The sequence below is a fragment of the Triplophysa dalaica genome, chromosome 15 (genome assembly GCF_015846415.1).
Source record: "Triplophysa dalaica isolate WHDGS20190420 chromosome 15, ASM1584641v1, whole genome shotgun sequence".
Taxonomy (NCBI): Eukaryota; Metazoa; Chordata; class Actinopteri; order Cypriniformes; family Nemacheilidae; genus Triplophysa; species Triplophysa dalaica.
The window spans coordinates 2,638-110,310 of record NC_079556.1 but is presented as its reverse complement, the minus strand read 5'-3'; the positions used below and the strand labels follow the sequence as shown (position 1 = coordinate 110,310).

The 107,673-nt window shown below is 40.3% G+C and overlaps 3 protein-coding genes across 9 annotated transcripts; 2 read left to right on the top strand and 1 right to left on the bottom strand.

Moving 5' to 3' along the window:
• The first annotated feature begins 1,661 nt into the window (after positions 1-1,661).
• On the top strand, positions 1,662-19,656 carry LOC130436722 (putative E3 ubiquitin-protein ligase UBR7). 7 transcript variants are annotated; one of them, XM_056767656.1, is made up of 13 exons: positions 1,958-4,668; positions 5,725-5,838; positions 8,682-8,789; positions 13,014-13,147; positions 13,267-13,327; positions 13,405-13,500; positions 13,590-13,643; positions 13,721-13,826; positions 14,432-14,544; positions 14,973-15,134; positions 15,276-15,435; positions 18,637-18,698; positions 18,792-19,656. In XM_056767656.1, the coding sequence occupies exons 3-13, from the start codon at positions 8,751-8,753 to the stop codon at positions 18,882-18,884; spliced, it is 1,080 nt and encodes a 359-aa protein (XP_056623634.1). In that variant the 5' UTR covers positions 1,958-4,668; positions 5,725-5,838; positions 8,682-8,750; the 3' UTR covers positions 18,885-19,656. The 7 variants fall into 7 exon arrangements, with proteins under 7 accessions (XP_056623628.1, XP_056623631.1, XP_056623633.1 ...); XM_056767653.1 differs by lacking the exons at positions 1,958-4,668; positions 5,725-5,838 and adding an exon at positions 1,674-1,933; XM_056767655.1 differs by lacking the exons at positions 1,958-4,668; positions 5,725-5,838; positions 18,637-18,698; positions 18,792-19,656 and adding exons at positions 1,674-1,933; positions 15,554-15,689.
• Positions 19,657-20,566: 910 nt separating this feature from the next.
• Positions 20,567-58,948, top strand: LOC130436819 (protein unc-79 homolog). The gene is made up of 51 exons (XM_056767788.1): positions 20,567-20,687; positions 25,819-25,939; positions 27,421-27,734; positions 27,832-28,002; positions 30,005-30,100; positions 30,825-30,880; positions 31,038-31,167; positions 31,256-31,320; positions 34,407-34,495; positions 34,933-34,973; positions 35,570-35,598; positions 38,782-39,011; positions 39,243-39,414; positions 39,652-39,882; positions 39,965-40,155; positions 40,385-40,508; positions 41,100-41,240; positions 41,359-41,574; positions 43,170-43,397; positions 43,493-43,622; positions 44,677-44,756; positions 44,938-45,086; positions 45,305-45,462; positions 45,681-45,862; positions 45,943-46,144; positions 46,785-46,964; positions 47,264-47,332; positions 50,267-50,556; positions 50,623-50,805; positions 51,052-51,217; positions 51,297-51,446; positions 51,519-52,694; positions 53,191-53,292; positions 53,430-53,546; positions 53,621-53,723; positions 53,800-53,940; positions 54,018-54,056; positions 54,137-54,249; positions 54,338-54,423; positions 54,624-54,797; positions 54,913-54,981; positions 55,067-55,177; positions 56,425-56,529; positions 56,612-56,689; positions 56,782-56,871; positions 57,213-57,388; positions 57,471-57,654; positions 57,743-57,940; positions 58,056-58,133; positions 58,261-58,302; positions 58,428-58,948. Exons 1-51 carry the CDS (start codon positions 20,666-20,668, stop codon positions 58,614-58,616), a joined length of 7,977 nt encoding a protein of 2,658 aa, XP_056623766.1. The 5' UTR covers positions 20,567-20,665; the 3' UTR covers positions 58,617-58,948.
• Positions 58,949-61,508: 2,560 nt separating this feature from the next.
• LOC130436466 (proline-rich membrane anchor 1-like) lies at positions 61,509-66,989 on the bottom strand. The gene is made up of 4 exons (XM_056767117.1): positions 66,873-66,989; positions 66,338-66,458; positions 65,148-65,274; positions 61,509-61,644 (listed from the first exon to the last, which is right to left on the bottom strand). The coding sequence occupies exons 1-4, from the start codon at positions 66,930-66,932 to the stop codon at positions 61,635-61,637; spliced, it is 318 nt and encodes a 105-aa protein (XP_056623095.1). The 5' UTR covers positions 66,933-66,989; the 3' UTR covers positions 61,509-61,634.
• Positions 66,990-107,673: the final 40,684 nt, after the last annotated feature.

Here is a 107,673-nt window from a genome sequence, read left to right as displayed (position 1 = left end):
TGACGTGAAAAAAGTCTTGTTTCGAAACAAAATTAAGTTAACTTAAAAAAGAACATCCTCGAGCAAAAAAAATTTAACCTATAAAAGGTATGGTAAACCTTTTTAATACTTTTTTTTAAAATACATGTTTGGTATTGTCCTCCTGACGCAGAAAAACACATGAAACAAGCGCTATTTAACACTTTTTTATTATTAAACACTTACATGTCCATTATATAATTTTTTAAACCATGCATTCACATATTAGAAGGGAAAAATGACAATAGTATCAAATGAATATTGATATACATCATGAATTCGACAAAATAGAGCAATTTAAGTCTTCGAGTTTGCTTTGAAATAGGAGATATTGAGCATCGTTTCTGACCATTTCCATTTGTGTATATAAAATGTACGTAATATTATTAGATTTAATATTTTATAACCTTTCCTGTATCTCAGTGGTAAGAGCATTGCGTTAACAACGCAAGGTTGTGGGTTCGATCTATGGGATTGCAAATACCTATGTAAAATGTATAGGATAAAGCAATGTAAGTCGCTTTGGATAAAAGCGTCTGCTAAATGCCTAAAATGTAAATTTAGCATGAAAATGTGATTTCTATTAACATCTTTTTTTTAACATAATAGAAAATACCATCGCTTTTACTTTAAACGTATATTCGAGCCACTCGACATAAGACATTTTTTAATTACCGCACTTTGCAATGAATGGCGCGTTTCGCAGACCGATATTAAATTACGTGAAATACCGCGAGATTCGAAATCATAATCTCTCGCGGTACTTGGGTTTCTTATATCGATCGGTCTGCGCAAACGTAGTTTAGACTAGAAGTGATACAGCTACCTGCATTGGGCATGCACATTGCATACCACATAATTTTCGTCACTCTGAAAACGGTTGATTTATATTTAGTTATTATTGTAAGGTTAATTTATTCGAATTATATGGAGAGATTTTTCACCACTTCCGGCAGCAGCTGTATCACTTCTAGTAACAACAGCACAGCGCCGCCATGTTGTGCGTGTCGCTACCCGATCCGTCCCGGAAACACGATTTGTTCCGCGCATGCGCGAAAGTGCGTCTACTTGCGGTAATTCCCATTTTCACGACAGTCGACTCAATGCGTTCTAATTGGCGCCACTTCCTGTTATCTTAGATGTTTTACGACAGTCTGTTAGTGGTGATATTGGAGAGTACAAAAATGTTTGACAGCGCTATGGATTCGTTTGTGTTTTATGAACGCATTATAACCAAATGTGTAAATAAATGTAATAAATACATAAATAACTTTTTCTGTGTGTTTCTTAAATGCAGACATTTGTTAAAATATTAGAAAAGTAAGGTCAATGCCCTGTTCCTTAATCAGCAATTTAAGTAAATGAATAGATGTCTGATTGTGTGACTGAGAGAGGCTGGGTGGGAGGTTGAGATTCAGTGAATGACTAAAGAAAATAAGGAACAAATGTAAAAATAAATTGGATGAATTCTGAAAATCCTGCTTGTCAAGGGCAACCATGTAAGGATTTCAATAATCTAATTAGGGTATCAATTTGTGCCACATATTAACCTTGACATATTTTGCTAAAAAAAGGTTTTTAGAGAATCACTAATAAACATATTCATTATAAGTTTTATAGTGTTTCGAACAGAAGTAGACGGAGTTTCGCGCATGCGCGGAACAAATTGTGTTTCCGGGACTGATCGGGTAGCGACAGTGCGCTCTGCACACAGCGGAAGTGACGCGTTGCGGGGAGCAGGATACCTCTTTGCTCGTGCTGCAGCTTTGTTAAGTTGTTTTGTTGTGTCTGATCAGATATGAATCCGACTGCAGCGCGTGAGCTGTGTGTGATGGATCAGACTGCAGCGGATGAGCTGTATGAAGCGTTTGCTATGTTAGCCGGCAGTGACCCCGATAACTGCTCGTACACAAAGGTGAGTGAGTGAGTGAGTGAGTGAGTGAGTGAGTGAGTGAATGAATGAATGAATGAATGCAGGCCCACACACACAGACACACACACGCATGCATTCTTGCTTACGTGCTCTACGAGGACTCTCCATAGACGTGATGAATTTAGAGACCCTACAAACTGTAGATTATATTTCCCCATCGAACCTTTAGACCGAACGATCACATACAACTTTAGACATTTTTGTTTGAAATTAAATCCCATTTAGTATGGTTTAAGCGATATGGTTTACGAGGAAACGGGAACTGTCACATACATGATATTTGTGTTGTTATATACACATGATACACACATCAAGCGCGAGTGTGTCTGTGTGTGTCGTACACTTTTGTATAACAACATGGAATATACATCATACATATGGTTTATTATGGAGACAGTGTAAACACAGTCATGTCATGTGTGCTGCTAGAAGATTGCTGTTAATATTTTTGTGTCAGATGGTTCAGGTCTTTTGCCTTAAAATGAGCTACCAAAGATGAACATAATCAGTATTTATCACATAAACAGATGTGTGTGTACATATATATATATATATATATATATATGTTTGTTTATGTGATAAAAAGGTTTTTAAATTTCTTCTTCTCATTTACCATATAATAAAACTGCTCTACTGTAACAGCTCATTGGTTCGAGCATGACTCTAGTGAAGATTGCCCATAGTCAGAAACAAATATATAATGCAATGTAAGTTGCTTTGGAAAAAAGCGTGACTGCCAAATGCATCAATGTAAATGTAATATGAATAGAATAAAACATCAAAAACAACTATGCGTTAGCATTACCTTTAAGGGAAACCCAAAACTAAATTTCTCCATGTGTTACTGACCCTCAAGGCATCCTATTAGTATATGACTTGATTATTTCAGAATAATGCAGTGTGAGTTATGATACCATGTATCCTGGCTCGACAAAGCTGTAGAATGGGAGTGAATTGTGAAAAATGTAAAATTAAGATTCCGAACCTCCAAAAAGTTCATCCATTGGGCAAAAAACTGCTCCACTGGTCTCTGTGTCGGTTAATAAAGTCCTTCTGACTCGACTCTAGGTGTGTGTGTTTAAGAGGAATGTCTGTATTGACAACACTATTAACAATAATGTCTAGGTTACAACAACCATCTTGTTCTCGCTAGGGCTGTCACGATTATGACATTTGGCTGACGATTAATTGTCTTATAAATCATTGTGATTATGACGATTCGGGGCTCTAGAGGTCACACCGGTGTGACCAGCCGCTCTAAAAGTCTCTCTTTGATTACACAACAGACACACATTACGCCCATATCGTGGTCTAAACCAATCAGAGATAGTGAAGGGCGGACCCCCCTCTGATTGGCCGTGGTCCAGATATTCCTGCGCGTGTGTGAACCAGAGGTCGTGTAACAGAAAATTCTCTGACATTGACAGATTTTTTTTACCAGTGACGGAAATATCTGAAGGTCGTCCGACATTTTGGCATATCACAATGAGGCCAATTTGTAAATCCCAGTTTCCCTTCCGATATGCTCGCGAAGCGACCTGCGTGTTTTCATCTGTCATTGTTACTGACATAATGTTTTCATCAGATGACAGAGCTCTCAGTCTGCAGCACCGCTGCTCGATCGCAAAACATACAAGAGATGATCAAAAGTCCAGACACTGCACATGATAAACAACGTAAAACTTGCTTCACTCATTATTAGTTGTTTTCAATAATGTTTGTTAGTTTCCTTGTGTAGTGATAATGGCACCATTTTCCTTACTTTAGTTTTATTCAGTTTATTAAGTTCCGAGACGCAAGTACATCGTGATGACGTCACGAACATACTAATTGCCACCGTGCACCATAGTGACGGGTAATAATAGAATATGACAGATTTTCTACGAGCCTGTCAGTCAAAATGACGGACAATTAAAAGTGTAGCACAACCTATGGTGTGTACGTTTGAAAATGCGTGTGCTGCAGAGTGAATTTTATACCCCATTAAAATGCTATTGGTCATAGAAAAGCTTTAGTTTTTTCTCACTTGCAAGACTACAATCAAATTTGATTTCTGTTAATGACATTTTGGTAGGCTGGTTTAAACGGAATATAAGAGATCAGCGAATCATTTTAAACTTTGTCAACCACGTGGATGTGAATGAGTTTTGCTCATTTAGTAAGACTGGTTTATTTTGTTGACTATTTTGTGATGGAAGGTTAGTTGAGAATGACGAAAAGTTTGGACTACATTTGATTTCAAACAACTTTTCTGTTGTGTTGAATAAGGGTGTATTCAGATTCTACTCATTTGCTGCGGTCCGAAGTTGATTCTGTTGAACCCTGCTGCGTTTGTGTTGGTCTTACGTCACTCAAAATGTGCTCTGCGTATGACAGAAAACAGAACACAGATCAATATATTGTGTTTTTTTCATTGGTGCTATCGTGCAGCAGAGTGAATTACATTTGGGTTTACCACTTTCGCCTGAATAAAAAAACCTTGAATAACTCAAAATACATGAGTTGATATTAAGCGACTTAAAAAGCAGAACAATTTGGCGCATGTTTTACCCCTATAGTGGGCAATGGCTCCTTAATTGAGTTTTTTGTCTGGAGTCCTGAGTTGGAAGATTATTTTCAAGAGATGCCCGCTGGAGAGATAAGAAATGATGCAGAGAAGAAGAAACATCTTGAGCTGCATTTCTGTTTGAGTTCAAGTGGATGACAAAAGCTTGCTGGTAAGATGTCAAGTCGCACCAAAACTACATCCTCCATACTAACCTTTACTAGTATATTATACTGTACTCTACTATACTAAAATCCTTTAATGCTAGGCTAGTTGTGGCTGTTCATTTGCTAAGTGTAAGCTGTTATTGATGTTTACAGTGTCATCTTTGATCAGACAGGTGATTTTGTTAGTTCGTTTCAAACATTGATCAGACTGACTGGAGTTACCCGTGCATTCATTTTTTTTAATGCACACCTTCTGGCTAATCAGAATCCAGTATTTGAACAGACCTATTCTGTATGCTATATGCCCTATGCTCTGGGCCTGTTATACTATACTGTACCCTAGGGCTCGGCGATATATCCCACGATACTTATGCTCTCAGTTTCTCAATGAGTTATGGTAAAAAGCCGCCACACCCTAAAGCCAGAGGGCGCTCTTGTGCAGAAACTCTTAATATGGGAAACGGAAGAAGAACAATTAGTTCCAGGAAATGTCTGTGGTCATATTCTATGGCTGTTCTTTAAACCTTTTCAGGTATTTTCACGATAATAAAGTTGATTTATAGTAATGATGATAGACGAGTGTTGCTTTTTCAAATACACATTATTAATCGTTATAAATGATTCGATCTCGTAGTGATTTTAGATCGAGCAGAACTTCCTACTGTTCAAAGAGCTGTAGCTCACGGAAGAGCTGTGCAGAAAACCCAGAATCCATTTAGACCTGTATAATGAGCATGAATCGTCATTTATGTCGCCCAGCCCTACTGTACCCTTACACCCTGTCCTGTGTAGCATATCATACTCTATATTATACCATAGTGTTCTTCTTTCACTAGATTATGTTCATTTAAGTGCACTGCACCCATATACTGAACTATTCTCTGTTCCTTCACATCATAGTACTTACTATACTCTACTACTCTATTCTCCCTATGTGATATAGTTGTCTTTACTCCTAAATGTATCGTGCAGTAATATACTTCTAAAGTAGTGGCGATACCTTGTGCTACTTGTATTTGTTTATGCCTAATGTTTTTATTTGTATGTATTGATGCCTCTAGAGAAGATCATCTACACTGTAAGATTGTCAGATAATGGATGTGAATGGAAAGCTGCACCCAGAACAACATTAAAGAAGAAGAAACTACACAAGACTGTCACTCATACAAACACAAGTATGTTTCACGGAATAACTCCCATTATTGCAACATGGATCAAATAGGCTTTTGTTGAATCTAGAACATTGAATCGGATGAATCTTTATCATGTTTATTTTTGGGGTTATACCGTCATGGGTCAAGTAATGTTTGGCATATTGTTATATAATATCAAGGAAATGCAACTATAAGCCTCCTTGTTTGTTTCATTTTCTCTTGTTGCCGCACACGTTCATTCATGTATTGAATATAATGCACTGCTTACATACAATATTGTGATTGTTCTTTCTTACACTGTATGTACAGTAATTGATATGTATGGGTGTTAGCTAAGCTAACCTAACCGAGAAAAGAGGCGACTGTCAGTACATACTGTAGGCCTATACAGATCTCTGGGTCATCTGTCATTGAGTGTGTTTACATGCACAAAATATAAACGGATAGCTATAAAAAATCAGCTTGTGAACCTAAGTCTAGTCATTAACAATGATCAGAAGCTGTATTTTTATGTCTCTTCATGTGCGCAGTTCCTGCATATGCAATGGGCTAGTTATCCAAGATGGAGAAAAACTATAACACTACTTACTAGTTGCACAGGATGGCGCAGGTGAGCTTTTGCAACGCTAGGTTCAGCAAACTAAATTCCATTCGTGTAACACTAGATTTGCCGGAAAAATCCTCATTTTCCCACACAGTGTTATACAACCGGAAATGAGTCTGCCGACTCTGACGTCCCAAAAGTTCACCTGCACCATCTTGTGCAACTAGTAAGTAGTGTTATAGTTTTTAATTTTGCCGTTTCTACATCAACTGTATGATTTGAGAGCAGACTTTTAATGCGTTATTTGACTGTTGCTTCCAGTCGGGACTTTTACTATTGCGCTGTCAGACATGAGCACATAAACACAACAGAGAAAACTGGTAAAGGAGTTTGTTTACATGCTTCGCGAAATCATGCTAATAGGAAAAAATACCTCTGCCGAGTGGTTTCTGCCGTTTATGAGAAAAAAAAGTAAAGCGTTTCATACGTTCTCATTACTTGACTTGTTATCAGCTTATAAAGCATTGTGCATGTGAACACACTCATTGTGACTTTACTGGAGGATATCAATTTTTTACTGTAATGCTGCCTTCAAGTGCACCTGGAAAAGTCGGCCATTTGCTATTACAACATGCAAGAAAACAAAACAATGGAACAAAAACCCCTTTCCTGTGTACTTGACAGATAGTCAAGACGTGTTTTATTCTGTTTCCGTGATGTTTACATCAGTGATGTTTTTAAGTGGTGCATTTAAAATGTTCAAATCAAATAACTGAAGAAAGTGGTTTATTACAATTGAGAACAGATGTGGCCTGTACAACATCACAACTCTGTAAATAATTAAAAGAAACTGCTGTTGCCTACCATGGGTTTTGATTTCTAATGTTTGATGCGCAATGGAGTCTTCCCACCAAACCTGAGAATATGAAATCATCATCTTAAAGGCGTTACAAGAGCTCGTACTGCAGAATGTTAAATGTTAGTTTTTGAAAGGTTTCAAATTCACGCGTATCACGTTGTGCTTTTACATTGATCTGCCAAAACCAGTAAAAACACATGACGACAGCGCTGTGCAATTAACCCGAAAGTAATACTCAACTTTGGCCTCCAACCAAATCAAAAACGAAATAATTGAGACTGTTATTGTGCAACATGACACTTGTCAAGGATTCTCTCAAGAGTTATTAATCCACAGCCCGCTCCTTTCTTTGACATCACAGTGGTGACGTTTACATTCACTTTTAGGTTTAATTCACACTTTAAAAGTTTTGAAATACCAATTTTTTTATGTCGTATCAAAATCCGGTGAGTAATGACTTTAGATTATGGGGATCCCAGTGTTGGGCAGAATTATTGTAATTATGATTTCTGTTGTAAAGGAGCAGAGCTGCTGTATTATGAATGTCAGGCCTATACTTGGCCACTTTGTAAAGAGACACCATTTTAACCCTTTAAAAGCCCTTACTGGGTGTATATGTGTGTGTTTTGAGTCTGGCGAATGCAAATAATGTGTCTCTGCTGGTCATAGTGGTGCAGTGAATCATTTTCTACACATGATGTCATCATTTACACTGAGACAACATTTTCAAAAATGTGCACTTGGGTGTTTACATCCAGGAAACACGTCTGTGTAAACGTACTAGGTCAGGCACATGTAGGGACAGCAATGTCATGGAACAGAAAGTCACTGTCAACACCGTCCTTCATTTCCATGTCAAGGCCTGCTTCATTTGCACCTCAGCTGGAGAGTTCTGGTAAAGGAATGGGGTGAAGTGTTCGTGCTTAATACTTCTGCATCAGACCTAGCCCGTAGACAACACACCGGGTTTCACACACCGGTTTGTCCTTGACGATGACATCCTGTCGTCAGTCTCTATTGGGTTTTGCTTGAGTCAGCAAGACAAGAGCTGAAGAAACGGAGCTTGTTGTATGCGTTGATAGAGAGCCATGAGTTGAGTTGTTATGTTTAGAACACCACATAATTTATTTACATAATTCTTTGAGAAATGGGTATGAATAAACACCACGCCATCACATAGTTTTTTGACCCGAGGGAGGGGTTCAAGCACACCAATCACAGTGCTTGCGGTCGAGTTGAATAGACTCATTACATTTTTGAACAGGTGCACGTCAGGCTACGGCGTAGGTCCCAAGCAGAAGTAAAAATTGGGCTTTATACTCCACTGATCCTGAAGAGTATCATTACCGCAACACTTCTTCATTAAACTGTCAACGTCCTCATCATTTACTCTTACAATTATATCATGCGGTGTGTAGATGTGTCTTTTTATTGATCATTATGATTGATTGTCTTTCACAGACCGCCAGCAGTGCTACTGACATCACGACAGGAGAAAACTCTGCTCCTTCGTTCCGGTCACAGACTCCCATGAATGAAGCTACAGGTCAAAACCACTCGTCTCTACAGGTACATTCACCTTCATCTCTACATTCACCAAGAGTCTAGTCTCTGAGTTTTATGCTTGTAAGTTTGTCTGGTTAGGGTTATAACAACAAATTAAAGGATGTGGTTCCCTTTCAAAAAGGACAGCTACAAATGCAAACACGTGTGGTACAAATAAGAAACTTCTCAGTGACATCTTGTCGTAGAATATTTAGTGAGGATTTTAACCTTGACAGAGTTTTTCTGGGTGAATTGTTGCCTTATAACAGACATTTTCTATATAAACTTGTTTTAAACTAGACCACTGTGGCTGGACAGGAAGAATTGTTTTTTCTCTGAACTAGTTTTATTTTTTGCAAATGCTATAATGTTGTCGTTCATACTTTTGTGGACAGATTGTGACACAGAAACCAACTGAGATTTTTGTACCAAGACAGAGACAGACTGACCGACTAGTAATTTCTCGAGTACATGTGATTAATGTATTTGTGCTCAAAATGTTCATGATCAATTATGAAGTGACTGATAAATCTGAGGTCCCTCCACTTGCTTCTCTTTTACTTTAAGCTAAACAACTATCCAAAAGCCCCCCAAAATGTGTCATTGTTACAATTGTGTTATAATACAGAGAGAAGCAGTAAATGGCTCACAATTTTCACAATAGTTAAGTTATAAATTCTATATTTTTTTAGATGAAAGATCTTGAAGATTGTGATGATTATACGTCAGAGAGTTCAGATGAGTACACTCTGTATTCCACTTCTGAAAGTGACTGTGATGCTGTGAATGACGACGACGACTGTCACACAACAATATCAGACACAATACACGGCCCGACATCTGAAGTGTCCGACTCGGAAGAAGAACCCTGTTCTAGTCAAAACACAAAACATGGCGTGGTAGTCAGTGCATATCAGAAACGAGATGGCAGTCGAGTGTACAACAAGAGACATTACTGCTTGTACTGTTGTAAGCCTTACGCCAAGATGGCAAGGCATCTAGAAGGTGCGCATGCAAATAAATGCGATGTGGCCAAAGCTCTGAGCTATCCCAAGGGTTCCAAAGAGAGAAGAAAGCAGCTGGATCATATCCGTAACAGAGGAAACTATGCTCACAACGCCGCTGTTCTCAAATCAGGGAAGGGAGAACTGGTGCCATCTAAACGTCCATCCAAAGAAGCGCAGGGACAAGATTTCATGCACTGTGCATACTGTCAAGGGCTTTTTATAAGAAGAGTCCTGTGGAGACACATGCGCACATGTAGACTTCAACCTCCATCTGAATCGCCTAAACGAGGAAGACGACGTATTCAGTTCATGTGTGCGTACAAAGAGCCCCCTCCTTCAAACATGAGCAAACAACTGTGGGAAGTCATGAGTGCCATGAATTCTGACCCAATCACTGACGTCATAAAACATGACAAAGTCATCAAAGCTGTCGGACAGCACTTGTTAAACAAGGGCGGGATGTCGGACAAGAACAAACAGTACGTGCGACAGAAGATGAGAGAATTGGGAAGGCTGGTTTGCACCGCTAGGAGAGTCACCTCTTTGAAAGCATTGAAAGATTGCATTCATCCAAAGAACTACACAGAGACCGTCAAAGCTGTCAAGTATACGTGCGGCTACGACTGTGAAAGCGACAAGTTCACCATTCCATCGCTTGCAAACAAGCTTGGGAAGTCACTGGTGAAAGCAAGCCAACTGTTGAAAGCTCAGGGTTTGATCTCGAACAACAAACAGCTGGTCAAGAACACCATCCAGTTTCAAGAGGTCCACCGGGAAAAGTGGTACGACCTGATCTCCGCCACAGCGTTGCGAAACATGAGGGAAGCCAAGTGTGACGTGCCCACCCTCATGTCCTTTACCGAAGACGTCCAAAAACTGCACACGTATGTGGGTCAGATGCTGGACCGATGGTACGAGTCGCTCTCTGAAAATCCTTCGACCAAAGCCTGGAGAGAGCTGGCCAAAGTTTGTCTCGCGCAGGTGATTCTCTTGAACCGTCGCAGGGAAGGAGAGGTGGCCAGCGTGCTGTTGTCTGCGTTTTTATCAAGAGACACTTTCGATCCGTATGAAGACGTGGACTGGGCGCTATCGGAAGTGGAAAAAGTCCTCTGCAGACACTTGTCGAGGATTAGCGCCAGGGGTACGTGCGCTCGACCACTTCCCGTTCTTCTGACTCCAAAGATGCTGTGTGCTTTAGAGCTCCTCGTTAAGCAGAGAGAGGCTTGTGGGGTTCTGAAAGACAACACGTATGTGTTTGCCAGACCAGAAGCCATGACACATTTCCCCGGGTCACGCTGTCTCCGGGGATATGCCAAGGCGTGCGGTGCCACGCATCCCAAGTCGCTCACGTCTGTCAGACTGCGCAAACACGCCGCGACCCTGTCGACGGTTCTGAACATGACAAACTCAGAGATGGAGCAGCTGGCCAGCTTTCTTGGACACCACTTAAGAATCCATCGCGAGTTCTATCGACACCCCGAGAAGACGCAGCAACTTGCCAAGATGTGTAAAGTTCTCATGGCTCTGGAACAAGGCCGATTAGCTGAGTTCTACGGCAGGAGCTTCGATGAAATCACCATAAATCCTGATGGTGTGTTGTCTCTTACGTTTTCGTTTTGTTTCTTGGTACGTTAAGAACATTAATCACATTAATAAGCTAAACGTTGTCTAACTTCCACAGAACCAATTCTTGAATGGGATGAAAAGGACAGGAGCATACAGCCGGGACACGTTTGTATTGGTTTGTATTACTCTAGTGTTGGGTTAGGGTTGGGTTAGGAGATGGTGGTCTAGTGGGTTAAACCACTGAACTGGTAAATCAAAGGTTGCTGGTTCGATCCCAGCATCCACCACCAGTGTGTCCTTGAGCAAGACACTTTACTCCACGTTGCTCCAGGGGGATTGTCCCTGTAATAAGTGCACTGTAAGTCGCTTTGGATAAAAGCCAAATGACTAAATGTAAATGTAAATGTAGTGTCATGATGATCAGGTGCTTTAAACGAGATCTGGAACTGATCCTGGAAAAGGCAACACGTGCACGTCACTTCAAACGAGATAGATTTATGTCATGTCCTGTAAGTTTAGTAGGAACATTTCTGTTCATGCACGTATTAAAAGAAGTCATCAGATTTTCAAGCCGACACACAAATGTGTGTGCTAATAGCAAAGATGTCAGTGGTGTTTTTCCTCAGGGATGATTTCAGGTCAGGCGCAGACATGGGTGTTTGACTCCTATAATCTGTTTGTTTTCTCGACCCTTTAAGGTAAAACCACCGGGAAGAAAAACCCCTGGCAGCCCCCGGAGGTGCAGGCGGTGGAACGACACATGATGCACTTCATCACCTCATGTACTGTACCAGCCAAGAGTGACTGTGAGAAATGTTTGAGAGCTGAACCTGATGCTTTAAAGAATCGGGACTGGAAGAACCTGAAATTCTTCATATACAACCGCATCACAGCTTATAAAAGACGTTTGGAGTGCAAATAAGATCAAGACGACCAACTCTATGCTATGGCCCTGTTTCTACATGTTTCATGCACTTAACGCTGCGTCTAATGAAGTAAAAACCTGTCGGATACTGAGTGCATGTATTCTGAGGACAGTGCTTTTCATTCATCATTGAACAATCATTGCATTTGAAATAAGCTTCACACACGGTTTGGTTTTGTCTCAGTCAGCTGTTTTGATTTTTAACATACAAAATTGTTGAGTTCATTCTCTCGCTTCCAGCTGATTCTGTCTGGAAATTCAAACCTTGTACATTTGTATGGAGCCTAAGGTGAATCGATATATTGTTTTCCTCACTAAATAAAAGTCTCTACAAATGAACATCGAAAAATTCACTATTAGGAAACGGATTTCTGAGGTTTCAAGCGTTGTTATTTTTTATCTTCACTGAATCTGAATCTCTCTGATGTACACACAACTTTTCTTGTCATCTGCAGTGTGCATACTACACAACACAACTCAGACGACTACACTACCTTTAGTTAAGATGACCAACATTGAATAAATGTCAATGATCATTTACACCTTCCACTTCATTCAACTAGTGTGTACATCAGGCTTCTCTAGATTCTTGACAAGTCATCACTTTATTAGAATGGGTCGTCCCAACAAGAGACAATCACAAACTTGATCCCCCTTGGATAACGTGTGTGTGTGAGTGTGAGTGTGAGAGAGAGAGAGGTTATGTGTTCTTCAGCATGACTTGTTGTTTATAGTGTGTTGTGTTTGTAGGGTTACATGAAGAGACAGGCCGTGTTTGCATGTAACACGTGTGTAGGGCCTGACATGGAGCCTGCAGGTGTGTGTCTCGCCTGTGCCAACCACTGTCACGACGGTCACGACATCTCTGAGCTCTACACCAAAAGGTCTGTGAAATTTCTCCATTGACAGCTGTGATCATGGGTTGTGTAGAGCGATACAAACACATTGATCTGACAGGATGTTCTTCTCTACTTTACTGAATGACTTGTGTCTCTGATCACAGGAAGTTCCGCTGCGATTGTGGCAACCAGAAGTTCGACGGCTTCACATGCAGACTGCGTCCTGTGAGTGTTTTAAGATGGACGTAACGTAAGATGCCTTCAAAACCTCAATGTAAGGCTTTATCTTGTGTCGTTCAAAGGAGAAAGATGGAGTGAACGTCAAGAACATGTACAATCATAACTACTTTGGCCGTTATTGTTCATGTGACCGACCCTATCCAGATGAAGATGATCAGGTACTTCAGACGTTGACTATTCTTGATCATTTTGTGAAGAATGACATGATGAACTGATTTTCTTGTGTTTGTTTCTTGGCTCTTCTAAGGTGAATGAAGAAATGATTCAGTGTATCGTGTGTGAGGACTGGTATCACGCAAGGGTACATTTTCACCCCGATATCTTCTGGTGTATTGGTTTGGTTTGAAGAGCTGTTGTGATGTTTTGTCGATGTTGCAGCACCTGGACAATCCGACGGTGAACTGTGACGCTCTGATGGAGATGATTTGTGTCGGCTGTATGAATCGAGCGCCGTTCCTCTGGACTTACGCTGCTCACTTTGCAGGTTTGCAGTTGAAATTCTGGTTGTATGAAGTTTGCTGTAGATATGATGAACCCATCTTAAAGGGGTCATATCGCCTGAACACGTGTTGTTCTGTGTCATTGGTGTGTCATAAGTTGCCCATGCATGTATTAGACACCTAAATTTGCTTAAATGAAAGTGTGGGAACACAAGTTGCATTCTATGTAAAAGCGAATGCTCACCCAGACCTGCCTGAAACACCTCGTGTAATCACACCCCCTCTAATCTACGTCAGTTGGTGGTCTGATTTGACTAAGACCCCCCAAATGTATACGCAAATAATACCTGTGGTGTACCTGTCTGTACAATTGAAGAGGAACCTAATGTTCCGAATATGGTCAGAGGGGTTACATTTCCCTCACAAGCTTGCAGTATTCCACCTATTACATTCCACTGGTTAACTGACCAATCACAGCACACCTCACTTTCATGTATACACATTACATTACATCTTAAACAAACCATAATATTCATTTTAGCCGTGTCATATGACCCCTTTAATAGTTGTCTGCAGAAAGATATCATTGAGGTTTAGTTTCAGGGGTGAGTGAGATCTGCTCTAATTCATTGTGTTATGTGTCTTTTAGTTTCACCTTTGAATGAAGTTCAAGCCAAAGCTGCTCATGCAGGAGATGACAAATCCTCTTCATCCACAAGTTGTAGTGATGTGGCCTCAACAAGTTATCAGATGAATGAAACAGTAAGAAAGAGAGGTGTATGTGTGGATGATTGTTCTAAGATTGTACTGCAAATATTGAGCTTACAAACTGTCATGACACTAAAATATCCTGTGAAGCTGTGTAACCCTGGCAGCTAATGAGACTGCATTGACATCATATGATGATAATAAGAGTGTGAATTCGCCTGTGTTGATCACTAGAGATGAAGGCTCTTCTGTATAATGTAGAGCAGGTTATAACAATAACACCCATCAGACGGATGTCAAAGGTTGAAGTGTGAGTGGAACGCTTGACTGTTCTTTCAGCCGTTTGAAAGACTGATGCAGCGATACATTATCATCATCAATTCACCATGAGAGTTATGTTTCCCCTCATACTATTGAAAGAGTACACTGGTAAACGCAAAACAAGCTTTACATCGCTAAACATGTGTGACTCTCACCCGCAGATGAAGCACGAGTCTGAGACCACACGTCACCGACACAAGACAAACAGTGACAGATGCGTTTACAAAGAGCTGACTGTCAACGACATGAAGAAGACGACAGAAGCCGCTATCTTTTGGCCTTATCACTGGAGATCTGAACTGTGCACGTGTACCGGCTGTAAGGTTCGTCACAAACAAAAGCGTTCACGTGTATTAAGTGTTGTAAAGAAAGAATTTGTGTATGTATGAAGCGCTGAGAGAGAATGAACACACATCTGACACCAGTTAGTCTCTGTATATAACCACAACAATCCTTCATTTCAGCGGTTGTACGTAGAGACGGGCGTTCCGTTTCTGCTGGACGAGTCGGACACGTTGCTGGCGTACGAGAAGAAGGCTGAAACAGAATCTGTGATGTGTGACGATGTGCTGCTGTCCTGCATCTCTTCACTGGATCACACACAGCAGCTCGACATCATTTACCGTAAGTGTTAAATCATGCCTGTGTGTGTTCTCATCAGAGGAATGTTATTATATACAGTTGAAAGAAAAAGTATGTGAACCCTTTGGGCTTACTTCAGCACTGTTGCTACACTCCCTAGGCGTGGTCGTCCTGTAAAGATGACTGCAAGAGCACAGCGCAGAATGCTCAATGAGGTGAAGAAGAATCCTAGAGTGTCAGCTAAACACTTACAGAAATCTCTGGCACATGCTAACATTTTTGTTGACAAATCTACAATAAGGAAAACATTAAACAAGAATGGACTTCATGGGAGGACACCACGGAGGAAGCCACTGCTGTCCAAAAAAAACATTGCAGCACGTTTGAAGTTTGCAAAAGAGCACCTGGATGTTCCACAGCACTACTGGCAAAACATTCTGTGGACAGATGAAACCAAAATTGAGTTGTTTGGAAAGAACACACAACGCTATGTGTGGAGAACAAAAGGCACAGCACACCAACATCAAAACCTCATCCCAACTGTGAAATATGGTGGAGGGGGCATCATGGTTTGGGGCTGCTTTGCTGCCTCAGGCCCTGGACGGATTACTGTCATCGATGGAAAAATGAATTCCAAAGTTTATCAAGACATTTTGCAGGAAAACTTAAGACCATCTGTCGGCCAACTGAAGCTTAACAGAGGATGGACGATGCAACAGGACAACGACCCAAAGCATAGAAGTAAATCAACAACAGAATGGCTTCAACAGAAGAAAATACGCCTTCTGGAGTGGCCCAGTCAGAGTCCTGACCTCAACCCGATAGAGATGCTGTGGCATGACCTCAAGAGAGCGATTCACACCAGACATCCCAAGAATATTGCTGAACTGAAACACTTTTTTAAAGAGGAATGGTCCAAAATTTCTCCTGACCGTTGTGCAGGTCTGATCTGCAACTATAGGAAACGTTTGGTTGAGGTTATTGCTGCCAAAGGAGGGTCAACCAGTTATTAAACCCAAAGGTTCACATACTTTTTCCACCCTGCACTATGAATTTTTACATGTTGTGTTCACTAAAAACATGAAAACGTATAATGTTTGTGCTGTATTAGTTTAAGCAGAGTGTGTTTCTCTATTGTTGTGACTTAGATGAAGATCAGAACACATTTTATGACCAAAATTTATGAAGAAATCCAAGTAAGCCCAAAGGGTTCACATACTTTTTCTTTCAACTGTATATTCAGGGCTCTAGCACATGCAACCTTATTTTTCAATGGTGCATCTTAAAATTATTAGAGGTCGCACCGGTGCGACCAGCCGTTCGAAGGGAAAAAAGTCTCCGCAATTCTGAAAGTCTTCATGTGATTCATCAACAGACACACATTAGGCCCATATCGTGGTCTAAACCAATCAGAGATAGTGAAGGGCGGACACCCCCTCTGATTGGCCGTGGTCCAGATATTCCTGCACGTATGTGTACCAGAGGTCGCGTTAACTGAAAATTGTCGAAAATTCTGAAGGCCGTCCGTCATTTTGTCGGATCACAATGAGGGCAATTTGTAAATCCCCATTTCCCTTCAGCGTGATTTGCTCGTGAAGCGACCTGCGTGTTTTCATCCGTCATTGTTACGGACTAGACATATGATGCGTTCCGGGAAAACCCGTCAGATATCGCGCTGGGACGCGGGAAAGACAGTTCACCTATCCAAGTAAACCACAAAACATGAAGAATGATGGAGTATCAATGCACATTTCCCGCCAGTCCTGTGTAAACTATGTCACGCAAAATTATTTTACACCATGTTTTCGTGAGTTGACAGAGCTCCCAGTCTGCAGCACCGGGAGTAAGCAGCCGGACCGCGATTGCAAAACATACAAGAGATGATCAAAAGTCCAGACACTGCACATGATAAACAACGTAAAACGTGCTTCACTGCTTATTATTTGTTGTCCGTAATGTTTGTTAGTTCCCTTGTGTAGTGATAATGGCAGAGCTCTCGTTCTTTAAGTGTGCTGCACCCTTTTCCTTACTTTAGTTTTATTCAAATGGTTCGGTACAGTATTTTTATAGACTTCAACACTAGGATTTTTTTTATAAATTGTTAATACAGTAAGTCTCTCACCACTGTAAAGTGACTTTTATTTGTGATACTGGACTGTTGTGCTTTCAATTTCATCACTGAAATTTACTCCAAATTTCGTTCCTGAAAATCACAGCGCTTCAGTCGACCTCAGCCATAACTTTTGTTAAATACACAAGATATGAGCAAAATAAAAAGTGATTTGGAAAGGGCTTGAATATGCTATCAAAAACTGTAACGGCTTTATTGGGCATTCGGTTGTATCACAATACAACAAGTTCCGAGACGCCAGTACAGCGTGATGACGTCACGAACATACAAATTACAACCTAACGCCACCTTGAACCATAATGACGGGAAATAACAGATTATGACAGAATTTTTACGAGCATGTTAGTCAAAATGACGGACAAAAAAAACTGTAGCGCAACCTCTGGTGTACGTTTGAAAATGCGTGTGCTGCAGACAGAGAGGTGAGGAGACTAATGCTGTTAGTTAAACAGAGTGAATGTAGAAGGGGATGATGAGAGAAGATGAAAAGAACAATTCACAACTTTTTCGTGAATAATGTTAAAGTTAAAGGTTAAGGCCTCATTAAAGTTAAGGCCTGATCCTTCCGAAATCAGAAGCAATGCTCTGACACGGAGCCTTCAAGCCCTGGTCCATTTATCTTGAGATCTTTTAAGTTTAAATTTCACTTCGCTGAAGCAATTTAAGCTCCAACACTTTTTCAGTAAGTTACCTTTCTTGTAGATTTGTGCTTCAAATGAAGAACTTAATGTTAAACAGTTTGTAAGATAAACACTTACAAGTAAATTTTGCCTATGGTCATTAAAAAAAGTAAACTGGTTAAAGCAGGAAAATGTTAAATGCGTTAAATGCGATGCGGTCTAAAATTTGGGTGCACCTAACTTTTGTGCTGGTGCACCCAAGAAAAAAAGTAAGGTGCACCAGTGCAACCAGTGCAAAAAGTTAGTCTAAAGCCCTGATATTTATATGTTCGCTTTACACATGTATGTGTGTCAAATATATTTGTATTGGTGTTTTTCTGCACAGCTGCTTTGATACAATGTTAGCTAAAGAAATAAACTCAAATCTAATTGAAATGTGTGTGTGGTCATGTTTGTGAGCTGTTTCTCTCATTGTGTTTGTCATCCGCTCAGAGTATAATGACCTGAAGCAAGAACTCTGTGAGTTTCTTCACCAGTCGACTGAAGAGGGGAAGGTAAAGATGTCCGTACACCACGATCAGCCTGTGACTGACCGGAGAAATGTGACCCATCTGACAGCTTTTATCAATCACATCCTCTGCTTTTAGGACGTGACTCCTGACATCTGTCGAGAATTCCTGGAGGATTATCAGATGAGAAAGAGAAGACGCTTGAGTTCTGAAGGACATTACAGCAGCTGATGTTCTTCACACACCGCAGGACCTTCACCTCCACTCATTAATGTTCTTCAGTAACCTGTAGAGCTTGTGTGTGAGTGCGTGCGTGCGTGTGTGCGTCTGTGTGTTTGTGAATGTGTGTGTGTGTGTCTGTCTGTGTGTGTTGGCGTGCGTGTCACGCGCATGTGCGTGTGCGTCTGTGTGTTTGTGAATGTGTGTGTGTGTGTGTGTGCGCGTGCTTGTATCTGTGTGTGTGTGTGTCTGTTTGCGCGTGCGTGTGTGTCTGTGTGTGCATGTGCTTGTATCTGTGTGTGCGTGACTGTTTGCGTGTGCTCGTGCGTGTGCTCGTGCGTGTGCTCGTGCGTGTGCTCGTGCGTGTGCGTGTGCTCGTGCGTGTGCTCGTGCGTGTGCTCGTGCGTGTGCTCGTGCGTGTGCTCGTGCGTGTCTGTGTGCGTGCGTGTGCGTGTGTGTGTGTGTGTGTGTGTGTGTGTGTGTTTGCGCATGTGTGCGTGCATGTGGTGTTTGGTTTACAGACTCAATGCTGGAGAGGAAACACATGTTCTTGACATGTTACTGTACTCTTTCAGAACATTCTCTGAGGTCACTGAGACCTGTGCTCAGCATCACTTCTCTTCTGTCCCCTCAGTAACATATGAAGGTGTTCTTCACACTGTGTTTATCATCACTTCTGATAAATGAACAAATGAATAAACACAGAGGTAACCTCCTTGACCTAGTCTGTAAAATGTGCTGTTTTAAATACTAAATGCAGATATTAGATGGATGACGGAGATGAAGATTCACTTGCAGATCACTCCAGACATAGAACAGATATAAAAAGCTGTAACCTTCTTATAAAGTCGCACGTACTTTACGGCTTATCTGAATCTTTAAACCCTGTCTGTGAAATGGCGAGTAAAATGTCATAATCTAATGATGAGCCTTAAAGCACCAAAGAACTCATAACCAGAAGAACGACCAGCGCATTTTTGTATATATTGAGGTTTCAATACTCAATCAATAATTTGATCAAATCTTTTTTGAAATGGCATTGCCCAAACAATGTTCTTTAAGTGATGTTAGATGATTTATGTAGTAAATCACAAGAAAAGACCAGCTGGGTGGTTTTAGACTGGGCACATAGAAGAAAATTCATTTTATGATTTTATTTATACGTTTCAAACTATCAGATTATTGTATGATACAGGTTTGTTTACATCAGTCAATGGTGTATTGAACCACAGACTTTTGTAGCATTCTTACACCCAAAAACATTGTTAATATTCAAGTATTTCTTCCAGATTGATTGTTCTTATACTGCTGTTAGTTCTGAAAAGAGCCTAAATGTTTGTTTCATTCACAGATGTTTCAATATAGACCGTATGCAGAGATTTTTCTGAATTGAAACACATTTACACATTGATACAGTGTTTTTAAAATCATAAATAAGAAAAAAAACATTGAAATATAATAACCGTTCAGGGCAGGGCAGGTGTAATTTAAGTGTGAAGTAAATAAAGTCAATATTTATTTTGCTGGGTAGAGAATGACTCGACAGAGAACAAACCCTTGTGTTTGAAGACATTCGTGGAGCTTTAGATGTCAAATCATATCATAATCAAAGCTTTTGAAGTGATGAAGGTGTTGCGTGTATGATGTTGAGAGGTGATGAAGGTGTTCGCGGTCACGCGCGCGTGTGCTCAAGGCTCGTTCACTCAGCTCATTCCGTTTATTGCGCTGCCGCACGACACACAGACGACACACATCTCACACATTCAATCTATGAATCCTGGAGAAAAACCAACATGTCAACGAAAGCAGAGCAATGTAAGTGTCTTCGTGTTTGATTCTCATCTATGTACAATGTATTATAACATTATTATTATTATTATGAGCGCGCGACGGGAGCGGCTGTTAAAGCAACATGCTCTCTGGATGTGTGGATAAATACAGTATGTATACCGTTAGATACGGCAATTTTAAACCGGTTTAAGATGTTTAATGAGACCAGTTTCAGGAGGTATGAGAGGTCTTTCTCAAGGTCGTTTCTAGCTCGAGATCTTTTTTAAACGACCATCCTCTGCAGATCTCTCGTTAGTTTTACACATACATTCACACGGAAACGCAACATTATAATAAAACCCTGAATCTGTGTGATCTGTCACGATGTTTAATAGTGAAAATAATGTAATAATATTTCATATGATGGGCTTTGATAGGGGGCAGTAAAAACACATGTTATTAAAGATCATTCGACTAGAAGCGTCTTCCCGTTATTTTGCAGTATTAACAGACATTGACAGTAACGTTAACATGTTTTTCATGTGTTTATAATAACAGATGATATCCTATTGTGCACATTGTCATGGCACAATTTGGTCCGATCAGGTGTTTTATGAAACATGTTTATAGTTTCAATGAAAACAACTTAAAGGGATAGTTCACACAAAAAGAGAAATTCTGTTATAGTTTACACACCATACAATCTGTAGAGCTGCATGTCTTAGTTTTGATACAGAAAAAGATACGTGGAAGAATGCCTGTAACCAAACAGTTCTTGGACCCTATCGACTACCATAGTAGGACAAATGATAATGGTAGTCAAAAGGGCCCCGGAACTGTTTAGGCAGGGCTGTACAGTGTGATGATATATGTCACAAGTGCTATTTTACAAACTTTTCACAGTTTTTTAAAGTGAAGCTACACTGAATCTCAAGCGCAGTGTTGCCAGCTAGGATGGAAAAATTCCACCCATAAGGCTTAATAAAACCTGACCACTCCAACATAATCAGCCCAGTTTTAAACTGATAAAGTAACGTGATAGAATTGTATTTTAATGTCAATCAACGATGATAAGCACCATTTTATAGCCTTAAAATGAACTATGACTAGATGTAAATGTAATCAATCCAGGAAAATACAGTGGGTACGGAAAGTATTCAGACCCCCTTCAATTTTTCACTCTTCGTTATATTGCAGCAATTTGCTAAAATCATTTAAGTTCATTTTTTTCCTTATTAATGTACACACAGCAACCCATATTGACAGAAAAACACAGAATTGTTGACATTTTAGCAGATTTATTAAAAAAGAAAAACTGAAATATCACATGGTCCTAAGTATTCAGACCCTTTGCTCAGTATTTAGTAGAAGCACCCTTTTGATTTAAAACAGCCATGAGTCTTTTTTCACACCTGGATTTGGGGATCCTCTGCCATTCCTTCTTGCAGATCCTCTCCAGTTCTGTAAGGTTGGCTGGTAAACGTTGGTGGACAGCCATTTTTAGGTCTCTCCAGAGATGCTCAATTGGGTTTAAGTCAGGGCTCTGGCTGGGCCATTCAAAAACAGTCACGGAGTTGTTGTGAAGTCACTCCTTTGTTATTTTAACTGTGTGCTTAGAGTCATTGTCTTGTGGAAGGTAAACCTTCGGCCCAGTCTGAGGTCCTGAGCACTCTGGAGAAGGTTTTCGTCCAGGATATCCCTGTACTTGGCCGCAATCATCTTTCCCTCGATTGCAACCAGTCGTCCTGTCCCTGCAGCTGAAAAACACCCCACAGCATGATGCTGCCACCACCATGCTTCACTGTAGGGACTGTATTGGACAGGTGATGAGCAGTGCCTGGTTTTCTCTACACATACCGCTTAGAATTAAGGCCAAAAAGTTCTATCTTGGTCTCATCAGACCAGAGAATCTTATTTGTCACCATCTTGGAGTCCTTCAGGTGTTTTTTAGCAAACTCCACTCGGGATTTCATTTGTCTTGCACTGAGGTGAGGCTTCCGTCGGGCCACTGTGCCATAAAGCCCCGACTGGTGGAGGGCTGCAGTGATGGTTGACTTTCTACAACTTTCTCCCATCTCCCGAATGCATCTCTGGAGCTCAGCCACAGTGATCTATGGGCTTTCTTTACCTCTCTCACCAAGGCTCTTCTCCCCCGATAGCTCAGTTTGGCCGGACGGCCAGCTCTTGGAAGGGTCTGGTCGTCCCAAACGTCTTCCATTTAAGGATTATGGAGGCCACTGTGCTCTTAGGAACCTTAAGTGCAGGAGAATTTTTTGTAACCTTGGCAAGATCTGTGCCTTGCCACAATTCTGTCTCTGAGCTCTTCAGGCAGTTCCTTTGACCTCATGATTCTCATTTGCTCTAACATGCACTGTGAGCTGTGAATTCTGTTATAGTTATATTTACAAACTTTCAGAATCGTCCGTCTCCACATGTGTAATCCATGTTGTGAGATTATAGTTACTCTGCCTATCGAGCAACATAACAGCCATCACATGATTCAACTGTAGATTGATTGACAGGTGAGGTCTCCCTATCCCAGACCTGATTGGTTAAACTGAACCAATAAGGGCTGTGTTAAGGAATCATTTGTTTATGACTGCACTACACAATATTTTCAAACATTTTCATTTCATAAGCAACCCAAATTTTGCCCACCCACCCAATGCATTTTTTACGGTCTTTCAAAGGATTCCCAACTGGGCAGAAACCCGCCCAATCTGGCAACACTGCTCAAGCATCTTTGTGACGACCCGCCATAATAAAAGTCCAGATGATAAAGTAATGAACTCTTAAATGTATAAACTATGGTAGACACTATAGTTTACTCTTATATTTACTTTAGTAAGGTTCAAATATACTATGGTACACAATCAGTTAAATGTAGTAAATGCTATAGAATACTACAGTATTTTTATGGACAAGTGTATTTACTACTGTATAGTTGAGCATTGAAAATACAGCACTCAGGAAAAGGAAAAAACTAATATGGTAAAAACTTAAAATGATATGGCCGTAATTGATCCATTAGTATAATGTTTATGTCCTTTTTACCTGTTATATGTCTATTTATGTGATAACATGCACTTGTGTTTTTTTATATAATATTCTCAAAGGAGGGCAAACTATTCTTGGGTAACGCAAATATTTTGCAGAGGAACTTTTCTGGTTGTAAAAGTCTTGAGTGAACATTGTGTGGTGCGCTTGAGAATGCATGGGTTTTTCGGATGAAACAATTTAATTTTCAAAAACGAAATTTGTACAAATAATGGATAATGTTACATTGTTTTAGTGTGATAATAAAATAATGGGTTTTAGTTCTGTAGTTTGAATAATAGACTAAATTTACAAATTGGTTAAAAAAGTGGTGCATTTAAAGTCGGCATGAAATAAAAAATGGTTATTCTAACTGTTGTAAACAGTGGTGAAGTATTGATTATAAATGATCTATCCGTGTACATCATATTTTTAATTATTAATTTGCACTTGTAATCTTTAATGAAGAACATTAAGCTTCTCCCCTTCTGGAAACAACCTTTCTTCACTTATGGTCAGGAGGAATTGCATGAGGGCGGGGCTGCAGTGACTGACAGAATAAACAGAATGTCATTTTTTAAATGATGAGCGGTATTCTGCACTTTCCCCAAAAGGCCCAATAGCATCTGGCTGCAGAATTGCACTTGCACTCTCAGACATCTTTGGTTCCTCCAACGTCACTTGCAGTCGACACCTACCTGTGACGTCACATGCAAATCAACACAAATAAACCAGACAATTTATCAGAACTTCAACAAGGATTATATCTTTGTATCATTTTATTTTAACATTTAAATAAAGTATGACTAGCATATATATATATATATATATATATATATATATATATATATTTAAAATAAATGTTATATTATAATATAACGGCAAAGTATATCGTGTATATATCCAGAGTGAGGAATATGGCTCAGAAATTCACCTTGGACCTCTCACATCCAAGCCATCATCTCTTTACAATGCTTCTGTCTGGTTGATGCTACAGAGCACTGGGCACCAAAAAAACTGTATCAAAACACTGTCTTCCCTCAGGCCATCTACATCTTGAACAGTTAAATGTTTTTTAGCCACCGTGCAACTTAATAACTCTATAACCTGTGCAATAATAATTAAGTGCAATAATAATTATATCCTCCAGATAATAAACCATCTATTTTTTTATACAACTTTTTCTGTAAATGATATTTCATTCTGCTGTATATAGAATATACCTTGTACATACAATAGTCTATTCCTATTTTTTACTTGTACATATTTATTTGGGAAACAACAGCTTTTTTTAAATGGCCTTCCCAGTGTAGCTTTATTTTCCTCAGTGAGGTTGGTTTCAGGGCAGGGCATAAACTACAGATTTACAATGTGCAACATGATTCTTCACTGAGGCACCAGATTTTTTTTGTAAAGGTATTATTGAATGGTGCATATTCAAGAAGAAAACGATAAGGACAATATATACATACATTTTTTATTTGTTATCGTTAGTTAATAAAAACATACCTGTTTATTGTCTATATTAACTTAACAAATACAAATTTAAAATGTTATAATATTTTAGTAAATGTAAACGAAAATAAAAAAGAACAAATGCTGTAGAAGAACAGTTACATTTTTTTGTTAACTAACGAATCTTACTGAAACCCTTTGAATGTAACTTACGTCAGTAAGTTTATATCAAATCAACACCATCAAACACTTCCACAAACTTCTTTTCACCACAAATAATTAAACAGGGACAGTATGCTATCCAATGGTTTCAACGTATATATGCCATATAATTAGCTAGTTTAATTTATGTTTTAAAACGAGTGACGGACAGACAGAGTGATATTATGGTTGGCTAGTTCACCTATACAAACTCTTTGCATACATGGACAAGTTGATAGGCTGCAGCCAGACCCTTCTCAAAAGACCTCGCTCACTTGCATGCATGAATGACACATGCACAATCTCAAATGTGAACGGACACGGGTTTGTTAGAGGGAGAACTTAAGATACAAACTTTTTGGGGGTGAACTATTGCTGTGAAGTCATTGATGCACATGGATGTGTCCATTCACAAGTGTTTGCAACATGTGTTTTTACAGCATTGAGTGTTCATTGTGTGCCACTTTGCTTTTTGTTTGTTTAGTTGGCTCTAAGATTCGATACTTGCAAGAGTATCACAACCGTGTGCTTCACAATATATACCCAGTGCCATCGGGAACAGACATTGCAAATACTCTGAAATACTTTTCCCAAACCCTGCTCAGGTAAGTGCACGACACAGAAAACAGGTTAACCACAAAAACACTTTTCTCGTGAAGATTTTGAGCTAATTCTAAATAGAGTCGGATAATTTCATCTTTAAAGACGGCTGTAGTGAATATCATTCAGAGAATGTAAATAATACAGGTGAATGGGTCACATCCTGTCATGAGTTGTGTCAGATCTTTAAAAGCAATAGAAAACATAAATCTATGTTATTATCAGTTGACATGAACCCTATGAAAGAGCGCAGTTTTCTAGAGTTTTTTGAAACTTTAAATGTGTTTGTCTTAATGTCTTGAAGTGTTAAATAATTGAACACTCCTGTGAACAGTCCTGTGACTAGCGAATCATAATTTACACATTACATATGAAACAGGCTCACCACAGTGTCGTAAACATACTGTATAGATACGTTTATTCATAAACTTAATCCTTTGGAGAAAATGAGAAGATTTTAATGGGCTAGAAAAGGCCATTTGTCTACTTGTGTGTATTTGTGTGTGATTTGTGTTCTCTATTTGTGTGAATTTAACAAACTTTGAGAGAAAACATTGAGGGCAGGGAAGTAAAACAAAGAGACATGTTTGTGATATGTGTCGCAGAAGCAATCTCCTTTCATTCACCGTCAGTAAGAGAGTACGACCTTCAGATTAATCAGAAAGACCATTGTGTTTTATGTTACGCACATCAAAATCCAGTTGCTCCTCCTCCTTCAAAACACTGCTGTTTTCAAGAAAGAAAAGACACCCATCCCTCCACAAACATGAGACATTGCTTTTGAAACCAGTCTATTCCTTTTCCATTACAATTCTCCCGTACCAGTTTGCCGTAGACTAGAAGGGAAATCCATATGCCTGTCGAATGCCATTTCCCCCGAAATGATACTGAGACAGTATCATAATGTATTGACATACAGACATTTCTTTTTTCTGGTGCAATAAACATGTGTTGTGATCAGGGAGCTTTTAGTCGAACCTCACATACATGTTTATTCTTGGCTAAAGCATGTTTCCGAAGTGTCATCTCTGTATCGTCCTCAAAATAAATATCTCTGACAGCCCCTCCATTGCTCAGTGTTTGCCACCAGGCTCTTTGGCCTGCTGTGTGATTGGCCGGCGCCGCTGGCCCCCCTGTGGATTGGGGGCGAGAAGGGGGCAGCGTGTGCCTCAAAGCATTGCTCTTCTGCAGGAGTATGGGGCTGCCACTGAAAACATGCCATTTTTTATAGTTTTGCTCCTTGTCACCAGATACGCATGAGATGCAGTGATCGTCTGTTTCGTGTGCTGAAAATTGAGTCTGACAACGTCCAAACAAACCAAAAGCACTGAGACAAGGCACTGCATCCTATGTGTGCAATATCTGGCTTTGGTTCTTTTCTACTTACACTGTCTCTGTAGAGCCATTTCAATGTAATGTGCTGTTTCTTTGTGTCTTTGTTGTCTCTTTTTTTCCCCTGTTCCCCCCCACCCTTCCCTCGGAGCAGCGTCCTGTCCCGTACAGGCAGGAAGGAGAGCCAGGAAGCTTCCAATTTGGCCGTGCCCATGACCATGTGTCTTTTTCCTGTGCCATTCCCACTCACCCCATCTCTAAGACCACAAGTCAGTTCCATCAACCCTACAGTTACTCGATCCCTCCTTTACAGCGTTCTGCGGGACGCCCCGGCCGACCGGGGTGCTGCCCCCCAGCAGAGTCGGGAGGTTCAGCTCTCAGAATATCCCTCATTGGACTATCAGGGCCTCTATGCCACCCTCGTCACCTTGCTTGACCTGGTGCCCATGCTGCAGCATGGTCAACACGGTGAGTCCACAGCCGCCTGCTGTCCTTGCTCCTCCACGCTGTCGGTCAGGCTGCATTCCTCTTCTTTGTGTGACTGTTTGTCCTTCTTCTCTATCAGATCTGGGACAGGCCATATTTTACACTACAACCTGCCTTCTGCCTTTCCTCAGTGATGATATTCTCAGTACTTTGCCCTACACCATGATCTCTACTTTAGCCACCTTCCCTCCGTTCCTGCACAAAGATATCATCGAGTACCTGAGCACATCCTTCATCCCCATGGCCATACGTGAGTAAAGTCTTCTGTATTCCAAAGACAAGATGAATTGCCTCATGATGGTTTGGTTGTGCTTTATTTGACTGACTTTATTTACGAGTATTACCAACTATAGGGTTATGAATGGAACCTCTGTTAACTGATGGAGGGAACGAAACGCTGTGTTGATTAAGTTCATTCCTGGGACACATTCATCTCTGATTTTTATATTACAGTGGAATATACTTAAGTCTCTCAGCCCTTAAAGCAGTGGGATTAGTGTTGTTGCAACATCCCTAACCATCAAACAATGATGGAGAACATTGTAGCTGAGGTCATCCCTTTCTATCACTCACTAGACATTGTCTCTAGGGATGTCCCGATCACATTTGTTGTGCCCCTGATCCGATCCGAGTCATTTAGCGATGTTTATATTTTCCTAGTGTCTCAGGTATATTAAGGTTATTCAAATATTAACATTTAACAGTTCAGCTAACTCCTGCATTATACTAAAACTGATAGCCTAACATTTTATAGCAAACATGAATGACAGGATTTAGCAAAAGTAACGACATTCCCAACCCAGAAGGCTAGCCTCACCTCCCCCTTCTGCTGTCCAAAGGTTCTCAGAGCATCAGCTTGCTCTCCATATACAAGTGCATGGTGCAAACTGGACACAGTGATAGCAAGGTTGGGTTTTCCTCCCTGAGAAGGAGCCTGTGCTGAAGTGGTCCCAAATGCATCAGCCGGATTGGAACCATCACCACAGAGGATACCATATGCCCCATTTTCAGTGGAATCACCTGTCTGTACCTGAGAGAAGTCAGGCAGTTCAGCATTTACTATACCTCTATTGATATGACTGTTCCTTAAAGCCAAACTGCAGAAATGGTCATTGATGAGGAAGAATCTTGTGGTAAAGGTATGCATTCTTCAGATCACTGGCCACGAACCAACTCTACTGTCGCTGTGATCTTTGGATGTGCTTCTGTATTAACATCTTGAAGAGCAGTCTGTGCACGCTCTTGTTCAGCACTTGCAGATCCAGAATCAGTTGCAACTCACTTTCTTTCTTGGAAACAAATAAGTAGGGACAGTTAAACCCACTCAGCATCTTGTCCAGAGGGATGGGCTCTATCGCTCCCTTAGTTAGAAGGGTGTCTTTGTCTCATTCTGAGGTGCAAAGAACGCCACCAAACCTGCATTTGTGATTGACTTTATTGTTCCTGCAGAGGGTGCCACATGGCTTTCTGAAGCAGGGGTTGCCGCACTTATTGCGGAGGACACCAACCCAGCCTTCTCTGAGGGCCCACCGTGAGGTGAGGTAGTATAGAAAGCAGTCCACTCTCTGTATCTGTACTCTCCTGACTGTAGGCCACCAGAGGAAGTAGGCTGCATAGTTGGCTGCCTTGATCTTGAATAAAAATGTTGCTTGAAGAGGGAAAAGACCCAGGGATCAGAAACAGCTTTGCTGATGTTTCTAGGTACCGAAGCCCCAAAAGGCGATGTAGAATGTGGACAAACCTGCACAATGGTCATGGCATTCTGAGGCAGCCCGGCCTGCCTTGTAGAAAGCCCTCATTGGAAGGGTTACATATCCCTTACATTAGAGGGTAGTCTGGGGTAAAAAGACTGCATGTATGGGCAGTGAAAGGTGCGATCCACGACTTTGCCCACTTGTCATTCCCCTCTGGGAGAAAAAGTCCTGGGGCTTCATATCACGGTCTGAACCCAGAAACCATTGAGCCACAGATGCTTAAAGCATTGGCAGGCTAATCCCACTAGCCAAATGTCATTGGCCTTTTATATAAAGATCAGACATGGTTGGGCTTCTGAATGAGATAACATCTAATGTCACGACAGCGACACAATCATGAGTTAACGACGCATAGTTACAATCAGCATTAACTTGACAGCACTGTTTATACTGTAGAATTCTCTTTTTAGTTTTAGGTGAAATGTGGTTTTTAAGAAAAGTGGTGAGAGGTACTAATGTATGTCTGGTGAAATATGCAAATGAGTTTTGTGTGTCCAGTGGGTTCAACTCGAAGAGAGGGTGGCGTTCCAGCATACATCAATCTGTCTGCATCCTCCATGCTGATGATCGCCATGCAGTACACTTCAAATCCAGGTGTGTATGGAAGCATCAGGCTCTAATGTTCACTGACTTCTCATGTATGATATCACTAGCTTTTGTCTAGTACAGAGGTGTTTATCGACTAGAATCTGAGGTTGAGCTAGACTTTTTCATTATCTGTCATTTTGACGGACAGGCTTGTTAAAAGTCTGTCATAATCGATTATTACGCGTCACTATGGTGCAAGTTGACGTTCCTTTATGAATAAGTGCATGTTGGTGACGTCGCTCTGTACTTGCGTTTACTCACCCGAAAACGTAGTGTTTTTTAATACAAATGAAAGCCCAATAAAGCCTGTTGTCCTTTACTTTTTTACACAAAGTCATTTACCTATTATGGGGCGGTTTCCCAGACAAGGATTAGCTTAAACCAGGACTAGGCCTCAGTTAAATTATGATCATTACGTTTTTTTCAAAAACATACTTTACAAAACAACATTACTGTGTGCATCTTGAGACAAAACATTCGCACTGATATATATATATTTTAAGATATGTCTGTACAGGTTGTTTTCAATCACGACATCTCTCACATTTAAATTAGTTTGAGACTAGGCTGAAACCCTTCGCAAAAACAATCTCTCTAACCCTGTCATTTAAGTCGTTTGGACTTGCTCATGTATGAGTGAAATATTTGCCGGAGACATTGTGAATATGGCTGTTGAGTGTGGAGACTTCTGCTTAATGAATAAATGTATATAAATGTTTTATTGTTTCAGTTTACCACTGTCAGCTTCTGGAGTGTCTGATGAAATACAAACAAGAAGTGTGGAAGGTACTTATTTTCTCTTAAGGAAGAACTTAAACTGAATGTTTTATTACTTGTATATGCTGTGCAGCACTTTGGTCGATGGACTGTTGTTTGATAGTGCTTTACTAAATGCTAACTAAAGTCATTCATGCTAATTGTTACATCACTGTGTTTTTAAAAGGATCTCCTGTATGTCATATCTTATGGGCCATCACAAGTCAAACCTCCCACTGTTCAAATGCTCTTTCATTATTGGCCCAACCTGAAGCCTCCAGGTGCCATCAGTGAGTACAGAGGACTTCAGTACACGGGTGAGTGAGTGACACACACTTAGACTTCAGTTGTCTCCTCATCAAATTCACACACTTATTATTATTATGATTATTTGTGTTTGTTCAGCCTGGAACCCTATTCACTGTCAACACATTGAGTGCCAGAACTCCATTAACAAACCTGCTGTAAAGGTACTGTATCTCTTCACCTCCTTGTGTGTTGCTTTCTTTGTTGTTTTTGTGTGTGTTGCTTTCTTTGTGTGTTGCTTTCTTTGTTGTTTTTGTGTGTTGCTTTCTTTGTTTTTTGTGGGTGTTGCTTTCTTAGTTTTTTTTGTGTGTATAGCTTTCTTAGTTTTTTGTGTGTGTTGCTTTCTTAGTTTTTGTGTGTTGTTTTCTTATTTATTTTGTGTGTGTTGCTTTCTAAGTTTTTTGTGTGTGTTGCTTTCTTAGTTTTGTGTGTGTTGCTCTCTTAGTTTTTTTGTGTGTGTTCCTTTCTTAGTTTTTTGTGTGTTGCTTTCTTAGTTTTTGTGTGTTGCTTTCTTAGTTTTTGTGTGTTGCTTTCTTATTTATTTTGTGTGTGTTGCTTTCTTAGTTTTTGTGTGTTGCTTTCTAAGTTTTTGTGTGTTGCTTTCTAAGTTTTTTTGTGTGTGTTGCTTTCTTAGTTTTTTGTGTGTGTTGCTTTCTTAGTTTTTGTGTGTGGTGCTTTTTTAGTTTTTTTGTGTGTGTTGCTTTCTTAGTTTTTTGTGTGTTGCTTTCTGAGTTTTTTTGTGTGTGTTGCTTTCTTAGTTTTTTGTGTGTTGCTTTCTTAGTTTTTGTGTGTTGCTTTCTTAGTTTTTGTGTGTTGCTTTCTTAGTTTTTTTTGTGTGTGTGTTGCTTTTATAGTTTTTTTGTGTGTGTTGCTTTCTTAGTTTTTTGTGTGTTGCTTTCTTAGTTTTTGTGTGTTGCTTTCTTAGTTTTTGTGTGTTGCTTTCTTAGTTTTTTTTGTGTGTGTGTTGCTTTTATAGTTTTTTTGTGTGTGTTGCTTTCTTAGTTTTTTTGTGTTGCTTTCATAGTTTTTTGTGTGTGTTGCTTTCTTAGTTTTTGTGTGTTGCTTTCTTAGTTTTTTTGTGTGTGTTGCTTTCTTAGTTTTTGTGTGTTGCTTTCTTAGTTTTTGTGTGTTGCTTTCTTGTTTTTTTGTGTGTGTTGCTTTCTTAGTTTTTGTGTGTTGCTTTTCTTAGTTTTTTGTGTGTGTTGCTTTCTTAGTTTTTGTGTGTTGCTTTCTTAGCTTTTTTGTGTTTGTTGCTTTCTTGGTTTTTTGTGTGTGCTGCTTTCTTAGTTTTTTTGTGTGTGTTGCTTTCTTAGTTTTTGTGTGTGTGTTGCTTTCTTAGTTTTTTTGTGTGTGTTGCTTTCTTAGTTTTTTTGTGTGTGTTGCTTTCTTAGTTTTTGTGTGTTGCTTTCTTAGTTTTTTTGTGTTTGTTGCTTTCTTAGTTTTTTGTGTGTGTTGCTTTCTTAGTTTTTTTGTGTGTGTTGCTTTCTTAGTTTTTTTGTGTGTGTTGCTTTCTTAGTTTTTGTGTGTTGCTTTCTTGGTTTTTTTGTGTGTGTTGCTTTCTTAGTTTTTTGTGTGTGTTGCTTTCTTAGTTTTTTTGTGTGTGTTGCTTTCTTGGTTTTTTTGTGTGTGTTGCTTTCTTAGTTTTTTTGTGTGTGTTGCTTTCTTAGTTTTTTTGTGTGTGTTGCTTTCTTAGTTTTTTGTGTGTTGCTTTCTTAGTTTTTTTGTGTGTGTTGCTTTCTTAGTTTTTGTGTGTTGCTTTCTTAGTTTTTTTGTGTGTGTTGCTTTCTTAGTTTTTGTGTGATGCTTTCTTAGTTTTTTTGTGTGTGTTGCTTTCTTAGTTTTTTTGTGTGTGTTGCTTTCTTAGTTTTTGTGTGTTGCTTTCTTGGTTTTTTGTGTGTGTTGCTTTCTTAGTTTTTGTGTGTTGCTTTTCTTAGTTTTTTGTGTGTGTTGCTTTCTTAGTTTTTGTATGTTGCTTTCTTAGTTTTTTTGTGTTTGTTGCGTTCTTGGTTTTTTGTGTGTGCTGCTTTCTTAGTTTTTTTGTGTGTGTTGCTTTCTTAGTTTTTTTGTGTGTGTTGCTTTCTTAGTTTTTTTGTGTGTGTTGCTTTCTTAGTTTTTTGTGTGTTGCTTTCTTAGTTTTTTTGTGTGTGTTGCTTTCTTAGTTTTTGTGTGTTGCTTTCTTAGTTTTTTTGTGTGTGTTGCTTTCTTAGCTTTTTGTGTGTGTTGCTTTCTTAGTTTTTTGTGTGTGTTGCTTTCTTAGTTTTTTGTGTGTGTTGCTTTCTTAGTTTTTTTTTGTGTGTTGCTTTCTTAGTTTTTGTGTGTTGCTTTCTGATGTTCTTTTGTGTGTGTTGCTTTCTTAGTTTTTTGTGTGTGTTGCTTTCTTAGTTTTTTGTGTGTGTTGCTTTCTTAGTTTTTTGTGTGTGTTGCTTTCTTAGTTTTTTGTGTGTGTTGCTTTCTTAGTTTTTTTTTGTGTGTTGCTTTCTTAGTTTTTGTGTGTTGCTTTCTTAGTTTTTTTTGTGTGTGTTGCTTTCTTGGTTTTTTTTGTGTGTTGCTTTCTTAGTTTTTGTGTGTTGCTTTCTGATGTTTTTTTGTGTGTGTTGCTTTCTTGGTTTTTTGTGTGTTGCTTTCTTAGTGTTTTTGTGTGTGTTGCTTTCTTAGTTTTTTGTGTGTGTTGCTTTCTTAGTTTTTGTGTGTTGCTTTCTGATGTTTTTTTTGTGTGTGTTGCTTTCTTGGTTTTTGTGTGTTGCTTTCTTAGTTTTTTTGTGTGTGTTGCTTTCTTAGTTTTTTGTGTGTGTTGCTTTCTTAGTTTTTTGTGTGTGTTGCTTTCTTAGTTTTTTTTTGTGTGTTGCTTTCTTAGTTTTTGTGTGTTGCTTTCTGATGTTTATTTGTGTGTGTTGCTTTCTTGGTTTTTGTGTGTTGCTTTCTTAGTGTTTTTGTGTGCTTTGTGTGCTAAACACAATAAGATCTAATTCCTAAAATCACTTCCTTACATGAATTCTTTCAAGATCACAAGACATCCACAAGACATCTAATATGATCTGATCTTTAATAAAGTCTGTTCAGATTTTTAAAGTCTTGTAGTGTATTCCAGCCATTAAAGACGTATCACAAAACATGATTGTATATATATATATATTAACCCTTTATTAATAGGGAGATATTTAAGTGTTTTTTCACAGAAGTGAATGCTTGTCTCAGGTGTATTTTGTAGCACTTGTATGAGTGTGACCCTGTATCTCTTGTGTGTGTTCAGATGTGTATCGATCCAACGCTCTCGGTCGCTCTGGGTGACAAACCGCCTCCTCTATACATCTGTGAAGAATGCAGTCAGAGGTTAGCTGGGTACGTGTCTCTACATCAAATCAAACAGAGAGTTTGTTAGCCGGTTAGATTATGGCAGCAGCAGTGGTGGCGTTTAGTAAACCTCTGAAACTCTTTATTAACGTCTTTCTTTCTCTTGGATGTTATCTACTGACATGCGAATAGAATAATAAACGCTTTGAAATGGTTCATCTTTCACTATGAACAAACAACCAACATAAGTAGTACAATATGTAGTACTGGGTTACTTTCCAACCATTTCTCAGTAATAATAACTCTGTGTCTGAGCACCTTTAACTAAACTGAATTCACTTCAAAATAATCTCATCTTTTAGCACACAATGATAAACACCACTGCTGTCGCTGTTATTCTGCCAGCTGCTGGGGAAATAACAGCATTAAAACCATTAGGCTGATGAAATCAATGTGTGTGTGTGTGTGTGTGTGTTGTTTCACAGTGATCATGCCGAGTGGCTTGTCGATGTGCTTTTACCACAAGGTCAGTGGAACACATCCTCATCATGTCTGAATATCAGAACGACACACAAACATGCAGACGTCATTAAACACAAAATCAATAACATTGCCTTAGAACCAAGCTGTAACCCAATTTACATTTGAGTGTGAATCAGGATTATAAAAACTGGATTCACTTTATTACTGCATCTGTCAGAGAGCTTCAGTTCTGATGAGTCGCTTTCTCAAACATGCTGTCAATCCCACAATCCACCTCACAACACTTAACACAAAACATACACAAAACTACAATTGTTCTTTTAAGAGTGATGTGCTGTAAATAAATGACTTGTGTTCAAGTGAGATATCAACACGTAGTAACAAGAGACAGTTGTTGTGTCTGAGATAATGTTGTGTTTTTTATAAATAATCATGTGTAATATATATATAAGATTGTACATTAGCTGCTCTGTGAATATACAGTAGTGTTTATTGTTGTAGAGTCTGAGAGAGAGAGAGATGTGAGGCCAAATACAACTCCTATAATGATCAAGTTTCATTGTTCTTCCAAAGACTGACATGCTACTTTGTTTGTTGTGTCATACTTTAACAAAACCTCACATCACTTGATTTTCACAGCTGAAATTTCTGCTATATGTCAGAAGAAGGTAAGATTGGTGTGAGGAAACTCCCTCGTGTTATTGTGTTGGTGTGTGTTTGCCCATGTGTGTTTGTTCATCTCAGAAGTGATTGGATATCAGTGACCTGTCACTCCCATCTGAGCTTCAGCAGCGATCGCTGTCATGATATGATTTTATTCTTGTGTCTGTGCATGAAACTTTCACGTCTCCATCAGTATCTGGAAACACTCTCAATGTCTTTGGTTTCCCCTCATCGATGCTTCTAGTTGATTCTCAAAACACAGAATTGACTAGAAGCGACTAGATTAGATTCTTCAACTAGATTCTCAAAACACTGTCCTGTGCTGGTTTGCAAAATGAACAAGCACAGGACAGAAAATACAAGGGCATTAAATAAGGAAGTAAATCAAGCAGGGAACAGGTAAGGGGCATGAAACCATAACAAGATAATTAGGTAACGAGAGGGCGGGGACATACCTTAACCCTAACCCTAACGAGACCAGAGAAAAACACACATTTCGTCAGGACCGATAATGTCTTTCTCTCCACACAAAACACATCATACTGTCATGATCCTGCCCCAAGACTAGAAAACCTTACAAGACGTGGCAGAACCATGACACCAGAGTGGGTCGATCTGAACACGTCACACTTGCGAACGCTCTAAATCTTCTTCTCTGGTTTAGTGTTTAGTGATTTTCTGGTTTAGTGATCACATTCTGATCTGTTGTGTATACTAAATCATTTTCAGTCGTTTAGCGGTTTGGTGTGTGCACAGATATTTCATGAGACGACACCGTGAAAAGGAAAAACACAACTGGATAGGGAAAGCTCATGTGGATGTGACCTCAGAAGTGAAGATTAGAATAACCCTGATGTAAACAGCTCAGTGTGTGTTTCTGATGTTCTGTTCTGCTCGTATGATGACTTCTAGTTCTTCAACAAGCAAACAAACAAACCGGCTCAGCCAACCTAAAGAATTGTTTTAAATAATATGTAAATTGGATGAACTTGTGCTGTGTTTGTTTTGCTCTGTGCCTGTGGTCACATTTACATTTATATATATATACATTTATATTTACGCATTTGGCAGACGCTTTTATCCAAAGCAACTAGCAGGGAAAATAACTTTTGACACATCAGCATTTTTATCAGTAAGGTGATTTCTAAGTGGGCTATTGACTCAAAATTTCCAGCAGATGTAGCCATCAAGCCAAATATTGAATTCATACAAAGAAAGCAGAACATTTAAGTATACAAGTTCAGTCATAATAAAGTCCAGTCGCAATAAAGTGAAATGACACAGGGAATAAGTATTGAACACACTTTATTTAATACTTTGTAGAAAAGCCTTTGTTGGTGATTACAGCTTCTAGACGCCTCTTGTATGGAGAGACCAGTCGTCTGCATTGCTCGGGAGTGATTCTGGCCCATTCTTCCACACAAATGGTCTTTAAATCTTGAAGGTTCCTTGGGGCTCTTTTATGAACTTTGATCTTCAGTTCTCTCCAAAGATTTTCTATGGGATTTAGGTCAGGTGATTGACTGGGCCATTCAAGCAGCTTGATTTTCTTTCTTTGAAACCACTTCATTGTGTCCTTGGCCTTGTGTTTGGGACCATTGTCTTGCTGAAATGTCCACCCTCTTTTCATTTTCAGCTTTCTGGTAGATGGCAGCAGATTTTTATCCAGAATGTCCTGGTACATTTCTCCATTCATCCTGCCTTCAATAATATGAAGTCTGCCAGTACCCCTTGCTGAAATATCCACCCCCAAACTTAACTGTTGGTATGGTGTTCTTGGGGTGGTGGGCAGTGCCAATTCTTATCCAAACATGGTGTGTAGAATGACTGCCAAAAAGTTCAATTTTGCTTTCATCTGACCATACTATAGTCTCCCAATAATCCACATGCTTCTCCAAATGCTCTTTCGCAAACTTTAACCGAGCCTCAACATGCTTTTTGTTCAGCAATGGTTCTTGGCTCTTGGAGAACTCTCCGGATTATTCTTTGGACTCCTCGGACAGGGATCTTACGTGGAATACCTGATCGTGGCCGGTTAATGGTGAACTAATGCTTTATCCAGCTCCGGATAATGGCCTCCACAGTGCTCGCAGGAACATTCAGCATTCTGGAAATGCGCCTATAACCATTCCAATCAAAATACTTTTCAATGATAAGATTACGAAGATCTACAGAGAGTTCTTTGCTTTTACCCATCATGAAGTCTTTCCTGTGTGCCTCCTAGTTAAACAGAAACCTTTATAGGCCATCAATTAGGACTAAAGCAGCTGATATCAATTAGTACTGATAGGGGGCAGGGTTTCTCTCTCAATACTGACAGATTTCAGGTGATCTCATGGCTTTATATGTCATTTTGCACCTAGTTACCTTCATGTGTTCAATACTTATTCCCTGTGTTTTTCACTTTATTTATTATGACTGAACTTGTATACTTAACTGTTCTGATTTATTTGTACATATTCAATATTTGGCTTGATGGCTGCATCTGGTGGAAATTTTGTGTCAATAGCCCACTTAGAAATCCCCTTACTGATAAAAATGCTGATGTGTCAAATACTTATTTTCCCCGCTTGTACATTGCATTATCCTATACATTTATACTTAGGTATGTGCAATCCCCTGGGATCAAACACACAACCTTGAGTTGTCAATGCAATGCTCTTACTGCTGAGCTACAGGAAAACTTAATTAATATTATAACGCAAGTTTAGCATTAAAAATACAAACAAATTGTTTAATCCAATTTAAAACAAATTCTGTGTAAGATGGGTTGGGGTCTCCCTATCTCTCTGATCCAACTAAATCTAAATGTGTTTGTCATCTGAACAGCTGGTGCTCCAGCTCTCTGACGTTCACTGATCAGATGATTCTCTTTCTTCTCTTTCTCTTCACTGAACTGTAAACATGGCCCTTCTGCATATTCAAATAGTTTTCTTGAAAATACCATGTTTGAGGTGTTTAGCAGAGCTAAGGCAGTCTTACGATATTTTGCCTGAAATAAAAGTGAGTTTGAGAATCTTTCTCTTCATAATTCGAACATATTTCAATCAAAGTCTTTCTTCTGCTTCTCACGTGTGTTTGCTGTCATTTATCATCTCTGACTCACGTCACGATCAGCGCTTCACTCATCCTTCGCTTTTATTCATTTATCAAATGTCTCTCTTTCTCTCTCTGGGTCTGTGGGACAGAATTGCAGCTCTCATGTCCGGCGGGCCGTCGTCACCTGCTTCTCAGCTGGCTGCTGTGGTCGCCATGGCAACCGGCCTGTGCGCTATTGCAAACGTTGCCATGTCAACCACCACAGCAGTGAGGTGGGGGCATCAGCAGAGACTCATCTGTACCAGACGTCTCCCCCGCCCATCAACACAAGAGAGTGTGGAGCAGAGGAGCTGGTGTGCACTGTGGAGGCTGTGATCAGGTACTGATACCTCACTGCACTCTCACGCATCAACTCATCAATAATCAACTCAAGAGTGATCGATTGTAAACTGATCGATCATCAATTCAAAACCGATTGATCATCAACTTAATCATCAGATGGTAGACTCATTTGACAGAAGCGTGTGTTGATGTGATCTCAGGAATGTTTCACAGTATGCGTGTTGTCAGTACAGATGTAGATCCATCAGTTGAATGTGTGTCACTACAGTCTGTTGAAAGAGGCTGAGATCCACGCAGAACAGCGAGAGTTTGAGCTGAACAGACGTCGTCAGATGGGCTTGTCTACATCCCATCATTCCCTTGACAACCTGGAGTTTGACAACAAAGAGGATGACCAGCACGACCAGAGATTACTCAGTCAGTTTGGCATCTGGTTTCTGGTGAGCAGCTTCATGAACATAAACTCCTGATGGAGGGAGAATGTTTCTCTCTCTGTCAAGTTACCGTCCAAAGTTTTTCATGTTGTCTTTTCATTCGTTCAATATCAATGAAGCCAGATTTTGTGCTGTGAGCTCAGATGTCAAAAGTGCACACTCTAGTAAAACAACACAAGTTTTAAATAGAAGAAGATTTCTAGGACTGAATGAACTAACTATCCCTCATGACGGCTTCCTCAGGTGAGTCTGTGTACGCCCAGTGAGAACACGCCCACAGAGAGTCTGGCGCGGTTGGTCAGCATGGTCTTCCAGTGGTTTCACTCCACGGCTTACATGATGGACGATGAGGTGGGCAGTCTGGTGGAGAAACTCAAACCTCAGTTTGTCACCAAGTGGTTGAAGACGGTTTGTGACGTGCGCTTCGATGTCATGGTCATGTGTCTGCTACCCAAACCGGTTGAGTTTGCCAGAGTGAGTAAAAAGACATGTTACAACCATTGACACGCTCCGTGTGTTGTCTTTGTGTTCTGACTCTATGTGTGTGTGTGTGTAGGTGGGGGGTTACTGGGATAAGTCCTGCACTACAGTAACACAACTGAAGGAAGGATTGAACCGCATTCTGTGTTTGATTCCTTATAACGTCATCAGTCAGCCGCTGTGGGAGTGTTTCATGCCCGAGTGGTTAGAGGCCATCCGCACGGAGGTACCCGACCATCAGCTGAAGGAGTTCAGAGAGGTTCTAAGGTGATCTTTGTGGTCATTGCTCATCGCTATGACACCTGCTTTAAACACATGTGTGTTCTGGTGAAGAGATTTACATTAATGATCTTAGATCTCGTGTGTGTGTGTGTGTGATTCCTGTTATTGTTTCTAAACTCGAAGGCTTGATCATCTTATTTAGATCAACTATTCAGATTTGATGTTTGTGACCTTCAGTTTGTGATTTGTGGGTTTGTGTCGATTCTCTTTGCAGTAAAATGTTTGACATAGAATTGTGTCCGCTGCCCTTTTCCATGGAGGAGATGTTTGGATTTATCAGCTGCAGATTCACTGGATATCCAGCGTCTGTACAAGAACAAGCTCTGCTCTGGCTTCACGTGAGGGCGCACACACATACACACACTCTCTCACACACACACACTCACACACACACACACACACACACACACACACACACACACACACACACACACACACACACACACACACACACACACACTCACACACACACACACTCACACAAACACACACACACACTCACACACACACACACACACACACTCTCACACACACACACACACACACACACACTCACACACACACACTCTCTCACACACACACACTCTCACACACACACACACACACACTCTCTCACACACACACACGCACTCACACACACACTCTCTCACACACACACACTCACACACACACACACTCTCTCTCACACACACACACACACACACACTCTCTCACACACACACACACACACACACACTCACACTCACACACACACACACACACACACACTCACTCATTCACTCACTCACTCACTCACTCACTCACTCACACACACACACACTGACACACACACACACACACATAAACAGAGAGACATGCACAAACACGCACATAAACACAGACACAGTGGAACCGGTGTCAACATGATTGTTGTGTGTGTTGTTATGCAGGTTCTGTCTCAGCTGGATATCGTGGTTCCTCTGCAGTTGCTCATTAGCATGTTTTCTGATGGTGTTAACTCACTAAAGGAACTGGCCAATCAGAGAAAGGCACGGGCTACAGACAGTTCTGGACATGCAGGACCCAGGAGGGTAAGACACAGGCTCAAGCTCGACATGCAAACATTTGAACGGATGAACTACTGTTGTCATGGCAAACTACTGCCGATGGTCTCTTGTGATGAAGCTCACATGTGTTGTGTTACTGCAGGTGAGTGTTGTGTCAGACCCCGGCAGAAGAGGGCAGCACAATAATCTGAGTCCGTTTCCCAGTCCCTTCCGTAGTCCCTTCCGCAGTCCTCTACACTGCAGTCCATTTAAGAATCTGGGTCACGCGGCGGGGAACTGCGCTCTGGATCTGGACTGTGACGATGACGAGATTAACCTGAGCTGTTTCATTCTCATGTTCGATCTCATCCTCAAACAGGTGAACGTTTTTAGGGTTGACTTTTTAAAAAGATCTCAAGCAGCAGTTTTTATTGTGTTGCCAGGCAACCACTGCATCGGCTGTCCTGTCAGTCAAGGATTATTGCGTGAGCGCTCCAGCTGCTGTTAACTGTCATATTATCAGACCCCAAACGTACAAGCAGAGGGCGCTTGATCTAACCCTTCTCACTTCACCCGCTTCAGCCAACACAAGTTTATCCTTCATCATTGCAGATTTCCAGACGCTTCAAGCGACTGGAAAGTTCCATCACCTCCCTTCATGCGATTGGACAGTTGAAAAAAAAACGTGCATGACATCAAGTGTTTTTCTGCTCGGTTGATTTTTTACAACTTAAGGAGGTTAGAGCATAAAACCACGAGACACAGCAGGCCCGGTGCGCATAAACAACACGCAACACGCTCTCTGCCAACACAAAGCAGTTGCAGAAAGGTGCCTCTCACTGCATAAAGTGCCTTCTGTGTGATCCAGGCATAAGTAATTACATAATCCAGGAGATATATCCAGCTGTAGAGCCGCGGTTTCAGAACCACAGCTACAGAACGCAAGTTAGGGGTTTAGTAATCGACAACCGGATAAGCATGGCACATGTTAACTTAACATTTTATTTGCTAAATATTAAAATTGAGCGTTTGTGGGATTGTTTTTCTTGAAAAGTAATGATAAAATGGGCCTACGAGTGAATTGTAATTGTTAATTTAATTATTTGTTGTGTAATGTTTGATTGTTTCTTTTAAAACCATGCTGTTTGCTTTTATATATAACCTGTTATATTTGAATTCAAAGTCTGAAGCGCATACAAAAGACTTAAAAGCGGATGCAACGAGACCTGTTTTCAGTGTCTGCACGTGACATAAAGCCTATTACACAAGATTAATGTTTTATCAAGCATTTCTACTCTCCTGTTATGTATTACTATAACTTATGCACGTACAAACTAAAAAGTGGCCTTATTTAAAGTATGAAGGTTAGCGTTTTACAAAAGCAAATCCCAAGCTCCGCCCCTCTGTTCTGTGGCTGCTATTCTGAGACTGCTGGAGGAGATGCGGTTCTGCAGCTGGATGCTATTGTAATCCATCAGGCTGTGCCTGAGCTCTTTAGTCACATTAGTTTCTTATGCTAAAGGATCATTATTGTTGTTATCCACAAATGTATTTTATAAAAAAAGGCTGAAAGAATACTAAAGCACTTTATTGTTTCTAATCAGATGCCCATTACATTTCATTTACATTTATTCATTTGGTAGACGCTTACTTACATTGTATTATGCCATACATTTATACATAGGTATGTGCAATCCCCTGGGATCGAACCCACAACCTTGTGGTGTTAAAGCAATGCTCATACCACTGAGCTACGGGGAAGCTACATTAAACACAATGAGAGCAAGAATGTTATCAAGAACTTTTAAATGACAATAAGGGTTTTTACAGATTCTTACACACGGTGTAATGGTGGTCTAATACAATGTAAATGGAAAAGAGCGGATGAATATCAATAAAGTTATGATGTCATCATCCTGAGATCTGACACCAGCACTGTGTATATCAGTGATGTGTTTGTGTGTTGTTGTGCAGATGGAGCTGCAGGATGACGGAGTGTTGTTGGGTTTGGAGGGCAGCGTGGGTAGGGACACGGTGTCCATTATAAACAGTGTGTTACAGGCGCCGTGGGGGGGGTCTCACACCTGTCAGAAAGAGGAGAAACCCATGGAGTGTAACCTGTGTCAGTCCAGCATCCTGTGTTATCAGCTGGCATGTGATCTGCTGCAGAGATTGACACCACGTCAACAGATACGATTGGTGGTGAGACACCACACACACTCTCGCACACACACACACACACACACACACACGCGCACACACACACTGATGGGATCTGAACATTGTTTTCTGCACAGGAACCGTCCGAGTGTCTGGAAGAGAGTTTGGTTTTTCCTCAAGCGGAGTTCACTCTGAGATCAGACAATGGAGGATCTGAAGAAGACACAGAAAACCCTAACAGTCCTGATCCTTCACCTGAAATCCCACGTATGTGCTCATGATGACATCACAAACCTGCACCCAAACAAACAACATGTCATTGCATAAATTACTTCTTTATGGTATCAAGAGCTTTTGTTTACCCCGCTGCCAAAAATGTAAAATAATATTTTAAATGAGGAGGGAATTTTGTTATTTTCTCCTGTAAAGCTGCTTTGGAACAATACATATTGTGAAGAGCACTATATAAATAAATGTAATTGATATAAATAAATAAATTGAATAGAGGCCGATCATTGTAACAATTATTATCGCTGTCATTTCTGTTTAATTATGCGGTAGATTGTGTGCAGTAATCTAAAGCGTTACTAGTCATCCAATGTACTCCGCCAATTTGGATAGCTGGAGGAATCATCCGATCTTGATGAGATATATATCTGAGTATCATTTGCAGAACAGTGGAAGACATAACCCAATACTCCAGACAACAATCTCATGATCGGGAGAAGGTTCAAAACACTTGTGTAGATTACTATGGGCATTTTATTGTTACTGCACACACGATGGAAATGTTTCTGCTTTGTTTTATTTTAAATCAGGTGTATTGCATACGGTCAATCTCAGCTCATTTAAATCATGTCAGTGTTTTTAAAAGGAATGTAACCCAATACATGACTTTGGTACAGCTGGGGTTCCCAAATGTTTTCTTTTTCATTACCCACCAGTTTTGGTAAAAGAAAAGAAAAAAGTGAACAACAGCCATTGATTCTCATGTTTTATAACCGTGTGTGTGATAGCTGCGTGTAAACTGCAGTAGTTTGGAAAACATGAGGTGTATGTTAACGCTAACCTTCTCCCAAAAGATTGTGTAGCACACCCCTTACTTTCAAACAAAGGGTTAGATAGACTATTTGTTACTTTAGTATTCACTATATACAGCTGCTCACACCTGTATGATTATCATCACCGCCTGAAACACTCTTCTGTTGTTAGATATCGGCCACTATTATCCCTGACTAACCCATTCTGTGTTTGTAATCCTCATCTTCAACATGTCATCAGTGCTTTTATTCTTTCTCATCATGATTTTTCTTCTTGACAGCATTGAGAAACAGTCTGGACAGAAAGTTCTCCTACCTTCAGCTACCAGCTTCTCTTAAACTGCTCTACACCATACTGGAGGTAATACAAATACACACATGCACACACTCAAACACATACACACACACACACACACACACACAACCACACTCACTCACTCACACACGCACGCTCGCACGCACGCACGCACATACACACACATTCACTCACACACAGAAAGTCTTGTGTTCTGTTTTCACATAGAGTGTGTGTTTTGTTACAGGAGATGACTAAGTTTGAGGAGCCAGACATTCTGTTCAACATGTTGAGCTGTCTGAAGATTCTGTGTTTACATGGTGAATGTCTGATTCGCGCCAGAAAAGATCACCCCACATTTCTGTCTTACATACAGGAGAAAATGCTCATTCCCAGGTCTGAGTTACAGTCTTCTTTCATTATAATAACAGCAACTCTCTCTCTCTCTTTATATAGTTTATGATACATTTATTTATCAAATAACATAGATGAACAGAATCAAAGTGTAAATGAATGATGTAAATGGACATGTGTGTTGTGGAGCAAGTGCCAGTAACACAGAGTCTCTCTCACTCTCTCTCTCTCTCTCTCTCTGTGTGTGTGTGTGTATTCAGTTTGTGGTGTATGTTAAAGTCAGAGGTTTGTCAGCTGGCGTCTCTGGCCGTCCCTCAGCTCCTGCACGCTCTCTCTCTCTCTCATGGTGCTGATATCTTCTGGAGGTTGGTGGACAGCAGCTTCAACAGCAAAGACTGGAAGATTCGCTTTCAAGCAGGTCAGATCACAAATTGACATCCCCTCCCCTGTGTGTTGCTGCGGTTACCAGTCAGGCTCTCATGGTGATCTGAATGAAAAGTGTTCATGTGTGGTGATGTTTTGGTGTAACACTCCAGCATCACCGTGACAACACACCAGAAGCATCATCCATGTCAGTTAACATCAGTTTCCATGTTGTATGTTAAAAGAGTGTTAAAGAAGTGTTGTGTGTTTCAGTGGAGCGAGTGGCGGTCCTGTGCCGGTTTCTGGACATCGGTTCAGTTACGAAGAGTCATGTGTTGAAATATTCTCTGGCCCACGCCTTCTGCTGTTTTCTGGCCAGTATCGAGGACGTGAACCCCGCTGTGGCAACCAGAGCTCGACTTCTATTGGACACCATCAAACGTCCGTCACTGCAGGTGAGGAAACATCACCAGAACCCTGTCCTCATATCCCATCACCTGACACGGCTCACACGCTAGTGTTTGTCTTCCTCCAGGGTCTGTGTCTGTGTCTGGATTTTCAGTTTGATACGGTGGTCAGAGACCGGCCCATCATCCTCAGCAAACTGCTGCTGCTTCATTCTCTCAAACATGAGATTCCTGCTCTCAGCTGGGAGTTCTTCGTCAATCGATTCGAGACGCTCTCGCTGGAGGCTCAACTCCATCTCGACTGCAATAAAGACTTTCCTTTCCCTACAAGTGAGTGTAGCACCTTGTTTCTCAGTGTGTGTAAAACCTGAAAAATTAGTCAGATGGGTTGAAAAATCCTTGAAAAAGGAAATCATGTTTATTTGAACACAAGAATGCAGAAAGGTTTGTATAAAGGGTTTGCTTTAAGAGTAGAGTAACTGTCTCTCTATGTGTGTGTGTGTGTGTGTGTGTGTCTGCGTGTGTGTGTGTGTGTGTGTGTCTCTCTAGTTGTCTGTGTGTGTTTCTCTCTATGTGTGTGTGTGTGTGTGTGTCTCTGTGTGTGTGTGTGTGTGTGTGTGTGTGTCTGTGTGTGTGTGTGTGTGTGTCTCTCTATGTGTCTGTGTGTGTTTCTCTCTATGTGTGTGTGTGTGTGTGTGTGTGTCTCTGTGTGTGTGTGTGTGTCTGTGTGTGTGTGTGTCTCTCTATGTGTCTGTTTCTCTCTATGTGTGTGTGTGTGTGTGTGTGTGTGTGTCTCTCTCTAGTTGTCTGTGTGTGTTTCTCTCTATGTGTGTGTGTGTGTGTGTGTCTCTATGTGTGTGTGTGTGTGTGTGTGTGTGTGTGTGTGTGTCTGTGTGTGTGTGTGTGTGTGTGTGTGAAGCATCCACTTTGTATCTCAATCTATGGATCATTTCTGTATTTTCTCTATAAGCCATCACTGCTGTGAGGACAAATGTGGGTAACCTCAGTGATGCGGCTCTGTGGAAGATCAGACGCGCTCGCTTTGCTCGTAATCGTCAGAAGAGCGTCCGATCTTTACGGGACAGCGTCAAGGGTCCTTCTGAGTCCAAGAGGACGCTGTCTCTCCCTGAAACGCTCTGTAATAAACTGTGTGAGTGTTCTCTTGTCTTTATTTATTGTCTGTGTGTCTTATACACATTGATAGAAATGCTGGAGATTCATACCAATGACTTAAAACCACAAACACAAAAATCAAACAATATTTATGTATGAATATATGCATCTGGAGGCTGTTATATGAATAAAAGAAAGAGATCCTTAACATTTTAAAAGGGAACTATTCCAGATATGTATATACATCTAAAGTAATGTCGGACTTTATAGACCTGTGTAATAAGAAGCTGCCAAACTAAATAAGAGTTTTGTGTCTTGTTTTGTCTCGGCCTTTAGCTCTCAGACTTACAAGACAAGAGCAGTCAGCACCCACCCTGGGAAATATGCTTGAGAAAGTCCTTACAGGTAAAACACACCCATCAGATAATCTGATTCACTCACTCACTCATCCATCACTCTCTCGCTCTCTCACTCACCCACTTACTCTCGGCCACTAATTCAATCTCTCACTCTCTCACTCACTCTTGCTAACTCACCCACTCTCTCTCTCTCTCTCGCTCACTAATTCACTCTTGCTCACTCACCCACTCACTCTCGCACACTAATTCACTCTCTCACTCACACACCCACTCTCTCTCACTCACCCACTCTCTCACTCTCGCTCACTAACTCTCTCACTCACCCACTCACTCTCTCACTCTCGCACACTAATTCAATCTCTCACCCACTCACTCACTCTCGCTCACTAACTCACTCACTCACCCACTCACTCTCTCTCTCTCTCGCTCACTAATTCAGTCTCTCACTCTCGCTCACTCACTCTCGCACACTAATTCGCTCTCTCACCCACTCATTCACTCTCGCTCTCTCACTCACCCACTCTCTCTCTCTCTCTCTCTCTCTCTCTCTCTCTCTCACTCACTCACTCACTCTCACTCACTCACTCTCCCACTCACTCACTCACTCACTCACTCTCTCTCTCTCTCTCTCTCTCTCGCTCACTAATTCACACTCTCGCTCACTAATTCACACTCTCGCTCACTCACTCTCGCACACTAATTCGCTCTCTCACCCACTCACTCACTCTCGCTCTCTCACTCACCCACTCTCTCTCTCTCTCTCACTCACTCACTCACCCACCCACTCACTCACTCACTCACTCACTCACTCTCTCTCTCTCTCTCTCTCGCTCACTAATTCACACTCTCGCTCACTCTCGCACACTAATTCTCTCTCTCACCCACTCATTCACTCTCGCTCTCTCACTCACCCACTCTCTCTCTCTCTCTCACTCACTCTCGCTCACTAACTCACTCACTCACTCACCCACTCACTCACTCCACTCACTCACTCTCTCTCTCTCTCTCTCTCTCTCGCTCACTAATTCACACTCTCGCTCACTCACTCTCGCACACTAATTCGCTCTCTCACCCACTCATTCACTCTCGCTCTCTCACTCACCCACTCTCTCTCTCTCACTCACTCACTCACTCACCCACTCACCCACTCACTCACTCACTCTCTCTCTCTCTCTCTCTCTCTCTCTCTCTCGCTCACTAATTCACACTCTCGCTCACTCACTCTCGCACACTAATTCGCTCTCTCACCCACTCATTCACTCTCTCTCTCTCTCTCTCTCTCTCACTCACTCACTCCCCCACTCACTCTCTCTCTCTCGCTCACTAATTCACACTCACTCTCTCTCTCTCTCGCTCACTAATTCAGTCTCTCGCTCACTCACTCTCGCACACTAATTCGCTCTCTCACCCACTCATTCACTCTCGCTCTCTCACTCACCCACTCTCTCTCCCTCTCTCTCACTCACTCACTCACTCTCGCTCACTAACTCACTCACTCACCCACTCACTCACTCACTCACTCTCTCTCGCTCACTAATTCACACTCTCGCTCACTCTCGCACACTAATTCGCTCTCTCACCCACTCATTCACTCTCGCTCTCTCACTCACTCACCCACTCTCTCTCTCTCTCTCTCTCTCTCTCTCTCACTCACTCACTCACCCACTCTCTCTCTCTCTCTCTCACTCTCTCACTCACCCACTCTCTCTCTCCCTCTCACTCACTCACTCACTCACTCACTCACTCACTCTCGCTCACTAACTCACCACTCACTCACTCACTCACTCACTCACTCACTCACTCACTCTCTCTCTCTCTCGCTCACTAATTCACACTCTCGCTCACTCTCGCACACTAATTCGCTCTCTCACCCACTCATTCACTCTCGCTCTCTCACTCACCCACTCTCTCTCTCTCTCTCTCTCACTCACTCACTCACCCACTCTCTCTCTCTCACTCTCTCACTCACCCACTCTCTCTCTCTCTCTCTCTCTCACTCACTCACTCACCCACTCTCTCTCTCTCTCTCTCACTCTCTCACTCACCCACTCTCTCTCTCCCTCTCACTCACTCTCGCTCACTCACTCACTCACTCACTCACTCTCTCTCTCTCTCTCTCTCTCTCTCTCTCTCGCTCACTAATTCACACTCTCGCTCACTCACTCTCGCACACTAATTCGCTCTCTCACCCACTCATTCACTCTCTCTCTCTCTCTCTCTCTCTCTCTCTCACTCACTCACTCACTCACCCACTCACTCTCTCTCTCTCGCTCACTAATTCACACTCACTCTCTCTCTCTCTCGCTCACTAATTCAGTCTCTCACTCTCGCTCACTCACTCTCGCACACTAATTCGCTCTCTCACACACTCATTCACTCTCGCTCTCTCACTCACCCACTCTCTCTCCCTCTCTCTCACTCACTCACTCACTCACTCACTCACTCTCGCTCACTAACTAACTCACTCACTCACCCACTCACTCACTCACTCACTCACTCACTCTCTCTCTCGCTCACTAATTCACACTCTCGCTCACTCTCGCACACTAATTCGCTCTCTCACCCACTCATTCACTCTCGCTCTCTCACTCACTCACCCACTCTCTCTCTCTCTCTCTCTCTCTCTCTCTCTCTCACTCACTCACTCACCCACTCTCTCTCTCTCTCACTCTCTCACTCACCCACTCTCTCTCTCCCTCTCTCTCACTCACTCACTCACTCTCGCTCACTAACTCACTCACCCACTCACTCACTCACTCACTCACTCTCTCTCTCTCTCTCTCGCTCACTAATTCACACTCTCGCTCACTCACTCTCGCACACTAATTCGCTCTCTCACCCACTCATTCACTCTCTCTCTCTCTCTCTCTCTCTCTCTCTCTCACTCACTCACCCACTCACTCACTCACTCCCTCCCTCCCTCCCTCCCTCCCTCCCTCACTCACTCACTCACTAACTCACTGTGTGTGTAAATGTGCAGATGAGAGCACTTCTCCAGAGGACGACTCCATCATTAAAGATCTGATGGCAGAAGATGCAGGTATAGACCATCAGACCGTCCATCAGCTCATCATGGTGTTGATGAAGTTCATGGCGAAAGACAGAAGCAGCGCAGAGGCGGACATCGGCAGCGCCAAAGCCTTCAACACGGTCAAGAGGCATCTGTACGTGCTGCTGGGATACGATCAGCAGATGGGATGTTTCATGATCACCCCTCAGAAAATGCGCTCCTCCACCTGCTTCAACGCTTTCATTGCAGGAATCTCTCAGGTGAGAAGTGATGGTGTCGACAGTGTTTGTGTGAATCGCAAGATTGATTGGGTTTGTGTTCTTCAGGTGATGGATTATAACATTGGTTTGGGTAAGCAGCTGTTGCCGCTGGTGGTGCAGGTGTTGAAGTATTGCACGTGTCCTCAGCTCCGGCCAAACTTCCAGGAGCCTCCGCGCTGCTCACTGTGGGCTCTTAAACCTCACATCAGACAGATGTGGCTCAAAGCTTTACTCGTCATCCTTTATAAGGTACATACCACAGACATACAGCTGGTGTCATAACTCATCTATGTGGAGTGGAACAAAAGCTGCTGTCCTTTGATTCTTCTAATCAAACATGATAACCAGCGTGCACATGAGTGGAACTGTGTGACCGTTGAATAATATATGTAATATTCTCTAATAATCTCACAGTGTTCACATGCATGTAAGTGGCTACTCACAGTGTTTTTTTTTTTTTGTTAAGTTTTCTTACTGATTAACGGTGTTCTTCAGTATCCGTACAGAGATATGGACATGAGTAAAGAGGTGGTGCTTCATCTGATCCACATCACCATCAACACACTGAACGCTCAGTATCACAGCTGCAGGTCACATGTGTCCGCCGGGCCACTCTACAGCGATAACTCAAACATCAGCCGCTATAGTGAGAAAGAGAAAGGTACACGTCTGAAACACATCTGGAGAAAGAGCTCTTGATGTCCTGAAAGATTCATGAACGCTCTTGTTTTCATGTTCAGAAGAAGACAGCGTGTTTGATGAATCTGACGTCCACGACACTCCAACGGGGGCAGGCAGTAAGGAATCGCAGACCTTCTTCGCTCGACTCAAAAGAATCGGGGGCAGCAAGTCGGTGAAGTATCAGCCCGTGGAGCTGAACGCTCAGAGGAGTGAGTGACTTATTCAAGTCTTCAGGAGGGTGTTTGTGATTGTTCTGCTCTCATCATCTGTCCTCTTTGCAGGTGACATCGAGCTGGCCGAATACAAGGAGGGCGGCGCGCTGCAGGACGCTCTGCTCTATCCCGCCAGAGACGACTGCCTCAGCAGCAGCAAGAAAAAGAGACTGCAGGCCATGCACAAGCAGAAGTCTCTGGACATCAGCAACACAGACTCCATTCTCTTCAATCTGGACGAGCACCGTCGAAAGTCCTGCATCGACCGCTGTGACCTACAGGGACCTGCGGCGGTACACCCATCATCTTCTTCGTCTGTCTCCAGACACCAACACAGAGCTCAGCGGCACACAAAAGACTCTTCTAATGGACACTCCGCCGTAGATCAAAGAGGCTCCGCCGCACCCAACGACAACGTCAGGCCCATCATCCCCGAGGTGCGTCTCAGCTGTATGGAGACGTTTGACGATAAATCCGATGGGCCGGACTCACCGCTGACCGCGCCGGCCGGACCTCCGTGTGACAAAGAGGATCCGGACCTCATAGATCTGTCCTCGGACTGCACGTCTATACCTGAAAAACACTCCATTATCTCTCTCTCTGATAGCGACTCGCTAGTGTTTGAGCCTCTGCCTCCTCTGCGCATTGTTGAGAGCAACGAGGACTTGTTTGAGGCGCTCAAACTCCCCGGCGGTGTCCTGAGCAAACCCCAAGAACCCTTTATCAGCACGGTACACCTGTCTCCAGTAGTTCAGGTCAGCGTCGAGGAACGCTCCGACCGAGATAACCGGAGCTGTGCACCAGTCCTGGAGAACCTTGGACATCCTGCGACAGCATCTCTGGAGCTTCCCAACTCCACGCCTCATCCAGAAAACACCATGACCCTAAAACAAAAGCGAGATCTTTTCAGAAAGACCTCGCATGTTCCCAACGCGTCTTTAGATGAGTCTTATGTGCAGCCTGACAGTAGACTCGTCTTTACCCTGGAGTCTCTGGATCCTTTAAAGGCGGAAGAAGCCACAGGAGCTTCCCGAGAGGAGGACAATGATGAGATGGATGAGAGAGACAGTGAACCCAAACCCGACGATGAGAGCGATGAGACTGAATTTAAGATCCAGATTGTGCCGCGTCAGCGCAAAGAAAGGAAGATCGCTGTCAGTGCCATCCAGAGAGAATATCTGGACATCACTTTCAACACACTGGACAAAATGACAGAGTCAGTGACAGAACCACCTCAGTCATCAGGTGAGTCGTCAGGCGTTTGCTTTGCTTTGGGTGTTTTAATTGCTTGTGTTGGGGGTTTTGGGAAGTGATCATGGACACCCAGGTTGTTACAAATCCACAACAGAGGAGAGATATCAACCTACTGTCTGTTCACGACCGAGTAAATTATTGGACATGAAATATTATATCAGCTCATTTGTAACGAACACAGACCTTCTGCAAAGAACACCCTGTTTCGTTTTATAATATCAAAAAGTAAAATAAAACGATTGTTGCCTCACAGCAAGAAGATCTCTGGACCGAGCCCACAGTTTCTCTGTGTTAGCGTGGGTTTACTCCGGTTTGAGCAGTTGTTCTTGAAAGATCTTGGAATGTCACAACAATCAGAATTAAAATTCACTGTGACATCACTCTACAGCACACACATTTCACAGTTACATTCCACAGCTAAATAACATTTACATTAGAATGTAAAGATGAAATTCAGTAAACATTTTATTGACGCTCTTGTGAACAGATCAGAAATCTCTGTCCGATCTGGAGAAGACCAGAGAATCAGCATCTGCTCCAGCGCTGGAAGCCACCGTCCCTGAGACCAGTCATCGCTCTTCAGTGTCCAGTAAACCACGCACACACACACACATCATGACATATATGATTATCAATATGTGTTCATCGATCCTCCGTCAGCATGCTTCCTGATCTAAGGTTAGTTGTTTTTTTGTCCTCGTCTGGATGTGTGTGTTTGATTGACAGCTCAGTATCGTCCGGTGAAGCGGGGATCTCTTGGTGCGGTCCCCATGTGTCAGTTAATGAAGAGGCAGTTAGAACATCAGTCCAGCGCTCCACAGAACATCAGCACATGGGACACGGGTCAGTGACATCATCATTACCGTACCGCAGTCACATGAGCTGTTTGTGATGCTCAAAGGGTTTTTCTCTAACAGGTCTTACAAAAACCAGTCTGCTCTCAGCTCCCAGCACCGCCAGCATGTTCGTTCCTTCACCTGAAGACTTCAGTGATGAGCAGCCCGCCACTATGAGCGACAGGTGAGTGACAGCTGCAAATGGTGTGTTCAGACATACTGTCGGTACGCCGACACCACATGTGTGAGTGTGTGTGCAGGTGTCGGGATTGTGGGGCAGTTCTTGAGGAGTACGATGAGGAGACTTTAGCTCTTGCCGTGGTTGTTCTCTCCATGTTTATTCATCTGAGTCCTGACCTGGCCGCTCCGCTCCTGTTGGAGATCATGCAGTCTGTGGGCAGGTACACGGTCTGTCCAACACGGTGTGTGTTCCTCATGGTTCAGGGCTGTGAAGTTCAACTCCGTTTGTCTTTTATAGGTTGGCCTCTAGCTCCAATTTCACCGGCCAGGCTGAAAGGTAAAGTTCTCACCTCAGATTGACAGGTGTGACGCTTCTGTTTGTGTATGTGACACGTGTGTTTACATCTGTCCGTGTAGTATGTTGATACCTGGTAATGTCGCTGGCGTGGCCAAGCAGTTCCTGCGCTGTGTTCTTCATCAGCTCGCTCCCAACGGCATTCTGCCACAACTCTTCCAGAGCAACATTAAAGGTGTGAAGCCCAACACAACACCATACTGACCTACAGCACAAAGACACTCCATCCATTCACTCGCTCTCTCGCTGTTCTGCCTCTTCAGATGGAAGTTTCCTGCGCACGCTGGCCACGTCTCTAATCGATTTCAATGAGCTGAGCTCTATAGCAGCACTAAATCAACTCCTGGAGGTACAGCTGCACACACACATCACACATTTGTTCAGACATCCAATTGGTATCAATCAAGTGAAAACATGTCCAGCATGATAGCACAAATCTAGTGTGAATGCGAATGCTTTAGGTTTTGACGGGTTAGCTTAAATCTTGCTTCAGTTATGTTGTGTGGTTCTCGATCGCTCATCATCTGTGTTTAAATGTTGCTGTTGTAGGGCTTAAACACTAAGAAGACTCTACCAGCAGGGGGCACAATCCTACACTGTCTGGACAACATCGCCACCTTCATGGAAACTCTTCCCATGGATTCTCCCAGTAACCTCTGGACAACCATCTCCAATCAGTTCCAGACTTTTATCACTAAACTACCTGCTGTTCTGCCACTCAAGGTGACACTTCAGCATCTTTATACACTCACAAACTCACTCGTGTTCTGAACACAATGAATGGTGTTTCAATGCGCTCAAGAATCTTCATTTCTCATTCACATCTTTTCATGTAAAGTGCCCCTTGGACTCCAGTCTGAGAATAATCATTTGTTTGCTGAAGATTCCTGTGACGAATGCGACCAGAGTAAGATGATTTGTGTCTTTTCTTTTCTTCTGAAGACATGAATGACTGTGTGTGCTTTAATGATGCTTTATTTTCTCTTTGACAGAGTCTTCTGGAGCCCTTCTCTAAACTCCTGAGTTTTGTCATCCAGTATGGGGTTTTCAGTCTCTCGTATATTGTAGAGCTCTGTGGTCTATGCTACAAAACCTTTAGCAAGGTGTGAAAACTTTCTCCATTTATCTACATTTTCTTTGAAATAGGACTTGAAACTGAGTTTTCACACGGTCGTCATAGTATCCTCTCACTGCGATTAAATCTGCGTATGAGATTGTAGATGTGCTATTCGTGGATGCACCAGCAGGAGACTTTCCTGAGTCATCACTGACAACAGAACTACAAACACAATCTCACGATTTTACAATGAATTGGTCTCATTTTAGGACGATTGGCTTTCGCTTCAGTGACGTTAGGGTGAGGTGTTTGGGGTTTGGTCTAAGTATTGCATTTTTTTCTAGTAATGGAATGTTTTTGTGTCATTCACAATGTACGAATTCATACGAAATTCCACCTCATAAAACCTGTGAGATCAGGTCGGAACTAGCGTATAATCAAGCAGTGCTTTCAAAAACAAGTGTCAATATACAAAAATCGCAATCCCGATAGTATTCCCTGTTTTTACAGAATGTCTAAATGGTCTAAACGGGTTGTCCTGATTCTCTTAATGAGTGATGGGTGTTTTTAGGGCGTAACGTGCAGTAAACCAATCAGAGTGTCATCTCTCATTCCCTTTAAGAGCCAGTTGCGCTCGTGCCATGGCGGATTCGCTATTTAGATGGCGGAATTTGACAAGCAAAGACTGGACGCTTCTCCAGAGACGAAGGGCATCTACAGGACAAGCCGGATTTTTATCTTTATGTTCACAATAATAATCTTTTACATTGTACTCCATTTATTTTTATATTTGGCATGTTTGTGTGCTGCTGCGCTTCCCTCTGTGTAATAAATAAAGTGAAGGCGCGTTGTTGGCCCGCCCAGAGGCGCATTTTCTACTAACGCGCTCTTTATATAACAAAAGCATATTGCGGCATTGACATAAGACTTTAAAGCAGGTTTGAGATGGTCTATGGCGCAGTCTATTTTCAATTCCTCAAAATAGCAACAATGTGCCTGAAAACAGCCCTTTTCTTTGAACAACACGCCCATGGGCGCACAAATGAGGTCAAATGCATTTGCTATATAAACAATGCAGCACATGACGGCAAAATGAGAAGGGCTTTGAAAAAACACGTTACATTGACTATATGATAAGGCCCAAAGTCTTCACCGTCAGATGTCTTTATCAGTTGAGCTCTCTGAAATGACCTGGAGAAAATGTTCTGCACTTCCAGCCCTCAATAAAGTGAAAGAACAGAATGAATTTAAAACAGACATGTTAAATCTTCAGCAATGTTTTTTGTTATGCAGGAGAGAGACAAGTACTACATGACTCGTGTTGTTGTTCTGGAGTTACTTCAAGCTTTGAAATTCAAGTCATCCATTCCTGACACAAACCTGCTGCTGTTGGTTCAGGTGCTGAATATAAAACCCAACAGATATATAGTGAGCCTCAGAGAAACTCACTTGAGGGTGACTAATGTTTGCTTTTCATCAGTTTGTGTGTACAGACATCAGTACGAGGTTGGCTGAATCCACCATTCTCCAGAAGCACATGATCGCTGCACTGCCGGGGGTGAGAGAGAGAGACCGCTTCTGGTCTTCAATATTACACGCATCTGTGTGCGCATGTGTGTGTGTGTGTTTGATGATCTTATGTTGTTTCAGTGCACCACCGCTGCTATGGAGTGTTTACGACAATATCTCAGTGAACTCTTAGACTTCATTGCAGACATGCACACGCTCACCAAACTAAAGGTATTCACACAAAACAAACCATACATCTTACTTTACTCTTTACCATTCAGTCATTCAGTCACATCAGTATCTCTACAGATCCATTCAGAATTGAGGCATCGCTACTTTAGTGCTGTCAAAACATTTCTTTCTTGGTTGGTTTGAGAAACAACAACATTGTTTGATCGACCAATGGCAGATGGGAGGAGTGTTTGTAAAACCAGTTTGAAAGGGTGGGGTTATGATGTCATTGCATGTAGTGATGCGATCAAAAAGATGAGACCGTCCATACCCTTATATAGAGACCAAGATGACACCTTTATTGCACAATAGAGAATGAAAGTGTGTTGTGTGTGACTCAGAGCCACATGAAAGCATGCTGTCAGCCGCTGCACGAAGACACGTTCGGAGGGAATCTGAAGGTCGGTCTGAGTCAGATCGCAGCCATGGAGGTCAGCAAAGGCAACCATAGAGACAACAAAGCAGTTATTCGCTTTCTGCCGTGGCTTTATCATCCTCCTTCTGCTATGCAGCAGGGGTAAGAACGGTGCAGCTTTTGTTTCTTACTGAAAAGAACAGCCATTGAGGATCTACAAGAATTGATACTTTTCTTTCCTCAGACCTAAAGAGTTCATTGAGTGTGTGTCGCACATTCGGCAGCTCTCTTGGCTTCTGCTGGGCTCTCTTACCCACAGTGCTTTGCATCAGGGCTCCACCTCCTGTATGCCCATTCCAATGGACGCCGGATGTCACATTGCTGATCATCTCATTGTCATCCTCATTGGATTCCCAGAACAATCCAAGGTATAAAACGAGTAGCGTTCAGAGTAGGCGTTCACTTGCAGAAGAAGGTTCATAATGTGATGTTTCTTTCTCTCGTCTTTGTCTGTAGACGTCAGTTCTGCACATGTGCTCGCTCTTTCATGCCTTCATGTTTGCTCAGCTGTGGACCATCTACTGTGAGCAGGCCTCAACCGTTCCCACCAATCAGAACCAGAACGAGTTTTCTTCTAGTGCCATCCTCACAGGTCTGGAGTTCTGGAGCCGTGTGACCCCCAGTATCCTTCAGCTGATGGCGCACAACAGAGTGGTGAGAGCTGTACTCGCGTCAGATTTAATGTTGAGCAGAAGGACGTCAGCCTTCATACATTGGACAATAGCTCGTATACACTTTCAAAATGACTTTCTTCCTTTATCTTTCTCAGATGGTTGAAATGGTGTGTTTGCATGTCATCAGTTTAATGGAAGCTTTGCAAGAGTGTAACTCAACCATTTTTGTAAAAGTAAGTTTTGTTTCTCAAGTCTTTCCACATTTTTTAGATACTTCATTCAATCATGTTTATCCTTAAATAATCTTCATGATACTTAATCATCAAATGTAAACTAATAATGATAACCATTTTTGTTCAGCTAATTCCTATGTGGCTGCCAATGATTCAGTCCAATCTGAATGTAAGTGTTTATTCAGCCAGTCTAATCCCCGTTGTGTTTGACATTAATGCTATGAATAAAACAACCAATTATGAAACGATTATAATCACTGACATCCACCCGTCTGTCTGTCTGTCTGATGATAGCATCTGTCGGCGGGTCTTCAGCTGCGTCTACAAGCGATTCAAAACCGAGTAAATCATCAGTGTCTACAGAGTCCCGGCTCTTCATCGTTCTCTCTCACTCTGCGCAAGTGGCTTCAGTGCACTCAATTTAAAATGGCTCAAGTAGAAATCCAGTCATCTGAAGCAGCTTCTCAGTTCTACCCAATGTGAACTTTACTATCTGCTGGAGATCTGCTGTATCATCACTCGTGTATTGTTCTTATAAAGCTGACATATATATGGAAATAATATTTTGGTTATTGATCATGAATGAATGAGCGTGATGAAGCAGACTGAAGTGTGCTGGATGTGCATATCAAACACAATTCAACAAATATACTATAGACATTTTTTAGCTTTGTTAAATATTTGTGATTTTTAAACATATTTGTTCCGTCTACTTGTATTGCTTGTTGCAATGTTTGAAACTGGTTTCAACTGACATCAGCTGTATATCCTAACCATACACAATGTATTTCAAATAAACTGCTTCCTTTCTATCACCACTGGCGCCCGTTTCAATAAAGAGCTTCAACCAACACGAGTATAAATGAACTCTGAGTTAGTTTACTTAGAAATTAGAAGTCAGTTTCAGAGAGATCATCGGTTGGAATCCTGCATGCTCGGAGCAGATTTGGGTAGGAATGGCTGTCCATCTTAATAAATTGTTTATTACCTTTATCGCTTCATTACTGCATTTATGTTTGATGTTATTGATGTAAGGATGGATAAGATATGTTTTGGTATTTCTAATTCACCGTAAAGAAAAAAACTCAAATTATGATTTTCCATAAATAGCTAGATTACAGGATATCAGGTACACATTCAGTCTGGGAAACACTACAATAGAACAAACTTTACACTATGATTATCTCGGCCAAAAAATCAGTTTTGGTCTGGCAGTGAAAGCACTGAAAGAGAAAGTAAGACCAGCGTTTTACGCCATCAAAGGAAGATTCACCATAACAGATATTCCAGTTACAGTCTAGTGTCAAATCTTTGATAGTGTTACTATGCCTATAGCTCTAAATGGCTGCGAGGTTTGGTGTCCACAGTGTCTGACAGATTACTCCAAATGGGATAAACACCCCAATACATTAAATGTATTTGTATGTTTTGGTGAACATTTCTCTCTCAAGGTTTTTACTTATTTTATTTTGAATATACCAAGAGACATTGGTTTCGTTGTCGACTTTTGAATTTCATGCTAGGCCAAGCTAAAATTTATGTTAAGAGGGAACAGAGCTGAAAAAAATGTAAGTTTCAGTTTTATGTTCTTTATTTTTGAAAGTAACAGAATTGATTTTCAATATAAAAAAATTGACAATGTATTTTGCAATGATTTGGTGTTTGAAAGGAGATTTGTGCGGGGTAATAAAAATATGCCACATTTTTGGTTATTTTTTAGTTTAATTGTTTCTAAGTGTATTTTAATTGGATAATAGCTTAGTCCAACCCTGCAACTCAGTCTTTTTTCACCTCGCTTCGTGATACAGGCCACTGGTCTGCAGCTAACAAAACCTCTAAATATTTTCATGTCTTTATCTATGACATAAAACACACGTTATAACCAGCTTGAGATTTTTGATACATTTATTGTGTCTTAAAAACTGCGGTTGCTAACAAGTTACTTAAACCAAATACTTATATTGGCAGGGATGTTAGACGTCATAGTGCATATAAAGCAACATGGGCACAAATGTCTAAAATCATTGTTGAGGAGTAAATACTGACCAGGGAACAAGTTTTTAATAAAGTTTTATGTTTAAGTTGTTGGAGGATTGATGGTGGTGTAGATTAGATTAGATTAGATTCAACTTTATTGTCATTACATATATACAAGTACAGTGTAACGAAATGTAGTTTAGGTCTAACCAGAAGTGCAATTAGCAAGTGCAGATATACAGTGTGAATAAATACAGAATACAATATTAGGAAAATAATTTACGATGGGCATGTACTATGAAAATATGACAATCGGTATGTACTATGAAAAATATATACAGAAGGCTATCTACTGTGAACATTAGTGTACAGGAGGTTATGAGCAGATAACAATATAGACTATACAATAGTGCAAGTGATTTGAGTGTGCATTAGTTACAGACATTAGCTATTAAAGTTACAGTGCAGTAGATGAGTTAATGTGGTTATTAAAGGTACGGTGCAATACATGAGTAGATGCAGATATACAGTTACAGTGCAGTACAGTGTATGGGTATGGGTCACCATACCTGACAAATAGGTCACTTTCACGTAAAGAATATTTTGATAGACATATGTGTAAACATCTTTAGCATTTGTAAATCACAGATCTTATCTTTGGCGAGTATACGAGAAAAATGCACAAGCTTTCGCTCAAGGGAACCAACGCAACACTCCCTTCTGGATTAGCCTACAAAAATACATCATCTCTGAGCTACTACATTTAATTATTCAGATATATTCAATAAAAAACAGTTATTTTCATTAGTAATAATATTTTGCAATATCTATGCCTTGTTCATCAAGAGGCTTTCTTCCAAAAGATTAAAATATTGCATATATTACATTTAGATAGCTCTAATTTCATGGAATGAATCTAATAGTTCTAATCCTTCTTAATAGTTATTAAATTAAACATAATTTGCAATTATTGTTTAAGGCTAGCTACGGGACATACATTCCACCAATACTTAAAAATACCACCCCACCATCCCCCTTTCAATTGTTTTACATTTACATTTAGTCATTTAGCAGTCGCTTTTATCCAAAGCGACTTACAGGTGGGGTAGGTAATGGAAGCAATTGGGACAGCATAAGTACAACAAAAGCGTAAGTGAAATAAAAAAAATGGATTGTACAACTTCTTTCTTACCTGATTTAGTTCATTACTGTTCCACAAACATGAATTTTCAGTCCAAACGGCATAAACCATGTAAAACCAATTAATTCCATTCCATTCCATTTTCTACCGCTTATCCGAACTACCTCGGGTCACGGGGAGCCTGTGCCTATCTCAGGAGTCACAATATTTTAGATGTGCAATTAATTCACATAGAAGATGTGGGTGAAATGCATCCCGAGAGTTACTGGGTCGGTTTGTTCTTTCTCAAGAACACATCTCATCCAATTGACCAGCAGAGACATCAGACTGTCAGATGTGTGACGGATCTTTCATTGCAGTCTTTGTGAAGGACTCATGGGACCTCATGTTTTCCTGCACATAGACAAATAAAGAATGACAGTTCCACTGATATCTCTCTTGCACAGATTGATAACTGCCATAAATATGAGTAAGATGATTCTGTAGATCCAAAGATTAGAGTCCCGTTTACTAGTTCTTGCCCTCAGTCTCACGAGGCCTTTCTTCATCAGTCATATCACTGTCTGAACTCAAAATATCAACTCTATTGTAAATTAACGCTTCAGATCAACACCAGACAGATACCGAGATAAAGTGGAAGAACAGCAGGCAGATGAAGAGATAATAAAATACAATAAGCAGAGTTTAAAATAGTAGTTGTGTTTTGATGCTCAGTCTAACTAGAAACAGAATTTACTGCTTCACAACATTTATGTCTAGTGAAGATATTAAAAACCTTGAGAATGAGGTCACTGGTAATTCATGAGGACAATATAAATACAGTATAATATTAAACAACATATTATAATATAAGTAACATAGAATATAACTGCAACAATGAAATGTGAAAAGCGCTGTTTTTGGACTTGAGTTAGAATAGAATGAATAGAATGCTGGAATAGAATGAATAGGTAGAATGAAATGAATATATAATAACTACTAAACTAAATATATAAAAATCAGTATAGAATAGCTCAGTATTACTGGACATGGATTTCTTTCTGTCCTCCTGCTTTCATTGGTTCTCTGGTTATTGTATTTGTTCAGATTGTCATGTCTTAACAACTTGTGTAATGCAGATTGCCTGTGAATAGATGTGTGCAGATGTTCTGTTGGCCCCTGAAGCTACATCACTAAAAGCTTTGACAGAAAGAGCCCGGCATACCACCAAACCATATTATGTGCTTATCAAGGAAAAAAAATAATCCAGTACAGCCATGCTCATTACAGACAATAAAGTTTCCTTGAATGACTAGACTGAATGTAATGACAGATGCTTATCTATAGAGTTTTAAATTATGATATCACATAAATCCTCTCAGCTCAAACATCTTTGCACAGGTCAGAATATTCTTCACATTCACATAAGGTGAATTTGATGCTGTTCTGGCATCAGCTGGATTATTCAATAATACATGGCAGCGGGTGAAGTGTGGCAGGTGGTGAAAAAACTCTTCAAAGAGCTGATAAATGTTTTATATGAAAGCTGTTCAAGTGTTTGAAGTTTACTGGAGAACATCCAGATGAGAACTCAAGCTGACATGAAAGCTTCAAACTCACTCACTGTTTCCACGTGAGCGTTGTTTTATTTTTATTTTCTTAGTTACTATACGTGTGTGAATTGATTATCTTCTGTCACACTACACTACAATACTTCAAGGCAAAATGAAGACACATTGGGTCCGATTCAACACAAATTTGTGCATAAAACCTGCGTACGAATGTTTTCACAAACAAATCATGATTTACTAAAACTTTACTACAATAATATATTCTAAATATAAGAAAAAATAGGAACAGCTGAAAACACACGTACGCAAATATCACCAGTCTCCATCTCATTTTAGGATAATAGTTATATAATAGAATAATATATATGAATATATGAAGAGTTTGGTTCCAAAACACTTAATTTGAGTAAAAATGTGTTTTCTTTACAAAGAAAGTGGCGAGATGAAAACCACTATTTTCCGTTTCAAAGTTTAACAAAGCATCTTTAGATTCTAGTTACATAAAAAATTCTAATTCAGAATTTGTTTTTAATTTATTTCTTAAAAATGCAACAAATCCATGATTTTTTTTCAAAATGCACTAAATCCTTTGAATTAATGCAAAAGTTTTTTTTCATGTTGAAACTGCTGAAAATACACAAGTAAGTTGATCCACATATGACAGCCTCTGAACTCAATATAATACTAATCTTAGAAACTGGACTAAAAACACATTGACTCAGTCATCGCTCCTGAATTCAACGGGTCATCTTTTTAATGCTATAAATGAGTGCCTCTTATCTCCTCACAAAAAGGATAGGATTTAAATGGTTTTCGTTTCTTCCCCACCGCAGAAACCAGCACAGGTTCATCAATGCCATCAAAATTATTCATTTTGGTGTTTGTTTGTTGAACACAAAGTACAAAGTAGATCAGGGAAACTAGGAGCTGACCGTATTCAGAGCGCCGCCATTACTGTTTACAATGCTGTGAATGGAGTGCTGTGATTGGTTGATTGGATATATTTAAATGATATACAGTGAAAGATTAAGAACACTACCAGTCACTACTCTCCTCTTTCTCGGCTAGTGTCACCACAGCTAAAAGATCTTTCTAGAACACCAAGGTGAGCAATGCACAAAACACTCGGTAGCTTTTCAAGACATTTAACTCTCTTCTTTGCCCCTCTCCTCCCCCGCCCACATCATCTTTGATTGCGGAGGACTTCGCTGTATTTTTCACTGAGAAAACATCATCCATCAGCAAACAATTCTCAGCACCTTAGTCCTTGGTACACACTACCCTCACTTCAAACATTGAACTTGTCAGAGTCGGGAATCGAACTCGGGTCTCTGGCTTGAAAGTCTTCGATTCCACCACTGAACAACGAGAGAGGTATGAACCCAAATGCAGGCAGACAACTTGGTGAAGTTTTTAACAGATATTTATTATACAAAAAACAAGACTATACAAAAAGGCAAAACAAAACCCACGATGGGGAAAACTGAAATAAACTAGAAACAAAAACAAGAACAAGGACTAACTAAACTAAGAAACAAACACTTGAACAACAATAGACTACACTTACTAAGACACAGGGGTAACTGGAAAAACGCAGGACAAGGCAAGGCATGTACATTCAAAGAACAGGACCGAGGGACATCAAACAGGCAAGGTAAGACGTACAATGAACCAGCATAGGACAATGAAACATGAGGACTATTTCAAGGGGAACAAACACAGGATAATTGGTAGGGACCAAGTTACACAGATCAAACACTAAGGAAAAGCTAACGAGACAGAAAGGGCGGGAACAGACAAGACTCGGGGAGAGAGTATGGAAAGCCAAAAGGCCAAAAACGTCTCTCCCCACATAAAACAAAGGATCCTGTATGATTCCACCTCCAAACCAAGAATTACCTAACAAGAAGAGGTGGAATCATGACAGAACTCTCCTCTTTCACCCCACTGACTGACACTGAAGTCACCAGACTTCTCTCCAGCCACCCCACCACCTGTCTCCTTGAACCAATCCCCTCCTATCTCCATCAGGCCATATCCAGCACACTCACACATATCATCAACACCTCCATGCTCACCAGCACTTTTCCATCCACATTCAAACAGGCCCAGGTCACTGGACCGCTCTACTACCGAAAGTAGTAGAAAAACACTTGAACTTCAGATACAGTCACTGCTTGAACGGTTTATAATAACTGTGCACTTCCATGAAAGTCAATAGTTTCAGTCGAGTGGAATATGAATTTTAAAGGTTCTTTTTTTACATTCATGTAAACAACTGGATCAGATGTGTGTATAGATTTTGAAATGTTGCTGTGTAAATGCAGCTGTTAAAGGTTTACACACCTTTTAATGGCTTTGTAGCAGATTATGATAGAGAACAAAAGAAAGAGAGTCAAAGCACTTCCTATAGTCCCAAGAACAATAACGTCCATCCACCAAGACCTCAACAGAGGAACAGAAATCCCTGGATCTGAACAAGAGAGACAAACAAACATACAGTAAACAATACATGGCATCTAGTCATTACATGTTTCATCTCTTTAGTTTGTTTCCCATTTATATTTTGTTTTTAAATTATGCATTATCACATTGGTCATGTGATTTCCTGTACTCTTATGCGTCACCACTTTTACTCAAGATTTGAATGGCAGATTGACATATATGAACAGAACCCTCAATACCTCTGACCCCAGGTGAAGTAGAAACACCCTGGCTAGAACTAACCCTTGAAAGGCTGGAGGTCCTGACAACATTCCTGGTCATGTACTGAGAGACTGTCCTGAACATCTGACAGATGCAACAGTTATCTTTAGCTGAGCCAAGCAGTTGTCCCAACATGTCTTAAATCCTGCACCATCATTCTAGTACCAAAGACGTCACTTGTGACTGGCCTGATTTCAGTACTGTCCCATAACACGCCCACTCAGTGGACTGCTCAACAGATACTTCAAGTCAGGTTTTATGCTATTTATGCTGTCTACCCTAAAAAAACACCCACCTGCTATAACTCTTCTCTTAACATGCAAATTGGACACTTTGATTCTGAAGTCAACTCATCTTGCACTGTTCCCTGTTCATGTTGCCCTGTACATCTTCTCTGCACAAAGTCTTTGGTGACACTACATAATAATTACTGTGCATTCAACATACAATAGTTATTTTGTATTTGTACAGTTATGTTACAACAGAATATGTAAAGTGTATGCATAGTGTATAATATAGATTTATGTATAGCTTATATAGTAAAGACTCAAGTATAGTTAATGTAGATCACCTATTGTAGGAGAAAGCTATATGTAAGTTTTATGGATTGTTTTTATACATTGTTTATAACTGTGTATTTCCTTATGTCCCTAGATGTAACACAGTGGCCATGAAAGATATGACATTTCATTTGTATAAGAGAGTTACAGCGCTGTCACGTCGTGCCACATTCAAACCCATTGTCTTTTATAACAGTACACACCGGATGCACCATGCAGTGTGAAGACAAGATCTAATTTTGGTGAGTTTGTCTCAGGTGTTTGTCTTACCCGCAGTGAGTAACATGCGTGGTGGTGGTGGTGGTGGTGGAGGTGGTGGAGGCAGGTGACCCTTGCAGGAGCACAACATCTGACATCTCTCATGCTGTGAGCAAGACAACTGCACCTCTGCCTACGAAAGAGAGAAAGAATTCATTTACATAACCTTTTAAAAAACACTAATACCAATTCAACATAATACAGTGTACATTAAACCCCATTTTTCAGTAACCAACCCATGAGCTTTGAGTCCAGTAGAATAGTGAACAGTGCTTACACACAACATTAAGCCAAGATAGATAATAAATCTTGCTTTAGACATGAGCATAGGATCACAACTCTATACTTACTGTACATCAATCGCTCTTTTAGTCATATTTAAGTTTTCTTAAAACGGAAATAAGCGGAAATAAGAAACAATGAAACGTTTAGAAGTTAATTGAATAATTAGCCATGGTATGGAATAACGCGCACTGTCTGTCTGTTTGTAAGTAAATCGAAGAACTGTCCGCCAAGAAATGAATGATATAAAAGAAGTGTACTGTACCTGACACAAGAGAAGTAAGAGAGATGAGAGAACAGAGAGAAGTGGCGAGTCCAGTATCATCTCACGCACCCGTGTCTCTTGTCTATACTGACACACACGGGAGGTTTTTAGGTGTGAAATGCATTAGTGCAGATCAGTTGGGTTTCACACACATCTTTGATATATCCACCTGCAGCTCAACGCCATCCACATCTCATCAGTTTAGTGTTGAGTGTTAACCACACGTCAAACGAGTTAAAATATAACGAGAAACATTTCACGTTACAGATGACAGATATGACGTAATTTTGCGTCATCACTGCTCTCTCTCTGCTTCATAACATGAATAAAAAAAACGTGCTTAAAAAATACGCGATGTGGTGTCATTATGACAACTGATTATAAGAGTTAAAACATGTATTATTAATACACTATGACATGATAACTTCGAAATGTTTATTAATTTGCATATGTTAAATTCTTATTCATAAGTGGAACTGGTAACCCTACTCTTACCATTTTTTCACGTTTCACTAATAATAATCATACAATTATAAAAACATTTTTACAGTATGTACTCATGTGGTCACTATAGAAGTAACTAAAACATAAAAATAACTCAAAGGAGAATACAAAAAGCATCAATCGCTGAACTGTAATGACTGCTGCTCTCTAGTGGCAGGATGTTATAACGTGCATTTCTGCTGTGTGATTTAATTGACGTTACAGAAAGAACCCATCTGTAAGATACTGAGAGTTACATTACAGATATGAAGAAAGACATGGAGCATCTGTACGTGACCTCATAAGTTGATCACCACAGCATCACATAAATAGCTTTAATAATAGCTTATCTTAGATACTCTGATTCTAAAGAAAAGGGTTAGGTTAGGTTAGGTTAGGGTTGGGTTAGGGGAATGAAAACAATGTTTTTTTTTAAAAATGACTGTATAGTCTTATTTTATACACTGGCACATGCTTTATTCATAATGTACACATATATGTACACACATGTGTACAGGATTAAAGGTCAAGAAAGGAGTAGGGGAGGCATTAGAGGATTCTCCCTACCATGGGGCCCAGGAAGACCTGCCCACCTCACGTATAGCCCAAGGTGGTACTTTAGCCGAACTGGGTTTCGCAACTGATAGTATAGCCCCGCCCGGGATTCCACGGCAACTCCCCCAATGACTCATCTCTCCTCCCTCCCGACCTCTGACTAACAATGAGTTATCCTCCCCATCGGGGTTAGAACCCAGGTCTCCCATTTCCAATAGCGGCGAATTAACCACAGTCCACTGTGGTTCTGTGGTGATATACCTTTGTTGTAAATTATGGCCTACCCATGTTATTTTGAAATAAATCTAGATTGGGACCACACATGTAGAGATTTAAAAATGAAATAAAATAAAATTACCATGAAAAGATTTTTGCCCTATTAGTCCGATCAAAACTCACACTATTATTGTACTTCTTGGAGCTTCTGTTTGATTATGTCTGTAAACTTTATTCTGATAAATGCTAAAGAGGAAACCCAAACAAAACTAAGTATAATAAATAAAAAAAATAATATAATAAGTGCTTCACAACATTAACTGAAAAGTGTTTACAAAATCACAACCAATCAAAGTATACAAGTGCTTTTATTATAATTATTGAACAGTCTTCCCCCCACAAAGACAAGGAAAGGAGGGGGGGAAGAAAAGGCCCCACATACACACACACACACACACACATATCTCATAATTTCATAATGTCAAAAGGGATCCCCTTAGCCCAGATGAATCTTTAATATAACAATAGGAGTAAAGCAGTGGAGCTCACGTCATCCGTCTCTTGTCACTTACTGGATGCAATGCCTTCAAACCATCTCATAGCAAGAGACAAGCGACACACAGCGACAAAGTCTCTGGGTGTCTGAACCAGGCTACAGGCTTGATTTTTTGGTTTGACGCACTGTGTTAAAAACTGGTCGACCAATGAGATCGCCGCTTTGGTTCACATGCCAGGAGCTGCTTTAGAAAACACAACTTGGTGGCACTCAAGGACAAAACGGTCTTGCCGAGCACACATTGGCTGTTTCTCGATTCCAAGAACGCAAAGAACGGGCTTGTGTCCTTACTAGAATGGACTTGACAAGATCAGACTCGGGAGTTTAAACTCATGAGGATACAGACCAGTTATATTAGAAATTGGACAGCAGAGTACTTGATGCGTCACTCAGTCAAATAAATGCAATCCTGTTTCACTTAATGGTCCATTTATTTGAATGTACGTTTAGGTTTAAACAAAATAAAATGAAATAATATGACAAAACACAACAGTGCTTAATGTGGTTCTTACTCCAGTAGAAAGTGCTCCGGGACAACATTAAAGGAGCCATTCTTTTGCTTTTTTAGAGGCTTTAATGATGTTTTTTGGGTGTTTAACAATGGATGCTCTGGTTTCTAATTTCAAAGGTACCCTCCTTCTGAAACGCTCTGATTGGTAAAGCTGACCAGGTCCATTGTGATTCATTCCCAGCTTAGAGTGTGTGTGTGAAGATGTCCCACCCATATCATATCAGTGAGTTTCCGCTTCTCAGGCTGTTTTGAGTAGTTCGGTCCCCCCTCTCAGTGCAATTGAATTCATAAGCTTTCCCTTTTAGCAATAAACAGTAACAATAGCATCAACTTCACTTCTTCAGTAAAAAACATGCAGCCCCCCTTTTTTAAGGCACCATGAAGTCCGGACTGTAAAACCCGGAAGACATCTCGGTTAGAGGGACAGGTTCCAGGTTCGCCGGAAGGGCGGCAACCTCGGCCTGAGCACGGGAGGATTCTCCCCTCGAGGAAACGCCCCAAAACTTGGCAGGCGCCTGGCGAAACTGGATCGCATAACCGAGACGGATCATCCTCTCTAGCTAGCGTAACGGTCTGGTGCACTCTCAAGCGCCCAAGCTCTGTGGTTGCACAACCAGAGGGACTATCTGCTTCACCGTGCCATGGGAGGCTGGTTTTGGAGGCTGACAGAGCGGTCACCTCACACAGGGTGTGACCTCGGGGGGTTGACTGCTCTGCCTACTTACCGGCTTGGTGTTACCGCCCTAAGTTTCCAGCAGTAGAAGGCCTCGAAGAGATAATAGCTGCAACATGTGCCGCACAGGTTCCGAAGAACAAAGTGTGATTGAATGACCGCTGCCATGTTCCTCCAAAATGGTGTTGAATGCAGAGCTGTAGTCTATAAACAGCATTCTCACATATGTGTTCCTAGATGGGAACTTTGAATTGGAACAATGCTCAGGCTGCAACTGATGACGTTTCAAATGTCCACAAGAATACAATTACAGACAAGAACGCATATTGAGAAATGGCCATTGATACCAATGACGAAGAGGACGTTGTCTGACAAATTGAGCAGCGCCACCTTGTGTTCCGAGTATTTCTGTTTTTCTTTAAGTGCCATCTAATGTCAGGGAGTGAATTTGCACGTCATTCATGGTGTCCCTAAAGATGTGAGCACTTTCAAATGAATTACGCTCTGTCGTCTCTGAATCCAGACTTTAACTGTGTCTGAATTTTGAAATTTGAGTGTTCATCCGATGTACACTCGCTGACTCATATTTCCCATGATACAACGCCAATCAACCATCTGATAAGAATCTGCTGGAGGAGAGTGACCGTTAATGCCATGCATGTGCGTTTATACACGGGTGTTTGTTGACAGTTATTTTTTCTCTTTGAGAGTAAACAGATGAAATGAATGTCAAATGTAGTGTTTTATTTTAAATATATCAAGTCATTTTATTACAGGTAATATAATACATGTAATAGTCAATCAATGTGGCAAACATTTGTTTTGTTTTCTTTACTAAAGGAGCTTTTACATTGCCAAAGCACAAAATTAAATATAAACATGCACAAATACAGATTAAGATAAAAATCAAATAGAATAAAATTAAAAGTCTATAAGTAAAAATATATATATATACATCTCAGTATAAACAGAAAAACAGTTTCATTCAAAGTTTATTTAACGATAAACAAATCTGAACATCAGATCAATATCTTCAGGAATAGATGCGTTCAACTTAATGCGGCGCTGCGCACATCCATCTATCGACAGCCTATTCATTTGAATCGCTCTCATGGTGTTTTAATGCAATACACTGGGCAGTCTGTGCAGATCAGCATTAAGTTGAGACATTGATTCGCTTGTTCAGGTGGGTTTATCAGGGTTGGGACCAAACGTAGCAGGGAAATGGATCTCACAGGCTAGAGTTGGGAAGTCTTGCAGTGATCTGATGTATGTTGATGAGGAATCTGACTGCATCACAGGAGCTCCACAAGGTACTCTTTGAGTGAAGTTCATTAGAATGTTAGTGTCTGATCTTCTGGAACTTGAATGAATGGTGAGATATTTTCTGCAGGAGTTTGATTGTCCTTTGTTATAAATCAACTCATCTGTGTGCTCATCTTGCTCTGGAGCTCTTGAGATTCAGAATGGTGTATGTGCATACCGGGTGATGACGTACTTCCGCTGAAATCTCAGCCAGGCTATTCCAGAGTTTAGGTACTACTTATGGGAAAGTTCTAACCACTTTGGTGGATTCAGTTATTCTAGTTTATCCGGAGTTTTGTGATCGTAAAAAGCGTGATAGGTCGGGAGCTAAACAGTTTTGCTTTATAAGTAATAAGAGGATAAAAAGATTAAAGCATCTGCCAAATGATTGAAATGTAATGTACATTTTGTAGAATTGACAAAGTACACATTTATATGAATTAGCCACCTCTTAAAATAAGCAGGCATTCCTGTGAGAACATGTTGGTTCAACAGAATTTTTTTCCAAGTCTGTGAAAAAATGGAGCTTGTTTTAATGAAACAAGCATTGGGGAAATTAGCATCAATAGAAATGTATTTTTGTGTGTGTGGAAAGAGAACTCTGTCAATAAAAGATTCTTCTTACACATCATGGATGTCGAGTGGATGTGACGATGACATCAGAGCAGATGTCAATCTATTTCAGATACAGCTAAGTACAGACAGTTGTTAGCTTACAGCTGCTAACTCTTGTAGCCTACATTCTTTCTTTGGCCATCTAAAATTCAAATGTCATTTCAAATATCATCTCATTATTTTAGACAGAATATTGAACTGCAGAATAAACAGTGTGATCTACAAATAAAGAGTTAGTCTCCAAAATGAGATAATTCTGTTTACATTTTTTTACAAAAAACATGTTTTGATTGTGTTTTATGTGTTAGTTTGATGTGTTTTTTTTTTGTTATTATGTCTTAAATCAAAACAAACCAACTGCAGTTTGACTCTTCATATACTGACAGATTAGAGTTTTGTAGGGTGACCACCCGTCCAGCTTTGTGTTGTACAGCAGGGGGCATATCGAGAAAATGTTTAATTTCATCAGTCTGTTGGTTTTTAGTTGTCACATAAAAAAAAACTTTTCTTGAACCCGAAACGCACATGAAATGCTTGTTTATGCCACTGTTTATTTAACTGTTCAACAGCGCTGTGTCAAAAGCAGAACCCGGTGCGTACCAGTGTCCAACCAGCTCATACAAACAGAGTCTGCGATGTCTGTCAGTAAATCGAGTAGTGATCCTTCCATATCACCGGATGAGTCACTAAAACATCATAAACTGTGTGGCTTTGAAACGGAGTGGGGTTAATTGTTTTATATTACATAACATTTGATCTATGCCTAATTATATTGTAGTTGAAATGGACTAAAGAAGTTATTTTTCCAAATAAAAAACATACATTGTGTTATTATACTGTATCACAGTTTTACCCTTCCTTTCAGTGTTGTCCCACACTGTGCAACACAAACGGAATACCTGTCCCACATTTGGTCTGTTTTGTTGTGGTCTCCCTAGTACAGTGACCTCAAGCTGTTTCTTCTGTAAAGCGTCTTAAAAATGAGAGCCTCAGAAATCTATTGATATTTTGGGCCTCATTTATAAAACCTGTGTATGCATAGATTAGATCTTACATTGTGTGTAGGCAAAAATCCACGGTCATTTTCATGTGTGACCTGGACCACAAAACTAGCACAGGAATATTTATTTTTTCTTTCCAAAAATTATTAGGATATTAAGTCAAGATCATGTTCCATGAAGATATTTTGTAAAATCCCTACCATACATTTTTTAAAACTTTCTTTTGTGAGTGGATGAAGCAAAAATGGTTGTAAACACACAAACACTGTCTCTACTGCTCGAAATCTCATGTTCGAGAAAATTGACCCATAAGACTGGTTTTGTTGTCCAGGGTAAGATACAGTTGTGTTCAAAATTATTCAACCCCCAATGCTGTAAATGGTTTTAGGGAATTTAGTGTACATTTGTAATTGTATTCAGAATGAAATCCTACAAGGACTTCTTAAAGAACCATATGCAACTAAAATGACATCAATTAGTTTTGTAATACAGTAGTAAATGTTTATTTTGTCAATTCTTCATTGACATAATTATTCAACCCCTTAAAGACTACCACTCTGAAGAACAGAGGTTAAATGAAGTGTTTTCAATCAGGTATTGAAAACACCTGTGGATATCAGGGAGCAGCAATAAAGCCTAATAAGCAACAATTAGGCAGCTTTAAAATGACTGTGATACTCAGCTCCTTCTAGACATTTACTGGTGTGGTGACAAACATGGTGAGGTCAAGAGAATGGTCCAGGAAGACCAGAGAACAGGTGATTACTCTTCACAGGAAGGGCAATGGCTATAAGAAGATTGCAAAGATGTTAAACATACCAAGAGACACCATAGGAAGCATCATTCGCAAATTCAAGGCAAAGGGCACTGTTGAAACGCTACCTGGTCGTGGCAGAAAGAAGATGCTGACTTCGACTGCTGCGCGCTACCTGAAGCGTAGAGTGGAGAAAAGTCCCCGTGTGACTGCTGAGGAACTGAGAAAAGATTTGTCAGATGTGGGTACTGAAGTTTCTGCTCAGACAATACGACGCACCCTGCGTAATGAAGGCCTCCATGCCAGAACTCCCAGGCGCACCCCCTTGCTGTCCCTAAAGAATAAGAAGAGTCGACTGCATTATGCCAAAAATCATGTGGACAAACCACAGAAGTTTTGGGATAGTGTTCTGTGGACTGATGAAACAAAATTAGAACTGTTTGGGCCCATGGATCAATGCTATGTTTGGAGGAGAAAGAACAAGGCCTATGAAGAAAAGAACACCTTGCCTACTGTGAAGCATGGCGGGGGGTCAATCATGCTTTGGGGCTGTTTTGCTTCTGCAGGTACTGGGAAGCTTCAGCGTGTGCAAGGTACCATGAATTCTCTTCAGTACCAGGAGATATTGGATGACAATGTGATGCAGTCCGTCACAAACCTGAGGCTTGGAAGACGTTGGACCTATCAACAGGACAATGATCCCAAGCATACCTCCAAGTCCACTAGAGCATGGTTGCAGATTAAAGGCTGGAACATTTTGAAGTGGCCATCGCAGTCACCAGACTTAAATCTGATTGAGAACCTCTGGTAGGACTTAAAGAAAGCAGTTGCAGTGCGCAAGCCTAAGAATGTGACTGAACTGGAGGCTTTTGCCAATGATGAATGGGCGAAGATACCCGTAGATCGCTGCAAGACACTTGTGTCAAGCTATGCTTCACGTTTAAAAGCTGTTATAACTTTAAAAGGATGTTGTACTAAGTACTAAGATTGAATGTCACTTGGGGGTTGAATAAAACTGATAATGATGTGAGCTCAGAAAAGATATTTGTGGTTATTTCATTATAAATGTTATGTTATATTTGTCTGACCTACACGTGCCTCTTTGATTTAATTGTAAGCAGGATGACTGAATGATCATAATCAATTTCAAACCGACCAAAACAATCAATTTCAGTGGGGGTTGAATAATTTTGAACACAACTGTATTTATATAAAATATGAAACTTATCTTATAAATTATGCCAAAGCATCTCATTTCAGAGGATGAGGAGGCTTTTGTGTTTGTGAGGGTTGAAGTTGGTCATGTTTGGGAAAGGTTTATTCTGGGCTGTGGTGTGCCCAGAGCTCATCTCACTCCTTCTGTTTCTCTTCTTAGGGGACGACGGGTAATAATTAATCCTTTTATGTGAGATGAGCTGAACTGTTTTTATTGTTCCTCCTCTTGACTTAACCTGAGCACTGTTTCCTAGGAAACCTTTGTGTGACGTTGTTCAGATAGATCTGATCTTGCTTCAGCTTTTCACATACTGCCGTTAAAATTGACTAATACATTATATATATATATATCTATACTTTAAATATATACAGCTGCCGAAAATGTTAGGAGACCATTTCAGAGATTGTTTTTCTGCATTTATTTTGTGAACTACTAATAATATTTGTCCAAAATTTTAAACAAAAAGTATCGTTACTATCTGCATTTGTTGGCAGACCTCAAATACTGCAAAGAAAACAAGTTCAGATTCAATTTAAGCTATACAACAGTCATATTTCTACATGCATTAAGGAAAAGTTCAAACATAATTTTTTTGTGATAACCGCACAATATTTTTATTACCATTTTTATGTGTCTTGTCATTCTGTCAGTGTTTCACAGTGGGCATCACATGACATTTTGTCACTCCTGAGATTTTAAATAATATTAAAATTCAAAATTCGACTGAATTGACCAAAAGTACATCTAGAAATGATGGTTTGAAATGAAAATTTGGAATGGTCTGTTCATTTAAAAATGGAACAAAAAGGAACAAACAATGAACAGTGGTATTAACCAACATGACATGACGTTTTTTTTATTCATTAAACAGTTTCTGCATCCTCTTAAGTATGAAACATGAGCTTGTCCGTGTTACTCCGTCCGTTCCTGTGTGTCCCCTGCCAGTTCTTCACGGTTTTCCCCATGTACTGTTATTTTGCCACACTCCCTCACCTGTGTTTTTGTGCGCATTGACTTTTGCACTTGCACCCCATTATCTAGTTCATCCCCATCACCTGGGTAGCCCTTATTATCTGTTCTATTTAGGTTCTCCCCTTAGTGGGTTATAAATGTTACTTGGTTCTCGTGGAGATATTTGTTTGTTCCTTGGATGGTTTTGTTTTGTTGGATTACCCTTTGTTCCTGTCCGCACCTTTTATTAAACCTTTAGCACTTTTTATTTTTTGTGTGGATTCGTGTGTCATCAAAGTACACTGTGACAGTCTGTGTGACGGACATGTCAGCTCTTTCTGTCAGGGATTTATGCCGACGGCCTGAAACTGTTCCTGCTGCCCAAGGTCATAATTTCGCTTCTTCTGTTTACCTTCTCGCTGATAGCATTCTTTGTAATTTATTTGTTTGTATTGCTTTAATCAAATGGATTGAGACAATTTTAAGTGTGCACAGTTTTAAGACAAGCTGTTTTTTACAATCTGAACTTCTGCTCAGAACAGACGTAAAACTCAGTAATAGTACACCACCACAAAACCTGCAATGGCCGGGGAATTAAGTAGTTACACAAATGTCAGGACAGAAACACTAAGCAGAACAAACACAAACATCATCAGACACATACACACACGGAGAGACAGATAGATTCGTATCCCTCATTCTACCATGGATTTTACCCTTTTCCTCTTATCCACAACGTTTCTCAAACAATCTGATCCATTCTGCAGTGTTTTCAAGCGGCTCGACTGGATGCTGTGTGAACTCATAGCAGGCACATACCAGAATAAAAGATGTACATGTCCAGGTTTAGCTCGCTGATATCTTTGAGAAACAAAGGGAAGAAAAACTTTTAGTCCGCTTGACACACTCAAGAGCATATTCTCCATCATCAGGACAAAGCCAAAGCTCTGACAGATACAGCCAGTAATAATCTGTGTCCACACAAGCGTCCTGCATTCCTCCGGATGCTCCAATCGTGCCGTGCATGCTTGCTCTAAATGGATTTTGACACGAGAGCTCAGTTATGCCTTTTTGAGAGCACAAGTACTCCCGACAGCGTTTTAATGGGCAGATTGTGGATGATCCGCTCTGCTGGAGGGTAGTCAATAGAGCCAACACAGACAAAACACAATGAACAACACCACATAGAGGTGCCCGCTGACTGACGCTCTTTCATCTGTGCTCCTTATCTACAAATATTAATATTATTATTATTGCATACCGGATTGTGAAGGAATCAACCAAACACTTGTTTACATTTCAGAAGTGTGGGTGTGTGTGTGTGTGTGGAATAGGCTGTACAGAATAGTAGTAGAAGGATATAAAGTAGAATAAGTGAAATGTCATTTTTTATGTTTATCATTATGCATAATTATACAGCATCTCATTAAAAAAACTGACATGAGTAAACATATTTGCTTTAGGAGAAAAGAAAAGTACACACATCTGCAGCTCATTGAGGTTTATGAATAATGTCTCTTTTTCTCCTGAGATCAGTCTCTGTTCTCGTTCTGAACTATTGTACATCACACACATGAATTCCCTCTTGTGATTGTGTGCTAAAAGTTGATGTGATTTAAACCCATGTAGGGTAGTGACCTCCAGTGGTCTGGACGTGAAATTACAACAGGTGTGCCAAACACCTTCTGGAAACTGAACAGATAAAAGCACCCCCCCCCTCCACTGTGGAAGTAATGGATGTAGGGCTTCTCTTTGTCAAGAACGATAGGGCTGTTTTTAAATCCTAATCCGCCCCTGACAGGCTTGCCTGTAAAATGCGTATGACAAATATGAGCTTTTTTCATTTAAAATTTGAAACTGATACATCGGTGATATGACAGAAGATCCTCTGTACATTTCTGAGTACTTCGTTAACACAATACAACTCGATATAACAGCAAAAAAAGGCGATGATATTTTATATACCAGTCTGTGCAACTCTCATCAGATATCATCAGATATCATCACATCCTTCACAACAAAAAACTCATATTTACTGCTCCCTGTTAGTAGATAAGTATTATGCATTTAATTAACTTGTCGATACAATTATATTACATTATGTGTGATTAAAGTCAGACGGAAGGAATACTCTGCGTTGTGAGAAAGAGTGAAACTCATTGTCAGACAGCACCAGCATCACTTACAGGTCAGGGATTAATTGTATTGTGTTCTTTGTGAAGAGTTTCTGTGATTTGCGTCTTTGTCGTGTCGTACTTACCGTGAAAGAGTAATAATTAGGTCATGATCAGGTGGTGATGGTATTACATTCATCTCGCTCCCGGTTTTATGTATACATTACTTGTATATATAGATTTTGGTTAACCACACATCTGCATGGAGTAAAGAGTAAACGGATGGGAAAGGAAGTCTTTTTTTCTGTCATATAGAATTGTGTTGGCATAACAGGGTACTCAGCATTGTAAAGAGGTTTTTCTGAAATCACTGATATATCAGTTTCTTGTTTTTATCTCAAAAAACGGCCATATTTGCCGGGCAAAATTCTTATTTTCCCATACAATGTAATACGACCAGAAATAATCCTGCCCACACTCGCTGATCGAAAATCTAAAATAGGGGCTTCATGTAACTAGCCTATTGTTAACCTCATTTGTGAGTTACTTTGGATAAAAGCGCCTGCTAAGTGACTAAATGGGATGTAAATGTAGATGTCTATATGACATCTGACAGCAGACATCTCAGAGACGATATCTTCTTCTGTTGTAAATGGATGATTAAGTATGTGTGTTGAATTGCATTTTTGCTTTTTTAAAGTCTAATTATAGAATAATATTATGATATATTTCTAAACAGATGCAAAAACCTGACAGGTTTGGCAGTGAATGTGATTAGTTGTTTTTGACACCGTTGTCTTTGGTGTGCTTACATGGATGTCAGCATATACATAAAGTAATATCAGTCCAATGACCGTAATATAGACAGTTCATTTTTTGATAGTTATGCACATTGGTGTTTATACAAATGTTTCTTTATAAATGTCCTGTTTTAATTATTTTTTGCCCATTTTCATGTAAGCTGAGATGGCATGTCTGTAATATGTCATAGTGTCAGTAAATGATATTGAATTGTCTTCTCATAAAGCATTGGGTTAGTTATGATGTTTCATACTATTTAAGATTGGTAATGTGAACATTATGTGTGTTTTTGCAGGCAGTCCTGCCAACCTGACCTGCAGAGCTTTTTTCGGCTACAGCGGGGATGCAAGTCCTCTCATCTACTGGATGGATGAAGGGAGAGAAGTTTATTGAGGACCTGGATGAAAGCAGGATCAGAGAAAGTGAAATTAAGTGAGTTACACATTTAGGCATTTCAACAAAACTTGACCATGCCGATATATTTTAAATAGAGCCTGGAAGATAGTGCCACTGGATGTAAGGGCACCTTTCTCCCATCAATTGTTACAGATCCTATAAACATGTCAAACTTGAAGACAGCAGAACTGACCCTTTTTCTTCTCGTACGAGACAGTAGAAAGAACATGGCTTCATTGAAGGCAGTCAGTCGCTAATCGTCACATTCTTCCTGAATAGTTTCCTTGACCCTGATGCTTTACTTCTGATACAGTTGCTCTACACTCCGTTGTGTCGCTGAGCTGTGTTATAAATATGACCATCAAGATTATACTGTGTTTAGCGCAAATTCCACTGAATTTAATAGGACTAAATCGGGTTCATCGCTGGACAGTTCGCTAGCATTTGGGCTAGCAGGAGGTGTCCATCTCCCTGATAGATGCTGTCGAGGAGAACGACCTGGGAAAACCTATAGATCCTATAGCACCGTTAAGACATGTGGCTTTCGCATTTTCTATGTATTGCAGATTTTCTTTTCCTTTGATTTTTATCTCTCACAAGTTACAGCATGTTAAACAAGTTAACATTGTGACGATCCTGTCCTTTCTGTTCTTGGATTTCGTGCCTTGGGGACAGGGTTGTTACAGTAACATGTCTTGTGTGTATGTTTTGTTTTATGTGGAGACACGTGGCGGTATGTTTTGATAATTCGCCGCGTGTCCTCCTATGTTCCATTAGCTCCGCCCCCTTGTTTCTCCGTCTGATTTCCCATTAGTGTTTAGTCTTGTCACCTGCCCTCCTCCGTCCCTGCGCAATCTCCTCTCGTTATCGTGTCCCTATTTAATATCGCTATTTTCCCCTCACACCTCGTTCGGTTCATTGTGTATTCTTACTTGTTTGCCCTGCGTTACGCTACATGACGGAGTTAGGATAACCCTGAGTGATTTTCCTCCCCGTGAGTTCACACGGAGTATTTCGTGTTTTGGACTTATTATTTACTAGCTGTTTTGTTCCCCTCGTGGAAGGTTTTCTGTTTTGTAATACGTCTCTGTTTGCCCAATCGTGGGTTTTGTTTTGTTTATTTAAATAAAAGTCTTTTGTTTAACTTCGTCTGCCTGCATCTGGGTTCTGCTCATTCATTTTGTGACACATGTCTAATCAACTAGCCCAACATGAACTAGTTTGAACTTTGTGAACATGTTTACATTCCACGTATCACATGCACCTGCGACAGAAGCATTACTACAGGAGTTACGAATACGACGTCCCGTCCTCCGGCACCCTTCCGCGCCTGTCGACGCTGGGCAACCAGCACACCTACTGCAACATCTCAATGACTCTAGTGAACAGCCAGCGGGCGCAGAGCAAATCGGCCCACGTGCAGCAGCCGGGGATCGAGGAGCCGCACGTGAACAAAGTCATGCTGCCGCTGTTGCCACGGGAAACCAGCATTTCCAGCGTCATCTGGTGACATCATCAGGACTTCAATGGCACTTCATAAAAGCAAACAAAAGGACGCTGCTGCTGTTGACTGTGCACCACGGGGTTTTGAAATTGATAACACTCGGCCAGTTTGCAGGATAATACTCACACACACTTCTATACTGTAGGAATACAGGGTCTTGTTCATATTTTGCAGTTTCTTCTTCAATTTTTTCAGTTATGGTGTTTGTTTTTCTTTTTGACAACTTTTATACAGAGTTTTGACCTGGGACTGAACAGAGATTTAGTAACCAATTACCTGTTGTGCTTTGCTCTTGACTTGGTAGTTGAAATGATATTTTTACTTAACCATTCTAGGATTCGTGGCATTGTGATGCTTTCTTTAAAAAAGAAACCTTTTGTTAATGAAAAAAAAACTATTTATTTTTTGCTGTCAATTGATGAGATTTATTCACTTTGAAGAAAAATGTCATTATGCAAATGCTACTGAGGCCTAGAGTTCGAATTCTTCCTAAATGAAGGAGCGAGCAGATGGTACGCGTTTCTCTGCTGCTCTGTGTTTCTCTCTTATGAAACTTTCCAGTAGAAAGCTTAGCTGTAAGCTTCATGAAGAGTAATTTCATCTTAAGAAAAACTAAATTGAATAATATTTTCAAGTAAAAACTATATTTTTGTAACAGTTTGCTTGGCAAGACATACTTCAGTCACATTTCGTTCAATACAAGCATATGGCAACAGGTTTATGGGATCAGAATCCCGTCACAAGTATTGCGGGCATATTTAAAAATATAAGCGTAAATCAAAAAATTTAAACCGTGAATCACAACTTTAAACATATTTTAAATGATATTGGACAAAATTCATATATAAAGACAAAGTTGTTTAAATCGCAACCAAAATAATGTTCTCCTTGGTTGTTTTACTCATTTTCGTGTCCTTTGATATTTTCTGCTAATATTTAAACTTTTTCTAAGCATACATTATTTTTTCCCTCGCTTGTTTTTCCACGTTCTGCGCTTGCGTTTCCAAATACTGCAGTTCGAGTTTCATGGTAATAAGGGCGGGCTTTTGCGTCACCATTGGTCCACTAGTTCTAGATTGACAGCTCCTCCTCTAGCCAATCAGACGAAGATGGTGTTGACGTCACTTCATACGCGACTCGCGGCATATCCTTGGAGGTGGACTATAACCGTCATCTGCAAATCCCGGACAAGGTCCACAGGTAATTGAACATAATAATATGGTTACTGAGTGTCAGATACACTTCTGTTATGAATATGCTCTGCCAGGTTTACCAAGTAATTTGATGTCCGATTCCACCATATATTCCGATTAGTTAACATACATGTGTCCCGTTAGCTGGGTTTAGTCACCGGTGCTATAGTTTACAGTTACTTTATTAAGTTATTTAATATTGTTGGCTGTGTATTTAGAAATGAATACTGCATTGTTGTAAATGTGATGATGTTGCTAGCTCGTGACAGTGATAATGCCATGCGAATCATAACTCATTTAGACGAGCACATGATTCAGTGTCTTATCTCACAGTAGTGCATTAAATCAGTAATAACTGCCTACTGAACGTAGGGTTACCGGGGAACAGATGTGTTTTGTCAGTTTTGTGAATTTTGCTCCAATGCAAGGAATTATGTCAAAGAGCATGGTATTACACTAGTGTGTAGGAAACTATTTAAACATTTAGAACGGTCTTTCTTAATAGACAAAGCGTGTAAAAAAGATGGCCATTGTTTAAAGCAGAATCTTAACCCAATCAGCTTTGAAACCAGGTGTCCATGTTATGATTAAAAATGCACAGAACAATGCGTACTTAAACTTGTATATTTTTTATCCTAGGACCTTTTGGAGTAAGACAGCGCTTGAGGACTCATTGGAGGAGCAAAAACACTAGAGTAACAGTCCCTCATGTAGATGGAGTGTACGTTATCATGATATGCCTCAGTTCATGACAACCAATCAATCTTACATTTCAGAGATATTTACTTAGTTCAATTTTGTGACGCAGTCCGTTGCAACTTGAATCTTAAAGCATCAGACTATTATTATTGTAATTTGTGTTATTTTTATGTCATTTAACACCATTATAAAGGTGATTAAAAAAGCAAACATCACTACAGGAACGTAATGAGACTTGTTAAATAAGAGTACTTTAATACAATTTACTAAAAACAATAATAAAATGAGAAAAAGTATTACAGCCGCAACAGAATTGTCTTTTTTGGTGGTTCAAAAGTTCACATTTGTCCATTCAAGTTACCCAGACAAGTTTAATCAATGAATGTTTGTAAAAAAGTTTCAACTTTGTCTGTTAGCTTTCTGAAACTGTTGGTCATGACACAACAACATTGATCCGAATTCAAGTTTTAGTTAGCAGGTTGTTTTTACTGCTATGTATAGATTCACTGATCCTATCCACTCAATAAATGTTAAAATGAGTTATTGACAATCTTAAATTGATGGTCATGGACTTGTATTAGATGGAGCGATTCATGCTGTTCTGATGAGGAAAGTCATATCTTGGATAGCCTTCGAGTCTTTTTAGATGCAGTATACAATGCAAAGTCCATCTCCATGTTTCTTTATATAAATATTTAAGAAGCTTATGATCTTCCGTTTTACCAAAGCTGTGGAACTCACTCTTGCACTAATTTCAGGAGAAACGTGGCTGAGGACGTAGTCAACATCGTGCTGGAAAAAATGCAAAATGCAAGTCGACAGAATTACAAACGTGTTCAAAAAAGACAATGCTGGTAAAGAAATGTAACTTACTGTGTTGTCTCTTGCAGAGATCCTGTCCATTAACACAGGGGTGTCCAAAGTCAGTCCTGGAGGGCATGTGTCCTGCAAAGTTTCACTTCAACTCTAATCAAACACACCTGAACAGCCAATCAAGGTCTCACAAAACATACTAGAAACTTCAAAACAGGTTTGTTAAACAAAGTTGGAGCTAAACTCTGCAGGACTGTGGCTCTCCAGGACCGACATTGGACACCCCTGTATTAACATATACAGCAAACCGTAAAGTGGATGTCTTGATGCAAGAGGCCTAGCACTGATGCAACTCAAAATGTTGCATGGGGAACAACTGCTTTCCTAGAGAAAAACAAGTGACATGAATCATACAAAGCAAAACTAATAATAAATATCTTTTGAATGTGTTTTAGTTGTAACAAGTGTTGTAAACAATTTGAGCACAAGACTGCAACTTAAATTAAAATGGGTCTAATTATGAAACCATTGCAATAACATTTAAATGGCAGTTACCCTGGATAACGTTTATTACTGATAGATGGTTAGCACCCAGAATGTCTCAACAGTAGTCAACTAATGTTACCTTCACCCAGAAAAGCGTGAGAAAAGACGCTAACGTTACACGATGTGCTCGTCTAAATGAGTTAAGTTGCGAATGGCGTAATCATAGTTATGAGGTAGCAGCACACGCATTTACACAAATTCAGTCTTCAATCAGAGTACTTATAACAGATATAAGAAGTGTGTCTGACACTCAATAATGATATAAATATGTTCATAAATGTTTAAATCGTTTCCTATGTACACACTAGTGTAATACCATGCTCTTTGACATAATTCCTTGCATTGGAGCAAAATTCACAAAACTGACAAAACACATCTGTTCCCCGGTAACCCTACGTTCAATTAGCACTTATTACTGATTTAATGCACTACTGTGAGATAAGACACTGAATCATGTGCTCGTCTAAATGAGTTATGATTCGCATGGCATTATCATTGTCACGAGCTAGCAACATCATCACATTTACAACACTACAGTATTTATTTCTAAATACACAGCCAACAATATTAAATAACTTAATAAAGTAACTAAACTATAGCACCGTTGACTAAACCCAGCTAACATGTATGTTAACTAATCGGACTATATGGTGGAATCGGACATCAAATTACTTGGTAAACCTGGCAGAGCATATTCATAACAGAAGTGTATCTGACACTAAGTAACCATATTATTATGTTCAATTACCTGTGGACCTTGTCCGGGATTTGCAGATGACGGTTGTCCACCTCCAAGGATATGCCGCGAGTCGCGTATGAAGTGACGTCAACACCATCTTCGTCTGATTGGCTAGAGGAGGAGCTGTCAATCTAGAACTAGTGGACCAATGGTGACGCAAAAGCCCGCCCTTATTACCATGAAACTCGAACTGCAGTATTTGGAAAAGCAAGCGCAGAACGTGGAAAAACAAGCGAGGGAAAAAATAATGTATGCGTAGAAAAAGTTTAAAATATTAGCAGAAAATATCAAAGGACACGAAAATGAGTAAAACAACCAAGGAGAACATTATTTTGGTTGTGATTTGAACAACTTTGTCTTTATATATTAATTTTGTCCAATATCATTCAAAATATGTTTAAAGTTCTGATTCATGGTTTAAATTTTTTGATTTACCCTTATTATACTTTGAAATATGCCCCCAATACTTGTGGCGGGATTCTGATCCCATACAGGTTGAGCTCATTGATTGATGGGTAATCTGACAAAAGTATTGACAAAAGTTTCTGCCATATTCTGAGGAATGTGGGAGCATGAATATTTGTGTATTTAAACGTCCCCACAACAATGAGGTCCAAAAATGCATTCAATGTATAGTAGAAATATCTTATATTTACAGACGCATTTCACCCGTTGTGATGCATGTCTCCAGATGATATCTTGATTTCTTCAGTGCATATTAAGACCTGTTAACCTCCACTCTGCTCCACACCTGCAGGTTTCAAATCCCATTCGCTCAATTCCTGTTTCTAAGGTAATACCGTGACTTCACGTCCTGTATGCAGCTCATCATTACAAAGCTGTTCACATTAGGTTTGTTATTAGAAGCAACAGATCAGCTGTGATTTTTATAATGAGCAACACCTGTGATAATGTGTGCTGTTCTTATTTCTTAATTCAAAGGAACAATGTGAATTTTAAGGCCAAGGGGGTCACAATAGGGTCCCTCACACACCCGATAAGTGCTGGACTGCCCAGGCATTTGTTTTGAAATGCTCCCCATTACACAAAATACCAAAGCCTCACGTTCAAGACAAGGCTTTACATCAATATCTTACTGCGACGTGTTATCGAAATAAAACCAAAGATTGCAAACAGTGAGCTAGTGTTGGGGAAATGCCTTGAATAGCGAAAATGATTTTCCTCAACCTCAAAAACACAGCAAAGCAGTACCAATATCTCTATAGCAACAGAATCTTGTTTTCAGACTGTTTTGTGTTGCTCACAACGTTCATTTCATCAGTAGTTCCAAAAACTAGCTTTACTCGAAATAACAGACAATATGCAAAAACATGTAAGCTGCTTGTCTGATGAGAGGCATGGCCCTGTTTTCTTCACCATGTCTGCATTTCTCCCTTATGCCACAAACACAGATTTCCAGTTTGAAACGTTTCAAATTTGATGGTGCTTTGCTTTTCTCAGAAATGTCGATCTGTTAGAACCCTGCAATCATTGTTCTGGCAGGGCACCAATCAGAATATGTACATTATTTGATTCATTTGTGTTTCTTGTATTTTATTACATTCTGTAAATACTAAACAATGGTAATAAGATAAAGACAATCTAGCCACATTCATGAACAAACAAATGTTTCCTCACATTATTCTGATCAAAACAATAATCAGAACAATTATTATAATATAGAGCACAGAAATGGTCTCTGGCACTTTCACCAATCTTACACTAAAGATTAAGGTTCTGTTTGTCTCCTATTTCTCAATTTTTCTCTATTTTTATTATGTACCTGCAATGTTACAGAGAAATTATTATTATTATTAATAACAATAAAAGGACACATTTAATAATATTTGTCATGTTATCCTATTTGTGTTGGGAGTTTATTGTGCAATAAGAAAGAGATGAACAAAACAGCAAAAAAGTGATGGCCCAGTTCTGGCCCACATCTGGCCCCTGTGAAATCAAGTTTCTGGGCCAACACACTATGTTTCTGTCTGGGAGTTGCAGGTTACTTGCGGATACTTGCAAGCTCTGTACTGGAAAAATATCTGTATGTGCTGGAAAGATGGAAAAGTTCTTGAGGTTTCAGAATTAAGTCCTACTGAAAAACCCTAACTTCCGCAATATTTGAAGGTTTGCTCTATATGCCCCCCACACACACACAAAAATATATAACGTATTTATATACAGTATATTAGGGCTGTCAACTTAAACGTCTTAAAGCATGCAGTATATTTTTGTCAGATGTACGTGTTAATATTTAACACGATTAACGCAACATCCATTTTTTCTGTAATTATTGTCTAGCGTTACATTACATGATCAAGCTCTTATTCAGATAAAGCCTTTAAACTATCTGGACGCGATTTGAAAGCGCTGTATCGACAGGTCCAATTTAAATTGACAGCTTCTGGCTGTGGAACATGGCTCAACACCACACGACAGCGGTCCCGTCAGCTAAAGGCTGCGTCAGAATTTGTCAGACAGTGCACCAGTATTAACATCTTTCATGCTTGAATGAACAAAAACATACAAGATTATGCCAGAAAGCACATTTTCTCCAGTCTTTCTGCAAGCACAGTCTTGAAATACATTTGATTAAATACAGTCTTACATGTATTCAAACAGTAGTGAAAATATGAAGCGCATTAGACCTGTGTAAAGACGCAGCTCTTAAACGTGCTGCTGTAACTCCTGTCACTAATGTTAATCAAAGAACAAAAGAAAAGAAGAAATCTATGTGATTTTGTAACTTTAATGAGGATTCTTCTGTATTTCATGTATTTAGCAGTAAAGACTGTAAAGTGTTTGAGAACTTTATTAATTTATTTTCTGTATATTTCCTACTTGTTAGACAGGAGGAAAGACACTCTTATCCTAAGTGTGCCCTATCAAGGGTTGGATTGGTAGAAAATAACATAGCCTACTATTTAATAAAGACTTCAATTGCGAATCCAATAATATGAATTTTGGCTTTCATTCATAAATGATGATGTTACAGAAATGTGTTGTTTCTACATTAATTTGGAGATAAATGTGAAATTATCAGAGATAAATGTGAAATTATCAGAGATAAATATGAAATTACTAGAGATAAATGTGAAATTATTAAAATATCTTCTTCTGTTATTAGTGTTGATTAATATAAGCAGTCTGACGCCAATCATGCCGTTGTCGTTACCCTCCCTATAGTAGGAAAAAAATAGTGCGATCGCTAACAAAGATTGATGTTTGCACATGCAATAGCAGACCTCCGTTACACTTCGATCGATCTGCGTGTTTTTAAGAGGGGGACCGACCAATCACAACAGCCTGATAAGCGGAGGAACGCTGATATACATTATGTACAGTAATAAGTTACACCCAACACTGCATATACTATGTAATTAGTTACTGTAATTTAATTACTTTTCCCTTGAAAAAGTAAAGTAAGGGATTACTCATATGTTTTCTGTAATTTAATTACAGTTACTTTTGATGTAATTAAACTAAATACTTTGTGAAATATATGCATGTGCAATAGTGTAATTGACATCAAAATTCAAAGTCAAACTTTAAAATCTGTGCTTTCATGTATAATTCTCACATTTGTAATACTTTGGTCAGTTAATGATATTATTTATTTGAATGAATTAAAGAAGCCGTTTCATGTCTATCCTTGAATCACTGAACTAATCAAGGTTGATGTAGGATATAGAAAGTAATTAGTAATGAGTAACTAAATACTTTTTGGACAGAGTAATTTGGACAGTAATCTAAATACACTATTGAATACGTAATGAGTAACTTGTAATTAATTACTTTTTCACAGTAACTTACCCAACACTGAGTATATGCTACTATATACTACCCTGTTCAATGTCTCTTATATGTTCTTATACCCCATTTTCTTTACAATAGTCTTTAATTTTATATGTGCATATTTTAAAATCTTTTAGACTGTAAATCTTATTATAATTGTATTGTCATTGTGTTGAATGTCTGTAATAGAAGCTTTCAACACCAAAGAAAATTCTAAGCACACTTGGCAATAAATCTATTCTGATTCTGATATGGTATGGGTGGGACAGCTTCACACACAAACACACACTCACACACTCTAAGCGGGGAACAAATCACGACAGACCAGGTCAGCTTTACCCATTTAGAGAGTTTCAGAAGGATGGACTTTATATAGACCGGAAGACATACAGTCGTTTTTGTTAGAAGAGGGACAGCTGTGAACAATAGACTTGAAATATGTGAAAAATAAAGCCTTTTTTGAAATTAGAAACATGAACATCCTTAGAAACACACCCAAAAAACATCATCAACGGCTCAAAAACAGCAAAAGAATGGTTCCTTTAAAAACAAAGGCTCTGTGTGTGATAAGTTAGTAAAACAAATTATTGGTTTTACAGCACTAAAATAAACACATTAAACAAAATAGTATATTTTTGAATTCACTATACATGTGCGATTAATCACACGAAAAGGGTTTGATTAATCGCAATTAAAAATGTTAATCTATTGACAGCCATAATATATAAATATACAAATACAAACACATATATACTGTATATATATATATATATATATATATATATATATATATATATATATATATAAACTATATTAAAACAGTTTTCTTTTTAAGAATTTGGTGCCCTTATAAGCTGAGTACTGTATCTAAATTTTTTAATTGATAATGTAGGTATTTCGTACTTTCAGTACATTTAAATAAAATGTATATTTTTCAAGCATCTCTTCATCAAAACAATTTCATAAAGGGACACAAGTATAGAATATATTTTGTATATATATATATTCTACAAATAACGTTTCCATTATCTATAAACATTCACATAATACATTAAGAGAAACATAAAAGATAGACTTCTGTAAATATATCTGTGTTTTAGTTTTGACTAATAGGTGATCAACTTTTACTATGCAGATTTATAAAACAGGTGAATCAAATATGTTTGTAGAAATCTATGTTTGGTTATCATCTTAAGATGCCTAAAGTACTATAAACAGAAACAAGACATCACCTCATTAAAGTCCTGATTTATTGACCAGACTTACATCTGATGGAGATGATGTTCATGGATAAGGTATGTATGAAGTGCATCACACTGCATCTTCTGGACATCTTACAGACAAAAGTGATTCAAGAAAACATTTTATGTGAACACACTATTAATATTTACTAAAAGCAGATGACCAAAGAATTACAGCCATTTTCATTGGTCGTGGAGGATGGGAATTATGAGCAAAGATCTTAAAAAAAAAAAAAAATTAAGGCAAAGAATGTCACTTTATACCACTGCTGTGTGCCATAATGTACAGCATTGAACTGTTTTCTCATTTTTGAGACACGTGCACAGACCTCATTGGGTCAATTGATTCAAAGCTTGGAAATGCTTTGTTTCTCCCATTACTACCTGCAGATCCACAAGAGGGCACTCCCCCGGATCTATATGTTCAATCTGGACTACATTTCCCACAATCCTTAGCATGGACTCATTGTTCCTAATTATTGTCACCTGTGTCTCATTTCCCCTGTCTATGTAAGCATGTTTTTTTTTTTTTTTCATTTCTGGGAGATATTGTGGTGAACTGTAGTTCTGGCTGTGTGTGTGTCTGCACGCGCATCATGGTAGAGTATTGGATTGGATTACCGCCTTGTGAACCTTTGCTGCCTGCCCAGATCGTTGTCAGTTTCATTGTATATGCCTGTTTTCTGCCTGCCTTGACCATTGCCTTTATTGTTTGTGGATTGAAGCTGCATTTGGATATTGAACCCTTGAGGCTTAGAGCAGTTTTATAACAATTACTCTCCTCCATTAACATAACACACATTTATCACAGACTTTTACTTGTGTTTATATCTCTTAATGTAGTAATGTGGTTTTGCTGATTTAAATGTTCTTTGTGGTTTAATAGTAGCATGCATTTAATAGAAACATTTCTGATGCTTGTGTTTTATGTCTTTCCCTTAAAAATTACTATATGCTGTGGAAAGATCGTTAATGTAACAAACAGACATTTAATATCATGTCTGCAAAAGCTTTTGGATTTCCTTTTTGTGTAAAATGAGTGTTGGCCAGGGTCTACAAGTCTGTTGAGTTTGTGGGAGAGTGGAGTTTTTCTACAGGTTGGATTAGTATAGGGTTTCTGGTATGATGTTTTTACACTCTGGGTAAGGTCTTGTGGTAAGGCCAGCATCTACAGGTGTGGTGAGCGAGTTGGGATGTTATTGCATGTTGGGTAAGTATGAGGTTTCTACACATCTGTGAAGTCCGAGGTTTCTACAGTGATGGTAAGGTCTTGTGATTCTTCCAGTGTCTTCAGGCCTGGTGAGTATGTTATTGCACATCTGGTGTGCGTGTCGGATGCTATTGCTGGTCTGTGAGCATTCAAGTTGTTTCTACTTGTGATGAGTGCTTGTGCCATCTTTAAAAACAGAAGTGTTGTATGTTCTGTAGTCTCATGAAATGGAGTACTGAAGCAAGTAAACTTTCTCCTTTTAGGTTTCTACAGGTTACAATTGTACTTTTTTTTTTTTTTTTTTTGGCTACTTTTCTTTAGTACCTCTTTCAGTTCAACAGTGTAGACCCTTCTCCATGTATCTGCAACAGATGTCATTGATATAACATGCCATACCATTATGTAGTCTTATGTCTTTCCCGCACTTGTATGATTTGAATAATTTGGCAAAATATTTTTTTCATGAGCGTTCAACTACAACACTCACAAAAACAAGTGTTGCATATTTTTTTACCTTTGTACATTCACACCAGTAATCAACAGTGCGCAAACGCATTTTAAGATAAACTTCCAAAAGCCAAACTCAACCCACCACTAGATATGAACAATGTGAGCTACACTAGGTCTTGCTCTGATTTAGTGTAATCAGATTATCTTTTTTCCCATTTTATATTTTTGCCCCAGTTGCTGTTACTTATGTTTATTGCTTATTTCGTTGAGTTCAAATAATGTGTACTATTTTTACACCACCCTATCTCCGCTTGAATATGAAGTTGTTTCTCTCTGCATGCAACAGTCTAGTGGTTGTCTCGGTTTTGTCTGTTTTACTAGTGGTTGTCTCCGTTGTTCCTGTTGCATCACAGATTCGTTTCCCAGTGATGTTATCTGTGTGTTTCTGATAAGCCTCTTGTGATTCAGTTGACCTGGCATGAATCTGGTGCTCATTGAATGATTGAAATTTATGGGTCATCTTCAATAGTTTGCTGTTCCTTCTACCTTGTTTTTCCTCTAGTGCTGAATGTGAATTCAAAAGCTGGTTGGAGTTGACATTGTGGCTCACTCTGCAAGAGACATTAAATCTGCAACTGTACTACAAAGGCTGTTCATTTTCCTTCCTGGGGTTCTACATTACTGTTATATTTTATTATTAGTCTTAAAATTAAAAGACTCTGACGTGAACCTGTAATGCGATCAACAAACATTTTGAAGTGCTTTTTTGTGTTTATACGCCTGCAATTATCTTAAATTTGAATTAAGGTTGTACTTCTGTTTTAACTTCATTCTGGTTTGGAAATCAAATGACATATGAACTTTCTTCTGTCTACACGTTTTGATATGCGTCACATTCTTTGGCTATATTTTTAATTGAGCTTCTTTACTATCTTAATACTCTATTCATATTTGGCATCAAATAAAGGGGGAGCAATGCTAATTTAAGATTAAAGCAACTTTTTTTTCAAATACTGTTCTGATCTTAAAGCCTAAAATGACTTGAAGCTAGATTGTATTTACATAAGTGTTTGTAGTTTAGGGGAGAGTTTTTGTCAGATATGACTAGTTGTAGTGTTTTTCATCAGCATTGAAGGCTCTTGTGAAGAGCAGCACATCTACCTGCTGTAGTCCACCTTCAAGGTACACAAAAACAGCAGGTCTCTGTTTTGTCATTGTAAACATTGGCTTTCTGTACATTCTGTTATATTAAGTCATGTTTCGGTTGTATTGCCTATTGGCTGTTAACAGAGTTTGATGTTTTTCTTATCTCTTGTTGTTATGCTGTCGTCAGTCTCGCTCCGAGATCTACCTTAATCTGTTTTGATCCAATACTAATACAATGCATAGGAAGCAGGCAAAGTCTTCCAAGTTACTTGAAAATAACAATATACAACTGTAAGGCAGTGTATTGAGTTGCCCACCAGATGTCCCCATAACAATGTTTTCTTAGAATAGTTCCAAGTGCCGTTCGCGCTATTTGAGCTTTTTGATGTACCGTAGTGTTGATACATGAGTAGTGCGCCAACTTTTCTTCAGTTCATGTTATCAACACTACAGGTAAGCCACGTTAACGTTAGTGGAAAAGGGGCAATTTAAAATATATTTGTTTTTATCACACTAAAGTTCATTTTTTTGAGATACTTTGTTTTAAACTGCTAACGATCTAAATGCAGCATAATGTAGAGGGTTAAAATGTTTTGTTTTGCCTTTGAAATGTGATTTACCCATGTTGGCTAATGCAAAGCTATGTATGATAATATAAGTAGCACGAGCTTGCTGTCGAATTGCCAGTGCATTGTAATGTACTTTGCTAGTTGAAAACTTAAGTTGAGTTCATGTTATCAACACTACAGATGCCGTGCTGTGGAATAAACGGTCGAGCCACGATCCCGAACCCCTTTATTTCTGAGTCCCCGCTCTCTACCACCACCCACGAACACACACAACACAACGCAGAGTAGCAGAGGCGGTGCTAGGGCCCAGTAAGCGTGCGGAGAGAGAGAAAGAGGGTTGCACAACAATAAATGTGTTTGGGGTTTGATCTGTACTTGCCAGGAAGGTAAATATTTTAGGAGGCAAAGGGACTGTAAACTAAACTGTCTGTGCTTTACATTCCTAGCTCATGTCTAGAGTTTGGTGATCAGTGTGTTTTCTAGCTCTTGTTTGTCAGAAATTTCTAGCAGTGACTGAGAAACCCACCAAATGCAAACACTATTGGGCACATGGTGCTTTAAGACATTGAATGGTTTAAGTTACAAATGTCACATATAATGCCAATGGTTCTTCCTTTAACATGTAATTCTTTAAATTTGGCCTGTCTCATGTGGGAGCAGAATCAGCGTATCACGGCTCGTGGTTCGGAGTCCGTATCATAATTTTCTGTTCTGTGCTCATCACTTGTGTGAATATAGTGGGTGTGCTCATCTATTGTTCATTTACAATTTAAATAAGTTATTGTAATAAGTGGGGGTGTGATCTGCTTGTCCAGTGTCTGTGGTTTTCTGTTGTAGACTGTACGGTGGAACTGTTTAAAGCTGTATGGAAACTTTATGGTGTTCAGGTCAGCAGTAGATACTTCTGTGTGAAATTTTCCCCAAAGAAAGAATTTATGAAGCATGTCTGTCAGGCCATCAGAATCCATCGGAGGAATGTATTCTTTCATTTAGTTTTAATGAGATTAAATGTTATGTTTATGTAATTCACATTTAATGTCATCACAGATCTATTGTGAAGTTAGTGTTTGCTGTCATTTTTATACTGATACGGATTTAATTTTTCTTTAAATGTACTACACCATATCATTCCTTAATTTTGTTCACGCTGGCAATGTAAAGCTTTTGATTAAGAATTAACATGCTTCAGTAATGACCAGTTTTTTTTCTTGATTCAACAGATCTATAAAACTAACTATTAACTATAAAAATGTGGTCTTTTCCTAACATGCCATATTTGTGTTGCCTGAATTGCAGTCTATGTGAAGTGAGACGCTTATGTCTGGTTTTTATTTGAATTAACCCCAACTAATTTTTTGCGTGATGGGGATTTTATCCTAAACAATTCTCCAGTCACTATTTTCAACAGATCTTATTTCTGTGGATGCTTCATTAGCGGAAACTGCAGATTAACCTGCGTGTAAATGCTGCTTCAATCCACCCGTAACACTACACCCACCTGGTAACACGGGAGCAGAGACCATTATATGAGTCTCTTGTAACATCTATTTCTGAGCTTGTAAAAGGCTTTGTACACTAACATTTAACCCAAACCAACAAACACTTTAATGCAAGTAACTAATTTGTCTGTTGTCTTGGTCTTCACTAGTACAGCAGTAATCTCAGCCTCGTGCTGTGGTCTCTTTCTGCTCATCTGTGCGTGTTTGTGAGCATTATTGGTGGTTTTTACCTGTCTGGTATACAAGTGCTGGGATTTTTGCTGCTTGACTAATTTCATGTTTTGTGCATGGAGTCTTTTGGGGTTATGTTTTGGGAAGTTCTAATGCACAATATCATTCCTTAATTTGCTGCTTTAGGTGTTTTAATGGGGTTGGATCTGTACTATGTGGGGACATAAATCTCCAATAGAGCAAGACTGCGTACCTGTTTAATGGTTCCTTATTTCTAACTGTAAATGTTAATTAAGTTCTTTACCATTAAATATTAATCTTTTTAGCCAAGGACATCTCAGCTTGGATGAAAGACCATCACCTCCAGCTGAACCCTGCCAAGACCAAACTACTCGTGTTTCCGGCACACCCTACGGTCCAACAGGATTTCAACATCCATCTTGGCAATACCACAATCACCCATTCCAAAACAGCCTGGAACCTCGGAGTCATATTTGATGAACAGCTGTCCTTCAATGATCACATTGCAAAGACATCACGGTCATGCCGATATGCCTTATTCAACATTAGAAAGATCAGACCCTATCTCACGGAGCATGCGGCACAACTCCTTGTCCGGGCCCTGGTAATCTCAAGGTTGGACTACTGCAATGCTCTCCTTGCTGGTCTTCCTGCAAAGGCTATCAAACCACTTCAGCTGGTTCAGAACGCAGCAGCACGCCTCGTCTTCCAACAGCCCAAAAGGGCTCACGTGGCTCCCCTTTTCATCTCTCTTCACTGGCTACCGGTTGCAGCCCGTATCAGATTCAAGTCACTTACGGTTGCCTACAGGACTATCACTGGATCTGCACCGGCTTACTTCCACACTCTCCTGCACGCCTACACCCCATCAAGATCCCTGCGTTCAGCAAACAAGCGGCGTCTTGTATTGCCTTCCCATAAGGGCAGTAAATTGCTCTCCCGCTCTTTTTCATTCACAACTCCTTCCTGGTGGAACATTCTTCCTAACTCCTTCCGTTCAACCACATCTCACAACATTTAAAAAACTACTTAAAACCATCTCTTCTGTGAATACTTGACAAACAAATGAAAAAAAAAAACACTAACCCTTTCTCTCAACAGGTGGTGGTCTAGCTTTTGTTGAAACCAATAACTTTGTATTGGCACCTAATGTATTATGGCTCCTGTATGAACTATTGCTTATTGCTCCTAAACTCTTGTAAGTAGCTTTGGATAAAAGCTTCTGCTAAATGTAAATGTAATGCATTAAACCTGCCTGTAATTGAACTTAAATGTAAGTGTCATTTGCTGCTTTGGGTGTTTTATTGGGGTTGGATCTGTACTATGTGGGGACATAAATCTCCAATAGAGCAAGACTGAGTACCTGTTTAATGGTTCCTTATTTCTAACTGTAAATGTTAATCAAGTTCTTTACCATTAAATATTAATATTTTTAGCCAAACTTTTGCTGCATGCATTCACAAAATTGTAATTGTGGATGGGTTTATGGTAACGTTTCGGTCTCCTTTAGTATCTGAAACTAGGAGCTGTGGCTATAGATTTGGATCTTGCCTCATGTGAGTACTGCTGTCCAGACTATATGTGAGTGTAACTGTTGACCGCTGAATGCATGGCATTCTTTTATGAAGATCCTGGATCTCTGTGTTTTTGATTTGTCTACTTTGGATCTAACTTTAGTCTAGCTCAAATCTCTATTTCACTGCAATGTGTTGTGAAGTACTTGGTCCAGCCCATATCAGCTACAGTATATGGTGTGAAATGAATTCTCGGTGGATTCATTGCTGCACCTTGCTTCTTATATTACTTGAAAACATTACTTGTTCTTTTATTTTAAATGTTACATTTTCATTCCCTTTGTTTTCCTGAGGTTACTGCAGAATGTGTTTCTGCTTTCGATTCTTGATGCTTAACATTTGTCATCTTAAACTCATGTCACTTCTGGCAATATCACTGTTAACTGCTGTGAGTATTTCTGTTCCTGCAGACTGGATCACAGCTTTTACTCTAAAGGTCTTTGGCATGTTGTACACATCTACGTGACTATGCTTTCTTGCAGTGGCCACACCTCAACACTTGATATAGACTAAAGTAAATGTGCATGAGCACTTTTCTAACTCCAATTTAACTTCCGGTGTATATATTCACAAACAATAGTGCCTGCAGATTATTTCTGATAAAAAGCAAAAGAAACTGAGAAGAACTGTAACTTGGCTTAATTTGTTTCTCCAATATTTAGAATTGAGACACTGATACCAAGCTAAACCGCTACATGTTAATGTACCTTATTTCCTAGGTCAACTACAGGACTCATTCAACAGATTTTTATTTAATAAAATGACCATTCAACAAAATTCAACATTGTTTATTTATCAATATATTAATGGTTCTATTTTTAGACACTAGACAAAAAGAAACCAGAAGTTAACTGGGGGTCAGGCATGTGTGTCAGCTACAACTGTCTATACCACCAGTTTAACCTACAATTAACTCTGTAATACCTGTACATTTTTGCTCTTTCAGTATGAGGAATCCAGTGTCAGATCAACAATGATTCAGTTTGATAACCTGCCTCTGTGCTGTTTGTTGAAACTGATAACTACTCTTTACTTGAGTCCACCAGATAGTTCCTTGTTTTTCCTGTCCAGTTCTTGGAGATCAAGATCGTCGGAGTTTACCTCTAACCACATTAATACAGCTGCCTGTAACTGAAGTAAACAAAGACTTTGATTGGCTTCAGGTTTTTTAGTTTACTAGAGACTCTAGTTTTAGATTCTGCTTCACGTGTGACTTTTGTCAGCTGCTGATCACTGTCAGTATTGCACAGATTATGAGGATTACTGTCAACGGTGTGTATCGTATATTTTGTCTTACAGTGAGATTGTGACAAAAATGATGTGATGTAAAATTATCTGGTAGTCTGACTTTGCTGTGGTCCAGCTTGGCGTTCTATTTACATTTGAGTTACATTTATGCATTTGGCAATGCTTCTATTCAAAGCAACTTGCATTGTATTGTACATTTTGTTTCTGACTATGTGCAATTCCATGGATCGAAACCCATGACCTTGGCATTTCTAGTGCCATGCTGTAACTGATGAGCCACAGGAAAGCTTGTTTATCATCACGCGTTGGCACTCTGCTTATCTAGAGTTTACTGTAACTTTTGTGTTTGTAACCGAAACCTTTTCCTACGGTTAAAGCATTGTCCATTTAACAGTAGTTGTTGTTTGTTCCATGGAAGCTCTAGTCTTTGTTTGAAGTACTGCACATCTACCATTAGAGCTAGAACACATGTATGTTACAGTTGTTTTCATCATTCTATACTTGCGCTTTCATATTTAAGGGGAACAGGAGGGTTAAAACACATTTGTAATTCTGTTGACAAGATTTGTTTTGCTTATTTTTTGTTTTGTATTTTTACATTCTGTTGTACTCCCTACGTGGTTTGGAATCTTATGTTATCTTTCATTCAGTTTAATTAAATTGTTTTGAGATTCTTTTAAGCTTTGGATTTCATTGTGTGCATGTCGTCACTAACATCTTGTTTTACATTCATTTAATTTGTAAATGTTTGTTTTGTCTTTTTGACTAATTGTTTTTGATATGAAGAACATTTTTATTTGGGAACTATGTACTCCATTGTAAGATTTAATTAAATTTGGTGGTGTTGTTCGTAATTTAATTGTCTTAAGTTTGTACTTTAACCCTTAGATGCTGAATCCGTGCATGTATTGAATGTTATTCAAGTCATTGGTTCTTTTATTGAATTTATTGCTTTTAAGTGAATGTGTTTGTATTTTCTTTTGGTGTACAGATGCCGATTTAAAATAACTTTTGCATTGTGCTTTTATTTTCTATAATGTTGGTATTAAAAAATTGCTGGTAGAAACTTGAATTTATGTAGCCATCAGTAGTGACTTCCTCAATAGACTGGATACCTTGCGGTGTTAACGAAAGGCTATTTGAGGAATAGTTGATCCAATTAATATGTAGTTATACAGGAAAAACTTCTCTAAGATAATACTAAATTACAAATTTAAAGTAATCTTATACTAGTTCCATTGTAAGCAGAGGAAATATATTTTAATGTAATTGATGGTTATTATATTTTCTGTTATGTTAATTATCATCTTTATTTTCTCATTGTGGATATTCTTCCGTGAACATTGCTTTTATTGTTTTATATTTCATTCAGCCAGGAATATTGTACTACAGCATCTGAGTGTATTTTTCTCTGACAGATTTCTTTACATTCCTTGCTCCAGGTTGTAAAAGGGCCCAACTTCTAATCCAAATAAATCCTAAAATTTCCCCTCTTGTACTTCACCTCAAACTTATTACTTTGCTTGTTTTCTACTAATTTGCCAATTTCATTCTTAGGCCCTGAATATTATCTTGCTCTTTATGCAAAGAATTTTCCACTGATCCAATACATCTTAAAATATTCCCAGCAGATGTAATGTATAGTTGACTTATTTCTATGTCATTTAAATGTGTTTGCTGTTGTTTTAAAGAGCTGAAGAATGGTGTAAGTATTTTTATTGATCATTTGCAATTATTTCCTTTTGTTCTTGGGCATTTCTGGTAGACGCTTTATGCATCTGCCAGTCATAGCTCTTTTTTCAAAGAGCCTGGATACCTTGCGGTGTTCACGAAAGTCTATTTGGTTAGAGCAGCTAGAGGTGAACTTGCATGCTTTTATATTAGTGGCCCTTTTATATTTAGAGAACTTTTACTTTTTTATTTTTTATCTTTTTTATTGAAGTTTATTTTTGCTTGTTTAATTGTTTATTACCGGTTATTGTATGTTGTGTAGTTGAAAGTAATTTTAGGCATGTTTTGTAATCACTTGCAGTTTATTCAACATTGTTTTTGTTTTGAATAAAATGTTTTTAATGTGTGTATATGGTTTTGTTCAAAGGTAGGGTTTTATGACTAAGTGGTGGAGGACCCTTGTTTTTTTTTTCCTCGGTTAGGGTTGGTGCATAAGTGGTGGAGGACCCTTGTTTTTTTTTTCCTCGGTTAGGGTTGGTGCATAAGTGGTGGAGGACCCTTGTTTTTTTTTTCCTCGGTTAGGGTTGGTGCATAAGTGGTGGAGGACCCTTGTTTTTTTTTTCCTCGGTTAGGGTTGGTGCATAAGTGGTGGAGGACCCTTGTTTTTTTTTTCCTCGGTTAGGGTTGGTGCATAAGTGGTGGAGGACCCTTGTTTTTTTTTTCCTCGGTTAGGGTTGGTGCATAAGTGGTGGAGGACCCTTGTTTTTTTTTTCCTCGGTTAGGGTTGGTGCATAAGTGGTGGAGGACCCTTGTTTTTTTTTTCCTCGGTTAGGGTTGGTGCATAAGTGGTGGAGGACCCTTGTTTTTTTTTTCCTCGGTTAGGGTTGGTGCATAAGTGGTGGAGGACCCTTGTTTTTTTTTTCCTCGGTTAGGGTTGGTGCATAAGTGGTGGAGGACCCTTGTTTTTTTTTTCCTCGGTTAGGGTTGGTGCATAAGTGGTGGAGGACCCTTGTTTTTTTTTTCCTCGGTTAGGGTTGGTGCATAAGTGGTGGAGGACCCTTGTTTTTTTTTTCCTCGGTTAGGGTTGGTGCATAAGTGGTGGAGGACCCTTGTTTTTTTTTTCCTCGGTTAGGGTTGGTGCATAAGTGGTGGAGGACCCTTGTTTTTTTTTTCCTCGGTTAGGGTTGGTGCATAAGTGGTGGAGGACCCTTGTTTTTTTTTTCCTCGGTTAGGGTTGGTGCATAAGTGGTGGAGGACCCTTGTTTTTTTTTTCCTCGGTTAGGGTTGGTGCATAAGTGGTGGAGGACCCTTGTTTTTTTTTTCCTCGGTTAGGGTTGGTGCATAAGTGGTGGAGGACCCTTGTTTTTTTTTTCCTCGGTTAGGGTTGGTGCATAAGTGGTGGAGGACCCTTGTTTTTTTTTTCCTCGGTTAGGGTTGGTGCATAAGTGGTGGAGGACCCTTGTTTTTTTTTTCCTCGGTTAGGGTTGGTGCATAAGTGGTGGAGGACCCTTGTTTTTTTTTTCCTCGGTTAGGGTTGGTGCATAAGTGGTGGAGGACCCTTGTTTTTTTTTTCCTCGGTTAGGGTTGGTGCATAAGTGGTGGAGGACCCTTGTTTTTTTTTTCCTCGGTTAGGGTTGGTGCATAAGTGGTGGAGGACCCTTGTTTTTTTTTTCCTCGGTTAGGGTTGGTGCATAAGTGGTGGAGGACCCTTGTTTTTTTTTTCCTCGGTTAGGGTTGGTGCATAAGTGGTGGAGGACCCTTGTTTTTTTTTTCCTCGGTTAGGGTTGGTGCATAAGTGGTGGAGGACCCTTGTTTTTTTTTTCCTCGGTTAGGGTTGGTGCATAAGTGGTGGAGGACCCTTGTTTTTTTTTTCCTCGGTTAGGGTTGGTGCATAAGTGGTGGAGGACCCTTGTTTTTTTTTTCCTCGGTTAGGGTTGGTGCATAAGTGGTGGAGGACCCTTGTTTTTTTTTTCCTCGGTTAGGGTTGGTGCATAAGTGGTGGAGGACCCTTGTTTTTTTTTTCCTCGGTTAGGGTTGGTGCATAAGTGGTGGAGGACCCTTGTTTTTTTTTTCCTCGGTTAGGGTTGGTGCATAAGTGGTGGAGGACCCTTGTTTTTTTTTTCCTCGGTTAGGGTTGGTGCATAAGTGGTGGAGGACCCTTGTTTTTTTTTTCCTCGGTTAGGGTTGGTGCATAAGTGGTGGAGGACCCTTGTTTTTTTTTTCCTCGGTTAGGGTTGGTGCATAAGTGGTGGAGGACCCTTGTTTTTTTTTTCCTCGGTTAGGGTTGGTGCATAAGTGGTGGAGGACCCTTGTTTTTTTTTTCCTCGGTTAGGGTTGGTGCATAAGTGGTGGAGGACCCTTGTTTTTTTTTTCCTCGGTTAGGGTTGGTGCATAAGTGGTGGAGGACCCTTGTTTTTTTTTCCTCGGTTAGGGTTGGTGCATAAGTGGTGGAGGACCCTTGTTTTTTTTTCCTCGGTTAGGGTTGGTGCATAAGTGGTGGAGGACCCTTGTTTTTTTTTTCCTCGGTTAGGGTTGGTGCATAAGTGGTGGAGGACCCTTGTTTTTTTTTTCCTCGGTTAGGGTTGGTGCATAAGTGGTGGAGGACCCTTGTTTTTTTTTTCCTCGGTTAGGGTTGGTGCATAAGTGGTGGAGGACCCTTGTTTTTTTTTTCCTCGGTTAGGGTTGGTGCATAAGTGGTGGAGGACCCTTGTTTTTTTTTTCCTCGGTTAGGGTTGGTGCATAAGTGGTGGAGGACCCTTGTTTTTTTTTTCCTCGGTTAGGGTTGGTGCATAAGTGGTGGAGGACCCTTGTTTTTTTTTTCCTCGGTTAGGGTTGGTGCATAAGTGGTGGAGGACCCTTGTTTTTTTTTTCCTCGGTTAGGGTTGGTGCATAAGTGGTGGAGGACCCTTGTTTTTTTTTTCCTCGGTTAGGGTTGGTGCATAAGTGGTGGAGGACCCTTGTTTTTTTTTTCCTCGGTTAGGGTTGGTGCATAAGTGGTGGAGGACCCTTGTTTTTTTTTTCCTCGGTTAGGGTTGGTGCATAAGTGGTGGAGGACCCTTGTTTTTTTTTTCCTCGGTTAGGGTTGGTGCATAAGTGGTGGAGGACCCTTGTTTTTTTTTTCCTCGGTTAGGGTTGGTGCATAAGTGGTGGAGGACCCTTGTTTTTTTTTCCTCGGTTAGGGTTGGTGCATAAGTGGTGGAGGACCCTTGTTTTTTTTTTCCTCGGTTAGGGTTGGTGCATAAGTGGTGGAGGACCCTTGTTTTTTTTTTCCTCGGTTAGGGTTGGTGCATAAGTGGTGGAGGACCCTTGTTTTTTTTTTCCTCGGTTAGGGTTGGTGCATAAGTGGTGGAGGACCCTTGTTTTTTTTTTCCTCGGTTAGGGTTGGTGCATAAGTGGTGGAGGACCCTTGTTTTTTTTTTCCTCGGTTAGGGTTGGTGCATAAGTGGTGGAGGACCCTTGTTTTTTTTCCTCGGTTAGGGTTGGTGCATAAGTGGTGGAGGACCCTTGTTTTTTTTTCCTCCGGTTAGGGTTGGTGCATAAGTGGTGGAGGACCCTTGTTTTTTTTCTTCTCGGTTAGGGTTGGTGCATAAGTGGTGGAGGACCCTTGTTTTTTTTTCTCCGGTTAGGGTTGGTGCATAAGTGGTGGAGGACCCTTGTTTTTTTTTTCCTCGGTTAGGGTTGGTGCATAAGTGGTGGAGGACCCTTGTTTTTTTTTCTCCGGTTAGGGTTGGTGCATAAGTGGTGGAGGACCCTTGTTTTTTTTTTCCTCGGTTAGGGTTGGTGCATAAGTGGTGGAGGACCCTTGTTTTTTTTTTCCTCGGTTAGGGTTGGTGCATAAGTGGTGGAGGACCCTTGTTTTTTTTTCTCCGGTTAGGGTTGGTGCATAAGTGGTGGAGGACCCTTGTTTTTTTTTTCCTCGGTTAGGGTTGGTGCATAAGTGGTGGAGGACCCTTGTTTTTTTTTCTCCGGTTAGGGTTGGTGCATAAGTGGTGGAGGACCCTTGTTTTTTTTTCCTCGGTTAGGGTTGGTGCATAAGTGGTGGAGGACCCTTGTTTTTTTTTCCTCGGTTAGGGTTGGTGCATAAGTGGTGGAGGACCCTTGTTTTTTTTTTCCTCGGTTAGGGTTGGTGCATAAGTGGTGGAGGACCCTTGTTTTTTTTTCCTCGGTTAGGGTTGGTGCATAAGTGGTGGAGGACCCTTGTTTTTTTTTTCCTCGGTTAGGGTTGGTGCATAAGTGGTGGAGGACCCTTGTTTTTTTTTCCTCGGTTAGGGTTGGTGCATAAGTGGTGGAGGACCCTTGTTTTTTTTTTCCTCGGTTAGGGTTGGTGCATAAGTGGTGGAGGACCCTTGTTTTTTTTTCCTCGGTTAGGGTTGGTGCATAAGTGGTGGAGGACCCTTGTTTTTTTTTTCCTCGGTTAGGGTTGGTGCATAAGTGGTGGAGGACCCTTGTTTTTTTTTCCTCGGTTAGGGTTGGTGCATAAGTGGTGGAGGACCCTTGTTTTTTTTTCTTCCGGTTAGGGTTGGTGCATAAGTGGTGGAGGACCCTTGTTTTTTTTCTTCCGGTTAGGGTTGGTGCATAAGTGGTGGAGGACCCTTGTTTTTTTTTCCTCGGTTAGGGTTGGTGCATAAGTGGTGGAGGACCCTTGTTGTTTTTTCTCCGGTTAGGGTTGGTGCATAAGTGGTGGAGGACCCTTGTTGTTTTTTCTCCGGTTAGGGTTGGTGCATAAGTGGTGGAGGACCCTTGTTTTTTTTTTCCTCGGTTAGGGTTGGTGCATAAGTGGTGGAGGACCCTTGTTGTTTTTCTTCCGGTTAGGGTTGGTGCATAAGTGGTGGAGGACCCTTGTTTTTTTTTTCCTCGGTTAGGGTTGGTGCATAAGTGGTGGAGGACCCTTGTTTTTTTTTCTCCGGTTAGGGTTGGTGCATAAGTGGTGGAGGACCCTTGTTTTTTTTTCCTCGGTTAGGGTTGGTGCATAAGTGGTGGAGGACCCTTGTTTTTTTTCTTCCGGTTAGGGTTGGTGCATAAGTGGTGGAGGACCCTTGTTGTTTTTTCCTCGGTTAGGGTTGGTGCATAAGTGGTGGAGGACCCTTGTTGTTTTTCTTCCGGTTAGGGTTGGTGCATAAGTGGTGGAGGACCCTTGTTGTTTTTTCTCCGGTTAGGGTTGGTGCATAAGTGGTGGAGGACCCTTGTTGTTTTTCTTCCGGTTAGGGTTGGTGCATAAGTGGTGGAGGACCCTTGTTGTTTTTTCTCCGGTTAGGGTTGGTGCATAAGTGGTGGAGGACCCTTGTTGTTTTTTCCTCCGGTTAGGGTTGGTGCATAAGTGGTGGAGGACCCTTGTTGTTTTTTCCTCGGTTAGGGTTGGTGCATAAGTGGTGGAGGACCCTTGTTTTTTTTTCCTCGGTTAGGGTTGGTGCATAAGTGGTGGAGGACCCTTGTTGTTTTTTCCTCCGGTTAGGGTTGGTGCATAAGTGGTGGAGGACCCTTGTTGTTTTTTCCTCCGGTTAGGGTTGGTGCATAAGTGGTGGAGGACCCTTGTTGTTTTTCTTCCGGTTAGGGTTGGTGCATAAGTGGTGGAGGACCCTTGTTGTTTTTTCCTCCGGTTAGGGTTGGTGCATAAGTGGTGGAGGACCCTTGTTTTTTTTTCCTCGGTTAGGGTTGGTGCATAAGTGGTGGAGGACCCTTGTTGTTTTTTCCTCCGGTTAGGGTTGGTGCATAAGTGGTGGAGGACCCTTGTTGTTTTTTCCTCGGTTAGGGTTGGTGCATAAGTGGTGGAGGACCCTTGTTTTTTTTTCCTCGGTTAGGGTTGGTGCATAAGTGGTGGAGGACCCTTGTTTTTTTTCTTCCGGTTAGGGTTGGTGCATAAGTGGTGGAGGACCCTTGTTGTTTTTTCCTCGGTTAGGGTTGGTGCATAAGTGGTGGAGGACCCTTGTTTTTTTTTCCTCGGTTAGGGTTGGTGCATAAGTGGTGGAGGACCCTTGTTGTTTTTTCCTCCGGTTAGGGTTGGTGCATAAGTGGTGGAGGACCCTTGTTGTTTTTCTTCCGGTTAGGGTTGGTGCATAAGTGGTGGAGGACCCTTGTTTTTTTTTCCTCGGTTAGGGTTGGTGCATAAGTGGTGGAGGACCCTTGTTTTTTTTTCCTCGGTTAGGGTTGGTGCATAAGTGGTGGAGGACCCTTGTTTTTTTTTCCTCGGTTAGGGTTGGTGCATAAGTGGTGGAGGACCCTTGTTGTTTTTTCCTCGGTTAGGGTTGGTGCATAAGTGGTGGAGGACCCTTGTTTTTTTTTCCTCGGTTAGGGTTGGTGCATAAGTGGTGGAGGACCCTTGTTGTTTTTTCCTCGGTTAGGGTTGGTGCATAAGTGGTGGAGGACCCTTGTTTTTTTTTCCTCGGTTAGGGTTGGTGCATAAGTGGTGGAGGACCCTTGTTTTTTTTTCCTCGGTTAGGGTTGGTGCATAAGTGGTGGAGGACCCTTGTTTTTTTTTCCTCGGTTAGGGTTGGTGCATAAGTGGTGGAGGACCCTTGTTTTTTTTTCCTCGGTTAGGGTTGGTGCATAAGTGGTGGAGGACCCTTGTTTTTTTTTCCTCGGTTAGGGTTGGTGCATAAGTGGTGGAGGACCCTTGTTTTTTTTTCCTCGGTTAGGGTTGGTGCATAAGTGGTGGAGGACCCTTGTTTTTTTTTCCTCCGGTTAGGGTTGGTGCATAAGTGGTGGAGGACCCTTGTTTTTTTTTCCTCGGTTAGGGTTGGTGCATAAGTGGTGGAGGACCCTTGTTTTTTTTTCTCCGGTTAGGGTTGGTGCATAAGTGGTGGAGGACCCTTGTTTTTTTTTTCCTCGGTTAGGGTTGGTGCATAAGTGGTGGAGGACCCTTGTTTTTTTTTTCCTCGGTTAGGGTTGGTGCATAAGTGGTGGAGGACCCTTGTTGTTTTTTCCTCGGTTAGGGTTGGTGCATAAGTGGTGGAGGACCCTTGTTTTTTTTTCCTCGGTTAGGGTTGGTGCATAAGTGGTGGAGGACCCTTGTTGTTTTTTCTCCGGTTAGGGTTGGTGCATAAGTGGTGGAGGACCCTTGTTTTTTTTTCCTCGGTTAGGGTTGGTGCATAAGTGGTGGAGGACCCTTGTTTTTTTTTCCTCGGTTAGGGTTGGTGCATAAGTGGTGGAGGACCCTTGTTTTTTTTTCCTCGGTTAGGGTTGGTGCATAAGTGGTGGAGGACCCTTGTTTTTTTTTCTCGGTTAGGGTTGGTGCATAAGTGGTGGAGGACCCTTGTTTTTTTTTCTCGGTTAGGGTTGGTGCATAAGTGGTGGAGGACCCTTGTTTTTTTTTCCTCGGTTAGGGTTGGTGCATAAGTGGTGGAGGACCCTTGTTTTTTTTTCTCCGGTTAGGGTTGGTGCATAAGTGGTGGAGGACCCTTGTTTTTTTTTCTCCGGTTAGGGTTGGTGCATAAGTGGTGGAGGACCCTTGTTTTTTTTTCCTCCGGTTAGGGTTGGTGCATAAGTGGTGGAGGACCCTTGTTTTTTTTTCCTCCGGTTAGGGTTGGTGCATAAGTGGTGGAGGACCCTTGTTTTTTTTTCCTCGGTTAGGGTTGGTGCATAAGTGGTGGAGGACCCTTGTTGTTTTTTCTCCGGTTAGGGTTGGTGCATAAGTGGTGGAGGACCCTTGTTTTTTTTCTTCCGGTTAGGGTTGGTGCATAAGTGGTGGAGGACCCTTGTTGTTTTTTTCCTCGGTTAGGGTTGGTGCATAAGTGGTGGAGGACCCTTGTTGTTTTTCTTCCGGTTAGGGTTGGTGCATAAGTGGTGGAGGACCCTTGTTGTTTTTCTTCCGGTTAGGGTTGGTGCATAAGTGGTGGAGGACCCTTGTTTTTTTTTCTCCGGTTAGGGTTGGTGCATAAGTGGTGGAGGACCCTTGTTGTTTTTCTTCCGGTTAGGGTTGGTGCATAAGTGGTGGAGGACCCTTGTTGTTTTTCTTCCGGTTAGGGTTGGTGCATAAGTGGTGGAGGACCCTTGTTTTTTTTCTTCCGGTTAGGGTTGGTGCATAAGTGGTGGAGGACCCTTGTTGTTTTTCTTCCGGTTAGGGTTGGTGCATAAGTGGTGGAGGACCCTTGTTGTTTTTCTTCCGGTTAGGGTTGGTGCATAAGTGGTGGAGGACCCTTGTTGTTTTTCTTCCGGTTAGGGTTGGTGCATAAGTGGTGGAGGACCCTTGTTGTTTTTCTTCCGGTTAGGGTTGGTGCATAAGTGGTGGAGGACCCTTGTTGTTTTTCTTCCGGTTAGGGTTGGTGCATAAGTGGTGGAGGACCCTTGTTGTTTTTCTTCCGGTTAGGGTTGGTGCATAAGTGGTGGAGGACCCTTGTTGTTTTTCTTCCGGTTAGGGTTGGTGCATAAGTGGTGGAGGACCCTTGTTGTTTTTCTTCCGGTTAGGGTTGGTGCATAAGTGGTGGAGGACCCTTGTTGTTTTTCTTCCGGTTAGGGTTGGTGCATAAGTGGTGGAGGACCCTTGTTGTTTTTCTTCCGGTTAGGGTTGGTGCATAAGTGGTGGAGGACCCTTGTTGTTTTTCTTCCGGTTAGGGTTGGTGCATAAGT

Excerpts from the sequence above, each read along its gene's own strand:
- LOC130436466 (XM_056767117.1), bottom strand. The coding sequence starts at position 66,932 with ATGATACTGGACTCGCCACTTCTCTCTGTTCTCTCATCTCTCTTACTT. Across the intron at positions 66,459-66,872 it reads TCTTACTTCTCTTGTGTCAG|GCAGAGGTGCAGTTGTCTTG; the intron begins GTACAGTACACT and ends TCTCTTTCGTAG. Across the intron at positions 65,275-66,337 it reads ACGCATGTTACTCACTGCGG|ATCCAGGGATTTCTGTTCCT; the intron begins GTAAGACAAACA and ends TCTCTTGTTCAG.
- LOC130436819 (XM_056767788.1), top strand. The coding sequence starts at position 20,666 with ATGTCAACGAAAGCAGAGCAAT. Across the intron at positions 46,965-47,263 it reads AACGCTCTGTAATAAACTGT|CTCTCAGACTTACAAGACAA; the intron begins GTGAGTGTTCTC and ends CTCGGCCTTTAG. Across the intron at positions 58,303-58,427 it reads TGATTCAGTCCAATCTGAAT|CATCTGTCGGCGGGTCTTCA; the intron begins GTAAGTGTTTAT and ends GTCTGATGATAG.
- LOC130436722 (XM_056767650.1), top strand. The coding sequence starts at position 1,817 with ATGAATCCGACTGCAGCGCGTGAGCTGTGTGTGATGGATCAGACTGCA. Across the intron at positions 8,790-9,457 it reads AAAACCACTCGTCTCTACAG|ATGAAAGATCTTGAAGATTG; the intron begins GTACATTCACCT and ends ATATTTTTTTAG. Across the intron at positions 11,364-11,453 it reads AATCACCATAAATCCTGATG|AACCAATTCTTGAATGGGAT; the intron begins GTGTGTTGTCTC and ends TAACTTCCACAG.